The sequence below is a fragment of the Homarus americanus genome, unplaced genomic scaffold (genome assembly GCF_018991925.1).
Source record: "Homarus americanus isolate GMGI-L3 unplaced genomic scaffold, GMGI_Hamer_2.0 scaffold45698, whole genome shotgun sequence".
In the NCBI taxonomy this organism is placed as follows: Eukaryota; Metazoa; Arthropoda; class Malacostraca; order Decapoda; family Nephropidae; genus Homarus; species Homarus americanus.
The window spans coordinates 3661691-3805869 of NW_024735554.1; the positions used below are offsets into that span (position 1 = coordinate 3661691).

General features: G+C 39.2%; 4 protein-coding genes across 10 annotated transcripts; 1 reads left to right on the forward strand and 3 right to left on the reverse strand.

Moving 5' to 3' along the window:
* Window positions 1-10060: 10060 nt before the first annotated feature.
* LOC121871401 lies at window positions 10061-30161 on the reverse strand. Of its 4 annotated transcripts, none has more exons than XM_042373642.1 (12): window positions 29057-30161; window positions 28563-28682; window positions 25727-26116; window positions 25089-25345; window positions 24230-24422; window positions 21692-21813; window positions 19729-19860; window positions 18941-19168; window positions 18124-18373; window positions 17289-17509; window positions 12588-12899; window positions 10061-12367 (listed from the first exon to the last, which is right to left on the reverse strand). In XM_042373642.1, exons 2-12 carry the CDS (start codon window positions 28624-28626, stop codon window positions 10289-10291), a joined length of 4248 nt encoding a protein of 1415 aa, XP_042229576.1. In that variant the 5' UTR covers window positions 28627-28682; window positions 29057-30161; the 3' UTR covers window positions 10061-10288. The 4 variants fall into 4 exon arrangements, with proteins under 4 accessions (XP_042229576.1, XP_042229575.1, XP_042229574.1 ...); XM_042373641.1 differs by having other exon boundaries at window positions 28563-28745; XM_042373640.1 differs by having other exon boundaries at window positions 28563-28878.
* Window positions 30162-32567: 2406 nt separating this feature from the next.
* Window positions 32568-72561, reverse strand: LOC121871402 (adhesive plaque matrix protein-like). 3 transcript variants are annotated; one of them, XM_042373647.1, is made up of 6 exons: window positions 72479-72561; window positions 47624-47995; window positions 46137-47345; window positions 45912-46100; window positions 36255-36362; window positions 32568-35031 (listed from the first exon to the last, which is right to left on the reverse strand). In XM_042373647.1, exons 1-6 carry the CDS (start codon window positions 72506-72508, stop codon window positions 33805-33807), a joined length of 3135 nt encoding a protein of 1044 aa, XP_042229581.1. In that variant the 5' UTR covers window positions 72509-72561; the 3' UTR covers window positions 32568-33804. The 3 variants fall into 3 exon arrangements, with proteins under 3 accessions (XP_042229581.1, XP_042229579.1, XP_042229578.1); XM_042373645.1 differs by having other exon boundaries at window positions 45912-47312; XM_042373644.1 differs by having other exon boundaries at window positions 45912-47345.
* Window positions 72562-78571: 6010 nt separating this feature from the next.
* LOC121871404 (la protein homolog) lies at window positions 78572-91456 on the reverse strand. 2 transcript variants are annotated; one of them, XM_042373648.1, is made up of 7 exons: window positions 91345-91456; window positions 87553-87716; window positions 86123-86248; window positions 82785-82970; window positions 81720-81971; window positions 80528-80749; window positions 78572-80085 (listed from the first exon to the last, which is right to left on the reverse strand). In XM_042373648.1, the coding sequence occupies exons 2-7, from the start codon at window positions 87691-87693 to the stop codon at window positions 79921-79923; spliced, it is 1092 nt and encodes a 363-aa protein (XP_042229582.1). In that variant the 5' UTR covers window positions 87694-87716; window positions 91345-91456; the 3' UTR covers window positions 78572-79920. The 2 variants fall into 2 exon arrangements, with proteins under 2 accessions (XP_042229582.1, XP_042229583.1); XM_042373649.1 differs by having other exon boundaries at window positions 87553-87713; window positions 91345-91441.
* Window positions 91457-92308: 852 nt separating this feature from the next.
* Window positions 92309-101522, forward strand: LOC121871405 (transcription initiation factor TFIID subunit 12-like). The gene is made up of 6 exons (XM_042373650.1): window positions 92309-92354; window positions 94958-95094; window positions 96437-96600; window positions 97845-98033; window positions 98521-98713; window positions 99339-101522. Exons 2-6 carry the CDS (start codon window positions 94989-94991, stop codon window positions 99464-99466), a joined length of 780 nt encoding a protein of 259 aa, XP_042229584.1. The 5' UTR covers window positions 92309-92354; window positions 94958-94988; the 3' UTR covers window positions 99467-101522.
* Window positions 101523-144179: the final 42657 nt, after the last annotated feature.

A 144179-nucleotide genomic window follows, 5' to 3' on the forward strand; every position in this document is an offset into this window, starting at 1 on the left:
ACTGGCACACAGAGGCCCTCATAAATGGTGGGAGTTCAAGCCCTCATACTGATAAATGGTATGATTGACCCCGAATGAGATAATGAGAAGAACAATAATGGAGGCTTTATAATTATGGGGTCCTGGTAGAGCGGGGCGTCCCAAGATATCACTTCACCGTAAACTAGTGACTATGGAACAGCCTACTCTGGAGTGAGGGTACGGCATTAAACAGATCCGGATTCTTCCCTACACTCGATAAGACTTACTACACGACTGCCACGTGTAATAACAGGTAAGCCTTATGACACTTGGAACCTAATATCCTACGGCTGTCACTCTTACTGTACGATAATACCAATATATGCACACACATATGAAGGAAACTTTAAACCACCGTAAAGCAATTGTGAACAGAAGTGACTGGGAGGAATAATTAACACTGAGTAACAAGGGAGGAAGGAATATGGTACTTAAGGTCGAGTCCTGTCACGGTCGCCATTTGTTACGAGTTGGGGATTTAGAATATAGTTAAAAGTCTACCCAGATCCCAACAGGTAACAAAAAAAAAACAAAGACAATCGGACTATAAAAGGGTAGACAAAGGATGCGAGTTTTCGTTGTGTATAATAAAGTACCATAAATCCCTAAACAAAATATTCAGCTTATAAATTACCCTTAACCATACTTAACCTAAACATTAACAGTATATACATATTAATACAACATAAACAATTTTGAAGCAAGTGGACGTGGGGGAGGCAATACAAGATTACAAATACTTAAGTGAGGAGCTGAGATGGCTGACGAGTAAGGCTGAGTATTGTAGAAGACGGTAGGTAGTCACTGTGCATAGGTTTAGAGGATAGATGATCCTGTGGTCACTTCCCAGAGCCAAGTGCTCTCTCCTCGAATTGGAGCTCACAAAGAAGACTTGGAGGAAGTGACGCAACAACCAGGATATGGAGAAGGGAAACCCCGGAGTGTTAACTAAGACGAGTCATACTCGTGTCTCGTCCCTAGATGGCGTTGCTCGTGGTGCTGGGTAGGTAGATCAGGACAATAGATGGCGTGGTTCGTAGTGCTGGGTAGAGGGGTTCGTAACACGGTCCTCTCTCCCACTGGCGAGCATGGCGACCCACAAGCTGTCCTTCTCTGAGCGTCCTCACCAACCAGCTCTCTCTACATCACGCTTGTAACCATGCTGCCTTCCCAGCACCAAGCTGCATTGTACATCCAATACAACATGTATATAGAGAGCACATTGTGAGTTTCCTTTCTCCATTCCATCCTGAGTGTGAACCAAACATCTCATACCCTACAATTGGTGACTCCCGGAGATTCGCACTCACACAGGATGGAGAAACTGATCACGCTCCCAGTCTTCCAGCAGCATGGAAGACTGGCTTATCCACACAGAAGCAGCTCTCATCGGCTCTACAACTACTGTCTCTACACCACAGGTTAGACACCCAAGAGCAGCTCTGCTACTCTAAGCAGACACCAGCTCCTCTTCCTGCCCCAAGCACCACGTCCTACCGACCCCAGCACACCCGTCCTGCCTCAGACGCCGACCCCGGCCCAGCAGTAACCCCTGCCGCCCCTGATGCGGCCTCTGTTCCTGAGTGCGGACCCACACACCCCTCTTTTCTCCCTCAGGTACTCCCTGCTAATGTCCTGCACCCTGCTGCTGTCGTGGACCCAGCTGCTGTCACGAGCCCTCATCCGCTTCTGCTGACGCAGCCCCTGCTCCTGACCCAGGCCCACACACCCCAGCAGGCGCATCTGACGACTCTGTACCTGCCGTGAGGGAAGCACAACATTCATCGCCTCCACACACCCTTATTCTCCCTCTCTTCTCCCACAGATAGTGTGTATATAGACAGTTGTATCCAGCGACCGGCTCATCCACGCCATCGCCGTTGTCTCACATGAGGCATGCACCGCCCGTTCTGCCTCACATGTGCTAAGCAACTCTGCAGACAACAAGTCTCCTACACCGCCTGGAGGGAAAGGGAAGTATTGTAGTGGAATTCTCCCCTACAAACGCTGTTTGTCGCTGCCTAGCCGACCCCACCTATTCCCCAGTGTATGCCTCGTGGTCTAGGTCAACCAGCACCGCCATACATCACGGAGCAGGGGTCAACTGCTAAGCCACGCCTACCCCCGCTATTTAAGACCTGACCTCGTGGTGATCTCTCTCTTTCTACCTACAGCCGCAGCCAGCAACACCTCCTCCTCCGCTGCTGCCTGGCGGCCCTCGCTCCTCCGCCTGCCTGGCGGTCCTCTCTCCCGCTGGCGAGCATGGTGACCCACAAGCTGTCCTTCTCTGAGCGTCCTCACCAACCAGCTCTCTCTACATCACGCTTGTAACCATGCTGCCTTCCCAGCACCAAGCTGCATTGTACATCCAATACAACATGTATATAGAGAGCACATTGTGAGTTTCCTTTCTCCAACCCATCCTGAGTGTGAACCAAATATCTTGAACCCCACACTATTTTCGAAATTGAATTTAATGAAAACAAAATCCAGAAACGCTCTGCAAACTCCCTCTATTAATTCATTAATATCCTTGTCTGAGGCTGTGAAATTCCAGGGTGGATGTATAAATTTTACACCAAATCAGAGGATGCTAACTTCTATTTGATAATTTTTGTTCAATTCGTGTTTAATGTTCCCATATTATGTTATAATATTATATGGTTGTAGGGTTTTTGTATGTGCATATTTATAGTTTGTCAAGACATTACAATAGTTATACCTAAAATTCATGCTTTTTTAATGTCCATTAATACCCAACGAAAACGTGAGGAAAATGACGTCATAGAGTTGAGGAATAAACGGCAGCGCTGGGGGGCGGGGGAATAGAAGAGGTGGGGGCTGGATGAGAGGCAGGTTTATTTATTATTTATACCACCATAATTTCAAGCTGCCTTTTTAACTACGTTTTGTCTTACAGTTGTTTCTTTATGGTTACGAATTCATGGAACAGGTGCAGTGTCCTGGGTGCTTATTGCCGCTCAGGTCACAATGATACTTTAAAGGATGGAATATAGTAAGGATAAAAGTGAAATATGCAAGGATCAGGGTGAAGGGCCCTGGTCAGCTAGTTTTACTGAGGACCACGTCACAATTTTGTTGTTATTCCGACAAAGAGATTATGGTAATAGTTATTTATATTCCACCCATCCTTTGTTTAATAAATATTTGTGATAATATGCAATATTATATAATTATATACTTATGTTAAAAAGAGTGGAGTGAAAAAGTTATCAGTATTGTAAAATAGTATTCAGACTTAATCTAGTTCCAATTCTTCCAAGTTCCAGTGTTTGAACACCACGCCACAATATGCAAGCTTCATATATTTTGGAGTGTGCTCAGTTACCGTTAATATTATGTGCTGAACATCATGAGCATTTCAATGATGGTAGCAATTGTAACTATATAATTACATTGTGTTATAAGACAACACATTCCACGACGTGTCATACAGATCATTGTATACCACACAATACATAATTTGTGGCTGTTAAGTTACTTTGTTATGAATTTTCATGCGATATAGTTTAAGACATCATTAAGGACATGGTTTTAAGATAACACTGTAGGTGTGTTAATATATATTAATTGTACTTACAAACAATACTAAAATCCAAACAATACACACATCTTAGTATTTGGTCCAGCCACCCATTGCATTCAGGACTTCATCAAGGCGATTAGGGATGGAGTCGACCAGCTTCAGGCACACCCCTGGTCGTCAACGTATACTCTCCCACACGTCGTCATAAGCTTTGGCTTCTATTGCTGCACAGGTTCGCTGCTCCCCAATATCCCAATCACGTTTCGTCATGGCCCAAATATGTTCAATCGGATTAATATCACATCTTAGTGTTGGCCAGTCGATGACCTCAATTTCTGGAGGTAGGCCTTCACTATGTTGCTGGTATGAATGGGACTGTTGTCATGAACCAGCCTGATAGTGTGGGGGGCTGGAACTGCCATAGGAATTAGCACTTGCTCCAGGATGTCTACATACTGCTCACCAGTGAAACGGCCATTGATCTTGACCAGTTCACCCGACCCATGTGCCCACTTCCACCCCCAAAATGACACTGACACCCTACCACTCACTGTGCGATGTTGAATGTGTTTCTCATGGTAGCGTGTGTTGGGGGGCCGCCAGCACTGCCTCGCTTCGGCTCCCACTGACCTGAACACCGTTTCATCGGTAAATATAATGGTTCTCCAGTATTCTTCTCTATGTGGAAGGTGTTCCAATGCAAAGCTGAGTCGACACTCCTTGTGAGTAGGTGTTAGCCACCCTTTGTGAGTTGGAATATGGCAGTCGATCCCGGCTTCATGAAGTCGGCGTTTCGTCGTCATGTGATGGCAGTTGAGGCCCAGATTTCTTGTATGATCCACTGATGTTCGCATTGGATATGCCGTTGCAGCTGCCACAATCATGACGTCCATCCTTGCCGACGTTACTCGTGGCCTCCCGCTTCGAGGTTTCGTCTCCACTGAACCCTCTTCCTCCCACCAGCGGATCCACCTCCTAATCGTCTTGGTGCTCCTCCCCACTTCGAGAGCAATGTTTGGCACAGTTGCCCCGGCTCTCCACATCCCGATGATTTGGCCTCGCTCAGCAATTACTGCCGACAAATATGCTCGTCCTGCAGGCATATCTGAAATGGCAGAGTAATATTATGTTGTGGTAACTGATGCAGGCTTTTATATACTAGAGTAAATTAATGGTATTAGTAACACCTAGGTTAAGTATTATTACTCTGACATAACGTTTTGGTAAATCTTTTCGGATCAACTGCCCAAGAAACCCTTCCTATTTCATGCATTCATAGTGAACTGCAAGTGGATCCTCCCCCCCACCCCCAAAACCTCCACCACCACCCCTGCGACTGTAGAGTGAACATTCGCCGATAATCATCATCATCATCAAGATTTAGTTTAACCAGACCACTGACACCCATTTGAGTCTCTCCTAGGGCTGGCCAAAGGGATTAGTTAACATATATTTGTGTTTCTATAATTTAGTGTTATATTGTTTGGAGGAGATTACAGTATATTTCAAAAAGGTAAAAACTGAACTTAGGGATAATTTGGGGGTCTCTGCTAAAATATCTTACATTGTAGGGTTAGTGAAGCACATTGTTCGATACCGATTATAAATAGGGATTCAATGAGAATATGTTGGACTGTTATTTGTGTTCGGCAGTTGGAGCATATAGGTGGGGCTCCATTAGGGGAAGACAGGAGTTGGCCACGCATCAATCGCGTATGCCCAATTCTTAGACGATTCAGAATAGTTTCGTGATGTTGAGAGGATTGTTTTGATGATGACCAAGGATAAACTGATGATTTGATGATTTTAGCTTATGACTTGTTGGTTCATTTTCCCAGGACTTTTGCCAATCGTCAAATATTAATTGTTTATAGGTAGTTAGCCTCGCCAATAATCAAAATATATGGTTTTCCACTGCTTTACATATTTCTTTGACAATTTTCAGCTATGACATGTTCATCCCAAATTACATATAACTGTAATAGGTTACATTACGTAAGAGTTCGTTATATAAAAACGTTTTTCTTTATGCTCATTGAGTCGTTCTGAATTCCATTTCTGCTCAAAATACTACATTACCCAACCCAAACTCCCAGGTTGCAACTGGGGGTGTAACATAACCGAGTAAGGTAGCGTGCGGCAAATATGACCACCAAACGCATAGCACATCAAACACCATATTTTTATGGTGAAGTTAACTTAGGGGCTCATATAACAACTGTTATATAATTATAATAGGGTGTCCCACTAATTACAGCAGATAATTGTAGAGGTAAAAGAATATGTGATTCTGAGTATAAAACTTCTATACATACGTATATGGATTTTTCGGTTTACGTTTAGCCGTGAGGTGGATTTTACAAATTACGCAAGGCAACCATAACAATGGCGGAGTGGAGACGGGAGATACCGATAGCGATAGCGAAATATAGGAAAGGGGGAAGAAGGTTTAGTAGTGAAAGAATGTGGGTTAAATGGAACAGACTTTTAGGAGAGAAAGTGTGTGGCCTTCTGCCCACTGCATGGTATTGGGTGGTAGGTTGGGGTGACTGGGGCGATGGGAGGGAGGAAAGGATGTGGAGAAAAGAAGGCGAAAGGAAATGGAGGGCCCATCCCTATTTGGGTGGGGTGCACCTCATCTTTAATTTGTTTGGATTGCCCATTCATTATTTTTTCTGAGTGGGGTTACACTTTTTATTATAGATAGAGGGAAACGGATGGAGAGAGAGACGTGGTGGTTATGATTTTAGGTTGGGGTAGGGGGGTGGCCATGGGTGTTGCTTGTTCTTTTTCCGCATATCTTAATCCAGCTCAAGTTACGTGGGGTTGACCTTTGTTGTAAAGGTTTTAACTCTAAATACAAGGGGAAGGAGCCATGTCGTCAGTTCTGTGAGTGTTCATTACAGTAGTCCAAATCGTCGCCATGGGTAGAATAGGAGGAGGGGGGTAGGGGAATGCAGGGGAAGGTAATGTGATGGGATGGAATGTTTGATTGATGTTAGTCTTGGGGGAGGGATGAAGGGAAGAGGTGGGGGAGGGAGGAGTGGAGTGGGGGGATGGTGGAGGAGGAGTGTGGGGAGAGAATAAGTAGTCGATTAATGTTTATGTGTGGTAACCCACGATGCTCAAATTATGAGGTTTAATAGTTGGGTGGGTAGAGGCGATGGGGGGGGGGGAGGGAGACTAGGCATGGAGTTGGAACTCGTGAACGTATGATGTTGTTTAATGCAAGTTATGGAACATTACAGTATCTTCAAACGAGTTTTCACGCTATTAAGAGGCCTTATTTAATCCACCAATAAGGCTTACAACAGCACACAGTATGGGTGCAATTGGTAAGAAAAATAAAATATAACATGGCAAAATTTTTGCCCTGCGTAATTTTTACAACCCACCTCACGCCTAAAGTAAACCAAAAAATGCTTATGTGTATAGAAGATTTTCAACTCAATATCACATATTCTTTCACCTCTACAAATATCTGCTGTCACCCATGGGACACCCTGCAATAGTATAAGGACGACATGGGCTATGCTGACAAATTAATGTGACGTACCTTTTGGTGACGACGATGGTAGGAATGAGACCTCGGCATGTTTCAGTGTTCGACATCACCTCCTTCCCCTGGTGTGGGTGGCGCCAACCTTGGTAACAACTTGTGTATTCTCCGTGTCTACCATTACTGGTAAGTCACGGAGAATTAATTACTGGTGTGCCCATCAGTCGCACCGTCGTAGCCATGAACGGCAGATATGGTCGTTGTAGTGCTTTTATTTACCTGTTACACATCTCTCATCATGCTTAATAATATTAACTATCTTCATGACATTCTTATTGTTATCAGTGATTGTAGAATTCATAATGTTATGCTCCACCTACACACAGCCTGTTACTAGACTAACCCCCACCTCCTCTATCCCCCCCCCACACACACACACACTACAGTGGGCGACATCTGTTGGCCGGCCATAGCATTTCCCCCAGCTGTTTCGAAACTTCAGACTCAAGGCAATTCGAACCCTCACTGTGGCTGGGTAGTAGACATGACTTTGGTGCACGATAGTACATATATCCAGTTTTGAGTATCCGCAGCTTCCAAATTTCTAGCCCAGTACAGAGGAATGTTTGCTGGACCATGTCTATCATGTAGTTTACTTCGTTAAAGTTTACCAGGAGTAAATTATGTCTGATAATCTCAATTTGTTACTTTCATGAATTAAAAGATATCAGTAGGGTTCATAAAATAAAGGAACTCCTTTTCAATTTTAATAAAAAAAGAAAACATGAAGTATTAACAATCCAAAATATATACACTAATGTTTGATGATATTTGGTGATGCAGTACTAATGTTTGGTGATACGGTACTAATGTTTGGTGATGCAGTACTAATTGGTGATACGGTACTAATGTTTGGTGATACTGATATTTTGAGATGTGTGTGTGTGTGGTGATACTAAGTGATTGTTATCCGGTAACAAGAAGACTATTGTTTACAGTCCAGGAACAAGATATGGCAACAGGACAGCAAAATCAATACAGGGTACTAAATAATTTTACCACAGAAATTTCAAATGCACCATATATTCTGCACTAATGTTAGCAAACTCCCTATGTTCATTTCACCCACTGTCTTTACTATGGCAGTTGTTCCCTTTCTTCATCATAATCTCCTATAACAAATGACTGTTCTCTGGGATATTATTCTAAGAGTCATTCTTTTTTAACACCTGTCTGGTAAATTCAGATGGAAGCTAAACCTTTTTAAAGCTATTTTACTTCACACTAACAATACACAACTAATACACTTATTAAAACTTTCCACATACTTTGTTCATTATTTGCACTGCAGATCCACCAAAATTTATAACCAATATCTCATGATGAAGTGTTAAAGTCTTTCTATAACTGTAGTCTGTTCATTCGAAGCTTACAACTGAGGCCAAGGGTCAGTTTGTAGCAAGGCACCTAAAGAATTACTACAGTTCTTAAGTATTTAATATATCATTTATATTATGGGATTTTAAGGGGTTGTTAATCTTTCTATGTTAATCTTTGACAATTTCTCCACTTGGAGAGAAAAAAAATTAATTAACACATGAAATGGTTGGGTAACATAAATATCTTGGTGAGGAGAGTAATTTACATCCCAGAAAGTCATTCATCGTGTTCACGTTCTCTTTACTGGGTATATTTTTATTACCAATATATTTCACATGCTAATTTTTGCTTCCCCAAGTGCGGAAATTATGGGAGATCAACATAGAACGGTTATCATCCCTTAAAATATAATATAAATACGATATATTAAATACTACAGAATTGTAGTGATTCTTCAAGTGTCCGTCAGCCAACCAATCAGCTGCCTTGCTACAAATTGACCCTAGGCCTGTGCAAGCTTCGAGTGAACAGACTATAATCTACTCCAGTTCTCTTTGCTATAACCCACAGAATGCTGGCAATGTGTATCACAACCTACAAGTCTTTACTCTAACATACTGAGCAATGTCACTTGTCACAACTTTCAAGTTTAAATTTTCACTTAAAATGTCAGTCTTACAATCATAAGGGTCTGTACCCCAACATACAAGGTATAGTACTGTTATCTTATAAGACTCTACTCCAACATAGTGAGTAATGTCACTGTGTAAAAATTTAAAAGCTTTAGTCAATTCTAACAGAGTAATGTCAAAACCATTAGAGGTCTAGTCTTTACTGTAACTTACTTATTGAGTAACTATTATCACAACAATACAAAAAATGTCAACTGTTTAATATGTCAAAGACAACATTCCTCTCACTAAAAATGTGACTAGTCTATCAATCAAAATATAACAATAAATAAATATTTACAGGATGTACAGGTGCTCATTCATTGTACAGTACAGTATACAGTTTCTCAGTTAGATTATAATACAATATTGTTAACATACTTTAAATACTTTATTGAACATACAGTGGGGTATGCTATAACGAATCTAATTGGTTCTAGAACCTCGTTCGTTATAGCATTCGTTCGTTATAGGATTAATCCGTTCCAGGCCCCCAAATACAACCACTTAACACTGAAAAATTTTTGTGGAAATTGTTAAAAATACGGTACTTTATCTTACCTTAGTGTTGTTCGGCATACAGGACAGGAGGCAGAGGGGGAGGGGGAGGAGAGAATTATGGAGAAGAGGTGGAAGGAGAGGAGTCATCCTTCCTAGCCCTCTTTGGTGACTGTCTTACAGGCACTTTGTCTGTTTATTTATAATTTCTTTCTTAGTTTAAGGGTTATTAGCTTTCTCACTCGCTTTTGACGATTCAGTGTTATAATTGTACACTTGTATAACAAAATAGTTATAAAAATAACACGAATTTCCACATCAAAAGACGAAATTTCAACAAGTTCAGTGGTGCACTGACTACACAATGAACCAATATGGCGCCCGACGCTCTTGCTGTGAGCCGCGGTACAACAATATTCATGCGCCAGACGAAATAGTCCCGTATTCATCCGCGTTCGTTGTAGGAGTTGCGTTCGTTATAGCATTCTCAATTTTATAGGTAAAATCGTTCGTTATAGGAATATTCGTAGTAGAATCCATTCGTTATAGCATACCCCACTGTACTTTACATACCGGTATGTAATACTGTTCTACTGTACTGATTAAATTCCTTGATAAACATATACATATTGGCAACATCCGGTAAGAAGAAAATACACACATACCTTTACTTTACAGTATTTTGAAAATTACATTCTTCTTTACTTTATCATGATTTATTTCCTGCAAACTCTGAAGAAACTGAACAGTAGCTTGTATTGCTCCACTCACCTTTGGTTCCCATAGTAAAGGCATTATAAGAGATTCAACATATTTCTCAGAATATGATGCCCTTTTTAAAACACTTATAATTCTTTCAATAAAGTATTCTTTATCCCATGACAGTGGTTGTTGCTCCATCAACTGTTCAAGAAAAAGGGATTTCAAGGTCCTAAGGTTGGGAACACTTACACCTACAGGATATATTTGCCAGGAACGACCATAGCGGCGTTCTTCTTGCTTTGGCAGCCACCAGGAGGTGCTCAACAGCTTCACAAAGAAAAAGCAAGCTTGTAGGACAATGCGTTCTTCTTCCGTCACTCTAGCAATAATATATTTATGTGCAACATTAAATAAGAACACCCAGTTTCCTTCAGATGTGTTGGTTACGTGTTCATAAGTGTGAGACTGTAAGTAATTCTGGAATCGTTTTGGTAGCTTATGCAGTTGAAACCATTTTGGGAATGGGGCCTTCAAGACTGGATTGAGCATTAAACGCAATAGCAACATTCTCTGCTTCTCCCGGTAAGCAGCATAAATGCACACTCCAGTTGGAGTGTGTGCTAAGAAAGGTGATATCAGTGCAAGAGATTTAAAGCTAGTTGTTACAAGAGCCTCATGGGTTGCTTTGAAGAATGAGTTTCTAAAATTGGCTCCTATGAAGAGATCCTGATCCCTAGATGAAGAAATTTTTACAAAACATTCTCTTTCATTTCTTTCAATCTCCTCAATGGAGATACAGCCCCCTTTCAAGGAATGATACTCATCAACCTCAAGATAAAATTCAAAATTCTCTGGGAGGAATAATTCAATTTTTTCAGCTAATGGGTAACTCGATATAACTTTCCCAGCAAATCTTTCATCAACTTCTTTAATCTTATCAAATAACAATTGAATATCATGCTGCACACAACTTTCAAATTCATTGGACACAATATCCTCCATTTTCTTCTGTTCTTGAATTAAGGTATCCCACAGAGTAGTGAGATTTGTAATTCCAAGCTTATTACATCTATGAGACAGTATTAGTTTTGCCTTGGCATGATCCCCCTTTACATTTGATATCTTAGAAATATCTTGGGAAGACAAAAGATCCAAATGACACCTGTTAATACTATCATTGAATTGTTGTAACATTACCCGAGGCTTCATACCAACACTACATTCCATATCAGTTCCAGTGTACTCTTCCATGTACTCCATGCACTCCTTGTGGCCTCTTATTGCAGCTAAGTGCACTGCAGCAAGGCCACCTGATGTCAAGCAAGTGTGGTCAGCCCCTTGGGACAAAAGATACTCAATCATGTTAATCTTACCATAGGATGCAGCAATATGCAGCATAGTGCTCCCAGAGGCCTGGTGCACTATTCCATTAATATCCAAATGGCTGTGCACTCTTCTTATTCTATGCAATATTGTTACAAGGCTCAGTTCAGCAAGCAAATACAGAAATGCTCTAGTCTGTTTATCAGTCTGTCCTTCTTTTGTTCCTTTTGCATAATTTAACAAGTCTTCAGTGGCTGAATCTCCAATTTCTTTTTTCCTTAATTTTCTTTCAAATTTTTGCAACTCACTCTCCAACAAATCATTCATAAGTTGTTCGGATATCTTGTCAAAATTGTAATTTGAGCTACAGGGATTCATCTTTAAGTCACGACATAAAGAATATGCAGTTTCAAGATGGTTGTTATTGACAGCCTGAGCAAGTGGATGTAGGTGGTTTGGCAGAGGGTTAAGACATACCCCAGCCACACCCAGAAGCTGGCAGGTGAGAGTCAGCCCTAATCCAGCTGCTACTGCCAGCATATCAGTATAATTGAGTGAGCTGCTTGTTGGCCAGCGGTCCAGCCAAGTATTCAATTCCTCTCCCAGTCTGTGTCCTGATACCTCAGCAATGGTTTTCAGGTATGCCATTCCATCATTCATAATGTTTTGTATGTCGTCAGAACCTGGTATCATCTCCATCTCGGCTTGTAATCTATTACAAAATGCCTGGAAATGAAAAAAAAAAGCATTAATAGCACACAAACAAGATCTTATAAATCTTAAAAACAATTCTTCCTGTTACCATGCTTGCATTTGACCAGAATCATTATGTCTATGCTCATGAATGGATGTTACTTAACTGCACTATGATCTTATGCACAAGAAGTTACAAAATTTCATTGCCAAACCAAAAATTACTGGTACAGATAAATTAGTTTAGGCTTACCTTCCTAATAAGAGCAGGAAAGAGAGCAGGAAGACCAATTGTATTATGTGCAGCTTCAAAAGGTGTGTTTCCTAGAAGGCCATGAGCACAGAGGGGCGCTCCAGCACTCAACAGGAGAAACACTGCATCTCGGTGGCCCCCCTGGATAGCCTCAAGTAGGGGGTCTTTACGGGTCCCCAGGGGCAAAATTCGCACACCTTTCATCATGAGATCTTGCATTACTGTTACATTCCCCGTTCTTGAAGCTTCAACTAAATCCTTGAATCTTGCCAAAGACTCAGCAGAATTTATCATTCCAAGACTTCCCACAGCCTGGAAGTAAATGTTTATAAATATATAAAGGGGCCAGGAATGAGAATTGCGAACTGAAATCCCATTCTTTCTATTATGGGTGGAGAGAATGCCTCAAGATTTAAATACTTACTAATATCTTATAGCCTGCATTTTCATTTTGGATATAACTGCTGAGTACAGTACAGGCATTCCTCGTTTCATAAACTTTCAAGATATGAAAATTTATTACATCCGAAATTAACACCTCTTTTCCATTTAACGAAGTCTTTTCCTGCTTATATGAATTTGAGTTCCAGCAAAAATTAAAATTGCACATCCCCCAGGAGGCAGGTGGGGTGGCCAACTTGGAGATGGGCAGAGACTTATCTTTACTCAATGATCATAAGAAACCCCTCCCCTCCCTCCTGCATCTCCCTCCAGCCTGTGTCTTTTGTTCCACCATTCCCCACCCCTTGTGGTGAACCCCGACTGCCCTCCCTAAGGTAATCGTTCCAGCTGTTCAATTTGGTTGTTTGAATTCACAGCTGAGGGTGGTGGTGTGATTATTTAAGTGTTACACTTAACATCAGCTGGTGGCATTGTTGCTAAATTAGACTTGTTACTGTATTCGCATCCTCCAAGCCATCTTGCTACCAGGGTGAGCTGTGAGCCATGTTATGGTTATTATTCAACTTGTAATTTCAGGCAGATAAACTTAACTTTCTTCATATTTTTTATACTCGGTTACATGCACACACACTCCTCCATACTGAATGTGCAAAAAAAAAAAAAAAATAAATAAATAAATAAATAATAATAATAACTATCATAAGGTGAAAAACATGAAGGGAATAAACATTTCTTGGTGTGCGAGAGTTATCTCGCTGAGTGAGGGAACTGGAGGGGGGAGTGGAGGTAGTGTTCCAGCTGGGCTGAGTTGCTACAGTGAGCTTTGAGGCCACACGCTATGTTAAACTTTCATTTTGCCTTTCCTTAATACTTTTGTTGCATATTTTTATCTACTTTTATTTTATTAATGTTTTTAATGCATTAGGTAGTAAATAGCAGTAAATGGATACTATTTTTCATTAGTTAGGTAAGTTTTTTATTGTTGTTCGTGAACTGATTTATGTTTTGGTGGTATAATAATGGGGTTTTCTTGTCATTTGTTGTTATTTGAGATACAAAAATTAGCTTAACAAATGGTTTTCCCAAAATCTAACTCAATCATTAAGTAAGGGATACCTGTATGGTCAGAAAGATACTTCTCCAGCCATAACTACTCTGTCCACATGAGCTTTGAAACCAAGACCTAGAGCAGATTTTATCAATGTAGTTAACTGACTGGCAGAATGAGGTGTGTTAGGTTAATCTTGAGCTCTTCATTATTTGATTGATTTTCTTTATATTTTGCAACTGAAAGTAATATTGACAAACAAATGTTGATCTAGAATGATATCTAAAGCTGGGAAAGAGTAGCTACTTCTACAGGAATATCCTGCTTATCACAAGGGATGCGCTCCTAAAAGTCATTGCGAATAACGGATTTGCAAATACTGGAATGATTTTCCCCCTTAAGAATTAATGTGAATGGGGGGATGTGTTCCTACCGACAAATTTGACCACAAATTTTTCAATATACTATATACGCTACCCATTATCTGAGGCTATGAGGAATCAGGATCGTGTGTATATTGTAGTACAGTACTAATAGATGTGAGGAATAAAAAAAATTATACTAATAAATAATACAGTAGAATGTTGATTTAAAGCGATTCAATTTAAAATTATTGATTTAAATCGACACCCACAATTAAGGGACAATGTATTAATTTAAAGCGAATCTTTCCTATTTCACGCGAGCCAATCTGGAGCATCATATGGAAATACACACTGATTAAAATTTTGCGCCTAATATTTCCCACCAGATGCGTCTCTGGGCACACTACACGGCTGCCCGCCACCCTCCCACATCCTCAGTTCTTGCGCTGACGCTCTAGTGAACGGACATATTGTGTGACACTATCTCCTTCTACCACGTGCATCACCACTATGTCCAAGAGGCCAGCTACTACATCATTAACTACCCCAATTTGAACAGTGATGTGGATGACGAGTTAGTCGAGTTGGGCTCTGCATCTTCAGAGGATGAATTGCCTAACCAAAGTTGAGTGAGAATCCATTTTTGATAGCATAAAGTAATTAAAAAATAAGTTGAGAGGAAAGTGAAAGTGCTTGGTGAGTCGGACGAGAGGCGGGTGGTGCACGGCGCCAGCGTGACCGCCCTCTCACATCAGCTGATAGCTAGTAGACAGACCATTTTGCGTCCCGTAATTTTTCCTGAGTTGATTTATGAGTGTTTGTTTTAACATAATACTACAAAAAACAATGTTTTGTTTATTCTAGATGGGCTGAGGTGCATCTGGGTAGACTCTCAGTCTTTTAAGTATTTTGTGTTTCTCTCAAGTACCAAACTAAATTATTCCTTTGAAATAACACTTCGATTTAGTGCGAATTCCCTTTAAAGCGACCTCTCTTGGAATGTCTTTCGTGTTATATTGATGTTCTACTGTATAAAAGAATAAATACCACACTGCCAGTTGGCTATAGTTTCACTAAAGGTGGGACACAGGAGACTGGCGCAGCTGAAATCCCCAACACTGCACTCTAACTACAGAGCACCTGAGAAATGTTTATTCCCTCTGTTTTTTTATTTTTTGATAATCATTTCTTTTTTTTTTTTACACATTTTGTATGAACAACTGCACGTACATGTAACAGAGCAAACAAAATGAAAGAAAATTATGTACATCTACCCGAAATAACGAGTTGTAAAATAACAATAATGCAGCTCACAGCTTGGTAGCTGAGATCCTCGACACTGCATTCCTCTCCCGGTCCTTTCTTCCCCTCACACGATCGCACACTAACTACCACGGACATAAGAAATGTTTGTTCTCTTTATGTTTTTGACCTTATGAAAATCATTTCTTTTATTTGCATTTTTTGCACATTCGATATGAACGATTCTGTGTGCATGTAAGAGCAAAAAATAAATAAAATAATAAAATTACGTACAGTACTGTATATCTACCCAAAAAGACGAGTTGAAAAATAACAATAACACAGCTTGGCCTGGTAGGGGGATGTACCTACAGGGACAGTCTAACTTGGTGACATGCCAAGTCCACACAGACATTCACTTCACACACATACACACCCATGCTCTTTATATTTCTTGTTTATATACAGGCCTTAAGGGTCTTGGATTTGGGAGATCTTTCGATTTGGGAATACTTATATCCTGTATGCAGAACCTGTATAATGTGGTAGCTCACCCAGCAGTGATGGGCCTAAGTCTATGCACAAAAATCATTTATATTACATTTACAGTATATGGATACATATATTCTGCAGGTAGTTATATGAAATATAATTTAATAATTTTGGGTATAAAATATATGATGAGATGTACACTAAAGACCCAGAAAGGTAAGCAATCACTACCGTCTGTTTGGCATCGCCATGACGCCTGACTCTGAGGCACTAAACAGTCTGTGTCTTTCCTTTATTCATTACACATACATACTTACCCTAGTAAAAATTATGATATATGCCATATTCAGTGTATTATCTACCATAAATATAATGAAATAGACTTTCGGATTTCAGAGCATTTCGGACTTGAGAATTTTGGATAAGGGAAACCCAACCTGTAATAGCAATATACAGGTACACTCAATATAATGCAACAAAATAACTACAATACCATAAAAACAATAAAAGAGAACAGTATGTGTGTACACATTTGTAAATGAGTGTAAACATTTAAACTAGCATTTACCATAGCCATATGAAGAATTCTAGAAATTTTGCCGTGATTTTACACACTGCAGGCATGGGGTGAGTGTCACCCATGCACGCTCCATGTGAATGATCCCATTGAACTTCATTAATTTCTAAACCACGCAGGTCATCACACAGAAAAAACATGCTCGTGTGAAGTTGGCCTTACAGTGGAATATGAGAGCTGTGGCTAGCCCACGTGGTTTGAAATATTAATGTGGGGCATCGTAATTTTTATTTGGAAATAAGCAAGGTTTCCTTTGTGAATAATGAATAGTGGTGTTAAAATATCAATTGCAGTTAAGTGGGGTTGTGAACAGCGAGGTACAGGTAGTCCTGTAATGCAATTGACCCAGAGCCATTACAGTATTGAATTATAATGGGCTCAGTGTATATGTTTATGCACAACAGCAAAGTTTCCGCCTTCTTTCCTCAGTGAGATCCTTCTTTATGGTAATCTGGTACTGAAGAGAATTCCTTATAACTTTATGAAAAGTACAGTACTATAATGCTTTACATGTTTATGAGACAGACTGTAAACATATGGTGCCAAGAACAGCCAATGTAAAACTTAAAACTAACCTTGGCAAGGTGGTTGGCTAGGTGTGCGTTATCACTGTCACGTGCCAGCTGATGAGAATATTTGTTCTGGTGGTTGGACAGTCGTGGGTCACAGCCCAGTGACAAAACTAAGCTAGCCAAATTCACCCAAGCCTCTTTTACACTCAAGGCCTTCCCATCCCAACACGTGTTGCGTTCACTTACACTGGCTTTCTCCGCCAGGGCATGCAGTGCTGTGTAGCCTGTAATAGATATTCTTAACCTTAGTCCTAATGGTAAAATTGGATCATATTTATTGTTTGGTTAAATCTGACCAATGTTAACCAGTAACTGCAGCCCTGTAGATAAATTTGGATCATGATAAATACAAAAGTATAATAAAGTTTGACCAATTAACCACCCTGTAAAACTGTTAGGTTAGATTATGTCAGCATTAGGGTGGTTAATCATGAAGTGAAATAAGCTCGGGTGGAAGTTCTTTATGTGATCCAACTGTTAATCTTGGTTCTGTAGATAAAACTGAATCATTGTGATATATAATTTGTTGACCTTTCCTCACCTTACTATTTGCCCCTTGTTGGCTTACTAACTGGTTACACTGTCGGTCAGTTCTATTACACACAGTTGGCATATAGAGTAAACCTCTGTTGTATGCAATTTGATATGACATTAAGCATCAATTCAATAATTAAATGCAGGCATTTTTCCATTTTACATGTGCCTCTACTTCTTTTCCTGACCAAATGGCTAGTAAGCTGATAAATGGTGAAATGACAAATAAAATTTACAAATTAATTAACTTAGGAAGAGATCACTATAATTCAAGAACTCATAACAGAGAATAATTACCACTAACCTTTAAAATCAACAGCATTAACATACACGCCATGATTCTCCACAAGACTCCTGATGTCAGGTGCAAGCCAAAGAGGTCCTCCATCAGCTAACATAACAGATGAAGCATAATGCAAAAGAGAGCGGCCATGTTGATCTTGAATTGTACCTGGGAGACTGTAGGCACGAAGTAATACATCAACACCACCTGAGTACCGGTACTGTCCACCACTTGCTGCTTCAAACACTGCATCTACTTTTTTTGAGTGGTCCTGGGGAATAAAGATATTGCAATATCATAATTTATATAAAGAAAATGTTCCATTAAAAAGAAAGTTCCCTAACACTAACCCCATTTTTAATTTGATCAAAAAAATATGCATACTGTATATGCTTTCAACATAGTCTCACAACAGCTGTTCCATGAAGTGATGTCCTCCCACCAATGATAAGTAACAACACCGACACCGACTGATAATAGTTGAGCTACACGAATCACGGCCATGGAACAAGGCTTGGTTCTGTAGTGCACTGGATGGCTGTGTGGTAGCATGTGGGTAGACCGCAGCTGACAAATGCACACAGAGGCGTCTGCATTGGCCGGCCAATGACCACCATTCATGTGGATTGTTTACATCGTAAATTGGGGGGGGTGGTAGTTAAGGCTGAATATCGTAGATAGGAAGATTGTAAATTGGGGATACATACCTGTATATATACATTACTGTACAAATACAGTACTGTACTGTAATTGAATTGAAATTGCTTTTCTTCATAAAAATCAAATCAAATATATTATCAACCTGACTATATCTCAAATATTGTCCACATTACACTACCTGTAAAACACCCAGTATCATATCATTGTGTGGAACATCAGGTTGAAGGTGCATAAAGGCCTCCACTGTCTGTAGGACATTACTGTGACCTCTGCGATGAGCTTCTTCATATGGTGAAGTATCCCAGCCATCTAATGTCACTTGAGGACTGGGCCCAAGGGTAGCCAGCACCTGCTCCACCTCCTCCTGCTCTCCTGATGCCACTGCATTCCACAGTCTCAGTGGTGCCTGCATAAAATGTGTGAGTTAAGAGCATTTGGGGCTTATCTATCTTCAAAATCATATTGCACAATTTCTCTGGAGAAACAGTACACTGAAATGAATATGGCACATTAAAGTTGACATAATTTTGATTGGGATGCTTGTATCATTTCATGTTAATATTAAATAAAAAACTAATAGCTCTGAGTGCTTCCATCAGGTAATCACATCTAACCCACACAAGTGTGAATAATGGACATAAAACATTGATGATAATGATAAAGGATTATGAAAATTCCAAAAGAAAGTACAGTCTTGTACTCCCAAAATACTGCAACTCTTACTATATTAAGTAAAACAATATACAGAAACATATTCTCCCAACAAGATATTCAAACTGGTATTCGAATTATGTAATTAAATCAAACTGACTACAGTACATGTATGGTAAAGGTACAGTATGACCTTTTATTTTAATCATGGTTACTTATGAAAGGATTTAATTTTTGTCATTAATACCAAGTGTTGCACATCTTCTATTGTGAAGAGAAATAAAGTTGAGAACAACAAACAAAAACCTATCTTACTGCAGATCTGGGGTCATCAGTATTGATCAGAGAGACAGACCTCATCAACATGGGTCGTCTCTCTGGCTGCAGCTGGATCTCCACATCTTCCTGCATAGATTCTGATATGAGGTGCATTCCTCCGAGGTATTTCTATGAAAAAAGAAAAGGAAAGAAATTGCACTGTTCTCAGGAATTCATAATTAATAAGTACTGTACCAATTTCTTATGCAATATGATACAGTTGTGTATACATTTTATTCCTCATATTGATACATAGCAACTTTCTTATAGAAACTGCAATCAATGAATTTCTTTGTATTTTTTTAATAATGCCAAATGGCTCTCATAATACAGCACTGTATAAGGACACTTTTTAGGCGATTCTATGTCAAGAAACAACCTCCATAATATCAACCAGGACTGATTTATTGATCTACTGAAATGTATCAATCAATATTCCCTCCCCATTTTACCATCCCGTGAAGAGAGGGGATGGTAAAACATACCACCCCTCCCACGCTGGGGTCTAGGAAGTCTTCTGAGTTTGTCTAATGAGCACCATTCATATCACTGTAGTTGTTAGATATATTCATGGATGAAGTAGTAAGAAAGGTGACAGAGAAAGGTACAAATTTGATGATAATGATTTAACTTGCAGATGATACTGCTCTAGTGAACAGTTTGAAGGAAAAGTTGTAAATGCTAGGGAAATGAGTATAAGTTTATACGTAATGTGCTAAAAAAGATGAAAAGGGAAGCTGGGAAATATAAATGGTAGCTTAGCTGGTGACAAAAAGGAGGAAAGGAGTAGGTGAGGTGCTTCAAATACCTGAGAGAAGATATAGTACGAGGAAATAGAAGACAAAATTATGTAACCTTGAATCTGATCAATGCAATTCTATTATTTAAAGTACCGCTTCCAACTTTTTGAATTTAATAGTCTATTTTCACAATAAACATGATTTTGCTTAGGCATTCTTTAATACTTTAGGTTTTGGTAATCTTTGGTTTAATCTAATGATGCAGTACAGTATTTAAATAAAGCAATGAATAAATTTCACCAATGACATTTTCTCACTCATTAAAACCAGGATTTCTTACTACATACAGTTATTGCTGATTTAGTTATGTTTATATACTTAAGGGCATTTTTTTCAGTACAGTACTGTAAGCATGATTTTCCTAGAATAGTTTTGATACTGTACCAAAAAACTTGGAAGTAATTAGTGTGAAAAAAAAATTATGAGTTAAAGGTAAAGACTTGGAGACAGCAATAGCCAGGTCCACTGACAGGCCCAATCAGCTACTCTGCAGACTCAACCTACATTTATCTACGGTAGCTAATGCAACTTATTCAGCTTTTATGTGTTTCATTACCACATTTGTTATAGTTGTCAGTTCAATATACAGTACAAGGGTTTTGGCTTAGACTCATTGCCTGATACTGTAGCAACACATAACAGAGGTATGTGAAAATGTACAGTTTTCTCACATTCCTAGTTTCCTCACAAACACATTTTACATAATGAACTTATACTTACACACACACACAGCTTTTCACAATCCTATATTACTGACAAAGTTTATTGAATATCTTTATCCTTGCATTCAAAATAAAGTACCCAGATTATACGACTTCATACTCACGTACAGTGGGATCCACAACCTGTATGATCCACAACCTGTATATCATATTTTGAAATCCTTGTTAACCCGAGTCATGGGAAAGAGACAATGCAGTAAATGTGCTCAGAACACTGCACATCATCACACTGATGATTACTTACAAGATAACACAATAAGAAAATTTCCTCAGCATCTCCCCAATATGAATACTGTACTGAATTTTTTTTATTATCTATACTTATTACTCACAATTCATACTGAAATTCCATGAAAATTATACTAAAAAAAATGTTTTTCATTTTACAACAAAACTACAATTTGTTGGAATGCATATTGGTGGCTGAAGCTGACTGACCTCAATCTTTGGCCTGTGATAGTGTGAGACAACACACATGATGATGACAAAGACAAGGAGGATGGCCAGCAACACTGCTATAAACACCCACCAACCACTCCAGCCAAGGTCTTTGGGATGCTCTGCAAATGCAAATTAGAACATCAAAATATATCCACAATATCAAAAAGATAATTTTTTGTACATATCCAGTATATATCCTAGTTAACCATGTGGTTATCACAACTAGTGATGAAGGAAGGAAGCTGTTGGCCAGTTCTTAATAATATTGTCCACAGCTACTGTAATTCACACCCAGCACTGTTCTTTCTCTCACTGTTTATGCTGGTAGACTGCGCCACAGGTCTACCACTTTCTGCCTGATGATGTACTTCTATATACTGTAGGTATTCAATCTACAAGAGTCAGTGAACTTTAAACTATGATCACTTGTGTTTATAGTGCAGTCTGGGTATACATTTTTCATCCTTTTAATGTTTTTAATGTCTCTAAGATGTCTACCTTCTATTGTTTTATTAGATGGACACAACATTGGACAGCCAGTGGTCCTGCCATATTCGTTGTTTATTTTGCGTTTTCCTTTCTACACTTAACTTTTGGTCTATCTCAGCGTGCCTACCCCTAAACATGCAACAGTGCAATGTCTGGAGTCGAGAAAACAAAAAAAACATTAAAATGCGTGTTAAATTAGATTTCCATGTTGGAAAGTTGCTGGTGAAAAGCAGTTGGCACAGTGCTCCATGGGACTCACTCCAATACTTGTGAGGGCCATTCATGGCAATGCTGGGATTAGGACTAGTGCCACATGTGTTATACAGCCCAACCACCAATCATGAACAACAAATTGTTTATTTCCACTTTTAAATGTGTATATGTATTGGAATATTTTTGTCTACTGGAAAAAAAAACTCCCTAGAACATAATTCCCCCTAATTACAATATTTGAATTCTTAAGAGAAAACTTTATTCACTTAAAAGTCAAGTTTTCCAGGATGTTAAGCAGGGAAGGCGTACGTACGGTCACTCAAAAACTATGACACAAAAGAGGAAGGATTTTGGTAACCCTACTGAGACAACAGGAGTCACAGTGTTCATTCTGAAATTCATCGACCCCACTAAGTAGAGATAGTTTTTTAGTAATTGTACATAAAGAAACCTAACAAAACAATATAAGAAAAAATATCAACTTCAACTTTCAAATATCACCTAACATTGCAGTGCAATCCCTGGCACCTATCTCCAAAGCATCATACCCACTGGGATGATACAAAGTGATACATACAGTACTGTAGTTTTTATTAATAGTCAGGTAAAACAGTGGAGAGCAAAGAAGGTGTGACTGTTCTGAGGAATCATCAGCAGGAGACTAAAACATTATAGAGCAATGGCCTTAAAATCAAAGATGGCAGCCCAATGTGGTAGCACTGATTAGGTAGCCGAGTTCTAGTTAGGCCTCCTATATCTACAGGGCAACCATTGCTTAATATTCTCCTCGTTTTGATGGTGATGGTTGAGGCAGGGACTGATGCACAATTTTAAGAACAACCCCCAGCTGTCAAAGGGTGCACAGCATGATTCCAAGCCCCCCTCCCACCCCAAAGTGGCTAGCAAAGTAACAAGAGGTGCATGGGGGCAGGCATCAAATTATATAAAAATGCATAACAAGTATACAGTGAACCCTCGCTTTACGCGGTCAATTGAACCCATGGAGGCCCGCGTAAAGCAAGAAACGCGTAAAGTGAACAACATAACATATGGGATTTATTGAAATAGAGACCGGGCTGACCCCCAAACTCCACTTTTTTCCGACGCAATACCTAAGTTCTAGTAAATATAACACCTTAATTTTATGATGGTACGCACACACAATTAATATTTAAGAGAAATAGAGAAATACAGTCCCAAGTTAATGTCCATTCAAATAATGGACTCAGCTCCCTCCCCCCTTCTCACACTCGCTGGCTCCTCCCTCTCTGAGAAATGTTTGGGGGAAAACACTAGATTTTAAGGTATAGTAATAAATAATACCTCAAACTAAAGTTAGGATAATATAATTGACATTGCTGGATTCCTTGCAAGACCAGGAATATTTTGAATATACATGTCATATATTTTGCACAAAAGATAACATATTTGCTCTGAGTAAACAAAATACTTGCATTAGATCTAAAATTTGTATGTCTAATGCAAAATCTATGATGTATATATTCAAAATGATCATCAAATTGTAAGAATTCCAGCAATGTAAATTACAGTATATTCTGACCGGGTAATTTGTATGAATTTTATGAGCTAAATAAAAAATTATACTTCACCCTCGTATATGAGTAGATGCATCGCGTAAAGTGGGAATTCCAGTTTTGGCAGGGTACCGCATAAAGGTAGAAACGCGTAAAGCGGGGTATTACTGTACAATACAGTATTTGAATAAGAGTAATATGAGTGTTTTAAAAGTCTTTTGTATGTAATTGCAAACAAAAAAGAAGTCTCAGCTACAACTTAAGACCTAATGTGAATGACTAAACCATTAACTTTTACCTGTGCTGGTGGAAGCAGGAGATGCATTGGTTACAGGAGAGGGAGGCAAAGCATCAACAATTGGCTTGCTGTGACTGGGCGGCAGTGTAGATATTTTCTGCAGGATGTAGAATGGATGCTGGTCCGGATTGTCTATCACCATGAATGTTGGTCTTGACACAAGTGATAATGATGCCAGCACCTTTGAGCCCTCCTGGTAAAGTGCAATCATGATGAAGAATATTTATTCTGTAAGAATACAGATTATACAATTATACCCCTGTACATATCGTATGTGTAAGTCCTTGCTTAACGTTGCTCCCCACAACGTTGTTTTGTTATAACGTCGCTACTCTTTAGATACCCATGATTCGGACAACGTCCCGCCGATTCGGTATAACGTCGCCACAGACTATTTTGTACGGCACATCACCTTCTCTCACCCAGTCAGAGCAGGAGGAGGAGCCACCCTCCAGGTCTCAGTGACTCCCCACCCTCCTCCTCTCCACTACCCACCACACACTCGCTCCACCTCCGCCCATCAGTGAGTACAGTACAAAATGATTTAGTTTATTTATCTTTTTGGATGTATAATATATAATATTTTCTATAAAAATTACATTGAATTTCTGTATATGTAATGTATTTTATGGGACAAAGGGAGGCTGGGGTTCGTAACTCCCGTATTTTATCTATTTCTTATGGGGAAAATTGATTCTGTTAACGTCGCGGTTTTCAGGAATGGAACCACAACGTTAAGCGAGGACTTGCTGTATTTATACAGTACTATATATAATACAGTATTCATATTGGTCATTTCATGTAAAAAAAATTTTAAACAATGTAAAATATATATAAAAACACTTAAATAGATAAAAACCTTTATCTTGCAAGATACACCATTTGTGATATAATCCAAGCAGTCCACAACCAGTGGGTGCTCAGTAAAGGGTGGTAAAGGGTTGGTGGTGTTGGTACTGATGCTGTTATTGTCCCAGCCTAGAGTGAGAGTCCTTCCACCCAGTATGATGGTTGGCAGGATGTGGTGGTTGGAGTACACAGCCAAACAATGCCAACCTGACATGTTGGACAAGGGCATCACTTCTCCTTTGCCCTCTACACGCCATGACATTTTCCCTGTAATTTACATATATTTTTGCAATACCTGTACAGTATGCTGTAAACATTGAAATTACATAAAATTTTTGTGCTATGAAAAATATCACCACTGTCCACGAATGTTTTAATAACCAGAAGAAGTGACAGAATTAATGTACTGCACTAAAGGAAAAACACAATACAGTATATACCACCTATGAGTTTCAAGAATTATTAAGAAGATTAAATGATAGTTTCATTAGCATTGTAATATATTTGAATTCAATCACTGCATTCACAACACATTTTATATTCTTATTTCATTTTCAATCCATCTAAATATTAACAATAAAATTACAACATATTCTGTATCCAAGAGTTTTCTTACAATTTAATTAAACAGGTGTTCTGTAGGCCTACCAGTATGACAGTTGATGGTGATGTTGCTGCCATAGATAACAACTTCCTCAGCAGGGTGGAGTACAGGGTAGGTGATAAGCAGCCCAGATGATAAAGCTGCATTGGTCAGTGTCACATTTTTACGGATTGATAACGTAATGTTGAGCCACCCCGAGACATCACTCAATGGTTTCGTCAAATCAAAGTTTTGGTAACTTTCATGTATTTTTACACTAATAAAGTTTGTGTAAACCTGTATTATGTCTTGCCTTGTAGCTGTAGAATTCTCCAGGAAACTGATCTCAAACTGAAGACTGGGCATGTTATGGGTGATATTTGGGGTAACCCATGCCCCCACCACCACTTGTGACCATGCCCACTTTACCTTCCTGCTACTCGACACCACACAATCTGTAAAAATTGCAAGTACCCTGTACAATATTTCATCACAGTCAAGAAAGAAACTCAACTTAACCTTAATAACAGGGAAACCCTAATAAAAAGATGCATTGTATTTTTCATCCACCTAATAATATAAAAGATATCTGTAGGATTAAAATTTGTCAAATAGCATGTTAGTTTCCATACATGTGTTACATTATATAGCCAATTATAAAACTGTACAAGTGATGGTAGATGTGCAAAAGAAATTTAAACAAGAATAGTTCAAAGAGAAAAAGGTTGATGAAATGCTATATGTATTAGTACTATGGTAGAGGTCAGAAGCATGGTTGTACTGTATAAGGCTACATGCAATATGGCGTCCCACAAGACTGTCTGAGAAAACTGAAAATACCATCACTAGTGTGCTTCAGATTATATGAGATTATTATTAAAACCTTCAAAATGATGATAGAATATTGTAAAAGTGATGGAAGTCACATCCGCATCCAGGGAGCATCCGCCAAATTTTCTCATCCACATTTAGAAGATGCGGATGTTGCAGATTTGTAGAGCTTGGAATTTTTATAACACTTACTGTATACTGTATAACATGAATATTTATATAACACCATTATATAAATACTCATATTTTATCACACACACATCTACAGCAACAGACTGACCTATCGGGAGTTCAGGCATTTTTCTGATGAGCCAGAGAGCCAGTTGGGCTTAGATAACCTTAGTAAACAAAGAGGGTGCAACTTTATACTGTACAGCAAAATATTTTACCATTCTAACAGCACAATATTTGGCTTGAAATAATAAATCTACGCATTTTTTTAAAGGCTCGGGAGTACTGTACTGTATTGAGACAGTATTCAAGTACAGTACAATATTGTATAGGAGAAATGATAAAATCTATAGAAATAAAAGCTTATTATCTTATTTCCTCAAAGAAAAAACAATAAAAAAAAGTGTCTCCGTACAGTATATATGAAATAATAGCAGTCATACTTAGTTGGAAATTGTCAACAATATCAATTATCATTCTAGAAAAGTTCTAGAAGCATTGAAATTGCATTTAAAGTACAAAAATGTTAAATAAAATATGAATTAAATCCCCCAATTAAGTAGGGACATACAATAAATTAACTGCATCACAGCACTGTACTGTACTGTATATATGAAATTTTTCAACAAAACTGAAGGAACATTTAAAGCATAATCCTTTTTAGAAAATAAAGATTATCATTTTATATTCCCCATTAACGGGAAAAGGCAGTCGACTATAAGTTTGAGCTCTTTTATCATGTATTCTGGTGTTCTCTTGTGTTTCAGTAGAGTTGCCTTCTCTCTTGAAAACAAAGTTTTACAACCACCATTCAGGCTTCAGGTTCAAATTTGGCGACACAGATCAAGCTGGTTTGTTTACGCCTATCAACCCTCTCAAGTTGTCGTATTGCTGTTACTTTTTACCAGATGCTATTTGAGCTTGATGATTCCATTTGTCTGACACAAAACAATCAATTATTATAATCTTAATGAAATTATGGAAATGCTTGATGCGTTGACAAGGGTACTTATACTTTGGAAAATTAGGTTTCATTTTGTATATCACATGTAAGGATAATTTAGGTTAGGATTTTTAGTAAATTTACAGTATCACACAGGTCTTTATTTCCATATTAAAAATTGGTTTTTCCTAGGTATTTTGATGAGTTTCGAACGAATTTGATATTCATTTCCACAGGAAATCACGTGTTTTTTAGATTCGCCCCCCGACAATCATAACGGAAAAAGTTGGATTTCTTTTTAGAATAAATAACAAATTATATTACCAACCAAGAAAACCTAACCTAACCTAACCTAACCCCTTGTTCATGCACCAGCCGCTTAAAGAGCGAAGATGGAGGCCTGGAGCGATGCGTGAGCAGGGGGTCAGACCACCTCCGCCATAAGTAAACAAATCTTGAAAAATTAATATCTCGGTTATCCTTAATTTCCGGTGGAAATATCATAGAAGAAAAATGTCTTAGAATTGTGTAAACATTACGAGATACATATTTTTAATACGGAAATAAAGACCGGTGTGATACTATAAATTCACCGGATGTTAAGTAACAAAACATAGTTCCCCCTTTTTGGGAGCGACTGTGTAATCCCCCTCCACAAGATAAAGCCTAACCACGCCTTTGGTTTACCCTTTCTTTGCTATGTACAAACAATGTATAAAATTCAACAAATATACTCTTGTTTAGGTATACGCTAAGCCATTAACATAAAGCTAAAAAAATAATAGCGTTTTATTGCTCTTTATTATCTTCGTCATGCTCGTTGGCTGGTATATATTGACGTATTTACCAATCTAATCAGATTGTTTATCCTCCCATTGTTTAATCCCCTTCATTCTCCGTCTAACTAGTTACCATGAAATGATTTTAATTTACAACAATATAACAAAATTCCTGACCTTGGTAAGTGAGTGCAGTGGCCGTTCCCAGCAGCAGCAGGAGTGTCGCTAAGTTGTAGTTCATCCCTCGGCTTCAAGCGCCCCGCCGTCTACACCTGCAGGATCTCTTGCACCACTTGGCTTGGGGTGAACATTGCAAACGTCTATTGTCATCTGCAGGATCAGACATGTCCCATATCCTCCCTGAACCCACATTTGACCTTATATAATTATTTTTACGTTTTATATTTTCAATGTCACTAATTAAATATCTAAAGACGGTATCAAGATGCTTGTCAATATGTTCACCACCAAAAATAGCCAGATGGAACTATTTCTGGAAATGTCAATGATATAATGATTTAAATATAGTAAAAAGAAAATATACACGAAACCTGCTAAGAAATATCATCACACCACAATAAATACTATGACTTGTCACAATAAAGTAAAGTAAATTTCCTGTTTTCAGTCATTTAAATCATAAAAGCCTATAATATCCTTTGCTTTATCACCTGGACAAATCCAGTCGATTACTTCACCGAACATGTGTTGTACTTCACTGTTTCAACAGCTAAGGCCTCAGAACAAATACTAATCCAGTTCATATATTAAACTGATACTGAAAAAACTTAAGAGAAATGTTTTTCTCTCCAGAACAACAGCACTTCTAGTGGAGAATCTCTTCAGCAGCCTTCAACTAGAAACTTGAAGGGACCTATGGAATCTTTATCAGGCTACCACGACACCGTCCTTATCTCGTCTGATAACATATGTAATGAATGTTATCAGTGGATTTTATCAGTAATGAACTCTCAAAGGAAATATTGGGCAGCTCTATACCCACCTCCAGACCTACGAGTGAATTCATACACTATGTAAGAAAACTGAGTAATTTATTATACTTCCTTCAGAGTTGATATTTAATCGAGGATTTTGGTCGATATATTTGTTACCGATGTGTATTCTAGATGAAGAAGTCAATCTATTGTAAATTATTAAACGAGATTAATTGAATGCAGGATTAAATGAAATACCATGTTTTACAAAAAAAATAAAAATGCACACATGAAAATGTTAGACATCGTTGGCTGTCCAGATGACCTCTAATATATGGTGTAGCACGATTTACTTATTCTAGCTTGCATAATATCTTATTAATGTGCATACGATTAAGTTTATCAACACTATGACAATTTTTTTTTAAATAGTCATTTACCTCCCCAATAAAGCACTAGTAACTATTATTGTAACCGATCACAACAGTATGCAGAGGTCGGTGATGAGTTGTAATGCTAAGTATAATACCCCAAGTAAATATATCCTGGGCATTGGCATGTAATGTGAAATCCTGGTGAAAGTAATAATATATTCCATGGTAAATATTGTAAAATATTCCGTAGTGACCATGCACGGAACTTTACTGATTCTTTTAGGTCGATGGATCCTTCTCGGCTAAGGTTTCAGTTTCACTGCCAACTGGTTTGATATTATTATCGTTTCAGTCATCCAGCGAAATTTAGGGAGCAGTTAGATTAGGTTACATTAAGCTAGATTTGATTAGTTTCAAGATCTAAATAGAGGGATGACGGAAAGTATAGTTTTACCCACACATCTAGCTAGGTTTTTCCCATGGTAAGTGGTGCAGATTCACTTGAATTTGACGTTCATTTCCGCTGGAATGAGTCGTTTTTGAATTATCACCCCGCCCCCCCCTCCAACAATGTGGGGATAAAATACTAAAGCGAACACTTAACAAACTGTATGAGAGACGTGACCGATCGCCCAAGCGGCTAACGAGCCGATCAGTGGCTAAGTGATCAATTTATTGTCTTGCATCGGTCTTTCTTTCGCTGTTATTAATAAGTGCATTTCGTAATGTTTAGACAATTCTAAGACATTTCATTTTATGATATTTCCACCGGAAATTAAGGATAACTGAGATATTAATTTTTCAATAGTATTACTTTCGCTCAGTCACAAGATTCGCCATGTCTTGTTCACTTTTGGCGGAGTAGTTACTATTGCACCGGTCTTTATTCTGACATTAAAAATAGGTTTCTCCTATGATATTTGATGAGTTTCGAACGAATTTTATATTCATTTTTGCCAGAAATCACTAGTTTTTCAGATTACCTCCTTCCTTCCCCACCCAACAATCATAACGGAAAAAGTTTTTTCGAATAAATCACAAATAAAATACCAACCAACCAACACTAACCTAACCTGACCTAACCGAACCAGGGGGGCTCCCCTTTTGTTCATGCACCCACAACTTACCTTACTCTGAAAAAGAATCAGGTTCATCTGAGTCGTCAATGCACAGGTGTTGTAGACGCTTATGAAGTGAAGACGGAGGTAAGGAGCGACGTGTGAGCGGGTGTCAGAGTTCAGACTCCTCCAAGAGTAAAGGCGAAACTTGTGACTGAGCGAAAGTAATAATATTGAAAAATTAATATCTCAGTTATCCATAATTTCCGGTGGAAATATCATAGAAGAAAATGTCTTAGAATGGTCTAAACATTCCTAAATACATGTAAATAACAGCGAAAGAAAGACCGATGCAAGACTATAAATTCACCAAAGTAAAAGTTACCTAGCCTGTAATAATATTAAAACTATAAAACTTACCTTATTCGTATTTTTGGTGTTTAGTATGTGATGGTGTAGTTTTCGGTGTTCAGATGAGGAGGCGACCTATACTCTAAAGCAATTTTTAACCTTGTTATAGGTTAGGTAAGGTTTTCAACAGTTTGTTTGGTGTTCTTTTTAGTATTTTACCCAACATTTTCCCAATACTTCAAAGCCCTGCCCACTTATTCATCAATCTTCCCAAGTAAAGATATGGCTGCTTGACTTCTCTTCTGTTTAGAATGAAATAAGTGCAGGTCTCATTGGCCCTGAGGTTACTGGTACTGTCTAAGGTCAACGTAGATGCTTTGGTGAGGTAGTTCAAGGGACCTGTCTTACCAAATGTGAGTAACCAATTCAACAGGACACAAGTGTTGTACTGCACATTGTCTCATGGGCATTTCCTTGTAGGCTGTGGGACCAACTTGGGGTATCTAAAAGATATCCATACAAACTTAATCATGGGTCTAATCCAGCAAACATTCACCTACCTGGCGCAAAAAAAAAAAAAAAAAACTCAGACGGTTGTACAAGGCCAATGATATGAAACAAAACCAACAAGTAAAATAACAAAATAACTATATAGGAAGTTTGCTCGATTCGAGAATTTAGCCGTTGACAAAACAACACTGTTAAACTTACAATTAATTAAATTACAATATACAGTTCTTAACCTAACCGAAACAGGAACACATAACAAGTGAAGACAGTTCTCATAATACAAATAACAATGTACTCATGATAACTCATCACTATGGAGAAGGTGAGACCCACAGCCGGCTACCATTCTGTTTAATCTGACTGGCTGTTCTCCGGAGTAGGGTGGTTAACCCAAACAGCAAACCTCAAATGAAGGAGTCGAAGCATTAAGATAGTCCAATGTGGCGACTCCTGTCAGTCCTCGCCACCCTTTTACTTAACCAATTTATGGCGACTGTCATAACAAGGGTAACAATATTGATATCTGGGAATAAATGTTACGATGACCGTCTGTGGAAGTTGAGGATCCTATCAAATGGTGCTGTAGGTTATGTAGTTTTATGATCTAGACCTCCACCATTACCAAAGAGATACTGTATAATTTAATGAGGTTGCTTATAACTGTGACCACGTAATGCCAGAGGTTATGGGTTTACCTTCTTCTAGACACGTTAAACACAAAGAAGGAAAATTCTCAGTTTTTCTGGAAACATGGAGCAGCTTACATAAGCAGGTGGTCACATGTATGTGAATTATCCAAAGATTTCATCCTCCAATTTAATTTACTCTTTACTGAATCACCCTATATAATCTTCATGTACAGGTATAATGATTAACATGGTAAAATGAGTAATCCCTAAACCGGTATTATGGCTTATTTAACCTTTAACTTAACTAAGCAGGTTGGAAAAAGTCTTTTAAAAATATTTGTTTTATTTTTCTTATACAAAAATAACGAACGACAAATCTTTTTGTCGTCACATGTACAAGTAGTAAACTAGTCATGAAATACAAAAGCAACGAAAGATAAATGTTTGATAAAGTTAAAAGCAATGATTACCGTATAGAATAATAACTAGATCAATTTGTACACAAGCGACTTTCAGCAGATGAGAGGTCATAAAATCCCGTAGAAACGAGTTGTGTATAACTGTAAGTTCAAGAGACAGCCATTTAAATATCATTCAAGACATTCATAATATTGTTTTTGCTAAATGTCTAACATCATCCATGGGGACAAAGAACAACATTTACTAAACATTGAAGGAACCGCAATATAGTATATGGAGGGTACTAGTATAGTCAATGGTAACACACACAGGATGGCCCTTTAACGTCAAGGACTGGAGAGAATCTTCGGAAACATGTTTAATATTGACAAGTGACGATATCTAATGAGCAGACTTACACAATTCCCAACAGGGATCGAGTTATATGGCATATTCTTATTGTTGAAAATTTCATATCAGTAACGGATGCAAGGGCGATGAGAAAGCGTCTCGTCTTTCTGGAGGAGGTAAAAATTTGGTACTACCAAAATGGGATACAAAGGTGTCCTCCATGCAGTGTGCCTTCACGGGAAGTGCTCCCATTCTCTTTAAATTCAAAAGTAAATCACTTTCTGTTACTGCTAACATGGAGTGAATATGTTATGAATGAAAACAACGAGAACATATACAAGTCTCAAACCTCAGATGACTCCAAAATTGTAAATGGACTCTTTATCTTCGAGGACAATCACCTAACTGTTTTCGGTACACTGCACCACTTTATATATCTTGTATCCGTCCCTGCATACATACAGTGCAGTTAACTCTTAGCTGAAGGTTGGTGAGTACGAGATAAATGTATGGGGAAAAAAAGGAAAATTGGTGTCGACGATGTGGGCACTTACTTCTACTGGAGATTTGAATTCCTTCAGTATTGAGACTCGCGACTCAACATTCTGTCACTGCTTTAAACTCTGTACTGACCTCACAACAAAGCCCACAAGTAAATAGTTTTCAACACAGCAAACCCTAAATATTATAAACTTAGGAAGAAAGTATACTAAGCTTACAACAAACTCCTTACGTGTTGTGAGCTTACAAAATAACAAACCCACTTATGATTACTTTCTAAACTGAAAAATACAGTTTGTAGAAGGACGAGGTCAGAAGTGGTAGAGTGGGGGAGGTGATGGGTAGATATCTGTCTCGTGCGGTGCTGGGATCTTGAGGCTGAGTCGCGGTCGATGGTCGTCCCCCCTCAAGATCTCCACACTGTCACCGTCATGTTGTTCCTGCACGTCGTGGGCGAGGTTGGTACGAGACCTCTGGTTCAGGAAGTAGGTCCTGGGCGGCGCTGGAAGCACGTTTTGCCGTAGGTGGGTGGGAGTCTCATGTCGTGGATATAGGTGGGCGGGGGCATGTTTCTGTGTGCGTGAGTGGTGGGTTGGGCGGGATGTATAGGGTAGCAAGACAGGCACCACGTGGGACCTACCCAAGGTATGGAGGTAGGCAACAGAATCACTATCAGGGCTGTAGAGGGTAGTGTGGGAGGCGGGCTGGTCCTCACTGTTATATTGGTACACAGGGGTCGACGAGAGTACAGGTGCTGGCGTGGGATTCTGGAAGGTGGTATGTGGGGGTGTAATGGTGTGGGCGTTCGTAGCCTTAGTGGTGGTGGGGGTGCGTGGAGAGGTAGGGCTGTGTTGAGAATTAGGAGTGTGGGAGGAGATGGGGACGTGGGAGGAGGATGGCGCGTGGTAGTTATTGTTGTTATTGTGGGAGAAGGAAGGTTTGATCTTGGACGTCGCTGTGCTCCTGAATCCATTGTCTGTCATGTGGGCGTTAGTCACGGGCGGGTAGGGAGTGGTGGTGAGTGGGGCTGACGTGGTAGTAGGTTGCTGCACTATTTCATGTGTCGGGGTGTAGGTGGGGAGGGTAGTGGTGTGGGGAGGAGGGGCCAAGGTTGAGGCTCGCCCACGCTCTACAACCAGCCTGAATGGGTTGGGGGAGACGGTGGCTACGTGCTCATGGAAATGTAGCTTCTGGTCGGCTGGGGAAGCGTGGGGTCGCTCACGGCTGGAGTGGTGGGTGGTTGGGTGTGGGAGAAGGCGGGGCCGTGTAGGGGGATGGTCAGGGACTTGAGGCACGTTTGGATTTTGGGTGGAGAAGTAGCCAGTGTCGCGGGGGCCTGGGTGAGTGGGGTGGTGGGGTGAGGGGCGCGGCACTGGACCCACAACACTCGGCCCTGATTTCCTGACCGGTGGTGTGGGCGCGGGGGGCTCAGGAGGCGTGGGCGTGTTCTCCTCGCCCTCGTAGTTGACCTCTGCCCTGAAGCCCTTGTCGTCGGCCACGTAGGTCACCACCTGCACTCGACCGTCAGGCAGCGCCACCTGAGGAGTCATAGTGAGAAATATGTGAGTTCATAATGACCCCCACTGTGATCTTGTGGATTTTGATAATCTCCTACATATAGAAGTGGTGCTTTAAACGCACACGCATGCATGGTACTATACAACGATTTACATGAAATAAGATCATCCGAATCAATTTGCTGTTATCTGATGAGCACAAAATCATAGAAAGCTAATAGTGAGCCACAGTCTGCCCCCCCCCCCTTACTTAAAATTTAAATACTTTATTGACCATAAAACTATTACATCAACAGGACAGGGTAGTATACTACTCCCACCCTCACCTTCCCCCTTTACTAATAATGTGCACGCGCAAAACAATGTCAACGCCCAGTCTGGCTGAAAGCTCCCTTCATTCCTCGCTTTGTTAGTGCCGAGATAACAATTATTATAATCAGTCTCATAATACTTATATAATTTGTATTCATCTGTGTAATAATTTTTGTGGTTCTAACCTAACCTAACCTACACCTAACTTGACTAAAAAAAGTGGTCTCTGCTCTAAGGACTGCCCATTAGGATTAGTGATTCGTTAGAGGAGTGCACCGAGCTCCCAGGTGATCCCCTCGTTTTCACGCTTGTGCATTATTAGCAAGAGGAGCTCTCAGACTGCCAAACCAGCAACATAAATGTACAACAACACTTGAAGCGAAAATTCCTGGCTTGTGATTAGCGTTTAATAATACGGCTTGGCATTGGTAGAGACCTCTGGAAAATTTGTCGCTCCCCAGCTCCTGCTCACACGAGGAAGGGGAAGAGGGTCCATTACGTGTAAATAAAATCCCTCACCAATGACTGACTGGCACTTGTGACGACCCCAGCCGTGGTGACCAATAAGTGGGGAAGACCTGGGAAGGAAAGCCGAAGCTCTTAACCTTTGTTCATCTTAACTGGTCTAAGTGTTCTGTGGCAGACGACTAGCACTTGCCAATAATCAACTTAACAAAGGAGGAAAGGTTGTGGGGGTGGATACAATTCACTAGTCTAGTATATCCCTGGACTTAATCGTGGCAAACTTGTGAGGGTCTCGGGAAATCTTCTTAACCCTTTAGAGAGCAATACAGTCTTCAGGTAATTCATTCTGGCGATTTTATTTCACTGAGAGCAACCCCTGTCATCTAAAGGGTTAAAGGAGCCTCTTTTTCCAATTTGATAGACCCGATAAAACACATTGTAGGATCCTCCGTGCCTATAGGACTCACCTTATAAGACCCGCTGACGGTGCGACCATCCCTGGCTTCGTAGCGAGCATGGTAGTTGCCGGTATCCTTAGATTCCACGTTGTAGCCGTACTTATACTGGTCAAAAATCTGCCGGTGACGGGGATATATATTAATTATTGTGGCTACCTTAGTGTATACAAAAAAAGATACAAACACAAAACTAAAACAACTCCGTTAGATGACACCTGCCTGAACAGAACTAAGAAATGTTAGAGAGAGAATATTTGCGGTTAGATTTCACACACACACACACACACACACCGTTTGGGTAACTTACGGCGGACCTTGTCTTAATGAGCATTGTCTAGTTGTTAATGGCAGAATATCATGCACAATGCTGTATACACATTAACCTTACGTCTTCAGCCAACAACAAAACAACATTCTTGCCTTAATGACATCAACATAAAGAAGTTCTCTCAATTGATTTTAAGGAGAATGAACAAGTTTCTATAATTCTCGTGACAATAATCAAGTTATAATAGTGATGTGTTGTCGTTGTTCTATTGTTATTACTTATTTATGATATTTAATATATTATAGAGTATAGAGTTCTAGACGAAGGGCTCCGAACTGTGTGTTAAATTTTTATCCACCTGGGGGATAATAATTGAGACAAAGTTGGGTGGGCTTATGACACCTGGTGGTTCATGTTCGTAATTATTTTCGATATCACTTTGACGGAGAAAAGAAGCTAGTTAACCCCCCTCTCCAGTGTTCTTGGGGAGTTTAACCATTACCCGGTGTTAATGCAAGAGAAAACAGTATGTATGTTTAGTAGAGTCACTGGATAAAAAACCCCGGATGCAGTGATGAGACAAGTTTGTATCATCAACACAATAACACTTACTGAAAAGACTTCCCACAGAAACACTCTGGCCGGACGGTAAAAGTAAAGCCAATAGAGGAAATAGACTTTATATCCATGACTTAACAGAAAGACAAAGTGATCTCTCCCGGTGTGTGTGTGTGTGTGTGTGTGTGTGTGTGTGTGTGTGTGTGTGTGTGAGGTCCAGGGAGCTTTGTTTAGGTTTTACACTGAAGAAGATAACATAAGATGGGTATAAAAGTAGTGGAAGTTTTATAAGTTTATTTTTGCGGTTTGTTTCTGTAGCCTCTAATGTTAACACGGGACCAGGAGCCTTGTTTCTGTGTAGGTGCAGAGTGGCTGATAAAAAAAAAGTTTTATGCCAAAATAATTATTTGGAAAAAGTTGCCAGCAGAAGTTAAAGTTCAGGGTAAATTGTGGTATAAAAACTTCCTTAAAACATTCCAGTCACCTCTATCATAATGCCGGAGAGAGAGAGAGAAAGAGAGAGAGAGAGAGGTGACAAGGGTTTGAATGAGCTATGAGGAATGAAGTTTACGAATGTTTCTTTTGTCACCAGATTGATCAACAATTCAGTTTTCACCATTGCTTGTATCTGTCCAAGAAGATGGAATGTCATAATACATTGTGGATGCTTAAGACCAATAACGATAATTCCAGCAAAGTAAGAGTTGTTTAAATGATCTCAATTTCAGGGTTTAAGAGAAGATACATAAGATAAAGGTAAGTTTTTGTAGGATTAAAATAAGTTAAAACAGATCGCATAGTTTGGGAGATTCATGACTAGGCTGGCCGGGGTAGATGATACCAGAACGGATTAAGATGAATTGAATGTATAGTTAAAATTTAAGTATAGATTAAGGTCATTACCAGGGAGGAAATTTGTGTTTTAGTAAGGAATAAAAAAAATAATTAACACCTGTAATGAAACTGGATCGTGTTTGTGGGTGACCCGGATATAACACAACTTTTACAATAGGGTTAGAGGTGGTTGGAAGTTTTGGCTGAGTAACCGAGGTTGATTGCTAGCTTCAGTGACGTTTCATACATTATAATTATCTATCATCATCAGACTGAATTGGTGAAAAGTGACCCGATAAAAAGAAGTTCACTCGACAGCTAGTATTTAAGTGGATAAAGTAAAAAAAAAACCGTTCTGCGTGTGTTAGTGACCTCAGGAAACCTCGGCAGAAAGCAGATTTACGGAGTAGATAGAGTCCAACGATGATTTACCCTAAAATGGCATTCTAATGAAGAGGATAAATGACACTCCGTCTTCCCCAACTCTGGAAGGTACGTGGAAAAACTGACTCGTTCTAACAGCACTCTGAGGTTTTAATTCTAGCGTTGCGAGTCGACTTGTATTTGTTCAATGTTTTATTAGTAAACGTGGAGAAAACATTACTCAAATGAATAACAGTTGGGTATTCGTTATTTTATTAAGTAATCTTTCTCTACGCATCAGAATTCAAATGTGGAGTGTAGTCAGTACCAGCCTGATAGAACATTATTGTTATATCTGTGTACGCTATAAAGAGCTACTGTAATCATGTGTTACGATAGTCAATACTTGATAAAGCACATTAAGGAATGCCTTTGATCTTCATAGGTACAAACTCTCTCCCCACTTTCTGCTACAGTACCTTTTACTCTCTCACTTCTTAGGCAAAGGCGAAAGGGAAACGGCTACTTCTGTGTATAGCATCCCACTAAAAGGTCATAAAATAAAGTATTGGAAACTTCTGGAGACTTTAACAGCTGACGGCACAACACACGCTACACCACCTGTCTACCTTCTCTATAACAGTACAACTCAACTATTGATACATGAATAAATTAACACACAGAGAAATGGTAAAACAACTTATGAACTAAAGACTGATGTATGTGTGTGGGGGGGGACGCAAATGAAAATCAGGTAAGTGTCACTGTTAAATCTATGCCCCGAAGGTGTACCGTATCCTTGCTATTCAATGTAAACATCTTCTGGTTTAAATTACAATCAACAAGTCTTTCAAAAGCATTCTATATTATCTAAAGTATTAGACTAAAAAAAACAATCACTTCACCAGACAGACCTCAACACACACACTTCCCGCCACGACCACCGACCGTCACACAAGTCGAGTTTAACACACAAACGTTACCACACCGTCTGCTGTCCATGTTTACTAATTAGTCCAATAATAGAAATTAAAATGAATGTAGAATGTGTTCATGAAGCTGAGTGCGTGACTCCTCCCCGTCACCAGGCCGTAAATATATCCAAGTGAAGACTAGTGGTACAGTACTTGGTGGTATTGATTATTACTGGACTATCAGCGTACATTAAACTGTACTGTCTTAAAATTAAACCTTCTCCTCTGGTACTTGTAAGGAATGAAAAACTGTCGCAATATTATACTCATGAACAAATGATCTATTAACAAATAAAATACATACTGTATCTTATATTAACTTGAAATTTTGGTTGTATATGGATGTGTAATGTGTGTATATTGTTGAATAGAATAACGCCAGTCACATATTTAAAGCTGCTTTCGACGTGTAGTACATCTTAAGAGTACCGCTCGGTCACCTTTGTCTAATATGTAAACAAAGATGACCAAATCCTAACCTTGAAGTGTTCCCATAATTTCCCACTTTCTACAAATTACTGTTACTTCACACACACACTATCCATACGTTACAATGCATCTCCCTTCTAACACACTTAATGACCTTGAGTAATTACCACAATTAGGTATGATAATAACCTTGAATCATTACCACAATTAGGCATGATAATGAACTTGCGTAATCAACATCGGTGGGTAATATTTAGGTTTAATGTGTTGTTCTATAATTTTGGTTCACTGTGAGCTACGTTTCAGTCTTCTTGGTAAATATATTTGACCTAGACACCATAATTAACCCGACAAATGTTTTAAAATCTAACACAATATAAACCTTCTGGCTAAATTAGTAGTAAATCTAGGTCAAGGAGACTTAGCTTAGTTACATAAGTTGTGCAAAAAAAAAAATATATATGACTCTTCATCCGGACATTTTTGGCAGCATTTCCCTACACGTCACCACCGGCCACTGTACCGGACACCACCACTAATTCCCCGGCAATTAGCTTAACCTACAACTCAGCAGTTCATCTGTGGTCACCCTCGAGACTCATAAACAAACCACAATTTGGTGAAACATGACAATATATTGTTGAGATGTTTTCGTTAAATACCGACAAAAATAAATCTTGTGTGAAAGGAACAGTAAAAAATAATTCCAAGGAAAAAAGTTGGATGACGTTACATGGTGGGAAGAAATATTGGAACGTGTCTTTACTTTAATAAGACAATTACAAGATAACGATTAAAAAAAATGGTACTGAAAGAAGCCCAAGAAAAAAGAGTGAGAGAAATAATTAAATATAATTGTCAATAGATAAATAAACATTAGTCAATACTGTTTACGTGATTCTCGGGGAATTAAAAATGCGTCAGTTAAAATTTTCTATAAGATATCAAATTATTTTATAATGAATCAAGTAAATACAGGATATCTAACTTTGCGGTAACTATAAAAAATAAATATAAATAAAAATGCACGATCTTGAAAACTACACAAACAGCAGACAGAGACAAAGAACATATACACAAACAAAATACAAACGAAAAACAAGAAAAAGCGATTAACCTCTTGTAATATCGTGATTGTTTGCTGTAAGGCGCCAATAAATGCGAATTATATCACCGAGCAGTCGAGGGACACACATCATAGACAAGAGTCAAAGATACTGGAGATGAAGGGGAAGGAGGCCGATGTTTCGTTTAATATTCCCATCATTAATCTTCTCATATCATAAAGTTACCCACGGCCTGGCTGGTATATGACAATGAACTAATGTACGGAAATTTAACTTTGACTTCCCTAAATACAGCTTGACACTGAAGTTCAAGTTCATAGTACAGTATATGGATTATAGTGTATAACATTCAATTTATACAATATCTCGGCCTGGGCAAGTTGAACAAGTCTTCCGTGAGTTTTCAAAGCTTCATACACCTCTAAGCCCCCTGAGTCGAGATGTGGGAACATACAGTATCTCACTTATGCTTTCATAATGATACCGGCTAAAATGAAGTCCATAATGCACCGAGATATTACCGTAACTTGGCATATTTACTTATCCACGGCAGCCAGGAAATGATTAGCATATACCTGTACAGTAAGCTACTAAACCCGGGACCAAGGGAGTGTGAGCGAGGCGCCCTCCCGTGTGTGGGAGACCATAACAAGGCAGCAACATGATCCACTTTCACCCGCTTCCCGCACCACCGCCCACCACTCTCACCCACCCACCTTACCAACGCATAAACAAAACTCTCGCTTTCTTCTTTTTTCGCATGAAAAAATATTCATATTGTGGTATTGGTGATAATTGTTTTGTAGTGGGTTGATGCTCATTTGTTTTGTGATGTTCTCACGTGTATATATATATATATATATATATATATATATATATATATATATATATATATATATATATATATATATATATATATGTGTGTGTGTGTGTGTGTGTGTGTGTGAGTTTTACAGAGAATAAAATCGCATGTCTCTGATATTGCAGACGTTATTGCAGGTCTGTAAATATAAACATGCATGTTTACAAGCAAATATCCACACAGAGTAACTTGCCAGTATATGTAACAGCACCAAGAGTGAGATTCTGTAAGTCCAGACTTAACCATCACTGGAATATATTCAGGCATATTTAAAACTCCATACATGCCCAGTACAGGTACTTGTCAAGAGTGCGTAACAGAGAATTGACCGAAAGCCCGACCGGCTACTAAGTTGATAAGTGGCGAAGATAAAGTAAACCGTACAGGGTATACCAGCGGCGGCGTAAGACTCCAGAGCTTGACGCAATTCTCTACCAACACACAGCGACGCCTCACCATCGCCGTCACTAATACTATGTTTATGTGTTGCTCAATCACCTTAACTACTGTGACGTATTTTTTAAGAGTAGTCGAACTCACCCTAGCTACAGTTGATTGTTAATTTCCCAAAAGGGTTATAAATTAACACGCCATTAAACTGTGGGCCATGAAACACCTCCATATTCCTTGATCAATAATAAAACAATACTTCCAAACTCACTCGCGTCTTTTATTTATTTTAGTGTTTCTATGAGAGGCATTAATGGATAGAGATAGTCTACTAATACACACTTATTTGTACTTGATAAATGATCAAGTCGGTGTACAGTCGCTGTCTCCATTGTGCATCACCACCGTATAGGTCCATTATCCCTTAAGCTAAATATTTCGCAAGTCATTTATATTTCACGTAGCTACAAGAGTCCCGGACAAACATTTCCTCTAGCGATTAGTGGCAGTCCTTTTTTTTTCTGTCATTGTTACCGAACTTACAAATGTTCACAAGTATAATTTTCCCTTTCTGTCTTTGTTCCTTAAGAGAACTACGCCATTACAGGTTAAATTAATTCTTCCATTGTTACAAGATTCGACAAGAAGAGCTGATTTAACGCATATTGTTCATTGTTCGAGGGTGCCCAAGTGTTCACTACGGTTGGCTGAGTCACTAAGGTGTCCGCCATATAATGCATCAAACACTAACTACTTCATGTGTTTACAAGTTCATCTAAACAGCTACACTACCATCTACCTTTTAGCTTCATGACTGAAACAATATCCCACTTAATAGCTACGAAGATTTTGCGTTTAAAATATAATTCAATTTTAAATAATCAACTTGACACCAAAAGCTACACTGCGTTAGGACGGTGCTATAGTATATTAAACAGAAACATTATCTGTTCAAAGGACTCGCTACTGTATCGCCATCAACCGTACAATTATCAATTTCTTTTCATCTCAAAATACTACTCTTCTTCCTCTCGTATTTTCTTCGCTGTATCACCTAACACTAAAATATCATCTTTACACACTTATTTATACACACACACACACACCACTTCTAATTGTGTATAAGTAATAACTATGAACATCACTTGTTATCTGCCGGGAGCGTGAGTGACCGCTTGTTTGTGTACCGTGCAAGATGACCTTAGATCAGGTAAAGCCTCATCCACCTGGTCTGAGTTTTACCAGCTAATGTCTGTCACTACTTACACACAACAATATCAAGAGTAAGAATATGTCTGAATAAAACTCCCACGGTACTGGCAACATATGTATTATTGAAGCCAAAAAAATTAATACTGAAACGCCACAGATAAGATGTGAGAATACTTGATATTGTCTATAATAATCTAAATAATAATTACATTGAATTCATGACAGACACACGACCGCATTTATAGGCAGGTGTAGTAAATGACCTGAGAACTGGCATTAATTAAGACTAGGTCACTGAAACACAACACCTGGCATTAATTAAGACTAGGTCACTGAAACACAACACCTGACATTAAGTAAGACTAGGTCACTGAAACACAACACCTGGCATTAATTAAGACTAGGTCACTGAAACACAACACCTGGCATTAATTAAGACTAGGTCACTGAAACACAACACCTGGCATTAATTAAGACTAGGTCACTGAAACACAAACACCTGGCATTAATTAAGACTAGGTCACTGAAACACAACACCTGGCATTAATTAAGACTAGGTCACTGAAACACAACACCTGGCATTAATTAAGACTAGGTCACTGAAACACAACACCTGGCATTAATTAAGACTAGGTCACTGAAACACAACACCTGGCATTAATTAAGACTAGGTCACTGAAACACAACACCTGGCATTAATTAAGACTAGGTCACTGAAACACAACACCTGGCATTAATTAAGACTAGGTCACTGAAACACAACACCTGGCATTAATTAAGACTAGGTCACTGAAACACAACACCTGGCATTAATTAAGACTAGGTCACTGAAACACAAATGACACCTCCATGTTATCTAATTCAACTAATATACAACAATATAGCATCAATCTAACAGTGATACGAGTCAAGGTGTTGGATCTCAGAATGATAACAGGTAACAATAGTATTCAGCATCAGTATATACTTGTCACGTAGCGAGGGAGGAAATAGTAGGAGTCGTGATGTGTGAGGGTGACACTTGATGTATGTAGCCTTCACCCACAGTGTGTTAATATACCCGACACCTCCAACAGGGTGTGGCACTGAGGAGGGGGCGGGAGGTAAGGAGAGGAGAATGTGGCACTGAGGAACGTAGATGGAAGAGGGTATTTGAGGGGAGGAATGGGGAAGAGAGGGGTCATAGGCGAAGGGAGGGGGTGAGAGAAGGAGGGGGAATGTGGGGAAGGGAAGGATGATGACGAGATGGGGAGGAACACATGGAACGGGACGGGATGGGGTGGGCGTGAGGAAGGAGGAAAGGAAGGAGGGAGGTGATGACCCTCAGGTAGCGAGGTATAATTAAATCTACCTGTGTGAGTGAGATGGATGTGTCGTCTTCTGTTGCTTCTTACCACTCTCTCCCTCTCATCCTCCCTCTCTTTTACCTCACACCCTTACTCTCTCTCTCTCCCTCCCTCTCTTGCCTCACTCTCTCCCTCCTTCTTCCTTATCTCACACTATCACCCTTATTCTCTCTCTCTCTCTCTCTCTCTCTCTCTCTCTCTCTCTTCTACGTCCCCTTTTCTTCTCTTTCAGTTTCCTCTCCCTCTTTCTCTTCCCTTCTCTTTATTTCCCTCTTTAAATACCCTGTCTCTCTCTCATTTTCTCTTTATTAGCTTTCTTTACCTTCCCCGACTCCCAGATGAGGCATAGATGGTCTTGTTAGCTCGCGTGTGGTGCAGTGTATAGATCCACAGTCAGGTGTTGAAAGTGGTATTGATATATAATCATCCTTTGTCGTTATTTATGACCTCAAACCTAAAAAAATCCAACCACAATAACAGGTAACTTGAGCCATGACGAGTTACCTCCCTTCCACCCCACCCATTCTATCCCTGACCCCTTCCTACCCACCCACTCCCCTCCCACCCCACCCACTCTATCCCTGACCCCTTCCTACCCACCCACTCCCCTTCCATCCCACCCACTCCACCCCTGACCCCTTCCTACCCACCCATTCCCCTCCCCACCCCACCCACTCCCCTCCTGAGCTGTCGGGATGTGAAAAGATATATATATTTTTAGGGGGAGTTGAAGTGATGTTGATCTAGGAGTCTATTATAAAAATCTACACCACAAAAACAAAAAAATGATATTGTTTTGTGACCCTAAAAAACGTAGAAAGTGTTGTTAAAATGCTGAGGAATTTAGAATGGCTCTTTTTGAAGTACGTAAGTTAGTGAATGTTCTATTATTAGTGAGTTAAAGAAACAAACTAGAGAGAATATATATAGATCAAGGTTGTGGAAGATTGAATTTGGAAACGTAATAAAAGCGAAAACATTGACAATATAATCACAGAGATAAAACAAAGAAAATGTCCTTATTAATTTATGAACTAATGGTATATATTAGATGCAATAATCATACATAAAACATTACAGAAAGGAAATGATACGTTTTGGAAATGAATAAAAAATCGGTAATTGCATGTCGTAGCTGAGTTAGGAAATGATTGAACACTTTTATGGATAACTACTTATTTATTATCTTTTATTTACGTTAACTATTTTCTGGGATATTCAAGGTTGTTATGGACTATGCTGTGGGGAGAGAAGAGAGTAGAAACATTGCCTGTAACACCTAAGAGCAGGGAAGGGCACACCAGGGAGTTTTATAGATGACGAAACTCTACATCAAAACCTCAACAAAACAAGACTCACTTACCCCAGGCTTGTCCTCATAGTCATCATCTAGATACTCCTGGCTGTCCTCATCATACGCTGGTTCTGGAGCATAGACTGGTTCCTCATCATACGCTGGTTCTGGAGCATAGACTGGTTCCTCATCATACGCTGGTTCTGGAGCATAGACTGGTTCCTCATCATACGCTGGTTCTGGAGCATAGACTGGTTTCTCATCATACGCTGGTTCTGGAGCATAGACTGGTTCCTCATCATACGCTGGTTCTGGAGCATAGACTGGACCTGAAGCGTAGACTGACTTGGGAGCATATCTAAAATCAGAGGCATAGACCGGCTCCTGGTCATATACTTGATCTGTGGTACGAACAGGGTCATGATCATAAGCTGGTTCTGTGGTGTAGACAGGTAACGAGGTGTACACTGGGTCTCGTGGATCATACACTGGGTATCGTGGATCATACACCGGCGCTTGTGGATCATACACTTGCTCAAATGAATCATAGTCTTCATCCTGGGGAGCATAAATCACTTCAATGCTGCTGTGAGGTGTTGTGGTCAGTGGATCTAGAACCACTTTCTTGGGCACCGGTGTGTACTTGGCCTCGGTCACCTGCTCAAACGCGGAAGGTTCGGTCTCGAAGTAATATGGCTCGGATTCATATTGTTCGCTGACGGGCGATTCTGAAGCCTTGGGTTCGTAGAGGTTTGGTCGGGGATTATAACTGGGTGAATCATCTTCATACACTGGCGATTCAGGTTCATAGCCAAGTTTATCATGGTTATAGGATGGTGGTTCGGGTTCGGGTTCATAATCATGTTCGTAACGCGATGGTTTAGGTTTATAGACAGGTGAGTCAGGTTCATACGAGGGTGGTTCGCGTTCATAGGTTGGGATTCGAGAGGTGGTATAAGGCGTGACGGTGGTGGACTTTGCCTTCAATGTAGACTTCTTCCGAGTGAGGACTGGTCGGTAGCGGAGTCTTTTGTCTCGCTGAGGGGCCTCCGTGGGTGCGGGCGTTGTCGTGGGCGATGGCACGGGTATGGGTGTCAGTCTCCGTGGCAATGGTCGATTTAAGACTCTGGCTACGCCTCTCCTTCGTGCCGTCAAGCCTCTGGTGCTCAGCGGAGTAGATTCGAGCTCTACAGACTCGTCCTCGGTACTTTTTGATTCTTCGTCCTTAATGTTCGTCTTCATGCCCCAGCCTCCTCGAATTTTCTTGTAGCGTTCTCTGAGCTTCGAGGCAGCAGTGAAGGACGGGAATGATGATCTGGAGGTGGTGCTAGTGGAAGATGATATACTGGAGGTGGACATAGAGGTACTGGTGGAGGTGGAGGTGAAGACGGTGGGCTCGGAGGAGGTGGTGGGGAAGGAATACGTAGGTGCGGGTTTCTCAGTGGTGACTAACTGTGGCGTCTCCTCCACCTGAGGGATGGAGGGAGGCGTAAATAGCACTGACTGCAAAAATGACAAAGAGTGAATAATTTACCCGCACTTAGTTCAGTTAAGATCTATACATTTAGTGGAAAGAATAGAATATAGATTGTTTACCATTCTAAGTCAGAGGTAACTAGAGCAACAAAATGAAAATGTTCAGTGTGAGAAAATAAAACATATTTGATCAACTGAATCAAAACATTCACTGTAAATGTCCATATATGTGTTAAAGAAAAACATCCAAAATAACAATCAATCAAGTAAATCTAAGTAATTCTCTCTCTCTCACACACACACACCTGGTCCTCCGGATATTGGGGGCGAGTCCTGATTCTCTTCCTGATGGGCAGACCCAGTTGTTGTCGTCTCAGCAGCAACAGCCGTCGTCTCTCGGGGTCCAGCGGTCGTCGACGCCTCGCCCCTGGCCTTCGTCGTACCAGAGGTCGTGACACAGAGTCGGACAACTCGTAGCTCTCGTCGTCGTCAGGGAACAGCGACTGTCGGGTCACCGTGGGTTGGTGCCTGGAAGGGGACCCTGTGTATTCATCTTCGTCGTCATCTACAGCTGGGTCGTGGACGGCCTGTGCAGGTGGGTCGTTCTTCTGGTCGTTGGGCCGGGGGTGACCTCGTGATTCCTGGGCCCATGCGAACCCAGCCAGAAGCAAGGTCACCTGCAGAGAGAAAGGGACGAACGGGTTAGAACTGAGGTCAACAGCCAGCATGACGCAACAACTATGTCAGGTCATGACGATAAATATCATGATTCTTATTACCTTTGACCCTGAATAAACTTAAGTCATTTCCACTTCCTCACGATATCAATTACTTATACTATGAAACAAAAGTTTGGTTACAGCAGGGCGTGGTGGAGGGCTTAGTCACGGGTCGAGGGGCTAAACTTACATGTGTGTGTATCTATCCTTGTGTGTTTTAATTCTCTAGATGTAAAAAATATATGAAAACAAATCCCAAACCAGAAGTTGTATACTATCAATATAACTAACAGGATGATGACTTTTGTAGGATTCTCTCATTGTTCTTGAAAGTCTATCCATGTCTGTTTTGAAGTCCAGTACTGTGGTTGTACTCACGGCTTTAGCTGGTAAACTGTTCCATAGGTCTTCCACCCTCTGCTTGAAGTACAGTACTCCCTTGTGTTCGTTCTATAGGGCAACTTAACGAGTTTCAAGTTATGACATCTCTAAACATTACTCTGGGTTTACTTCTTGCAACCATTCAGGGTTTTAATTGTCGTTTCTTGTCTGAAAATTTGTTAGTCCTAAGGCTGTGTTGCGCCTTTTCTAATGAGGTCTTTTAAATGTATGGTCTCCACGCTGGTATACAGTTAGAGAATATTTATTTAGAACAAACCTACGAGAGAACCCGAGTTGAGAACAAATAAAGGCTAATGAGAAAAACGAGATTGTCACAAATATAAATTAAAATTGAGAAAATGAGTTCAGTTACAGAATATAGTTTTCACACAATTCAGCTTTAATAACTTCATCTACCTCACTATCACACAACAGTACTGCCACTGAAATAAACAAAAACCCTTCTAGGACCTTCGCTACATAGGGAAAAAATACTCTACCATAACTAGATACATTTATTTATTACTTGCTAGAAGATAAAATTACGGTAGCTAATCTGTTTTCGACGTTTCTATTCAATGTTGTCGTCCCGAGGCTGCAGGCGTTACGTCAATACTCAAACCATTGCTGCTGTTTTATGCTATATTTGTGTATATTATCGTAAGTCAGGAAGCTTAGTGCATTTTTTATATTCTTTAGTTACGAGTGAAATTTTTTATTACGTTTGAAAATCTCGTGGAGTGGGTGAATGGGTTGGTGGGCGGGAGGGTGGGCGGGATGGGGACTACCTCGCTTGGAAACTCCCACGGCGAACACAGTGAGGCAACATCTTATCCACACGTTCTGTTTCCGTTCTTGCTAAACGTAAGAAGGCGTGTCACAGGAGACGTTATTTCCGGTCCTGGGTGTGGTGATGGTAGTAGGGCTGATGGTGGTGGTAGTGGTAGTAGTAGGGGTGATGATGGTGGTAGTAAGGGTGGTGATGGTGGTAGTAAGGGTGGTGGTGGTGATGATGGTTGTAAGGGTGTAGTGGTAGTAGTAGGGGTGGTGATGGTGGTGGTGGTATGATTGGTGGTAGTAGTAGTAGTAGTAGAGTAATAATAATAATAATAATAATAGTAATAGTAGTAGTTGATAGTAATAGTTGATAGGAGGAGTAGTAGTAGTAGTAGTAGTAGTAAAAGTAGCAGTAGTACCAACACATAATGGTTTCCACGTTAGTACAGTTTCCAACGGTCATACCCATACAAACCCCCAATTGAACCCTGGTATAACATGTGCATTGTCTTATCCGAGTTCACAATAACCGGAAGAAAGCTTAACACCACCCAATCACCACAACCACCACTACCACCCCGTCCCTCCCCCTACGTGAAGTCATCGGTTGTACCCACACAGCAACGCCGTCAACACGTTTCCATGACAACATTAAGAGATTGAGGTATTTGTTAACGCAGAAACATGGAAAATATATGTTTTTATCATCCTGTCCTTATTTAGTTCTTTGTTTCTCTTTATTTTTTTATTATTATTCATACGCAAGTGACACAAGAACAAAGAAACAACGTAAGTGGTACACAATAAGTTGTACAAAAGGCAAGTGGACTGAGATCTTTGGAGACACTTTTAAAACAACAAAACAAATCAATAAAGAATAAAAAACAAGAAAAATCATCTGATAAAAGACGAGAAAAAAAATAGGTCGACGCAGTATACAGTCGTGAGCAAATCTTTAAAAGGAACCAACCCTTTCCTGTTGCCCACAAACCCGGTTACTAGGAACTGTCACTAACTCTTCCCGTGCTCTATTTTAGAACTTAATCCGATTTATTTTATTTGAACTTAATAAAATTATCCATCACTTAAACTCTATTTATAAATGATGTTGACAGATGCTATGAATGCAAAAGATATGCAACAAGGAAAGTAGTAGGGGAAGGCTGCCCGTTGCCTGTCCATTTAACATATCACGTTTTGGCGCGCGCCGGGTTGTCCAAGATCACTGAACCGAAGCTGAAATTGCAAAGGTTACGTCTGCATTACCATTTTGAGACACCCCTACAACACCTGTCCCTAATACATGAAGTGCAACACCACACTTTCTCTCTCTTGTGATGTAGTTTGTGAAGGTCGCCACGTTAACTACCAGAGAAATGACGGTACTGAGTGGGGTGGTTATGATGGTTGTTGGAGGTAATAATGATACCAACAGTTAAGTTGTTTGTACTTGTTGGAAGGTCAAATAGTAGATACAGAGGTAATGACAGTTTTTGTGGTAGTGATTCAGCAAAAAAGCTTCTTCAAGACTAAAAATTACTAGGTGTTGGCGAGACTTGACCATTATTTTTCATTCTTTACCGTTGCTGCCTTCAATATTTTTTTTTCTCATCTCGTGTTTAAGATAATAAATGTTGAAAGAAAAAAACAAACATTGTCTATTGCACGATGATTTACAATATATATCGAGCTGAATTTTATCACCCTTTTATCGTCATTCTCTCTTCAAGCATATATATTTATTTATTTATTTATTTATGTAGAAACTATAAAAGAATTTCGATGACCAGAACCCGAATGAGTAAGAAACTTCGCACACGGAACCACGGAACATTCTTATCAAATCTCGGCAAAATCTGAATCAGTAGTTTTTCACAAGTCGAAGATAGAAAAGTTAGACTAAGTGATTTCAGAATGATTCGTATTCTAGGTAGGGGTAGTCATATGTAACCCACCCAAAAATTATGGAACCGGGCTACACCAATCACGTGAGATGATAAAATATTACTGTAACAATTAATTTATAAATGTGTTTAAAAAAAATGTCTGGGTGTACCAAAACATGACCGTAACACACTCGTAACTTTTATGTCAATTAACAACCAGTTTTATTATGGTACAGTTATTACCACTCACTCCCTTCAGGTATTTATCTAAATCATTATCTCTTTAAAACCATTTCTGAGATAATAAATCAACATTTCATCTTACACCGTCTCCCTCATGGACCAATAACAAAGCATGGTTTCTACACTCTCTGCCTAAGGATATAATTGTCTTCCATCACGGAGCAATATTATAGTCGCTGAACATAAGAGCTGGGCAACTAGTGTGTGCAATTTTGATGTGATGGGAAATTAATAGTTGTTTTTATTTTTGTCGTTATGTATAAGATGATGTATTAATATGGAATCATTTCTGGGGTATAAATTTAGTGTGTTAGTGTGTGTGTGTGTGTGTGTGTGTGTGTGTGTGTGTGTGTGTGTGTGTGTGTGTGGCCCCAGAGTCATAGCATGAAACATTAAACAACTATAACAGGGATAAACAATAGGGGTACGAGTATATTAGTTACCACAAAGAACTAACTGTATTATTTTTCATTAAACTCATCCTAAGTTCCACAAATTCCACAAATTACGTAATATATGTCAAACGTTAACTCATATGCAATTCGTTATAACTGACTTGATATTGATGTTGAAAGTTTATTTAGCCAGAAAAATACAGATACAGAGCGGATAATAATAACAATAGTAATGTAATCACTAAATATTACGTTAGGTCTAGTGTTTTGGTTGGCTCTCATTCTACATTCAGTTTATACACCGCAAGCGAGTCCCTCAAGCATGACGGCCCGTTAGAAGTAGTAGGGATAAGGCAAATTACATTAAGCTTACAGTACACAAGAAGCCAGTGTGGTTTACGATGCACTCGACCGCCTACACTTCCCCAAATGTAAAATTAGGTTACTAATTTACAGCTGGGTGAACTAGGGGTGCCCTGGGCGTAAACCAGTTAAACTTGGGACATTAGGTCAATGCTGTATCCATTCAGTCATCTGATTCTTAATGAGTTGACATTCAACTGATTTTTTTCATCGACATTTGGAAGAGTAACTTGCATATATTTAGACATGAATTTATGAAATAGTGATTCTTGGCATCTTTCTTTGTCCGTCTAATCATTGTTAGTATTAGGTAGTAGGTAGTTACCAAACAGGGAGGTACTACGGCCTGGGAAGATATTGGAAGCATAATGTGTTGTCTAATGGTAGACCCTGCTGCCATATGTGACCAAGTCCCAGGTTGATGATCTGACTTTCTGCCTCATTTACACACAATTGCAGGGTCTCAATTGTTTCTCTTACTTTGACAACACAACATACATATATTGTTTCTCACCTTTGATTTTTTTTTCATTTTTGTATTTCTTTATGGTTCTTTATTATTATTATTATTATTATTATTATTATTATTATTATTATTATTATTATTATTATTATTATTCATTATTATTATTATTATTATTATTACATTTTCCCCCCAGGCCCCGATGTGGGTCAGTGACCTGTGCCTGGGTGTGCTAATCCCTGTAAAATAAATAAATAAATAAATAAATAAATAAATAAAATACATTTACTACCGGCGTCAAACGTAACAAGTGGGGGAGGGGGGAGGGGGGGGAGGGGGGAGGAGGAGGGAGGTTAAGGAACACCAACCAACACCTTATCTTCAACAGAAATACGAAACCTAATCATACAAATTCAGCGTGAAGCAAATGTTCTTGTGAATCTGTACAGTGTGGGAAAAGGATGAGTAGGCATATTGCTACTAGTCAAGTTCCTCTTCCTCCTGGGAAAAGGACGAGTGGTCAAGTTATAATTTGTTATTTACTTCTTCCTCCTGGGAAAAATACACGCTAGAGTGACAGAGCGTGGCGGATAACCATAGATCATAGTCCTCGTAATTAAAATATATATAATTCATATACAACTTTAGTACAATCTCTGCGTCTTTACTGGACCACTAGTGTCATACCGTAAGTGAGCCAGGTAAGTGAGCCAGGTAAGTGAGCCAGGTAAGTGCACAGGGGTGGCGTGTTGTGACGGAGTAGGCTAGGGTAACGTGACGCAGCTTTAACTTACGCAAACTATTCGCGGGAAAACCTTCATCTTGGGTGTGGCCGAGTCAGCTACCTAGGCAGTGAGTGACTTAGTACCTGGACCCTGAACTCTATTCACTATGGCAGAATCATGACTTTAGGCTCGTAGTATTTCACCAGCATCATTGTCTCTCCACATACTATATACTCAGGGTTTTCCTTTGTGGCTAAGCTACAGTAGTTTTTGAAAGGATGCAGAGAGAGATAACAAATCTACGTGAACAATGGAACACAAATCTTACACGTCAAGGCATTATTCTTCTAACATTTCCTACAACTCTAGTTAAAGATTGTGTTGTTTCACTCCAAATGTCAGATAAAAGCTGTCATCACTTACACGATATCATATGGAATTCATCACATTAGTTTTCATGATGTTATTTCTCTCGCCTAGAAACTGTTATTATTATTATTATTATTATTATTATTATTATTATTATTATTATTATTTTTTTTTTTTTTTTTATTATTATTATTATTATTATTATTATTATTATTATTTATTATTATTATTATTATTATTATTATTTTTATTATTTCATTATTATTATTATTCCCCCTCTTAAAACTAATGCTACTACCCGTATTGCTATTACTGCTACTACTACTACCACTAATAATAATAATAATAATAATAATAATAATAACTGTATTCCTATTTTACAGGTGTTTTCCCCGTATGATGAAGCGTTACCAAGCAGGTGTTGATCCCCTGATTCTTAGCATCTGAGAGGTGTTAAGGTCAACGCACCACCTTGACAGAATCCCAGTACACCTGATCTGTGTATTCACCCCAATGCTGAATGTCTAAGTTTGTGTACAGGGAGGCAACCCAGTCCTCCACTCTAGCTTGTAAATGAACCCCGGATCACCCACTTAAGAGGTTAATTACTCAACCGTTTGTCTATCGGGGCCGCTAAAAAATCTAGGTTAATTATCTAAGCAAGAGGGTCACGAACGTCTCACGGATCACCCGCCTAATCTGCATTGATTACGTCAAAAACAGGTTATCATACGTATGGTGACGTCATAAAGTTTTAGAGATATAATGACGTCATAAACAGTTCGCAAGATGCATGGTGATGTCGCAGAGTTTTGACAAATCGGAGCTCCATAGCCAACGACCCAACAGCTGTGACTGATCTACAAGTGTAAGACAAGTGTTACAGCCAGCCAGGAAGTAAACAACGACCATTACCAACATAAACAACAAACTTCGTGGCATTTCTTATATAACCCACAACATAAATAACGGGTTTCATAAAACATCATGAACTTTGCCATATCCTTGACATTTTTATTGGTATCGTTGGAAAAAAAAAAACCCATATCAAATAAGTAAACATTTGGGATGACTTCCTTTGTTATCAGAATTATGTACGAGTTCTTATCTTCAATGGCATAATCCCATGACATAAAAACCCAAGAGTATAGGACAAGTGAACGTTTATCTAGAATTACCCCGTGTTGTTATTGTTACACTGACGCTAATGACAGACGGATGATCGATATATGGGGACTTTAAATTAACCTTCAAAACACTAATAACGACTTGAAAATTATTCTACTCATGTGAATGTAAACACTAAATGAGGCAATTAGCACTGTCTATAGATAAAATCCTTCCCATAACACTAGTGAGGTTTTTATCACATATTGAACAAAATGTCTAGTTTCTCTCGCCTTATGAAACACACCCGACCATTTCCTCCAATACAATACAAATAACTTCCCCTCCCTCCCAATTTTATTCAGGTAGATTCTATTGTATACAGCATGTGTAATAGAGGAGATGAATGTTTAATGAGCATCAAATAAATAAATGTCCTCTCAAAACAACATAAAAAAAAAGTAACATTCGCAGTGAAAGAGTAAACCTGCTGTGACAAGAGAAAGTACATGAGCAGAGTTGAGGAGATGATGTTGTTGTTACCAAGAAGTATAACTACACTATGCTGTTTCCGGCTATCACTTTCATCCCACCAGTGTTCGTTCGTAACAATGTAATCATGACATGCTATACTTTTTTATTATGGTCCTTGTAATGAAGCTCCTAGTTGCCCTTCATTTCCACCTGGTACAGTTAGCATTGCCAATCCTCTCTCTATATGATGTGTAAACTCGTGACCGCTTCATGGAGAGAGGATTGGTAACGCTAACTGTACCAGGTGGAAATGTGGGCAACATTACATGACATCATAGACAAGAGAAAAAGGCAATATGTAAATAAAAGAATCGTAATAGAATCTTATAGTTCAATGGTCTTCTGCAGCTAAGATGACTGTGGTAAAATAAACAGTAAAAATATTGTATGAAGGACAGCCGTGTTTGTCATGTCAGTATCGTAGGTCGTTTGTAAAGAGACAATCCACTTTAAACTGCACATAAAATAAGAGTGAAAAAGACTAATAATGTAAAGTCACCTCATCCAACAGACAAAACCTGCTTGGTCTTTTTTTTTTTAGTTTCTACATAATATAATCTCCCTAAACCTGAAATTTAAATCTAAACTGCAACAACTAGTACCTAACCTTTAGTAACTAAGTTCTCTGAGTAAATAAACTAATCCACCATAAAAAAAAATCAACGATAAAATAACCTGGTTGAGAAAGTCAGTTAAGAGTCTAAATAAAAGTGGTATATCTTATCAATGTCTTTCCTTGCAGTGTCTTGGCAAAATACCGATATTCAGATATTTTCTTATATCTTCTGGACAATTGCCATCTAGTGTGTGTGTGTGTGTGTGTGTGTGTGTGTGTGTGGCATCAAAAGAGACAAGTGAAAGTCATATGCAAATAATCATAGTAAAAAAAATCGATACTTAATGAAAAACTAATAAAAAAAAACGTAATAACAGAATGATACACACACGCACACACACACACACACACACACACACACACACACACACACACAGAAAAAAGGGGGAGCGGAAGAGAGAGGGTGAGAACATTTGATAGTGTAGATGGGAGAAATGATAAGGAGTAATAAATGACGATAATAATGCAGATGAATGAGTGAATGAATGACATGACCCGTGGGAAGTGTGTGTGTGTGTGTGTGTGTGTGTGTGTGTGTCTCTCTCTCTCGTCGGAGCTGACACGCCTACCAAAGATATCATATAAACAGTATATACATTCCCGCAGCTGCATTACATTACGTTCAATCACAGTGTATCCATCTGTCACTACACTGTATTTACGCGACATTAAACGGTCTTTACCCTCAAATACACGACATTAACGTGCATTTGTGGTAAACTACGCTACCTTTATGCGGAACATCAATATATTTTCAAGTAACTACACCACATTTTCGCATAACCAGTATATTTCATGCCCATTTAGTACAGGGAGATTCAGTTAATTTTCAGCCGTAATTTTTTTTTATCAGAATACCGATAAACTCTAGAATTTTAAGGTCTTCCATTCTAAAATATATACCTTATTATGACTACCTACTTCGTCATGAACACACCAGCATGCAGCATGAAGCAAAAAACAAATTACTGTAGAATAAAGCAAAAAGTTGATGCAAGTTAGAGGAAGACAGGAAACCATCTTAATCCACTTTCATTGTTGTAAAGTTCAGTAAACAGGAGGGTTAAGTTCTTGTAAATCATGTATATACCAACGTGGATTATAACTCTCTCTACTATCACTACTGCGCGTGTACGTATATACTGTATTAGCAAAAGCATTCATGGTGAGGGACATTGAGCACCACCCAGAGACGCCTTGTTTAGGAAGCAAAATGTTGACAGGTTGTTTTTTGTTATAGTCAATATGTTAACACTTTCACATGGCCAAATAACGCGATAGGAAACAGTGTATCAGGTGACATAGATGTGTTTTGGGGTTTGTCGATGGGTATTTGTCGATGGGTATTTGTCGATGGGTATTTGTCGATAGGTATTTGTCGATGGGTATTTGTCGATGGGTATTTGTCGATCACTTAATAACTTAGTCAGAAATATTCCCAGGTAGACAGAAGAGGTGAGAAGCGTGTGGTGAGGAAAGAAGGAACAGGAGGGCAAGAATAATATGAAGGGAGAGTAAAGCAAGGAAGGGGATAACGAGAGAGAGAGAGAGAGAGAGGAATGCGTTTAGTGAAGAGGGAGGACGGAGGGAGGAAGGGAGAGAGATAGTATGTGAGAGAGTGAGACAGAGAGAGGAAGTTGCAGTAAGAAAGTGGTAAGACGGGTGAGGATAAAATAACAAAACACTGAGTAGTAAAAAGATGTTTGACGGTGCAGCTGACTGGCCTCACAGTACCATCATGTAGGTACAACGGAGGAACACACACACACACACACACACACACACACACAAGGACAGGCACTATAAGAGTCAAGGATATGCATATAGACAAACACGAAGACGAAAGATTTAAATTATTACAGTAATTGACCAAAATAAAAAAAACACTCACGAATCCAAGGAGATACAACTAAAATGGCAGACACAGACAGTCACACATAAATTGACAGGTAAACAAACATAAACATGACGGTATAGACAGACAGATTACGTATAAAACAACCAAACACACAAAAACCAAACAACGCAAGGGAACAAACAAGAAAAACTTACTTTAATGAATCATCAAAAATATAAGGCAATAAAACTAACAATATTTTCTTTGAATTATTTAATGAAAACAAATAACAAACGCTTTTACGTGAGTCAATCCTGAAACAAGTTTATAACGTAAGAATACTGATAATGTTTGTTTTTACTTAATTACTAACACCTTCGTTTATGTGTGTCGTCTGTTACCAAGGTTAGGTTAGGTTAGGGATATAATAATAATAATAATAATAATAATAATAATAATAATAATAATAATAATAATAATAATAATAATAATAATAATAATAATAATAATAACGATAATAAATAATAATAAATAATGATAATAATGACGATAATAATAAATAATAATAATAAATAATAATGATAATAATAATAAAGATAAACCAGAAGAGGATGGAGAGGATGACCAAACAAGACTACGGAACAACATCAGATAATTACCAACAGTATGGCAAGTCGTAAAAGTTATGACCCAGCGGTACATTACCTTCATAAAATGGGGTCATCTATTATATTTTAATGGCACTGCTTTAGTATTTACTTTATGATTATTACCAGTGATTAGTCAACAAATAAATGCTACTATTACTATCAATAACTACATCAATAGATATAATATTGATGTACTGGAATATTAACAAGATAACCTTGAAATCTCTATAACATAACACTGCAATACCATATCAACAATACCCAAATCAACTTCACAACTTTATTTAAACAATATTTCGTCATTATAACAATAAATACAACACAATAACAACAATACTTCCAATAATGAGAATAATATTTCAACAACCACATCAATCACCACTACTACCATTACATCAACCACATCAATCACCACTACTACCATCACTAGCCTAACACCACCACATCAACCATAATTACAAACACCAGATCAACATTAACATCACCGCATCAACCACAATTACCATCCCCAGATTAAATACATCAATCACAATAACCATCACCTAACTAAATACCACCGCATTAACCACCACTATTACCGCAACAACCACTACCACTACCACAACAGCCACCACCACTACCACAACAACCACCATTAGGGGCCACAGCACAGAAGGAGTCGCCAGATTACAACACCTTCAAGGCCTTCATGATCTGAGACCACTAAAACCCACACACCCTACTGACGATGGTGTGGTGTGTGTGTGTGTGTGTGTCTGTCTGTCTGTGTGTATGTGTGTGTGTGTGTGTGTGTGTGAAAAGGTGATACAAAGAGCACCTCCGTTAAACCAGTACACAGAGAGAAAGATCATTTTTACAGCAACACACAAAGGTTCATTGAGGTAGAAGCTGAACTGTCTCCAGGCACCAGTTCCCCACGTGATAAAGAAAGTTGTCATAGGAACAAGGTCTTTCTCAGGACCTAAGTAGTACAGAGGTCTTAAGACAGTTTACTCTTAACACTTCTGTAGGTGGATCCCATTCCTATCAAGGGTCACATATATTTATCAGAATATTGAGTTTCTTATTTTATGTACTATAGGGCTCACACACACACACACACACACACACACCCAAGGCCGAAAAGCGTTAGTCTAAGACGTCAGCGGCGGAAATTATCAACAAGGACAAAGACAGCCAGAGCCAGGGCGACAGGTAATCGAGCAGAGATTATGGTGGCCCTCCCATTATTACCCCGAGTCCTCTCACGCCTTTGTCCACCTCCCACCACACAAAGACGGGTTGAGGGGGCCGCCAGCCTTACCCGCCCGGCAGAGTACTGAAGTTGATATCCTGACCTGCACAGATCATTACTGGGGTGAATTAATTAAAACGTGGTTATGTAATCTCGCTGTGGGAGCTAATTTATACTTAAAAGCTTCAAAGAATGTGACATTAATTGTTCAGTGGACTTGGAAACTGATAGGTCTCCCCGCTCTCTCTCACATACAGTAGGCACATCATTAAAAGAACCAACTACTAACAGATCAAGAAATGGACAGAAATCTTAATTAGCCATTTAGTAAGGTTATAGTTCACCTTTAACTAACCGACCCATCAGCAAACACTAACAGCTGTAATTAGACACTTGTAAAACAGCTTCATAAATAGTTTTTTTCTGCGGTCAACAATCAAGCGTAAGTAACTAAGCTTAAAAACTACCCAACCATGAAACAGAATAAATGGAACTTAATATCCAAAGGGAAAAGAAGACATTATGTAGATAACAAAAGACTATCTCGAACGTTAAATGACAAACCAAACCACAAGCAAATCAACGTTAACTACTCAACCAAAGACCATAGAGTATCCTGTTGATCAGTAGTCAACCACAATAACCAAACACCAACTGAATAATCAAGAAAACCCGACCGTCAATGATAACAAATAGACCAATGGGCAGTCATATTAGTCTTAGCTAAGTAACCAATAGGATGATAGAACAACTGCGTTTTATAGCCCAATGAGGGAACAGGGCGGCCAAACGCTTACGTTATAATCAACAACACCCTTGAACCAACGACTGACCCCTGACTTCCCTCTTACTTTCATCTGGTGTTACTACGCCGAAAAATGGCGCAAAAACGCTTTAATTTACGTTGTAGTGAAGTCTGAAGAATGTACATGACCTCTCGAGTATAATAGGGAAGAACCTGTTTACTCTTAGGTCACGCCCAGAAGTAAACATACAAGCTTAGGAGGGATTTGATGTATAAATGAATAACTTTATATATGAATTGGTTTATATTTTAAATTTGCCTAAGTAAAAGTCCTCATAAAGTAAATAATAATAATAATAATAATGATAATAATAATAAAGAAATATTCGTATGATACTTAAATTTTGTTAACAAGACGCATGGACGAAATAGAAAAAAAAATCTAAAAGTAATTCTTAAACACAAACAATAAGAATGCAAATATGAATAATGAGAAAGAAGAGAAAATAAACGTAGTCTTATACAAACGTGTCAATGAGTGAGAAATAATGACAATGACAGAGTGACAAATTAGTGCTGAGGGAGACATCTGGTGGTAGAGGAACGCGACGTCCGTTCATTAGAGTCAAATTTCAATCTACCCCCCCCCCCCTTCTGTGTCTTTGGGTGATGATGGTTATTTGTTTTTGTTGATCTGCTCCTCTGCCTGCTGTTCTGTGCCTCTCCCTTTAGAATGTTCTACACACCGTTAACAAATTCCTGGTAGAACACACACGGTAACACAGGCGACGAGAGAGTAATCAAGGTGACCTGATAAACTAAACGCGATTAAATTATTTCCGATTCAAATATCATTACTTAAAACAGCATAAAAATTGACATTCAGATCTTTTTCTTTTTAATGTACGTAAACCTTAATTCTAGATATAATGAACACGTAGAGAATTATCAAATGCGACCGTGCGAGCGAGCGTGTCTGTGTTTGCACAAAACCCTTCAGAAGATCACTAAATATTGACTAAATATTGTTGTGTAATTATCTTAGGTCATCATCACAAGATCATCCGGTGGAAGATGTGAAGCAACAGATTGTTATGGGTCTGGACGTATGGTGTAATATCCCGCCAATCAGAGCATCTCCTACAGTATGATGACGAACGTATGGTGTAATATCCCGCCAATCAGAGCATCTCCTACAGTATGATGACGAACGTATGGTGTAATATCCCGCCAATCAGAGCATCTCCTACAGTATGATGACGACAGCCGCGTGACACCAGTCTCAAGAAGCTCGTGACGTCATATATGGAACACCCCAATGAGTACGAAATTACAGTAGGACCCGCTCTTATGTCTCCTCCAATCAGTGACCGTGACGGGTGTAGACCAACCACAAACCTCGTTATTTATGCTGTCACTAATCATGCATAGTTATAAGGTAATTATGGATTGTTATGGCCAATTATCGTGAACGTGAGGCAAGTTTTGGAGTAAGTGTAAGTGGAATAATTTTACTGAAAATGATGTCAGTCGGGACCTGTGGCCGACATTACAGACAGTTTATACAAGGCATCAATGACGGCGTTGATTTTTTCATGGTGTTAATTCACGGGATAATAATAACCTTTAATTGATGAAAATTTAAACATAGATCAGAAAACTCTTAAACAAACCCACATATTGATTTAACCCATGACGTAAATACACCCGCATGTCTTTGTATTGTGTGAGTCTATATCCAGGTTTTTATGGTCCATGGATTTTGCATTTTTATTTAACAACAATAATAATAATGATAATAATAATAATGATAATAATAATAATAATACAAATACTTCTACTACTACTATTACTACTGCTAATACTACTACTAATAATAAATTAATAAATAATAATAATAATAACAAATTAGTAGTAGTAGTAGTAGCCGACATCAGTTGCAGATATTGACTGAGGCAAGTCACTGAATGCTGCATAGATCTGCGGCTCAACTAACTCAACACAGCAAGGATAGCTACTTATGTATTATGGTATTTAATATTAAGGTAATAAAATGGCGGAGAAGCTATGGGGAGGCTGGAGGCCACGCTTAAAAAAGTAGTAGTGGTAGTAGTAGTGGTAGTAGTAGTGGTAGTAGTAGTGGTAGTAGTAGTGGAAGTAGTGGTAGTAGTAGAAGCAGTAGTATTGTAATGTCAAAAAAAACATAAAAATTACACTGAGATTTTACGTTATACAAACACTCATTTAACAACCAGACAGTTGATTTATTACGTCTTCTGTTACGATGGGAGAACAATAAGCTGGCCTGAGATAGACGATGTGGTTGGTGTAGAGGGTATGTACACAACCTAGTTAATGTTGACCAAGACTGTGTGTGTGTGTGTGTGAGAGAGATGGCTGTGGCAGGTTGTACAGACACATCGTGACTGCCAGAGTGAGGTAGATAGATGCTAGGTGTGTGTGTGTGTGTGTGTGGATTTTAACATGACCGTTGTGGCGGAAATGTTAGATGGGCAACTCATTCAAAATATTAACCAAGAGAGGGGATACAGTGGAAAAAGCTGACCTAAATGTAGGGTACGTGAAGGGGAGGGGGAGGGAGGGCAGCTGCTGGCTAAGGGGAAGTTATTTCTGACGCCGTGGCGGAATGATCAGAAAATTGGCTATGAACTATGCGACCCCTGGATTGACCCTCGGGCTGTGAAGTCAAGTGTCATCAGGGAAACTAGGGTTCAGTGAGAATGAAATCGGCTGTGTAGTTACCGTAGTGTTGTAACAAATGGAGAAAATTACCTTTACCCTGACATAGGTTAGGGACAAAAACATATCTATGGAAGAGAAGCAAATACTAGTAAATGTAAAATAACCTCATATTTATACACACAAGCAAATCATTAAAACCATCACCTCAATCCATAACAGAAACATGAACACAAGTACACACACATATATGCACAACCGCGCAGGTACACATATATACGCACACATGCTCGTAAAAAACAAGAACACAAACAAAATCAAGAGTAAAACGCAGTACGATATAGTGGGTAGGGGTAATGACATCCGGCAGAGGGAGGGGGGGGGGTGTCTGGCAGCGGAGTCATTGTTATTATCAGTGACTGAGTGACGAGCTACACGCTGGAGCACACAAGAGTGAGAGTGTCGAGGTTAAGGGCTGTCTGCTTCACCATGACAATATCTCTCCTACATGACAACCCACATTTTTTTTTTTTTGGCCGTGATAAAGACTATAATCACCTCATTTTGATATAATAACAACACAAGGAACTTTTTTTTAAGACATTGAAACATAATAACATTTAATTTCAGTTAAAAAATCACAAGTTTATTATAATACTAAAGATATATCAATGAACTAATACATATATTTCCTTCATAACGCATCCGTCAAAAGTATTACAAATTACTTCAGGGTTCAAAGCTAGCATGAGTATTCTTTGGAGCCTGTGTGTGTGTGTGTGTGTGTGTGTGTGTGTGTGTACAGAATATGTTAACTGTGTGTCTATGGGACCAAAAATCAACAGTCATACCAAGCGAGAATCTTTACGAACACTCAGAAACAATATCCTGACATACTGTTTCTTGTACACACACACACACACACACACACACACACACTTGCATGTCACAAAACTCTCTCTGACAGATCTTCCGTCACCGCTGCTTCAAGTCGTCCAAGTATCGCGCCGCTGACCAGAATCCTCGTGTTATATTGATCGGTCAGCGTAAGACGGAGTGTTGTAAACGAGAGAGAAGAATCCGCATGTCATAAAATACTGCGTCAGAGTTTCAGTTGCTTGGTCTTGGTGTTCTTAGAGATATCGCAGAGGTAAGTTTCAGCCTGGGTTGTGATCTAGGCAAGGAAACAGAGTATGGCGACCTTATTTTCACACCGTGTCGTGTGTTAGTTCACTATCGTGTTGTAGTCTCCGTGTCTTATAACGGGGAGAGTGAAGCGGGAGAGAGAGAGAGAGAGAGAGAGAGAGAGAGAGAGAGAGAGAGAGAGAGAGAGAGAGAGAGAGAGAGAGAGTATCTATGGTAACTACAGCACAACCGTATATTACATTCACGGAAATACAACAAATCACCACCTTGGCCAAGCGACTATAAAACAGACGAGTTTCTGTAATGTTTGTGTACTGTAGAACGCTGATGACGGGAGAGTGGACTCGGGTTGGTATCTAATGCCTCATTGAAATTTCCGGTGGTGTACTGAGCAAGATTCACTCCCTAGAGGATAATTGTCCATATGTCTGTTTATCTGTATAACCATTTTTCCCTTTGTGATGGACTGTGGCCCCAAAAAGCATCATGGATAAGAAAAGTGGAAAAGAATTATTTGTGTAATGAAAGATGGTTGCTTGCTAGGTATATAATGTAAGTAGAAAATGGGTGGAAAGACGTAAGAAAAAGGAGAATTTCACAAAAGAAAAGTAGAAGGAATAAAGGATATTGATAAAGTTGGAGTAAACGGTACTTAAAGACAGTTGCAGTGGCGTAATAATAAATGGCATATGTTGCGACTGGGGCTGGAAGGAGGAGGAGGAAGAGGTGAGGAGGGAGCGAGAAGGGAGGGGTGATGGATGAACTGGTTTTCATTATCACACTGACCATGGAAACAGTATCTGATATGAAGAGGCGGTAAAGACTAAAGTATGGGGTTTGTATAGTTAACGAAGCGAATAGCATTAGATGGTGTTTTATCGGAAGTGGTAATGTAGGGCTGTGAGGCGCCATAAGATGCGTTAGAGCAGTAGCATTCTCAAGTGAGGACGGACGTTGTAATTGTAATGGCATAATGTGAGAAATATGGCTGAACTCGGAAAAGGAAACAGTTTTTTTTTTTGTATTCTTTGAAATCAGACTATGGCTGTTAATATTATTGGTTAGTACAAATGGGGTGTTTCTGCATGTAAGGAAAGGATAGTGATCTTGCAGGAGCCAGTGGGAGTCTGAATCTTGGTCTTCCTGTCTCTCTGTTTGTATATCTGTCCATTTTTCCATCTACTTTCTGCATCTCTCTCTTTATTTTGTCTGTCTGTCTGTGTGTGTACCCTCCGTGGATGGATGTGAGTGGTCAAGTGTGTTATTAAAAGTGACATAACATAGCTTCCCCTGCACTATATCATCCTTCATACACTGGATAATAACACAAAAATATGGTTCCTTTCTCAATGTGTGTGTGTATATGTGTGTGTGTGTGTTGCAGGGATTGTTTGAACATGTGTGTGTACCTCGCTGACGCCATCATCAACCGACCTTGCGCGCCGTCCGCTAATCATAACCCTCGTCTTCTTGCATCGAGATAAATACTGGCTTTTAGGTATTCTTTTTACAGCCACAGTTATGTTTTAGGGTGACAAGCATCTGTGTGGCTGAGAATGGTGCACGGGGGAAGGGTAGTATGTTTGTTTCTATATACAGTAATCATTCACTTGTCTTAAACGCATACCAACTTAGAAAATAATAATAAAAAACTAATCTAACCCCGAGAAATTTGTTCTGTGAGCTATTGTTTCCAGTTTCAGTTCACAGGATCTATTTTCTATTATTTTTCCTTACAAATTACATGTTAATTTCTTGACATACCCCCCCCCTGCCCCACTTGCCTCATCCCCCAATCTTCTTCGTCTCTTTAGCTTCATCTCCCCGCATCCTTCAACCCCATCACTACTCCCTTCCCCTCTCCCTATATTCCTCCATCCCTTCTCCACACGCTTCCTTTCCATCCCACATTCCTACATCGTCTCATCTTTCTCTATAAAGAACCTCATGTTATCAAACAATACATCGACGTAATTCAAGTGGTTACAGTGTATACACAAACTACATCAATATTAATTAATCACACATTCAATATATTTCAAATCGGAGAGAGAGGGATAATCAGATTATACTTAGGCTTGATACACTGTAAAAAGAACAGACAATAAAGTATTGTAGCACATTCCAGTCAAGACAACTACAGCATGTGGAATACAAACGTTGACTTGCAATAAAATCAGAACGACTCTTGTTATGAACAATCCGACGGTTTAAGGCTTTAAGTAAGACCAGACACAAAGAAATTGGATTAAAATACACGGTGTTAGAGGGCGCCGGGGCGTGAAGGTTTGGCTGGAAATTGAGAGGCAGAGACCGCGGGGTCAATACTAGACTTGTTGAAACACTCACTCCAGCATTCCTACACCCCATGATCCTTCTCAAGCCCTCATTGAAGGAGAGGGGGGGGGCTGGGGGTATCGTGAGAATTTTAAGTAGGGTATCATGTAAGAACTAGTTGAAATGACTTTTCACTATCAGATAGAAGTTCATTGCCTGATCCCTGACCTGAGAGACGACTGAGACCGAATGATTGGTCGCTTCATGAACGTTTGTTTACCTAATGGGTTGGCCAACTAGTAGACTTTATTCATTTCACATTATATGGTGTTCATCTTTTTTAGGCTTCGTACTTTCCCAAAACTGTATTATGAAAGTGTGCTAATTCTCATGACAGATCAACTCCAAGCGATAACATCAGCAACGCGAGCAATGTACAAACTTGATTGTTTAGTGTTTGAGGTACACGCAAAAAACAAGTGGATAACAACGATGATGACGACCCTATAGTGACAACAGCTTTTCGATTTCTTTAAAAACACACGAACGGATTTTTTTTTTCGATTACAGAGATAATTTGTCATTGGACGGGAAGGAGACACAGGAAAAATAATTACTTCTGGTCTAAATTGGCTATCACTTCTTGCGTTGAGTCTTTGCAGTCTGTTGGTGTGTACACTTCTCGGCCTCTCCATATAGTTTAATTGCCATTTCGTATGCCTACTTATTCATACGTGTATACTATGCATTTTCCTACGTTAACATATTGATATGTTTGTCACTATGTTAATTTAATATTATAGGCAACATAAATAAAAGTCTTATAAGTATGATGCTTGAAATATATTATGAAGTTTTAATGCTATTACTGCGCTTCAACAACTAAGGTCTTTAAGCGCGAAACAAGGTTTGAAATACATTAGTTCATCAATAATTAAACATTAGAAAAATGTACTTTGTCAACAGGACAGATCCAAAGGCGTTATTAATCATATCAACGCTTGTAATAACTACCGTATAGTCATTACATGGAGGTAGTTTGACTGGTCATCCTGATCAGTTTGGGAAAGTGCCAGGGTCAGTCGTCGTGACAAACACTTGACCAGCACACACCAACAGGTGACCAGGTTGAACAGCGGAGAATCAGAGGTCTTGTTTTATTGGATTTTTTAAGAATCACGAAAGATTTATAATTTTACAGTACGTATATTTTCTTTAAAAATTGAAGGAAATTTAAGTTCTTATATTTTTTAGAGGACAAAATTAACTGGCCCCGTCTCCTCCTCGTGGGAGACAAATATTTCCCAAGTCATGTCTGTACAGATTATTATATAATATGCAGGATCAAGTTCTGTATATTGAGAAACATTGTCTTATTTTTCTAAATGCTTGGAACACGCCAATAAGTGATGCTTACACTCAACGTGACGTCTTCCATTTCACTCATTAATTATATGTTCCGAGAATTAACTTCCAAATGATACACTGTACTCAGTCTAAGATTTTGTGTTAACTCCAGAATAAACTGTACAGCCTACCACGAAGTCCCCCCCTTCTCTGGATAAAGGAACATTAAATGTGGAAAACCAGTGACTGTCAGCCGGATGGGATGTTTGCTACTGATCTGTAATGAGGTACTCCAGGTGTGAGGACTTTACGGTGTCATTTTATTAGTAGCATCTCGAGGTACTGTACGGTGAGGTGAGCCAGGAAATGCTTCAAACTTCCCAGGAATATTTTACATGGAAGCCAGAGAAATGAACAAAACTGTGTTAGAGTTAGAGTTTAACAAGATGATTATAATAGGTCAATTAAAAATATGTTTGAGTTCCGTAACGGGGATGAGGGGGGTGGGGGGTGGTGGGTGGAGGCTAATAATATTTCCGTAAATTTAAATTCATTTTAGTTTACTGTCTATGCTTTACTACAAGTAGGACAGCGCCTTGCTTTTCCTCTCAGGAATATCCGTACAAATATTCCAAGACACTGCAGCTCTTTGACTGGTGCGTGTGTAACCCTTGGCTGCCAATTAAATTATGATACCACTGGTACAGTAGGTATATGGAAGTAGTCTGAGGAGTTGAGCTTTATTTTAAAAATGCGTATTATAATTTTTTAGTTTTGATATCTTAAAGTAACTAAAAATAGTTAGATTTTGACAAAACTTATGAATAAAGTTTTGTTAACCTCCGACAACGTAGTTCGTTACTAACTATTCATTACATTTTAAGTGATTCTCATAAAATCGACACAACAGTTTGTCTTCCCATCATGCGAGCCGCTGGACAATTGACCCAAAAGTTCCGTTTAGATAATGGTGAAGTTAAAGCCGCGGACAGCGAGATATCGAAGTGTATTGACTGTAGATTTTTTTTTTTTTAAATAGTGAACAGCTAGATGCTGGTAATTGAAAGATGAGTTGGCAAATAATCCGCACAAGAAATCTAGAAAGTGACCAAGGACTAGCTGGCAGCTGCTGGGTCTGAATGTCATCTGAGAACGTGAGATTTTATCGCCAAGACCAACACCGGCGCCTATAAATGTCTATAGAATTATTATGTTGAAGTTGTCTTCAATATAACCTATACTTAGTAGGTGTCATAAAATAATGCAACAGACGATGGAAGTTAGCCTATAAATAGTAATTGCACAAATGTAATTAAACACCAAAACAAACTCAACTATAAAAATCCAAACGTATTAAAATTCTCTATTTGTTCAGTTATCTTTATTCTCTACCTTCTTCTGTGTTTCCATACTCTTACAATCTGTCTTACTTCAAAAAGATTATTTCCGGCATCTTCGTGGTGTAGATTAATAAAGTTTTTTTCTCTACTATTTTTAATTTATTTTTACTCTTATTCCCCCCCTCCCCAGTTGTGGGTCGATGACCTGTGTCCGGGTGGGCTATTTCCCGTAAAAAAAAAAATCTAAACTGACGAAGGGTAACATTACCTAACCGAAGCTCTAGAGGTGATGTTATTAATGCATTACTGTGCTGTGCTTCAATAACTATAACCTTTAATCGTGTAATTAATACACACTGTACATACAGCAGTCAACAACAATAAGAAAAACGGGAAATAGATAACTTTGTGAAGACTTGTGTGACCATCCTAGGAAACACGCCCCGCGTAGGGAAACACTTGTGGTGGCCCAACACCTGAGTTCTGATGGATGCCTCAAGTTACATCGGTATTCTTTTTCCCGCTCTGTTGACGTTACCTCACCGACTCTTCGCCCTGAGCGAGGCCTTGGCGGTCACATAACGCAAGACGTCACCGTATCTCCCGACGACAAGTTGGAAACCCTTACTTAACGAGGCTGCCATCAACGACCCACGTCACAAGTAGGTCAAAGACTTTAGAAAAAAGCATCTGTGATTAATAAACTTGTATAGTAATGGTAGCAATGAAATAAAAATGTGCTTTCAGGAAAAGATTACCCTACAATTAGGTAATTTAAGACAATTAATAAAAGTGGAGATAATTTTCTATATTATCCAAATTGTCGTTGGCAATAAAATATAAAACTTAGGCTACCAGGTAGTAGGTAGCTACCAACCAGGGAGGTACTACCGCCTGGGAAGATATTGGAAGCATAATGTGTTGTCTAATGGTAGACCCTGCTGCCATATGTGACCAAGTCCCAGGTTGATGATCTGACTTTCTGCCTCATTTACACACAACTGCAGGGTCTCAATTGTTTCTCTTACTATTGACAACACAACATATACAGTATATCGTTTCTCACTATTGATTTTTTTTTTGTGTATTATTTATGATCCTCTATTATTATAATTATTATTATTATTATTATTATTATTATTATTATTATTATTATATTATATTTTTATTTAATATTTTTATATTTTTTATTTATTTTTATCTATTTACTTATTATTATTATTATTATTATATTTTCGCCCCCAGGCCCTGATGTGGGTCATTGACCTGTGCCCGGGTGGACTGACCTCGTAAAAAATAAATAAACCAGCCATCGATTAACAACTTAACGGAGGAGGATATGTTTACACCAGTTAACTCACATGCTTCTCTGGCGAGTCTCGCACATTCCTGGTGAGTCGCACATTCCTGGTGAGTCTCACATTCCTGGCGAGTCTTACACATTCCTGGTGAGTCTTACACATTCCTGGCGAGTCTTACACATTCCTGGCGAGTCTTACACATTCCTGATGAGTCTTACACATTCCTGGTGAGTCTCATGCTGGACAGTGAGTGGTCATGGGTATCTAAACACTTAAGTAATCCGTCAAATACTATTGGTATCATACACAAGGTGATAAACTGTTACCACGTATCACTGAATACACTGTCATTTTTATCTCCAAATATTATATACACACATATATAATGCACAGTAAACAAGACAGTTATACAAAAATTAGTTTGGGAAGATAAGGACGTTATCAGTTAAAAGTAATTGACAAAAAACGTGGAGGGTAATATTTGATTATTTTTTTTCATAGTGTACAGAATTTAGGAAGTATTGTTTACACGGGAACGTGGGACAAACATTAGGCGGCCCACTGCACCAAACTCCACCGGACACGACACCCATAGAGGAGCAGCAACGCTCCCTTGAACAAGCCCACAATATCATACAAATGATGGACACTAGCCTGAACCCCCTCTCTTCCTGTTGGAGATAGAGCATGACGTCCAGCAAGAACTCCCTTTACTTGAGCTTTAAAACAAACACCCCGATCACCGGAACTTTTTCTCATATCGGGTCACAGTACAGGTCACAAGGCGGAGGAGCACACCAGTATAGCCCTCGTGACTCCCCACCACTACAGTAGGTTCAAAAGCACTGTGATGTTCTTCCACTACCACCAAGATGAACATAACCAACAACTGTTACACCCAGAGCCGTGTTAGAGGATGTCGTAGGGCCTTGGGCACTTTTCTATCGTAGGCTCAGTCTATTAATGTGCCCAAATTGTTCCCTTGGCAATGTGCTTCTCTTAGCATTATCGCTAAACTATAAATTTCTACCTATCACAAAGAATCGCTACAAGGATGACCCTGAATCTGTGATTACTGAGGAGTTTCTGTAAAGAGAAATGCTCCCCGACAATAAATAAGTGGCAGAATTACCGAAAACTCAGGTAGTCAACAGCTTTCCTCACGTGAATTTGGCTTTTAGAATATATTTGTAAATACTCATTACCACCCGCGATGATGAGAGGTCCTTTTCCAATCTTGAAAGGATAAAAAAAAAAACTCTTAGATTTACGATGGGCCAGAGTTGCTTCTCGTCACTGGCGTTCCTCAGCAGAGATAAGATTGATTCAAGTGGTAATAGTACAGTACATTACTCTATCGGGTCAACCAGCAATTATAGAACTATTTTCTACTGAAGACAAAGCTTCTTTAATACTGGTGTAAGATACAATTATTCAGCCAAGATTGTTTACTGCCAAAACAACCTATTAATCGCGAGTGTCGTTTATGGAATATATTAAACATTCCCTTAAAGTTTCCACCACTCAAAATATTTTTTAGAAACACTAACCAGATTCTTCCAGTATTGCTCACTTTTTCCCCTTTATTTTTCTTACACAATTATTCAACTTTCTTCTTACTGCAGTTTTATTCATATCTTCTTTCATAAATTATTTAAAAGGTGTGAAAAGATTCTAAATAAGTTCATTTTTTTCTGATATTCGAAATAATTTCTACAATAAGAAGTAATATTTAGACATCTCCCAAATTATTTACAAAATGTATTCATTGATAATAGTACTTTGACGTAAATAGTTTTCTTTTTTTACGAGGGCTCTCTCTGTGCTGAACAAAATCGTCTAGCAATAGCCAAATAAAATAGCAAAAGTGACGTCCAATGGTGAAAGATGGGGTTAAACTAATCAATAAATTCTTGCCGAGTTTTGCACTACTTAAAATACTTGGCACAGCACGACACAACAGAGTGCCGGCCGCCAGGTAGTACACCACAGTAGTAGTACTCACCAAGAGAAGAGCCGCCTTAGCCATGACCATTCACTAGCACAGTCGGCGGTACACTGAGGCTGCCATTGCCTGACCCAACCTCCTCCTCTACCAGCCCGCCCCAACCACGCCCACTTTACCTACTACCTCTGTCAACACTCACCCTCCACGTTTTAATTACTTTTGTGCTTTTTCTGCATACTGTGTGCTTGCGTGTATAACATATATGCAGGTAGTAGTAGTGCAGTATATCAATTAACCATGTCTCCAAACATTGGATATCCCTAAACCATCACCTAGGAAGAGAGTAGTTTAATAATCCATAGTAACACCAAGGCCGAGACAGATAATATGAACATCATGACACATACTCTCTATTTGCTAACTTTTCGGTTATTGCAGTAACCACCATCACTGCACTCTTTAAAAACCGAAACAACAATGTACTATGCAGATACACGAATAGAGGTTTACGCATTCACTTTGGTGGTAGAAGTATTAACTGGCAATAAATACCACTGCTTCACTATCAAATTCCGTCGTTATTTTCAATTTGCTATTTAGTTAATATAAATGGAGTAACCTGTACACTGTGGATATTCCAGTATAAGTGTTTCACAAAGGGATTATTAATTATCACTGTTACTTACCGGTCTTTCTGATGTTACCGCTCACCACTTTGCATGTTTTAAATCTAGAAATATCTAAACCAGGGGTGTCAAACATGCGGCCCTCACACTCTTACATGTGGCTCATTTGTTGCTCCAGCCTTACCTTGAAGAGCTAAAACTAAATAGTGAGTGTATCCCTCAGCTGAATAAAATAGTCCGCTGTTTCCTAGAACAATATACTCTATCAACATGACCAATGAGCTCCAGTGTGATTCTGTGTTGAGGAACAAGTTTTCGAGGTGTCAATTATCAGGAAGCAGCAGCAGCAGTAAACACTTAATTTGTTTTTTTTAAGTGTTTCCCACGAGCACAGACTAAATCCACCTTTCTTATTTTGTCATACTACTCACCTAAGAGGTTGTGAAGTGCTCATAATTATGTTACTTGGCCCACATACTGTGTACTCATATTAAATCTGGCCCGCCTTGGCAAATGAGTTTGACACCCCTGATCTAAACCATCTCAAACGTAATGGCTTAAACACTATCCCGACTCAATTGTCCGTGGATGTTGGCAACCCGAATCAACAGTCAGGTTTGAGAGCCTAAATAAAATTATATGATGCAACAAGGTACTTAGCTTGTATAGTTTAGAAGAAAACAAAAATTTTCGCCAATTTATACAAGATTTCCTAGTAATTTCGTAATTTAGTTGATTTGCTCATTGAAATAACTAGGCCTATAAGATTACACTACTAAATATTTTTAGATTTAATATAATTATTTAGTAATGCATACATATATCACGATACTTTTCGCGACACATTTTTCTAATTCAAGTAACAACTGGTTAAAACAAACCGCCAATTCAGTGTTATCTTTTTTTTTTTTATCCTCTTCGCCACTGATCGGCTTGTTAGCCGCTTGGGCGATCGGTCACGTCTCTTTTCCTTTATATTCTTCACCAAAAGGTCGGCTCGCTAGCCGCCCGGGCGATCGGTCACGTCTCTGTCACGCACTGTTGGCAAATACTGGGCATGCACCGGCTCCTGAATGTACCTGAACCCGCTCCAGTGTTGGTCAAGTCTTCTCTTGAAAGAGCTCACACTCGGTGCCGTCACAACACTGTCTGGTAGATTGTTCCAAGAGTTTACAACCCTCACTCCGAAAAAGTTTGCCCTCACGGTTTTCCGGACTTGCGGCTTCTTCAATCTTGAGCTGTGACCCCTTGTGGGGCGAGCGTCCGCCAGCTCCAAGTAAGGACACTCAACTGAGTAGTGCCCCCTGAGATGATTATAAACCTCAACTAGGTCCCCCCTTGCCCGTCTGTAGTATAAGCTCGGCAAGTTCAGGCGCACCAATCTCTCAGGGTAGCTGAGATGCCGAAGTGCAGGCACCAGTTTGGTGGCCCTCCTTTGAACATTTTCAACCAACTGACAGTCCCTAGCATATCTCGGGGACCAGATGGGGTGACAGTACTCCAGATGGGGAAGCACTTCACTCCTGAAGATCGTCACGAGGGACGGACCGTCTAGATATCTGAACGACCTTCTTATAAGACCCAATAATTTATTTGCCTGATTTACCTTCTTCTCACAATGGCCCGAGAACTTCAGCTCATTGTCAACATACACACCTAGGTCCTTCTCACACACAGTCTCAACTAGTACATTTTCTTCATCCCATTGGGACATATGGTACGCCTCCTTACCGTTGGTACGCCCCAGGTGCATCCTCTTACACTTCGTGACATTGAATCTCAGCAGCCATTCCTTCGACCATTCCTGGAGCCCACAGAGGTCCTTCTGCAGCTCTTCACAGTCCGCTTGGTTCTTAATTTCCCGAAATAACTTGGCGTCATCGGCAAACATTTGTATGGAGGAGTGTACAACGTCAGGCATATCATTTATGAAACAAACAAACAACAGCGGGCCCAATACACTACCCTGCGGTACCCCACTTGTTACAGGTACAGATGACGATTTCGTGCCATTAATCACCACACATTGCTTGCGGTCATGTAGAAAGTCTTCTATCCACGCTAGGACATTTCCCCGAATTCCGTACCCTTCCAGTTTGATTTTCAGCCTTTCGTGGGGTACACTGTCGAAAGCCTTGGCAAAATCTAGGTAAATATTGTCGATATTACCACCCCGTTCTAGAATATGGGTCCAAATATCCAATACCTTGAGCAATTGTGTCAAGCAAGAGCGCCCCGGCATAAAACCGTGTTGGCAATCTTTTACAAGGTTGTTTCGTAGTAGATGTTCCATCGCTGCATCTCTGATAATACTCTCAAGTACTTTACATATTATGCTGGTCAGGCTCACCGGTCTATAGTTGTTCGTGGAGTGCCTATCGCCCTTCTTGAAGATAGGACTCACATAAGCCACTTTCCATTCACTGGGGACCATTTGTTCATCCAGGCATTTACAAAACAGAATCTTCAGGGGCTCTGCAAGCTCGTTGCACAGCTCCCTTAGCACTCTAGGATGCACCATGTCAGGTCCAGGACTCTTATGGACCTTTAGCCTGGACAGTTTATTTCTAATACCCTCTTCTGTGAACACAATGTGGGTCAGTGCTGTGTCGAACCGTCTGTCCTCAAACGCAGGAAGGTTAGTTGCATCCTCTCTTGTGAACACTGAGGAATAGAAGCTGTTCAATGCCAAGTTAATTAGTTATGACAACTTGCATCATTACCTTATAAGAGTACACAATCAAGTTTAACTGAATTAAGGCATAGTGGGTTTACCACTGTAGAAAAAGTTCAAATTACTATTCATTTTTTTGAGATCATCGGTGTATAGTTTATAATTTATTTAGTAAAATTTTCTGCGCAGTATACTCAAATTTGGGTTTATCTAGTTTTGTTATTGTTATTAATTTTAAGTTTGTACAGTATTATGATTACTCATATGGTTCTTCCTTTACACCAACTGATTAAGTTTTTCTTAAAGAAATGTAGTTAAAAAAAAATTAATTCTGAACACTCATAGCATATGCTTGGTAGCACCATTAATTTTTCTATAATAACAATATGTGATACACAGAATACAACACATCGTATTGATTACACAGTCAGAAGGACCAAGCTTACCAAATGAACATTGCTTTTTTTGTTTTTTATTGGGCACCTCCCTACATCCTTGTGTAAGGTGAAGCGTTTACAGTGCCCAACAGGGAAGCATGCTAAGTTCATGCTTGCCTTTATGTCTCACGAGTTAAGGGCGTAGAAGCCTGAAGAGTCAGAGGTTTATGTCAAGTTATTGTTAACTCCAACAACTTTCCCTGAATACGAATTCGCAACTTTCGACTTACAACAGATACCTACTTTACTGCTAGGTAAACAGGGACTAAGAAGTAAGTCCAAACAACTTCCACCGGCCAGCATTGCTTCAGTCATTGATCTTTGCAAAGGTAGTCAGACCCGGGGGGGGGGGGGCGCAGAAAATTTTTTGTCGACTGAACAGTACCTGTGTAGAAACTATAACTATTTTGCACTCCCTCAACCTCCTCATTCTTTCTCTTGATTGTTAACTGAAACAAGTACTGTACCTGAATGCCCTGAAATCAAAGACCAATTCATTTTGGAACTTAAGAGTAGAGCATTGGACTCGCGCTCCCAAAATCTCTGATCCTTATGTAATACAGCAATATTTGGGGCCCTGGATCCTGCACTTTTTTTTTCGCCACTTTGCTTTACTCATCAGTCAAGGTGATTTCACACTGAAAAAGTTGAGCGATACCGAATACCTCTCCGTCATCACTCAACTGACGCCCCGAAACTGTATTTGCCAAATTGTCACCCAAGAATTGACTGTTAAGTTTTAATATATTGACTGGCAATTAGCTCCCTTTGTCATTAGGTAGAATAGCAGTTGGGTATAGAAATCCCCCTGCTTAACACTTACCACTGATGTATTCTCTTTTTCACCAAACAACAGGGCTGGATACTCGTTGGACTCAGTTGATGTATAAGGTAGGAGACAGTTAACAGTGATGGCATTAATTGTTCCACTGTTGGTGTGACACTCAAACATTCATGAAATCTAATTGGATTACCACTTTTGTTTTCAATGGCATTGTTTGCAAATGATATACTGGCACTTTACACGGTTAATTCAACCCACAGGGTACCGCGGAAAGTGAGAAACGCGTAAAGTGAACAACATAACATATGGGATTAATTGAAATAGAGACCTGGCCGACCCCCAAACTCCACTTTTTCAGACACAATACCTACGTTGTAGTAAAAATAACTTCTTAATTTTATGATGGTATGCACACACAATTAATAATTAAGAGAAATATCAATAATATTAGGTTTGTTAACACTCACATTAGTAGAAAAGATGGCTGGGCACACGGGGATGGGGGGTTGGTTCCGAGGCAGAGGCCAGATTATTGGCCCTCACCTGTATCACTATCCACCACAGAGGCTTGCAGGGCCTCTTTGTCAAACCCCTCAAAGTCCATATCCTCACTATCATTATCACTGACTTGGGCCGGCTGTGGTGGGTGGCGGGTGAAGAACTTGGTAATGTTTTGATGACTGGGCGACCTTGTGCGCACCCTGCTTGCGCCGCTTACACAACATGGCGGGAGGTTTGGATCAAAAAATGGCGCGGCTCGCCAGCCGCTCTCCGCGTAAAGGGGTACACTCACCGCGGAATGTGAGCATTCCGGTTTCGGTAGGGTACCGCGTAAACGTGGAAACGCGGAATGTAGGACCGCGTAAAGCGAGGGTTGACTGTATGTATATATATATATATATACATAATATATATATATATATATATATATATATATATATATATATATATATATATATATATATATATATATATATATATATATATATATATATATATATATATATATATAAAATGTTACAATTTATGCGGAATCAATTATTTTGCAAAATAACTTAGACAACCTAAACTAACCTAACCTTATGGTTAGGACAGCACAGTCCACAGTTATTAAAAAGAAAAACATAACAAAAACATGACCACTTCGCTGTGCATCAAGCTACACGAGCCATCCTAACCTAATTCAACCATAAGGTTAGGTTAGTTTAGGTTGTCTGTCTTATTTAGCAAAATTACCAACATGCATGAGACATTTCACAAAATAAACGACTCCGCAAAAAAAGTAACGTATATAGAAGAATTACAGTCGGTAATCTTTTCACATTCTGAGAAGTGTTTTAGCTAAATAGAACTTTAGTAAAATTCATCATATATACAGACATTCATTAGTTTAGCACAGTGTATGTACATAAACAGTAAAGGCAAGCAATGTCAATATACTGTACTGTAGTAAGTCCACTCAACCTAGAACAGTCTAAGATTTGTAATAATTATTTAAATACCTGTATTCATAAATATTTTCATGATCCCATATAAATCAAAAGACCAAAAAAAACTTCTTTAATATCATTTCAAGTAAAAATATCACAATATAACATTGCTTACTAAAACTGGAATAAAAAAGTATGATTTATGAAAAAGGTTTTAATTTTATAATTCTATATACTGTAATCAATATACAGTAGATAACATATATCAAAACATTTGAATACATGCAAGTATACATAGAAATTCACAAAAATTCTTAATAAATTCAACAAGTCTTCAATACAATTTCAGAAAAAAAAAATTTTTTTGGCCCCCTGCTGACAAGACAGATAACCTCCTTGGTGATGCTTTGGAGTAACAGTGAACGTCGGTGTTTTTTTAACCCACTGTGCATCAACACCAGCTACAATCATTCAACACTAAGGTCACTATGATTAACACACAAACCCTATTGCAAGGAAACCAATATAGAATTCTCTGTTCTTTGAGGTTGTGTATCTTTTATTATGAGCCACAGTACTGTATAAATAGCACCTACCACAAGCTGGATAAGATGCCAATACTTTGCAAGATGTCCAATGCAGTACAGTATAAACAAGCATATTGGCAGTAATTTCAATCTATAGTAAAATATTCACATTACTGTACTTATATTATACAGTATGAACATGTGAAGGTTTAAAGAAGACAATGAGCAGGCTTCTCAACTTCCATCATCTTTACATTGGAAAACAAATTTGCTTAAAAGCTAAATAGCAATTTTGATATTGAAACTGGGTGCATTATAATATTAACTTAAAGATGATATTACATATTACAATTAAAATTAAGCTGTTTATTGCAATGCCTAAATAATATATTTGTATTTTTTTAACAGTATCCACCCATAACACAGATGCTAAAGATGAATATATAAATAAATAAAAATTTATATTACAGGTTTTGTTTTTTCTTAACAATATGTAGTATGTTCCCAAATTCCTTGTTTGAGAATAAAAATAACCAACCATTCTTCTAGCCTACAGTCCGTTCCTTTGAGAAATTTAAAAATAGCCATGTTCACACATTCTTGTGTTGTGACTACCAGTCATTGGCTGGATCAAGATACCCAAAGTTTCAAATCATAGTTTATATCACTGATTATAAAAAACCTTTAAAGGAATAAAAGCAATATTCTTACATTTTTCTTAGACAGGCACATTTGGCATGATACAGATACCATTTTCTGCCATACATGCCAGTCAAGTACAAAAGAACTGTTAAACAACAAGGTGCTATATATTTGTTGATCTCTGCTATCAAGGAAGCCAATAACAAAACACACATGAGAATGTGGGTGTAACTCTTTCTACATTTTCCTAAGAAACAGACCATAGTAACCCAGCGATTGTTTTTAATTAAGAATTCTAAAAATTCTAAGTAAAAAAAGGAAAAATATTTTGTTTTAAAGCAATTATTCTAGATATTTGTCATAATTAGTTACACCATGACTAGAACTTTCTCTTCTTGTTAGGGAAATGGCCACCTCTTCCTCCAGATTTTCGCTTTCTTCCTGCATTAGCACGAGCTTTGGATCGGGCTTCCTTCATTTTCTTGAACTGCTCCTCCTCCTCTTCCCCTTCCACCAGTCGTAATTCTGAATCCATGTCCTTTACCTGGAAAGGAACAATATATTTTCAAATGAGTGACATCCATATAAGAACATAAGAATGGGGGAAACTGCAGCAGGCCTATTGGCCCATACTGGGCAGTCCCATTTACACCCAACCCCTATTGCTCATATAAGCATCCAACCTATGTTTAAAGCTATACAGCATATTCAAGTTAATGATGATATTTACCTGGTTTGGTGCCCAAGTGTAGTGGAAACGGCCCACAGCAAGAGATTTTACATTATAATTACTGAACTGAACTTAATTCAGCCATTTATAAGGTTAAATCTATTCAACAATGGCAAAAGACTAAAGCTTTGAGCAATACAGAGAGAGAGAGAGAGAAAGAGAGAATTATAAGGTAGCCCAAATGCTGACACCCTACAAGTACAGTACTGTACTGTAGTGAGAAAGAGGCAAGATCAATCACTATACTGTACTGTACCTTTAGTTTTCCCTCCAGTTTCTCCATCACTTGTTTGTTATAGTCTTCTTCCTTGAAGCGCAGATAGCCTTTCGTCATCCCTCGGCTGAAGTCAATCCAGGCACACTGGTCTGCAATATCTCCCAATGCCTCTTTTATGTCTTCCCTTGTTGCTTCAGATCCCTCCTTCAGGCCAGAAAAATGAATGAAAATGCCCTTGGGACTCTCAATCTCTGTGGCATCCTAGAAAAAAGGAGGAAACCTCATAAACCAGCATTAATTACAGCCATTCAGAGTACTGTACAGCAATTGAAACCCAAAGGTCAGGTCACATAAAAGTCTCGAGTTGATGGATTAAAAAATAGAAGCCAGTTTTCGAACATAAAGCACATTCTTTATTTTATTTACAGTGACAATCTTAATAGGGTATGGAAATAAAACCTGAGTATCCAACACAAGAAATAAAAGAGGAAATGATTTCTTGAAGATGGGCACTTGGAGTAAGCAGAGATAATGCAGAGAAAATAAAAATGTGTGTATGGATGATGTCTGTCAGCATGAAGAGATTAGGATTTTCATCAGCACCTTCTTACAAATGACAAATATGTGAATAGCCAAATTCATCATTTTCAAAAATGCAAAAATCCATTACCCTTCTCTCTGTCTGGTTCCCCCACCTAAATGTTCCTGGATCTCTGGCATGATATTTCATGAAATGTTTCTTAAGGTACAACTGAACCCTCTCTCATTTGATATTTAAGATGAATCTGATATTTTTGTCAATACACGTGTTCCTGCTAAAATTCCAAAGGTGAACTGGGACCAAAAAATGGGAATAAAGTAGGAAAAACAAAACAAAAAATACTGATTATCATACCAAATTATATATTAATCAACGTAAGTTCCATGCAAAATTTCAATACAGTTTACGATGCCTCTCTCAAGTTATTAAATGAAAACACTTTTTCTATGTGGAGAGGCAAATAAATAACCCTATGTGCCCTCCTAATTCCTATGGTCAGACACAATATATAATGGATATAGGTTCAGTGAACAAAAGTCTGCTAATGAGAGAGAAATTTAACAGGGGTAGAGAGACTGGGGTGGAACAGTGTATGATAGTAAATGACATGGATGAAGAGCAAAAACTCTGTAATTACCTATGGACAGAATGGTATGAAGAAAATTGTATGAGACAATGTTCTAAACTCACCTCTTCCTTGTTATCCTCTCCCTCCTTTTCTTCCTTCTTCTTCCTTGCCTCTTTCCTGGCTTTGCGCTCCTCGATTTCCTTCTTTTTCTCTTCTACATAATCTTCATGCCACTTGCGAATTAAATATGTACCTTTAAATTTAACCTCCTTTACTTCTTTAAATTCCTTTGCTTTCTCCTCTGTTGGGAACACCACAAGAACTGAACCCTTGAAGCCCTGCTTCTTCGATTCCTTGTCAAAGAAATGACGCATCTGAAAAATAAATTAATATTTAAAATGCAGAACAAAATTACTCCAACACCACTAAGACTGGAATTTTATCATATCATGGCAGTGTTTAGGGATGATTCAACAAGAGGCTTTCCTTCAAGACACAAATTTGTAGCTGGTGTATAGTGCAAGGAATTCAAGATTCTCCCCTCTTCTGACTCCTGTAAATAAACCAGCTTCAGCACCACAGCCAGCACTAAACACAATCCAGGGATAAAGGTTATTCCTCATGACGAGTGTCTTCAGGTTCGCTATAGCCTCACGATTACCTGCGCATACAGCCCGCTTAAAGCCAAACATCCTGCAATCTGCCTTTTACACCCCAGTACCTCTTCTGCACTTCCTTCCACATTCACTGTAGACATTTTTTACAGCGAGTTAGTTTTCCCCAATTCCGTCTCATATCATCCTTCCATTTCCTAAATATCTCGTACCTCTTGAGTACTATCTGCTATCAAAGTTATCAGTATATTGTACTGTACAACAACTCACAGGGAACGTTAGTTCTAAAATCCTGTGAGTGCCTCTAGCAACATTATAAAGATAATTTTTTGTTGCACATGAGAAAAATATTTAATTTTAATTTTTTTTGCACACAATTGTTTTTCCTCTTAAAAAAAAAAGGCATCAAATAATTGGGCTTAAAATGGTTGAAAATATTTCAAGGTACGTAACACTGTAAATTTCAAATCCCTGAACCCAAATCTTCAAGTGAGTGAGTACCTATTGTATACTGAACCTTGTTTCTAACATATACACTTAATTGGTAATATACAAAAGAAGACCAATACACACCAGTACAGTTTCATACGGTCCATACTGCTTGAAGTACTCCAGCAGATCATCTAGTGAGACTGAGCCATCTTTAGGGAAGCCCTTGCAATAGATAGTGCGCTTCATTGTCTCTTCCTTCACCTCATCATTAAAGATAGGGAGTGGGTGTGAAGGAGCTCGTCTGATTTTTTCATTATTCTCATGCACCTGGAGGCATAAAGCATATAATCAATTATACTATTACAAAATTCACTATTTTATCAAAATTAAAATCTACAATATAACATTACTCAGTACCTTACAGTAACATGCTCCCACAAGTTTTGCTATTATCAATATAAAAACTATATTATACAGTAACAATAACTAAAGCCCCTGTAAAGCAGTATTGTCAAAGTATTCATTCTTTATAAACTTGTGTGAAATTATAGTAAAATATAAAATCACATTAACATCTGAAGATTTTTTCTGCATTGAACTAATATATCGATAAAGTATAACCCCACAAATTCATTTCCATCACTGACATTTAAAAATGCACAGCAAAAGGTTTATTTGAAAAATCTGGTACAGTATTTGATAACTGAGATGCACTTCAATTTTTCACCCGTCTACAGGGAGCTCTGTGATTCACTGCCAATGCCAACAAATGCGGCATCAAAGGGCATGGGTCACTCATTAGAAAGTGGTGAATAAAAAAATATGAGACTAGTTCCTGCTTGACTACCCTTTCCCATGGGCTGTGAGCTGGCTCTCATTTGGGTACGTGAGAGCATTGTCAAAGGTTACAACACAAAGATAAATTACATATCGTATATTATGTACAGTACATGTTGATAATTTTATTGTCCGTATGACAATATCTACATCATATACCCTGTATATACAGGTATTTGTACTGTGCTGTACAGTACATGCATTATGTATTCAATCCACATTTTTATTAGAAAAAAATTATCATTTACCATTGTTTCATAGTTATTGAAAAATTGGTAATTTTTTTTGTGTTAAAAGTATTTTTGTAACGAAAGCTTTTGTGAAGCCATACAGTACAGTATATAATGGGGAATGCCTCCCTATATTCTACATATATTTCTTTGTCTGTTTTAAGTGATTTTAATGTTATGAATTTATGAAACAGCAGAATTATAATAACTTACAAACTATGAAAGTTTTAGTGTAGTAAGACACAGTGCAATCTAAATATTTAGGGATTTATTGAGCAATTGAAAGAAATATTAAGGTCAGGAGGAATATTTACACATACCATATTTTTTTTTAGCTACAAGCTAATTCTAATAAACCAAAGTAGAAAACAGTTATGACAAGTAATATAGCTACAGTTGGTAATGTGGTGCCTTGCCAGGGTTGTTATGATTTAAATCAAATGATTTAAATCACATGATTTAAATCGATTTAAATCGGAGTAAAAAAATCATGATCTAAATCAAAATGATTTTTTTACTAATAACTGTTTCTCTTTTTATTCTCCATGATTGAAAAGTATATGCAATGCAGCAAGCTAATAACATTATTTGGATTCACATAATTATGTACTGTACTATAGTCTGTTCTCTCCAGTTTCGCGAAACTTTGATCATATCATAAGGTCTCATTATTAATGTATATATTTACATGAAATATATTGTTAACTAAGAAAATAAATACTTACTCCATGGATGGATGGAGTAATGTCCATGATGAGCTTATAGTATGCATAACTTTAACAGCGGACAATCGTATTTATCTTGTTGACTCTATACACACAGAATCAAGACACAGCTGAATATCTGTTGAAATTAGCTGATTGTGCTACAAAAAAGTGTGAAGACAAATTTTGATGCACAGTATGAAGCTGTGTAACAGATAATGCTGCTAATATGGCAAAAGTGAGAAGTGAATTCAGACAAGATAAATCCATTATAACATATGGTTGCTCTGCACACCTGTTAAATTTGCTTTCACAAGACCTGCAAATCAAGAACATTAAGGAGCACATGACTGAAATCATTAAGTACTTCAGAAATCATCACATCCCAGGATCTTTGTATAGAAGAGCAGGAGGAACAATGCTAGTAATGCCATCAGACACACGATGGAACACAGTGACAGATTCTATTGAATCTTATTTAAAGAACTGGGAGACCCTTGTCAAAGTGTGCAAGGAAAATAGTGAAGACATTGATAAGAAAATTGAAAGGAAAGTTTATGATAAGGCATTAAAAAGAACTGCAGAAGACTATTTAGAGAGACTTAAGCCTATTGCTGTGGCATTGGATTGTGTCCAGAGAGAACATACCCTATTAAGTGATGTTGTAGAAATCTGGGTAAAACTGAAAACTGATATTAAGGAGTATTTAACAGATAAGAAGGATATGGATAATTTTGAAAAAAGAATCAAAGTAGCATTGACACCAGCCCATTTTCTAGCTAATGTGATAGATCCAAGGTATCAGGGCAGACATCTGACTCCTGAGCAGCGAGACATTGCAGAACAGTATGTGTGCGAGTCTCTTCCACATTTCCTTTCAACATTAATGTCCTTCCATGGAAGAAGTGCACCATTAAAAGAGGTCTATTTTGGTAAAGATGTTGCAAAATCTCTCTCACCCCTTGCTTGGTGGCAGTATTTTGCCAATGATATGACAGAAAATGTAATGGATGTTCCTAGGCAATTATTTACAGGTGTTGCATCATCAGCAGGGGTTGAGAGAATTTTCTCCACATATGGATTTGTACACTCAAAGGTAGGAAATCGCCTAGGACAGGAAAAGGCATCTAAGGTTGTCTCAGTACATAAACATTTCAATGTTCAACTAAGCTAATTTAAATGTTTTGAACTATTTTTGTTGTTTACAGAATGAGAATATTGTGTTGACTTGAAGTTATTACTGGTAATTCTTAATACACTATAATTCTACAAATGTAAGAAAATAAACTTGTTACCAGTATTATTTTTTTTACAAAATGAGAATATTATTCTGCTGACTTGAAGAAGTTATTAATTTTTCAAACACTGTAATCCTATAAGAGCATTTATGTTAAATTTCATTATTACGTTTGGATTTGTCCACTCAAATGTAAGATATGTTACCAGTTTTCTTTTATTTTACAAAAAGAATATTATTGTGTTAAATTCCATTGGTACATCTACTGCATAAATATCTTCATACCAATTTTCTGTTTATTATCCTGAATAAGCTTTGGTTGAAATATAGTTTTTATGGTTTAAAAATACTATTTTAATGCAATTAGTAAATAAATAAAAAAAATTGATTTAAATAAAAAAATCCGATTTAAACCAAATAAATCAATTTTTTTTTAAATCATGATTTTTTCCAACCCTGTGCCTTGCTTACCTCAATAATGCCATTGGTAGCTTTCTTCAGAGCAGCAGATATCACAGAAGAATCCGTGGATAAAGATGCCAAGCGTTTAAACTTTGTCATAGTCTCTAGAGAAATCCATCCATCATCATTCTTTATCTGTAACAGATTCATAACATTACTAGTCTTGTTAACTTATTGGCTTGAACTGTAATTTATAATTTTAACAATAAATCACCCATAAAATCTGGATGTCTGATACAGCAACAATCTTGGGAAAATTTTCAGGATAACTGAAGGTACCAGGATTCTGAGTCGCAGATTCTTGAGACAGTACTGTAAAACTACATTCAGTTATAAACGGTATATATCTGACCACAGTAATATGAGATCTTGTAGCAGAAGTGTGTTAACAAACATAGGGGTCTGTTGGGAGTGATTATATGTATACAAGAGGAAATGCACCAAAAATCACCCAAAGAATACTAAAACTAGGGTAAGAAGCCGAGAAGTAAGCTCAAGTAGGAGAATAACACAGTTTTATGGAGGGTAATTATGACGAGTCACTATGACAGGGATTTAGCTGTCCCTGCTGAACAACCCAGTTCTAGATGGGTTTAAAATCCCATTAAATCTAGATGGGTTTAAAATCCCATTAAGGATTCCAATAATCATATATATAGCACAGAAGAGCCAATAATAAATCATAAAAACAATAATAATAACTCCTGTGGGAGGTTACACGGTGTAAACTTCCAACAGGGGACTTTCTGAAATTCAACACTACACAACTTTCTGCAAAAGGAAATGAAACATCCTCTCCTTTGCCTCATGTCACATCTCTCATCTGCCATAAAACTTTTACTGTAGCTAGCCAACAGCTCAGGTTAAGGAAGCACTCACACAATGTAATACAGTATAACCATATCATGTTTATAATAATTAGCACTTAGGACTGAGAGATGTACAGATATATCAATTAATTTTTGTTGATTATTGCAGCATGGTAACAGTCAACATTCTATCATATGAAACTCTTGGGTGCATGTACTGTATTGTCAACCCAAATGCTGAACACATCCATCCTAAAAAAAAGTGTGACGAAGATATGAGTTGCTTCCTCTATGGCAAGTCATTTTTGAGACCAACAAAGGGAGGTTGAAGCATACCCCTTTATGCTCAGCAGCAAAAACTCCCACCTTCACCTTTTTGGGGGAACTTACCACAAAAGTAAAAATTTATCTAATTTTCAAATTATATTAAATTTTTTAGACCCCCACTAAAAAATGGAAATTCGACGCAAGTGCAGTGTAAGTTAAATGGGGAGATGAAAAGGGAGAGAAAAAGGAACAATTAAGATGAGAAAAAGAGGAAGAGAGGGATAATGGCAATGAGATACCGGGTAGATGGGTAAATGAGACCAAGAAGAGTTAAGGAGAAGAAGGAATTAACTTCACACTCACCTCCTCCTGAAGGAACTTGTCTCTTGGCAAATTATAATCGCCAAAGTAATACTCTATTTGGCGAATAATCTTGCTATCCATATCTTGAGGCTTATCAGCATCAGCTGTCTTGCCGTTGGTGGCCACTTCACCCTCAGTCATAATGAGAGGTAATGTAGACACTTCTGCAACATAACATTTATTACTGCTTAAAACAGATAATTATTTATCCCCAACCATTGTATTCCCAACTAAATTCATTACCACGACTGGATTAAAAGTTTCATAAACCCTAGAAACGAACATACTGTACAGTTATTTCTATATTTACAAAAGGAGTGTATTCCCCCCCCCCCAAATCTCCTGGATCCAGTATACTGTATAGCTGCCATATACAAAAATTTTTAAAGTTAAAGTTTTTTTACTATAATAAAGCAATTATATTAAATACTGTACAGAAAACTCTCCATTAGCTAGAATCTTTAATAACTGGAACTCTCCAAAAGCCAAATTTTTTTTTAGTATTCCAAGAAATTCCAGGAAAAACCTCTCTGTTCTGGGTATCTAAATGAATTTTTGACGATTGCATCAAGCGCGCTTCCAGAAATTTTGAAAAAAATCTCTGTTCCAGGCATGGGAACAAATCTTCAAGAGATTGCATCATATTTCTGATGCAGGTAGGCTGCATGGGATGCCTACGACTTGCTGATATCTCACAGCCAATCTCCTCATACTTTTGTATCATGACAGACACTTTTAGTTCGTTGTCTGCTGCCATTGTGCAAGCTTGTTTGCTCACTCACTGCTGTTTTCGCATATGATCTGTGTTGTACTGTACTGTACTGTACATTGCAGTGTTAAGACATAAATAAGTGATCAGTTACATATACAGGTACTTCTCGACTTACGACCGCCCCAGTCGTATCAATATTTTTTCAAATTACGTATTTTCGAGTCCCGACGTTAGTGATTGCGCTGTGTACTGACAACATTTTTGTTTGTAATTCCCTTTAAAATGGCTGGCAAGCTTAAAAGCGAGAGTTTTGTGGTGCTGAGAAGAAAAAGAGACACCCATTTTAGATTTTCTATGTATTATTTTCTCATTTTCGACCAATTTGACTGGATTTGGGTCCCTAACCCTGTCATAAGTCGGGAACTGCCTGTACTGTACTGTACACAGAGTAAGTGTAAAAGTACCATGTGTACAGTGCTGTTCGGTACACAGCAGTGGACAGTGTAGAGGGTGCACGACTGCACGTACAGCATACAGCTCCTCCCCGACTTACGACGGGGTTAGGGACCCAAATCCAGGTCGTAAGTTGAAATGGTCCTAAGTCGAAATTGCTTAAATAATACATAGAAAATGGGTGTCTCTTTCTCTTCTCAGCACCACAAAACTCTCACTTTTAAGCTTGCCAGCCATTTTAAAGTGAATACCAAACGAAAATTTTGACTGTGTACTGTCGTTAGGACTCGAAAATACGTAATTTGACAAAATTTTGGTACGACTGAGGCAAGTCGTAAGTCGGGGAGGAGCTGTATTGTACAGTACATGCACAATCCCTCCTTCAAGGAGGGAGAGAAGAATGACAGCAACACCTACAAGAGATGGTACAGGACAGAGGCAGGCCATCATGTACTGTACAGTACAGGTATCATCATACTGTATCACCATTTGGCCTGCCTGTATTACAAGCTCAAGATGACAGCATCCGCTGGTGAGTACAGGATAGTGCATACAGTAGTACAGTGTTTATTTACACTACTCTACAGTATATTGCATGTGTACAGTGGTGTTTGCATAAATAAATACAGCTCTGTTCTGACTGTGAGATGCATAGTTTAAGCTCTCGGAAAACTTTCCCGTCGCTGAAAAAATTCAGGGGATGAAAAATTTGTCTCCATAACCAGAAATCTTTCAAACCCAGAACTGCTCTCAACCAATTATTCCCGTTAACGGGGATATTGCTGTAGTAGCTTTCATAGGCCCAATGAGGTAGGTTTCTTATAAACTTTCATTACCGTGTGCCAATATTTATTATGTTTACCTTCCCAATTAGCTGTATACCTGAATTACCTTACTTTTAGATCATATTTATTACTGTAAATTCTTATGTTTAACTCTAAATTAAGTTTTATTCACCTCACAACTTTGTTATGGCAAATCTGAAGGAAGTTCAGGAAACTGGCTTCAAGGCACCCAGATGTGGAAAAGTCTGAACTAGCTTTGTGTCATGTTGAGGACACAGTGGTCTCCTTCTTCAAACATCAGTTAATGATGAGGAGGAGAGATGCCCCACAAAAAAAAATTGACAGTTTCTTTAGTAAAAGGCAGCGGGAACAAGATGCTAGCCCTCAGCCTTCCACTTCATGAAGGAGAGAGGATGTTATTGGTGGAGAATCTGTCAGTCCAGAGGTTCCTGACATTTTCATGGAAGGTGACTCGCCTTCCAAGAAGCAGTAAAATGCTTCTCCTCCACCTCCACTTCCTTCTTTTCTCCCTTCTCCTCCACCCTCATTCTAATTCCCATCATCATCCAGGAGCCTTCTACATACACACCTCAAAGTAAGTGTACCTTTCTACCATTTTTGTTGAATTTAGGCAATTTTCGGTGAGCTGGAACCAATTACCCAAAAACCCATTGAAACAATGGTTTCGGTTAACGAGTTTTTCGGTGAACTAGCAACCTTCTAGAACGGATTGTGCTCGTTAACCGAGGGACCACTGTATTGGTCATTCTGAAATTTATTTTACATATTGACAATATATAGTGCAGTGCAATGTTGATTTAAAGAAAATAATCTTGAATTACATCTAGTGAACTTAAAATTTTATGGGTGAAATGACAGCATGAAGCATGGGGTGATTTCCTTCTTCCACCCCCACTTCCTTCTCTTCTCCCTTCTCCTCCACCCCCACTTCTAATTCCCATCATCATCAACCAGAAGCCTTCTACATACACACCTCAAAGTAAGTGTACTTTACTGCATTTATTTTTCCTTTGTATGTAATTTTCGGTGAGCTGAAACCAATTACCCAAAATCCCATTGAAACAATGATTTCGGTTAACGAACGACCTTCTGGAACGAATTGTGTTCGTTAACCGAGGGACCACTGTATTATGCCGAGGCATAATTTTGAAATACAATTTTGTAAACTAGTGTTTTGATTATTTTCTATCCCAACCAACAGTTACTTTGGCAAATTTAGTAAAATTTTTGTGTCTATGTTGATGTATATTAATTATGTAAGAATTTTCTGGAATGTAATGCCCTTGAAATGGTGATGGGAATAAACGCGGTGACAAAACGGGTAAAAACAGTGGTGATGAATCGGGTTGGTGACGCAATGGGCACGGCCCCAAATCAAGGGCGGTCCTAAAATGTATAAAACATTGATGATATTTTGCCGTCACCTAATAAGTTCATACTAACGCTATTTTACCGTGATTGCGCTCTGATTGGCTAAATACTTTCTGATTAATATGAAGGGGGGGGGATGGGGGTCTGCCACCTGGCCAGGGAGTTAGGTAAGGTTAGGTTAGGTCAGGTTTTATTAGGTTCAAGAAATGTCGCCTCTTTTATAATGATGAGAACATCTGTGGAAAAAATGAACTAAATCGAACAATTTCTGGTAAGGTGTTTAAAGACATTTTTCATCAGGTTGGTCCTCAGGCCAGACCACTCAACTTACCTCATATCTTATCATTAAAACAATATCTCAACTATACACCCTAGATTATTAAATGTTCTCTACCTCATACATACATAGAATTATCATCAATCTACAATTACTTATCCACTTATACTTACATCAATAAGCTGTGTTAACGTAGTGTAATTCACGGAGGTACCGCCTGTGTGTGTTAGGGGGGGTCCCGAGTCAGCGTGGGTAATGGGGGAGTTAGGGGCTACAGTCTCCTGCTTGCTTTATTTTTCACCCGTACTAGATTCCACTGATGGTGAGTTAGGGGATACAGTCTCCTGCATGCTTTATTTTTCACCTGTACTAGATTCCACTGATGGTGAGTTAGGGGATACAGTCTCTTGCATGCTTTATTTTTCATCTGTACTAGATTCCACTGATGGCGAGTTAGGGGCTACAGTCTCCTGGATGCTTTATTTTTCACCCGTACTAGATTCCACTGATATATTTTTATTTAATTCAGTTGATACTATCATTTCAGTCAAATTATTTCCTCTCTCCTTAATTAAATGGCCTAAATATATCACTGAATATTACTCCAAAGTCTAAATAAAAATAAAGCTATATTGAACACCGCCCCCTGGACTGGGTAAGTGTCCATTAATCTTGTACTTTACGGTCGATATCGCCATAATTTGAAGTCCACCATTATATAGAGGTGGTAAGAGTTTAGTACCATTGCCCGGTCTATTAACTAATGTATCTCAAAACTTCATGGTTAAATACAACTCTCAAAACACACTCCTAAAACACTTTCATCTGACTGTTTCTGAGGTACTGTTATAATTCAGATTTTTTTAACCATTATTGTTTCATTATTATCAAAACAATGATATGTGATAAATGATACAAAAAAAAATGCTTATCGATATTTAATTTTAAAATAAAACTAAAAATATTTTACTATACCAAGAAACATCACTTTCATTATTTTATAACCTGAAAAAATATTCCCATGGCAGTTAATTTAAGAAACTATCAGGTAAAGTTATATATAATGTATTCTGTTGTATGAAAAAATGTAAAAAAGAAATAAGATAAAAGTATTAAATTATCTCAAGAGTTGTTGTTTACATCAGCTGAGGAGAGGCCGAGGAGGAGACTTGGCAACTGAGCTGTAGGAATATTCTTTCAGTTTACCGTATATCACGCATTTAAAGTAATTTATACAGTCTTATAATTTGTTTAAACACATGATGATTTAGATAAGAATTTGAATATATATATAGTTTATTAATTGTGAAACTACGCTGCAGTTCAGGAATATTTCAAATTAGAATGTTTGTATACTAGTAACAATGGGAACTGTTAACTGGGTAGAATTCTGTGTGTAAATTATAAATAATATTGTATCCTGCAGTTTAAAGTTTATATTTTGTAACTTTTTATGCAGTAATAGCTTCATGCCTTTGTTTTAAGTGTACCTTAATTGTTGTGTCATTCCAGGGGAAGGGTTCAGCTTAGCTCTGTAGATTTATAATTCTGATTTAAATAAAAAAAATGTGAAATACCACAAACTTAACTTCCTATTTGTCATAGACTTCAGAGTACAGTATGTGATTTCATGAAATATATTTTTTACTAATAGTGAGTTGAAGACACCTCTCTTACCTCAAGGGAACTGCATATCATGTGTAGGATTTTGTAGTTTTTATATTTTTGTGCCAATATTTGCCAAAATTCTCGTGAAGATAAAAGCTTCTTAAATTCAATAAATAAAAAAAATGCTGGAGGAATGCAGTTTGCATCAGGGTTAGGGTCGTCTCGTACCCAAGATAAATAGTATACCCGAAAAAGTCAACTCGTACCCAACTCACTAGATAAGTCGTACCCAAGATTACTTACACCTAATTTAAGAGATACTCCATACCTATTAGTATATATACCGTGTATTTTAGCTTTATCTATGATTTCAAAAAAAGATTGTGTAAATCTTGTAGGAAAGTGCAGTGAAATTCGGGAAATGAAATGCAGGCTTTAAAATGGTTGCATCTCATTACATAAGTATGTTATTTCATCACACAAACATTGCACTACAAGTACATATTTCACACTATGTGGCTTAGAATAACTTTATTGCAATTTACTGATTTCAGGCTAATAGATTTGGCAGTTTCAATTTATAAACTGGGCGATGTAAACGTTTAAAATGGTCATAAGTCAACAAAATATAGACATGCATAAAAACATTGATTTTCCAGCTTCAGCTTTTTGTAAACAAATCAGTTAGTGTACAGTATATAATTCGGGGCTCCTCTCTGGTACTACTTCTGGCATAATGAACTTGTTCTACGGAGTGGCTGACATCGTGACATCGTCAGGAATTTCTTCTGACTAGTCAACATCAAGAATGAAATACAGTAGTAATAAGGATATAAAAGAACGAAGTGAGAATATTGGCCAACACATAAACAATTAGTTATGTTATGTATGTTAATGATACTCTGGATAGATTTGTTTAAAAGTCACGACCACACGGAAACAAGACCAGTATCAGTAACGTAAGGACTTGATTATGTGTCACCCAATAGTCACGCTATTTATATATTAAAATCAACCTTGTCCACGTTTCTATTGTGGATCTACATGATATATATCTACATGTTGGGTGCGAGTTGTCCAGCACACCTTTGCATTATTTCTCTTAAACTATTTTTTTTTTTTTGTGCAGAGAACTGCCTCCGTTTGCCATACAGTATTTATTTTACCATTGCCACAATCTCCAATTTATCATTCATGAGATGAGGAAACTGGCTTTACAAACCTAACCTAAAATACAGCACAGTATTGCAGTTATTTCCCGTTTCATTCTTCGAAAGTGGAATATATTCCTTTCTGCTAAAAAAAAACATTTCTGTATGTCAAAACTGATAGAAAAAGCAACTCTTTCCTCCTGTCTTTGGTATATGGAGTTCTTAATCCTGACTTTGGGTCAGGATCTAGAATGAGTTGATCAAGAATAAATAATTTGTATCTGATGATAGCAAAGTAATATGTGGACCATCTCTTATTTTGCTAAGAGTATATCCATTATGAGGATGATTGATGTGATTATCATATTTATTTACGTTTTAGACCACAATCACAAGTTTGGGGCTCGAATTTCAACCTCAAGATTTTCAACTAAAGTAGAATTTCTCAATCCTGACTTGGTTAAAAATGGGAATTCAAGATAATTTCTTTGTTTCTGAGACACCAAAGCTTCCACAGTTTGTAATGGGTTCTTAGCGAAATATTATTTTCTTATTGACCTGCAAAGTATTTACGTGGTTCACAAGTTTAGAGAACTTCACTCGACTGTTTTCCCGAGGACATTTATTCCACTGATTACTGTATTGGGACTGGGTACTGGGAATATTTATCTCAGGTTCCAAGGTAACACTGAGTCTCATTGTATGGGAGGGCTAAGGAATCTGTATTAGCCTCCTGACCTTCATGGATGGCAGTAATAAAATAAGTTGGTTAACTCTCTGAGGGTGTATTTCTGCCTAATCCTTAGAGCTTTTACAGCACCACCATCTCTATCTTTGTCGTACTGGCATATGATAATGAGAACCACTTGGCTATCATCATTAAATTTTCAGGATCATACAATTTTTATTTACTTCTTGGCTCATTTGTGCATATTTTACAGGATACCATTGCAGGTGTCATTCATAGGGGTAAGTAACCATTTTCTGGAATTTGGTGTTTGATTATTATAGTTGCTCTGTATTTCAGAGGTGGAGTGAAACAACAGCTACGTGGCAACATGTCCCAACAGGTCCAGCAGATGGTGGGTGGCCAGGTTATGCAGGGCCAAATGGTACAAGTACAGGGACAGGTCGTCTCGGGCACACAAGTAGTTAACAGTGCAGGTGATGATAGTAGTTGATTTCATATCTTTTTTTTTTATCTATTCTGGAACATTTTTAAGATTAAAAAGTTACTCTTACAATGAAAATTTGTCAGAAATTGAAGTTATTGAAGGTGTACCTTAACCTTACTTGCTGTAGTTACTGAATATATGTACATTTATGAATAGCACTTTATATATACAGAACAGTCGGAATCTACTAATGTACATCTGTAGATACACACATTTGATAATGGTATTGTACCACAGAATACCATTAATCCAATCTTGCATAATACATCTGTAGATACTTATATTGCGTGCATGCTGAACCTGTCCTCCCTCACGCACTCACTGATGCTCTTCCCTTGCCACACTTCGTTTATTTTGGTCGATTTGCTTTGGTCGATTTGCTTGGGATGCAGTCACAGCTGGTTGTGTTTCATTATACCTTACAGTAATATGAGCAAAGACAAAGAAAATTAAGATGATGCTGCATCTATTGCTGTTAAGAAGATGATACATGCTGTTATTCTTGATGAGGAAACTAGAACAATAGATAGTGTGAGAGCATAGTGTCTGTTGGCTGTGAGCTTGGGTTGGCCCATTCATTAGTAAATACCATACTGAAAAGTAAAGAACAAACTTAGTATGAAACATGTGAAGAGTGTAGCAGACAGCAGTAATTTGTCTTCTCTGTATTAATTCTCAAGGCCAATCTGCAAGTAACTGCTCTAATTTTAGTTGTCCATATTTCACTAATTTGTAATTATTAGAGGCAATTTCATGGAAAATTCTGGGATTTATCTCAGTTTATAACATGGATTTTTATGGGAAATTAATGTCCACTAATGTATGTCCAGCTAATGTACAGGCTTTCAGGAACACATCATGTACATTAAACAGACGCTGATTGTATGCTGTACCAGTACTGGATTTTGAAGGGCTACTGTATTGAACATATTGAAAAAAAATTTCATACAATAGTGAAAAAAAATGGCCAAGTTTAAGCTATCTTTCCTGCTTGGGAGATTGTCATGCAGTAGTTCTTTCTTGTACAATTTGGATTGCATTTACCCATGCATGTATCATTCAGAAGAAATTTTTATATTAATGGATACACAAAGTAAGTGCACTTAAAAGGAATTTAATTTATTAAGTGTTGCCGAAGGGATCCCATTGTAGTAGTTCCTCAATAAAATGTTCTTTATTCAGTTGTTATCCTTACTTTATTATTTATATGCTGTAACCATACTATACATTTTTTTATTAACATTGTTTTCTTTAGAATAGTGGAATTAGGAAAACCTCCCATCTTCCTGGAAGAATCTGATATTTTTTTTTTATTAATGTTGTACATACAGGTCAGGTGGTGATGTCAACCACTTCTGGTCTGACAAGTCTAAGTGGTCAACAGTTAGTTACACAGCTGGTGCCTGGCCAGACTATGCAAGGTCAAGTGGTGCATCAAGCCACAGCTCCATTAGGTGTCAACACAACTCTTGCTTCAAGCCTCACTCAAGGACAGGTAGGCATAAAGTGATGTCTTGTGATGCCAAACAACCTAAATCCACAGCTCAGTGACCCAGCTCTGTGGGTACCAACCAGATCCAATAGTGTTAATAACGGTAGTAAAGGGAGGACAGTTGCTTTTGTATATAGGTTGGGGTTTGATTTTTCTTCAAGAATTAAAGAAAAAATTACACCCAGTAATGGTCTTGTGGACTAAAGCTATTGATTCTGTTATGTTGCTTTGGAGTTTTGAATTCCATTCCAAGACCATAATTGTTATCACAAATATACAGTTATCTACAATAAAATCTTTGAGGATTTTACTGTTGACTAAATAACTTTAAAAAATTATAAGTGGAATTTGCACTTCTTTTATGACCTAGATTTGTTTTTTGTAATGAGCTTTAGTTGAGAAATCTAATTATAGTAAACTCTCATTTTTAAACTGCTTAGCATTATTCATTTCAATGTGATTTTCACTCCAAAACCTGTGTAATAGTATCATAATGAAGGGCATTGATATGACCTGTCATTACAATCGATTGATCTTGTTTATGAAGGCTTGACAAGAGCTGGATTCACACATAGGTGATTTACTCTTTAACCTTAAATTGCAGTTATACTGTATTACTGGGCTAAGGTTCACATGCTGAACATCATGCTTTTTATTTTAACCACACTTCATACATCAGAGAAAACTATTCCATGCTCCAGAATGTTGTGAGAACACCTCTGTTCTGCAATACTTGTGGACTTAATTACCATCTTTTTGCAGTTGATAATGGATTGCCCATATCATCCTTCAAGTTCTTCTGTAAGGTAATAATCCCCTAATGAAGAAACCTAATAAAGTGTTAACACCTGGTTAGAATCCACAGTGCTTACTGAATGATGAAAGAGCTGTGGACAGCACAAGTACACATGTAATTCTGGCCGTTACCCAGAAAGCCAAGTTGGCTAGCTAGGCTGGGTCAGCCTGCTACTGACTTCACCTTGTAGTATAGAAAATGAGTTTATAGGTGCACTAGCCAGGCTGGCCAATCAACCAATGAGAAAGCATTAATAGTCTCGCTGCATGAATGATAATGTGTGCTGGTTCACAAATAATTTTTCTTGTTAAATTATATTGAAGTTTATTCATTTAATTTCCACACCCTAACACACTATGCCCTTCAAACCAAATTCTACTTCATCAGTTACTTGTTCAGCAGGACCTTTCTGTACATTTTATTAATAGATTTCATGTAATGGTTCCTTCAGGTTGTCAATGCACAGACTGTGACAGGGGTACAGCAATTGGTACAAGGTCAGCAAATACAAACTGTAAACAACCATGTGTCTCAACCAAACATGGTTGCTGCAGCCACACAAGTGAAGACTACTGGTCCCAACCAGGCAGTTCCAGCGCCGACTGCATCCTCTAATGTGACAGCAGATTCCACAGCACCGGTATGCAATATCCATGAAGATGCTTTCTCTGTTTTTATTTTGATACCCTGTACAGTAATTTATTCAAATTTGAAGTTCACATACCAAATTTTGGGGGGTTCAGTTTTTCCTTCATTAAAAAAATATATTTCAAGCTGTTAAAATGCTGTAGGACTGTATAAGTTTCTTTTTAAATTGATGATTTAGTAATCCAGAATTAATCATGGTTGTCGTGCAGTAATTGTACGATTAAGACTTAGACAATCTTCCGGAAAGGCACTAAAGTTACCATCCTTTACGTTAACTGATACAGCTTTATAGGTGTACAACCCTTAAGTGAAAATGTAAGTTTATTTAGGGTACTTGACATTACTATCTTTCTACAGTATATTCTTGCCTAGCTACAGTTTACCCCAAGACCTCAGAGTCAAGAGCAAACCTAGCAATAGATTAGCTCTGGGTAAAAGCTTAATAAGATATTTATTCAATCTGTGTTTTTTCTCAACAGGTTCTCAACAAACAGAGAATTACTGAACTGGTTAGGGAAGTTGATCCTAATGAACAACTAGAAGAAGAAGTGGAGGAAATGCTTTTGTCTATTGCGGATGATTTTATTGAGTCGACTGTTAATGCAGCCTGTCGCCTGGCAAAGCACAGGGGAGCTAGAGTTCTTGATGTCAAAGATGTGCAAATGTATTTAGGTAAGGGACAAATTAGTTTATACAGAAGGCTGGTGACTACTGCATGTGCCTTTTGTTGATGTGGAAATGATATTGAAAAATTTTAGATGTATAAACTAAGCACACACAATTATTCAACAGGTGTTTTAATACAGAAGAGATTGTGTGGAGTGCAAGTTAAGTTTCTGCAGTCAAGTCTTTAAACAATGAAAAAGGAAAGGTTACATTATTGCTTGAAATAATCGTTGTTATTGACTATTGGTATACAGTACTGTAGAAAAACTATTTATAAAATTCAACAAAACCTGAAAGCATCATGTAACCTACTTTACTGGCTCAACTTAATAATTGTTGTCAGACATTTAGTATTAAAGTTAATACAAGCACAACTACCCTGTACAGTCATCTTGTAACGGCTGCATTAGCGGTGTTATATGCAATTGATCATAATTCATTATGTGCTCTTATTTTGGCAAGTACTGTATAGAACCCTTATTATTACGAGTTATAGAGATTTGCTCAATGTATTTACTGGTGTGTGTGTGTGTGTGTGTGTAAACTTGCCCATTTCCAACAAAATTACATAAGAGCTGATGAACAAAATTTATTTCACAAATATATTTAGTAATTTTTCCCTTATTTACAGAACGCAACTGGCACATGTGGATACCAGGCTTTGGTACAGATGAACTACGGCCATATAAGAGAGCACCTACAACTGAAGCTCACAAGCAGCGGCAAGCACTTATTAGGAAAGCAATAAAAAAGTATTGAGGTTTCAGAATTTGTTAAGTGTTTAATTTCTTCTCCAATTTAGCTACTTTTAACTGTCTTATTTTTAAGTGTAATTTGCTATGCAATAATACACAGTTCATTAAAAAATATATATCTACTGAGGTACTCCATTTTATAAGTTGTTTCTGCAGTGTAAAGGTGTAAGTGTCTTTGTATTTTGTAATTTGCTGAGAAAGGTGTGATAGTGAATGTATGAGTATCTATGGTTTAATAAATAGGGTTTTTTTATAGCAATTCATGCATTCAAGATTTTTGTGACAGTGAGAGTATTTCTCCTGTATCAAATGCTGTGTAGTTTGAATTGTAAAATCGGTGTATAAATCATATGAAGTTTGTATGGTACTGCATTGAATAGAATCAATTATCACACATTGACCATTACAAATTTGTATGGTACAGTTAAGTTTTCTGATCTATAAATTTGCAAAATCTGGATTTACCTTTATACAATTTTCAAACATAACAGAAATGCAAATACTGTACCATATGTGAAAGCATTTTCGGTTGAATTAAATTTATTTAATGGTGTTTGAAAATACCAGTCATAATTTCTTAAATTTGTTCAGGACTCATTGAAAATTATTGTATTAAAATTATGGTACCCATTCCACAACCTGTGTTATATTTCTTTTTAACTCGGTTCTTGTCAAGATTACTAGATTTTGAAACAAAATATGTAGATGTACAGTAATGGTTCACCGTATTTGTGATTGTTGTCGTTACTGTAAACTCCGAATTCAGATGATCCCAAGATTGCACTGTGCCATGATTAGAATTTGGATCTAGAACTGCTTGACATTCATGCTATGGACTATTCCAGGAGCAAATATACTATCTCTAATTAGTCTCTATTTTACTCAGTTAAAGGTTAAAAGGTGGAACAATAAGGATAGTACAGTACATGGGAGGGTATAAGAGGGGGAAAGTAATTATATACAGTAATGATAGGTTGGCCTGGAGGCTCTTCTGTCATGGCCACACCCACAGATGGGGGCTGTCAGGACAAGTGTAGTTTCATAGACGAGAGAGAAATATAAGCTAGATGAATTAAATAAATAATATATATAGTTGCTGACAAAAGTTCGCTCCGTTTGTTGAAACCGAGTCATGGAAACGAGTTTCCGAATTTACCTACCCTGACTGGTCTGGTGTGGCTGTGCTGCTTTATTTTATTTGGGGTTGATGCTTCATGTTGGGAGGAGTTAACTTTTGACCCAACTGTACACAATATGTTAGTCAATGCCATTATATTTGGTACTTGTACTTAAGTTCATTTGATTTGAATTTTTGAACTGAGTAAAATGGAAAATATTCTGCCATATCTCTTCCTCAGTTATGGCAAGTGTATGCTTGAACATAGAGAATTTAGAATGGCTATGCAATATTTTAATTCCAAGAATAGCGTAGTACAGTATAATCCCTGTCATTTGAATTCAGAGTTCACGCATAACATAGTACAGTATGTGGCTATTATGGTTTTGTGAGATTTTTATAGGAACACCTTTGCAGTAGATGAAAAAGTTTTGGGTAATAATAATGATAATGTGTAATGTAAAGAAAACCCACCAGTAGGAGAAAGAACACTGTTTTCTGACAGAGCTTCCATGGGCAATTGAGGCCAACAAAAGTCCTATCTTTTGATAAAATAAAGATTAAAGTTGGTTACTAGAGTATAGAATTTAAGTAAAGCCTTGGGTTGTAGTTTTATGATGTCATGTAATTAAAGGTATTATAGTTCCAAGAATGTGCAGTAACAATTAAGTCTTTGTTTGTACTAACTGTGGGGGTTGGGAATCATCTTCAGTTTAGTGTAATAGAGAAATTTTATTGTGGATTGGAGAGGGTTTCTGTTATATAATGTCCAAGTGGTTGGATTTGTTTTTGTTTTGCAATACTATGATATATAGCTAATAAGTACAGTAGTGGAATAAATTTTAAAACATGTCAGTGAATTACTGTTTGAACTATATTTTTAGGTAGGGGAATTATTGGGATTATTTATTTATACGGAGATTTATTAAAAATGTAAATTGTATTTGTGATGTTTTATTTGTTTAAATGATATACGGTAAACCCTCGATAACTCGGCACACACGAGGCATTTCCTCCCTCCTACAAAAATGCAACAATAAAAACATTATCAACCCATATATGTGTACGTACATGTAATTACAGCTCGCTCACTGCTGTTTTCGCATATGATCTGTGTTGTGTTGTACTGTACTGTACATTGCAGTGTTAAGACATAAATAAGTGATTAGTTACATATACAAGTACTCCTCGACTTACGACCGCCCCAGTCATACCAAATTTTTCAAATTACGTATTTTCAAATCCCGACGTTAGTGATTGCTCTGTGTACGGACAAAATTTTTCTTTGTAATTCGCTTTAAAATGGCTGGCAAGCGTAAAAGTGAGAGTTTTGTGGTGCTCAGAAGAAAAAGAGACACCCAATTTAGATTTTCTATGTAATCATAGACGTTGGGACTCGAAAATACGTAATTTGACAAAATTTTGGTATGACTGAGGCAGTCGCATGTCCGGGTGGTCTTAAGTCGGGGAGGAGCTGTACTAATTGTAAAAAAGTAACACTTATAGCACTGCAGGCAAAGAATGAAGCATTATAGTAGGTGACACAGAGGTATGGTAGGTGATGCAGGTGGCCAGATATGCAGAGATTTTCTCGGATAATTTTACATATCTCGGCATTTCCCGAGTTATACTAATACATTCCGAGACCACATCCATGCGTGTTATGTGAAATGCCAAGTTATCAAGGGTTTACTGTATTGTACACTACCATAGATAGTGTGAACACCAAGTACTCTACACTCTAAATACTGTACGTGACTTTCCTAACTATGGCCAAATGTCAGACATCTCTTATGATTGTGTTTGCCTTGTTTGGGTTGTCAAGTTACTTTACCTTATATTGTAACAAGGCCAATTATCTAATCCATCTTTAGTCAATTTGAGTGCCTCTTCCTCCCCATCAAATGGAGATCAGTTGCAAAGTGTCTGTCCAACCATTTATTTTTCAACGAGTCTAACATCTTTGAAATTCAGTTTATAGCCGACTTTCATCAAGAGCAGAACTTTAGCCTAACTCTCCACACTTTCTACGGAGCTAGTGCCAAAGCCCAATATGAACAAAGACACTAAGGGACTGAGCATAAAATGCCATTTTTTTTTATTTAAACAGGTGTTTACATGGAGATCACTGACAAGCTTCTAACCTAATCACATGATGACTGGTTTAAAGGACAATTTTGATAAAAGTTATCCTATCTGAAAACCCTTCCCCAGGATTGTTACAATAAATTATCATACAGTACATAGTTAAAGACATTGGATTAATTAAAGCCAATAAAAATATAATGTACAGTATAGTAAATAATATTGTAGACAAATTCCATAGTAATACAGTAAAAATTGTTGACCTAAATTGACGTGCTGTGGACAAATGAGCGAGTCAGGTTAGCTGAAGAATCATCAGAGTAAGGAGTGTTGCTTGCTGTAAATTGAGATAGAAATCCCTTACCAAGCTAATCAGGATCTTAATAAAGGAAAGTCAAGGTCCATGGTTTTCTGAGGAATAGCAAACAACCGTTTGAGATTGACATCTCTTTACTATAAAAAATAAACACAAAACTCTGACACCACTCAACACACATCAAATAATTATGGGACTCAAGCAATTAATGCAATCAATAGTTAATGGAGTTACCTGACCCAGCTTGGAGAAGGACGTGCCCCCAAGTTCTCCCGTAGTGACCAAGGAAAATGGCCGCCTTGGATAGTGGTGTCTTGGGGGAAGAGGAGAGTAGTGTGGGGAAATATGACCTCTTGGCCACTCTGCTAAGGCAGCTGGGGCAGTTGAGGAGTGAGGTTGACTCTCTAAAGGGGGAAAATGAAGCCCTCAGGACTGAACTCCTTCAGGTAGGTGTCCTGCCTAGCAGGACACCTGCGAAGGCGGAGCAGGCATGGAGAGTGGTTTTCAAAATAAGGCTGGATAGATTCATGGATGATAGAGTGGTAGTAACTCTCGACAGGAGCTGCCATGCACAGGCCAACCGGCCTATTGCAGACTCCTTATTTTCTTATGTCACATGTAATCAATTAAGGGAAACAAACAATTAAAGGAATCAAACAATTAATGGGAGTCAGCAATTAATGAATTCAAACAATTAATTGGAGTCAACAATTGATAGAATCGAAAATAAAGGGGAGTCGGCAATTAATGGAATCAAACAATGAACAGATATTTCCTACGAGCTGTGGCCCTGGGGAAAGGTTCTGGAACACGGTGATGCACACTCAGGGTAGGGAAGCGTCCATTAAACTCCACACTCGAACGACAGCAGCCGATGTCTTGAAATGGCAGAACACCGGGCACAGACAGAATGAGATGAACTGACGGTCGTGGTATGTGGTAGATGACCAGAGAATTGACTGTCGATAGGTGAAGGTCTGGGGATACAGACCACGAGTCCAGGACCTATGATGAGATCACAGCCAGAATTTGACGAACAGCAGGGTAGCTTGATAGTGACTGTATGGCGGCTGAGGTGAATCTGGCGTGACACAGGTAGCAGCTGCCGTTCTCACCTCCGTCCAACCACCCCAAGTGTCGTCCGCACCAACAAACGAGAGGAAGGTTGTTTCCGCCCTTACACAGCTCCCCCAACAAAAATCTACTGTAAGGTAGATTAAAACCTAAGATTAGTACACAAACATAATCAGCTTACAACAAATGCTTAAATACACATTGCACAATAAAGAAGGGTCATAAAAGAATGTGGTAACTTTATGTCCAAAACGTAAGGCCGGATCAAGGAACTGCAGGTGGGGTCCACTTCAGTCCAGGTTTAAGTTTGGGCCAATTGCCAGTCTTAGAGGATTCTTCTATCTCGTCAGGTGTTATCAGCAACTGGCAGCCGAGATCATTAGAGCCTGGCGCCCGAACTTCACAGCTTGGGGACATCGTCAAGGACACGAGCAATGTGGGTCCTGCAATTATATTGCTTTAACAAATTAGCTTGATGTAATTTAGGCTTCTTAGAGGAAGGGGGTGATAATCGTCCAATAAAATCTATGGCTACCCGAGAACATGGTTCTGCAATGACGGGTAAGGGTTTAAGTGGACCAGGACGGACTCTACCCTTGGCGGACATACGTGGGCACCGATCACAACTACAAAAAGCTCTAATATCCGCTCCCATACCTGGCCAGTAAAACTGATCAGCAACCTTCCTACAAGTTTTCCTACGAGAACAGTGACTTACAAGAGAGCTCTTGTGAGCTACAGAGAATGTTACTACGACAAACATCAGGGACAACAAGTAAACACCGACCTACTTTAGCTGGTCGCTTGGATGAAACACAAGACCTGTGTAACACCCCATTAATAGAAACAAACTTATAAACCGACCCATCTCTCACCTGATCCTCCTCCCCGGAAGTCACCTTCTCCCTTACCCGCTTCAGAGTGGCACACGAGTCTTGAAGCTTGGCGAACTCCTTGGGAGTCACAGTCAGTGGCAACAAATTCGGCAGAATCAGGGAATGCGGTCGTTTCACCTTCGCCGCCCGTGTCTCTACAGCTTGGACCTTGGCTGCAGGCGTGGCGGCGTGTGAGGGTGGCGAGGCGACGTCGGCAGGTGGCGTGGGGACTGGTGCTGGTGGCGTGGGGACTGGTGCTGGTGGTGTGGGGACTGGTGCTGGTGGCGAGGAGACTGGTGCAGAGGAGAGTTTTCAAGGTTCCGGGTTATTAGGGTCACGAACACCGGGAACATTACCAATGAGGACACTAGCAAATTTAATGGGAGCTCTTACCACATTAGACCAACCAGTGAAAAAGGGGCAACGCAGGTAGCACCTAACAACCGGAAACTGGTCAACACGACCTAAATAATCGGCGACACTAACCTTCGGGCAGCTGGAGATGTCAGCGTCAGGCAGGGCTTCTTCAGAGACAATAATGCACGAGCAACCAGTGTCCCTGATGAAAGTAGATGCCCTAGAGTCCTAGACCCATTTATTGTTCCATTGACAATAACTGGGGCAGCTCCTGTCTTCCAAGCAGAATCCGACCTTGTTACTGGGCTGATGAGTGTCAGCAGTCTTGAAGGCGAGGGGATTCCTGGGACAGCGAGAACGAATGTGCCCTTCTCCGCAGCTGTGACACCGCACGGCTAGTGAACTACTCCTGTGTATTCCTGGGGATGGTTCCTCGGAGGACGGAGGCTTCGCAATCTTCACTACAGGAGTGTAAGACTTGGGGTAGGCGTTGCCAGCAGACGCCCAGTTGTCGGCAAGATGCACAGCTTCTCCAAGCGTCGCTGGCTGGTGTTCTTTGATGAAAATTCTCAAGTCTGGAGGTAGAGAAGACAAAAACTGATCTATTATCATGAAGTTAGAGAGACTCAAAGGTTTCTTCAACCTCCGATGCTTCCAGCTAGTGTTGAAACAAACGTCCCAGGTGAATCCAAAACTGCAGGTACGTTTCTCCCGCTCTAATCTACATTCTGCGGAAATCAACACGATAACCGTCAGAAGTCTTGTTAAACCCTCGCAAGAGAGCTTGCTTCAACAAGAAGTAATCTCTGGTAATGTCGGCAGACAGGGACGTGTAAATTTCTACCGGCTTACCACTCAGTAGGCTACCCAACCTTACAGCGTAGCTATCTGGGTCTACACAAAGCAGCTCAGCTACCCGTTCAAACCTAACAAGGTAGGAGGCGATGTCTTCTCCTTCACGGTACACAGGCAAGCTGGGTTTTACCACATTGTCTTGAATATGGCCAGAGGATTCTGGTCTACTTGAAGTATTAATCCTAGCTAGTTCTAGGTCCTTTTCTATCTGCAACTTAGCCAATTCGAACTCTCACTATTTCTGCTGCGTTCATCCATCTCTCTCTCTCTCTCTCTCTTTCTGAAGTGCCTCTCTCTTTCTGACGTGCCCCTCTCGGCATTCTGTTGGGTGACCACATACTGACCAATCTCAGTACCTGTCAGACCCAAGGCCACCACTTGACCTTTCAACACCTCAAAACTAGACATAATGATCCGAAAGGCCAAGAACAAAGAAAAATAAACAGCTTACCCCGCAAATAGCCAAAAATAACTCACCTAGTGGCTCAATCAGACCAATAAATGATTTGATTGGACTGGAGGGAACCTTGTTTCGCACCCAGCACAGCTGAATCACTCTCAGGGTAAAGAAACCGCACCAGGTGAAACAACAACAACAACAACAAAAATGCTACGACAGCATCCACAGTGCGCCCCAACCAACACTAACTTCCCCAAGTACAAGGGAGAGCAACAAAATTAGCACACAGAAGGAAGGGATAACCACTGAACAACACTTGCTTCCGGGCCACAGACAGCAAGGTGGCGCGCTCACTGCGACTTACAACAACACCGGAACGAATGTTAAACCTCAGAAACCAAAGGTCCAAGACTATCCTGGCAAGGTCGCCACTTGGGATAGAAATCCCTTACCAGACTAATCAGGATCTTAATAAAGGAAAGTCAAAGACCATGGTTTTCTGAGGAATAACAAACAACCGTTTGAGATTGACATCTCTTTACTATAAAAAATATAACACAAAACTCTGACACCACTCAACAAACATCAAATAACAATTACGGGAGTCAAACAATTAAGGCAGTCAACAGTTAATGGAGTCAAACAATTAATGGAAGCAAACAATTAAAGGGAGCAAACAATTAATGGGAGTCAGCAATTAATAGAATCAAACAATGAGAATCAACAACTGATAGAATCAAACAATGAACAGATATTTCCTACGGCAGTGGCCCTGGGGGAAGGTTCTGGAACACGGTGATCCACACTCAGGGTAGGGAAGCGTCCATTCAACTCCACACTCGAGGGACGTCTTGAAATGGCAGGACACCAGGGCACAGACGGAATGAGAGGAACTGACGGTCGTGGTAGATGACCAGAGAATTGACAGTCGATAGGTGAAGGTCTAGGGGGACAGACCACGAGTCCAGGACCTATGATGAGATCACAGCCAGAATTTGACGAACAGCAGGGTAGCTAGATAGTGACTGTATGGCGGCTGAGGTGAATCTGGCGTGACAGGTAGCAGCTGCCGTTCTCACCTCCGTCCAACCGCCCCAAGTGTCGTCCGCACCAGCAAACGAACGAGCAGGAAGGTCGTTTCCGCCCTTACATACATTATAGAGTTAAAATTAAATTAATTAATTTTACCAAAACCACCAGCTAGATACAAACTTTGTAGCCACATGATCAGAAAAACATGATGCAATTATGCAAGGGTTAGTTTTGATTCTTTAACAAAGAGTCGAAACTTTACCCAGAGATAACTATCGCAGTTCAGTGTGTTTAAGCAATGTGTAAATGTCACCCATTTCTTTACTCACATCGCATCTTCGTGGTGTAGATTAACGTAACCTTTTCCTTTTCTATTTTTAATTTCTGTCTACTCGTATTTTTTCGCCCCCTAGGCCCCGTTGTGGGTCGATGACCTGTGCCTGGGTGGGCTATTCCCAGTGAAAACAAAAACAACAAAAACAGGTCAAATGCTGCTGCATATAGCACTTAAGTCTGAGAATTAAGATATAGGTAACCCCCAAATTACATCAATACTGCATTACGGTTTACGAAGACTTATTTTAATACTCCTCTTAGGGAACAGAATTAAACAATAAAATAAAATAAATATAATAACCTTTTTAGCTATAGGACCAAGAGGTTCAGAATAAATTCTCAATTGATTTAGATTAACAAAACAGGTCATAACGGGCATTATTTTCACGTATCTCCTAAAATGTAGCAAAATGTAGCCGCAATGAAGTCAAATAATGGTCCTAGATGAATAAATCGGTTGCCAATTACTTCTCGACTAGTATTTGGTGTCAAAGTCTCAAAAATATTGGAAAACTTACTTTAAACCGAGTTAATAGATCGAGTGCATGTACCGATAAAACGCTGACCGCCATGTAACTAGGGGAGACAACTGTTGTCGTTTCTCAGCAAATATTTTTTCTATTCAAGTTGTCTCCCTTGATTTCCAGTATATTGGTAGCGATTGTATCATGTTTTATCGCCATGGTTGATTTCATTTTTGCACTAAGTCAATAAGCTAAAAAATTTGGCTTCAAAAAGCAGGTGCAAATGATGTAATTTCACTTTCACTTTAGTACATTTGGGTACATTGTACAAATGTATATACATATGGGTAATTTAATCTAATTTAGCCGAGGTTCCGGCCGCTATTGGTTGCTGGTGCAGACTTCACAATCTGTTCACGATAAATAAAGAATCTACCAACAAAGAAAATACGTTTTTGTCGACAGTGAAATACATTTATTTACACAAAAGTTAAGTACATGTTCAAAATATCAATGTTATACAATGCAAATTTATTATACAGTTGTCAAAAAGATACACTAATACAGCTATTAACATGCAAGTACAATTACCTAACCCGCTCACTACGGCTACGTTTTCTTTGACCGGGTTTTTTAGCAACTTGGCTTGTATTAGGGACTAAAGTTAACACATGTGGCTTCTATCATATTTGAAATACATTTTTTCCTGCTCAAAAAATCAAGTAAATATTTTGCTTTCTCGTCTTCACTCTTTTTTACCCAAACCTCTTTCTTTAGGACATACTTTCTGTCCTTAGGCAGTAACACAAAATCACCATTTCCATATAATGCCCTACGCAAATCTAACATTTGTAGCCTAGTCACGCTACACAGCTTCTCAACCAATTCTGGAAGTTTATGAGGTCTCCAGTTCAGTCAATTTCAAAATATTATTTACAGAGTCACAGTAATTATTTTTCCAGAGCTTTGCAGACATGCCTTTCTGGTGAGGCTCACATACATATGAATCGAAAAATGGCTTCAATTTATCAAAATACGTTCTAAATGTGGGAAAATTCATAAAGTAGGGTTCTAGTTCTAAAATTTTTTCCTCAAAACTAAGCAAATCATTACAGCTAGCTAACCCCCCTTCACCAAAAATTTTATTTACAATGGCAAGTCTCTCGTGCGTGTTACAACCAACAACATCACACAGATGCCTGGAAACATTGTCTATCATGTGTTTACAGCACAGAATATACACTGCCTTTGGAAAACAACTCCTAATGGCTTTCATCAAGGCCAGTTCCTGATCACTGCCTATGCGTATTTCAAGAGAGTCAATGGAGTCTATAAGTTTTGCTTTCAGGTGTGCAAAAAAGTAATGGTAAGTTTCGAAAGCACCGTCCCAGTGTAAGTACATTGGTCCCAGAAAAGTTGGAAAGTCACCTGACTCCTTATGTAACACCGATTTGTTCTTGTAGACTGTTGTTGTTGTTGTTAAAAAGCACGCACCCAAGTTAAATGTCCTATCCACACCTAAAACACTACCAACACAAACATTCCGCTTCAAATCCTCCATCTGTTCTTCGGAATATAGAATAACACAAGGTGGCTTCCCTTTCTTGTGAACAATCTCTTGAACACTTGCATTATCGTTTAGCATGGACAACACGGACAGCACATCATCCGCGATATTCGCTCTCTGTGGTCTGTCCTTTCTCGACTCATTGAATATCTTATTGCGAATCTGTTTTAAGTCTCTTGGTGCCTCCAACGAATTTTCTTCAACCATTGTTTGATACACCTCGCGGGGTGTCTTGCTTTTCACCTCTAATTTTCTCTAACACAGTAGGATTACTCCGTACGTACGCCTGGGTAGAATTTTTTGCATTACCATGTAACACTGTTGTGTCCACATAGACACCACTGTACTCCACCACAGACAAGCCATCAAACACCACCCGACACACGTGTTACCCGCTTCTTATATGAGGCGTTACCTTTCAGGGTGACGTAGTAACGGTGAAGCTTCATCACATTCTGTCCGTGTGGCTGTGGAGCTAGTGGAAGCCACTTCGACTTCCCTCCCACGCGACTCTGTACAATACACATTGTTCTTCAAATAAATTACTCTCGATCCACCATCACTATTTAGCAGAACGTAACTATTAACCGTGCGACCTTTGCAACTGTCCCATACACCACAGTCATCAACATAATCACTTCTCCCCTTCATCTTTTGCTTGGCAACATTCGCGATATTCGAGATGAGGAAATATACGTTGTTCTTAACGCCCAGTGGGACACAATCGAGTTCAGAGCCAGATTTTAGAACGTCTATAAGTTGACACAATGTAAGAAATTTGCCGGGAGATGGAAGTGTAGGAAAGTCGCAAATGCCATCTTGGTCGTCAACATGGATGCGGACGCATTTCCGTGGACTGGATGTCTTGGGTGTCTCTTCGGGTAAAGACGTGTCCGATACATGTACCTCCTGGCGGTAATAATCACACATGGGGTCGTCCTCTATTGGTGAAAGGGGTATCGGTGGTAGGTTTTCGTACGGACTGTTGGAGCTGGTCTGTAATGCAAAAAATATACGTAAATCGTTAATTAGGACACAAAACAACTTAAATCCAAAAATTAGAATAAAATAAGCGAATGTATGGTATGCATTAAGGGAAGTTAAGGTAAGACATGTAACTTTCATGAGATTCGCTTTCGGATGATATATCCAGTACTGGTGGGGTTGTTGTCGGCAGTAGTGGAACGAAATGGTTGGGCGTCCAAGTTGCCGGTGTGTTGTCTCCTACCCTTGACCACATGATGTTGATAGGTGAAAGGGTTTTATGCACTCTGGGTTTAAAAGTGGTGTTTAGAATACTAAAGCACCGGTCAAGAACACCATTGACTGAAGGATAGGTGGAATCTATCTGTTCATAGCGGTTGCTGCAGCTTGGATCGTCCATGCTGATGAATAGTTACCCAGGGTTGCACTGGCTATACAAGCTTCCTCGTAATCTGGAGTAACGATGTGAATTTCACGAGGTGTCAGCTGTTGAACATAGTACTCCTGGTAATTCACCAATTCGACTGTAGTCTTAACCCTGATCTCCACAGAAAGACTCATCACCAACGGATGCCACGGACAAGGCGTTGAACAAACAGTTCCCGTCTGCTGATACGGTCACTGGTTTTCGGTCAGCTGCTCCACCCATCTTCCGTAGCAGCCTTGCTGCCACGGTGTCTATTGACCTGGCCCCACACATAACATCGGATGCACTTTTAGGACTTTCTGCATTCCTCAGGATGATGGCTTCGAGTTGCGCTGCACTCCGCAGTTTAGATATACTGGTTTGGGTAGCTGCTGCACCTAGCCTAGTCAGCGATGCGCAATAGTCGAATGACCCACCAAAATATGTACAAGAAATACAAAGAAATTCCAATTCGATTTCTCGTAAGGCCGTCATTTGATCAGGTGTCAAACTTTGGCAGCGATCATGAAACCATGACTGACAAAGATTGCAAAAGACAGATCAGTTTTCCTCTTTGCAGTTCTTCTTGCAAGTACCACAAGGATACTGACGGACTTCTCTGGGAGCCATTTCACAGTCTTGGAAGCAACACTGATATAGCTGTACTGACGTTCAGGTAAGAATGTGTGAAGAAGCTGGATTGTACAGACCTAATATATGTTTCTGACTTGATTCACTCCAAAGTGACAGAAACAACTTAACCACGTGGGATAACGTGTCAGGCAAACATAATAGTTTAATCCGCTGATCACTTTGAGTCTCTCCCCCGGGCACAGGAGAGGCTATTAAATCCGGGGATTAATTGGTGAAAAGATTAAGAAGATTAAAGATACGGGTGGAATTTTAATCCGAGGATTAAATATAAGACACTGAGATCAGATTATCATCGTGGAAGACTATCACAAACAGTCAAATTTCAACATATGAACTAATATCAACAAACCTGTTTTGTTTTTACCGAAATCAGAATGAGTGCATCTCAGGCATACTATTTCTTCATCTCGGGAGTAAAACCGACCCATTTTCTTCGATGTTTTTGTCTTTATGCTAATAGACATGTCAGGTTATTAACATTAACTTGGATTAAAAATGAATAGCGGAATGTAAGATGTTTTAGGGAAATTATACCCCTGACAACAATGTCTATATATGCTTATGAGCATTTGTACACATGTATATAACCTTAACTGTTTGGTCATTAATTGAATATTTTGCTAATTTATTATTAACAGGGAAGACTTCTTGGATAACTTCTTGGTATAGTCTTGTGCAACACTCCGATCTTGCTTTTAAGGTTGTTTCAAGCATATGACAAAACAGTTGAACAATGCCAATTATAGTAAATAACAATAATGTACGAAATAGGGACATAAATGAAGTTTTATTATTGGTGAATACATTTCAATAATGATTTAAATAATTATATGAAACATGCCGCTTAATACCCACCTTACGTTTTTAGTATAAAATTCACCAAAAGTCGCTGTAGAAAAGTCACAACAAATATTCAAGCCTGCGTTTTTTAAGCCAATTTTTTTAGCTTATTGACTTCAAGGGAGACAACTTGAATAGAAAAATATTTGCTGAGAAACGACAACAGTTGTCTCCCCTAGTTACATGGCGGTCAGCGTTTTATCGGTACATGCACTATCTATTAACTCAGTTTAAAGTAAGTTTACCAATTTTTTTGTGACTGACACCAAATAATAATCGAGAAGTGATTGGCAGTCCGATTTATTCATCTAGGACCATTATTTGACTTCATTGTGGCTACATTTTGCTACATTTGGGCACATTTGGGTAATTCCTCGCTCCCTCGGTACATGCACTCGATCTATTAAACCATTTTTTTTTTTGAAGGGAGTCCACGGGAGGGTATGGAGTGACAACGATTCACTGATGGGTGCTTCACAAATTCAAGACAACATCGATGTACTATACTGAAGAAAAAACCCACACCAGAGCACAAAACGAAGGATAACATGACAGTACTAAGGGTGATGCATATATTTGAGGGATTAAGAGATATAACTATTACATGTGAAATCGTCAACGAAAATATAACCAGGATGAAGGAGTGGACAAAAAACAGCCGAGGTGATAAATAGCGAACGGGATATCATAATTCGGTATTACGGTATTATTATTATTATTATTATTAGATATGCACAGGTTGGTATCTAAACTTGTAACCTTAAACACACCAACGTAATAATTAAAAGCTAATACAAATCCTCACTCGATATCCACCTTCAACACACGCCTCCTTCAACCACCCTATATCAACCTTCTACGTCACACTGGACACCGAGATGCTTGTACACCTCAACCAGATCTCCCCTTGCCCGTCTGTTGTACCACTACAGTATTGTTTATCTTGGTAATTGTGTTCACCATCCAAATGACTTGATAATCATATGCCAGCAGTCTACGGCCCGAGTTATTACACGCACGTTTTTCTGTGGAATTCGAGAATATAGGAGTTATTTATCGGTATATATTATATGAAACAGGTGTTCTATAAAATTCCACTATACACACTTGTCATGCTATATACTACACTTTCTAAAAATAATTCGTATACAGTGAAGCATCTATTAACGGTCTATATGGAGAGGAAAGTCCGTTATATCGAGGGTCCGTTAGATGTGAAATCTCCATCTAACGAATTGCTGTATATGTAGAGAGATGTTCGTTATATTGAGGTTTCACTGTATGTAGGCCAGTTTTACTCCGCTGGTGGGATGGTGATGGTGTTTATGGTGTCTGTGTGTGGCTTGTGGTGGTGGTAGTAGTTGGTGATGGTGTCTGTGTGTGGCTTGTGGTGGTGGTAGTAGTTGGTGATGGTGTCTGTGTGTGGCTTGTGGTGGTGGTAGTAGTTGGTGATGGTGTCTGTGTGCGGCTTGCGGTGGTGGTAGTAGTTGGTGGTGGTGTCGGTGTGCGGCTACATTTGGGTAATTAGTCGGACCGTCCGACTAATTACCCAAATGTAGCCGCAATGAAGTCAAATATTGGTCCTGCATGAGTATATCGGACTGCGAATCACTTCTCGATTGGTATTTGGTGTCACGAAATCACAAAAAATTGGTAAACTTAATTTAATCTGAGTTAATAGATCAAGCGCATGTACCTAACCTAACACAAAGATTAAATTAAGTTTACCAATTTTTGTGTCTTAATTACACCAAATAATAATCGAGAAGTGATTACATGCAGCCCGATTTACATGTAGGACCATTATTTGACTTCATTGCGGCTACATTTACATTTGGGTAAGTCCGACTAATTACCCAAATGTAGCCGCAATGAAGTCAAATAATGGTCCTACATGAATAAATCGGACTGCTAATCACTTCTCGACTGGTATTTGGTGTCACGAAGTCACAAAAAATTGGTAAACTAATTTAATCTGAGTTAATAGATCAACACTGGTACACAAATATTCAGGTTTAAAACTAAAAAACCGTGTATGTTGACGGAAATCTGGATATTTCCTATAATCAGGTGACGAGAATTGAAAGTGGAACTTGGAATTGCACCAAGAAATCAAGACAATAAATTTATTAACTAGTAATAACTTACAGTAAGTTACTGATGGGTAGAGCAAAGAGTATGTGCCGTGTTTGGGTGTACTCCAAGGAGAGACTATTAAAGTCACTCATTTCCCAGGTACAGGAATAAAGATAAATAAGTGCAATGTTGCCATAGAGCAGACTTAAATAATATGAAGCATGCAGGGATATGTGAATTTTTTTATCAGTGAACGAAAACGATAACACGAATTGCTCGGTTATGATCCTGCCAAATATTACGGCGTTTAAATGCCATACCTGATTTAAATATACCAGTTACCAGCGACTCAAGGATTTCTGATGAAGAATTGTTACGCCGTCTCTTAATTTACTTAAATATCCAGGTTCTAGGCGTAACCAAACAAAAAAAAGAGAAGTAAATTTAAATGGAATAAAAATAAATAAAGTAAACCTTTAAGAATTTAATTAATTAAATTTAACACAATAAAGAACCTCGTAGGCTGTCACAACAAATTGATTCACCATCGAAACTTTTAAAGACACAAATGATACTAAACATATAAAGACTAAAAATAAAGCATTGGATTACGTTAACACTGCATAAACATAAAAACTAACACTGAAATTAACTAACATGAAACAAAACTGAATTACTTAAATGTAACTAAGCAAATACTGATGGACATAAGTAGAGACATAAATAGGTACTCGCATAGATATACCACATTGGTGGCGACAGGAACAACACAAATAAATTAAGTATAAGTAACAGGTGACGAGTGTCACTCAAAGGATGTGGTCTGTATGACAAGAGGACTGAACTAACTCCGTCAGTTGGTGGGTCCTACATATAAGGTCGGTTCCCGCCACGCGACCAGCCAGTGGGTCGTTTAACGATGCAGATGGTCGTTAGAGAACAAAGAATGCTGGTTACAATACAAAATAAAGAAATAAGATGGTTTTGAACAAATAATGACAGTTAAAACCTTAACAGCACAGGGTAAGGTGACTAGAATATATAATAGTAAATTTAACACATCATTACAGGAATAATATGGAACAACATGGGAGCATGTTATATATAAAAAAAAATAGAAAAAATACGACACGGTCGTAACAGCATACATTACTGAAAGGAGTCGTCTCAACAATAACGGTTGGTATGATTTAGTACTGTATTAGATAACTTATAATTAAAAAAAATAAAATTTTGACTGCAACCTTCGGTAAATTTTTACAAGTGAACATGACGTGTTTTGTTTTTCTTCAGAATATAGTGTTACGACCCTTCTTTCACCCCTTACCCTGTAGTGGATTCCTTCCCTACAAACTCCGTGTGTCGCTGACCAGCCGACCCTCTACGAATTCCCCAGCGAATTCACCAGCGTACGCCTCTGGTCTAGGTCGGTAACCAGCGCCGCCTAACAAAGCAGAGGTCAACTATCAACCCACGCCTACCCCCGCTATATAAGACCTCACCCCGCCGTGACCGCCTTCTTTCTTCCTGCAGCCACCAGCAAGCAACACCTCCTCCTCCGCTCCTGCCTGGTGGCCCTCGCTCCTCCGGCGACCATGGCGCCCTACAAGCTGCCTGTCCTCCTCTGAGTACCCTCACCAACCAGCTCTCCCTACACCACGCTTTGACTCACGCTGCCAGCCCCCAGCACCAAGCTGCATTGTACATCCAATACAATATGTATACAGAGAGCACATTGTGAGTTTCCTTTCTCCAACCCATCCTGAGTGTGAACCAATATCCCATAACCCCACAACCCAGCTTCCACCACTGGTTACCAGCAACCAGGGTCGTATTTACAGAAGCAATAGATATATCACAAGTGTTGTCAAATTACCACTGGCTGTCCCGCCAGTCTCGGTAATTTCTCGACGATAGATATCAGTGTACAGACAACCAACAGGCAGGTAGATTTCCACCAGGTCACAGAAACACACTTGTGAACTGCAGTCTTCTTTAATAAGCAATGATTCTTCACAACATTTTTCTCAGGGTAATGTCTTCACAGCTGGACTTCTCGCTTCAAATATATAGTCAGCACACTACCAGTGTACAATTCCCTAGTCTTTTCACTTTTATAGTACTCACAACAATTCCACAATACTTGCCCGGTAAAGCATTTGACAGATTACCGCATCAGAGGCTTCTGAGAAAAGTTAAGGCTCATGGTATCGAGGGGAAAGTTTTAAATTGGATAAAATCATGGCTCACCGATAGAACGCAGAGGGTCAGTGTAGATGGTGTTAAATCTGAGTGGGGCTGTGTAACCAGTGGGGTTCCCCAGGGGTCAGAACTAGGCCCACTCTTGTTCATAATCTACATAAACGATCTAAATACAGGGATCAGCAGTGACATAAGCAAGTTTGCGGATGACACCAAAATAGGGCGGCAGATTAATTCACGGCAGGATGCAAATGCACTATAGGAGGATCTAAATAAACTGCAGGGGTGGTCTGAAAAATGGCAAATGAAATTCAACACCAGCAAGTGCAGCGCACTTAATATTGGAAGAACAAATACTGTCAATGTATACAGCCTTAACAACATCAACCTAGAGAAGTCGACTTGTGAAAGAAACCTAGGGGTACTTGTAAGCCTGGACCTACGGCCTAGAAAACAGTGCGTTAGTGTTCGAAATAAGGCAAACAGAGTATTGGGTTTTATATTGTTACGAACCACGCCATCAATTGTCATGATCTACCTACCCAGCACTTCGAACCACGCCATCTAGGGACGAAACCCGAGTATGACTAGTCTTAGTTACCACTCCGGGGTTTCCCTTCTCCATATCCTGGTTGTTGCGTCACCTCCTCCAAGTCTTCCTCATCAGCTCCAGTTCGAGAAGAGTTCAGTTCACTCTAGGAAGTGACCACACTAGGATCACCTATCCTGGAAACCTACGGCACAGTGACTATCTACCTTCTTCTTCAATACTCAGCCTTACTCGTCAGCCATCTCAGCACTGCACTTGAGTATTTTGTAATCTTATATTGCCTCCCCACCTCCACCTTGCTTCAGATTGTTGTATGTTGTGTAAATATGTATATACTGTTAAGCCAACGTTGCGTATGTTTAGGTTAAGTATGGTTAAGGGTAAATTATAGAAAGCTGAATATTTTGTTAAGGAATTTATGGTACTTTATTATACACAACAAAAACTCGCATCCTTTGTCTACCCTTTTATAGTCCGATTGTCTTTGTTTTTTCATTTGTTGTTGCCTGTTGGGATCTGGGTAGACTTTTAACTATATTCTAAATCCCCAACTCGTAACAATATCTAGAAGTGTAAGTAATAAGAGTGCAGAGGTCTTATTGCAACTATATCTTGCGCTAGTCAGGCCGCACCTTGATTATGTGGTTCAGTTTTGGTGCCCTTATTATAGAATGGATATCAATTCACTAGAGCCGGTGCAGCGAAGAATGACGAAAATGATTCCGGGACTTAGAAACCTTCCATATCAGGATAGGTTAAAGAAACTAAACTTGCATTCCCTAGAAAGACGAAGAGTGCGGGGAGATGTGATAGAAGTATTTAAGTTGGTGAAAGGAATCAATAAAGGGGATATAGATAAAGTTCTTATAATATCCGAGCAGGATAGGACTCGGAGCAAAGGATTTAAGTTGGATAAGTTTAGGTTTAGGAGGGAGATAGGAAGAAACTGGTTCACAAATAGGGTGGTGGACGAGTGGAACAAGCTTAGCAACTTTGTAGTAAGTGCTGGAACGCTAGAAAGTTTCAAAAGGAGGCTGGATAGATTCATGGATGATAGAGAGTGGTAGTAACTCTCGACAGGAGCTGCCATGCACAGGCCAACCGGCCTATTGCAGACTCCTTATGTTCTTAATAATACCATATTACGCCTCGGCATAACAATAGGATATGCAGAGTCGATGTATTAGTGGCAGGTCTTTTGTGTCTCTTTGGGCCTTTGGCTAATTAATATATAGTATTTCCACACTAACCTGGCCTGTAAGCCACGCCCCTTTTCTTTAGCTACAAATAGCTGAATGATTCCCCTGGGCGATTTACCTCCCCCTGGACTGCGCGTAAATAAGCGCGTATTTATTTCGACAATTTATAATATTTTTTTTCTAGCATCATCTCTAAAGAGCTAATGCCTTGAAATGATTTGCATTTTGATAGTCCAGATATTTAACATTATTTTAGATAATAACAGGTCTGCTTACCAATTGTGAACATATTTAGTTTGAATTTTCTATGAACCAATCAGCTATTAGTATAAAAGAGGGGCTTGGAAAGAGTACAGTTAGCAGTCGTCCGTGACAGCTGAATGTGGATGGCGTAACTCCCAAGACATTTGTATAGCAAGGGTCGGCTTTGTCAAACATCCTTATTGCAGGTGTCGCTTCTGTTAGTACATTCTTATAGCAGGTATCGCTTATAACAACATACTCTTATAGCAGCCGTTGTTTCTTTTGTTGTTAGTGAAATGTTTGGTCTTTGTGGTAAAATTTAAAAACATCAAAGTGGTAATTTTAAAGTGATATTAAAAAGCGAATTGCAGTGCATGAAATATATATTCTGTAAAGTGCTCCGAATATGCATATAATATATATTGAATTAAAAGATCATAAATCAAAAGCATTTAAATGCAATTGAAAACCCATGGAAATATATATAATGACAATTCCATCCGTAAGTCACTGAACACTTTACATCGAGATAAAAACGTAAAACTTTGAATCATTGGGTATACAATATAATGGAGGTGTAGTTCCTTTTAATATCGTATACTTATTTTTGTATATTCACATTTCTCCAATTTCGCTTGTTGCTTCGCGAGTGAATGAAGTTAATTGTTTAAAGGTCCTAATTGTTGACCCAGTGCTTTAAGACTTTGACCAACTGACACACATGAACATATTAAACTACAAATATCAAACCCTGAAAAAACCCAACGACGGTGTTAAATTCATTTACCAAAACTTCTAAACAGAGGAGCCACAACTTTAGCAGTTAAAGGGAGAATATAATTATATTATTGAACTGTGCCTAGATGTTGATATTATGAACTGACACACAGGCAAAGAAATATATATATATATATATATATATATATATATATATATATATATATATATATATATATATATATATATATATATATATATATATATATATATATATATATATATATATATATATATGTGTGTGTGTTCTCTATGTGCTGTGAATGAGGCATACACATTGAATTAAACCCACATAAGAAGCTCTATACTGTAAAAATGATTAATTCTTTCGTAACATTCAGAACAGTACATGGTGATGAAAAATTCAGTCATAGTAAACAGAGGATATATAGAACCTCTAGAGCCTGAAACAATGATACAGCTCATTGGAAGGATTCACACTGACTGAGAAGAAAGATCGTTGTTGATGAGTGACGAGAGCCAGGCAGTCAGCAGGATGGACTAGTGGAACAGTTGATCAGTGTGGTGGTGGTGAGTCAGGCAGACATGTACTGTAGGTAGTAAGGCAGCAGGTGTGTGAGCGACAACAACAGGCACCCGCTAATTAGGGTTGTCGGTGGTGGGACTGATAGTCGTGCTTCCGGTGCCTCTGTCTATGGGTACAGAAATGTCAATTTACTTTCAGTAAAATCACATTGGTCATGGATGTTTGCATTGGCTAAACTCGCTAAAGATACATTGTTTTTTTTAAATTAGATCTGTTTCCGTAAAAGGCTTTCGGCTGTGTCTTTTAAAATAAATATGTTAAAACCAAACGAATGAAAATGAGAGCAAATGTGTCGCTCTCTGTCTGTGTGGAAACCGCCTCGCTGAAGCGTTACCTAAATTTTTTTTCTTCTTTTTTTTACGGGGATTAGCCCACCCGGGCACAGGTCAATGACCCACATCAGGGCCTGGGGGCGAAAATATTATAATAATAATAATAATAATAATAATAATAATACTTGGGTGAATGAAGGTGTCTGAACCCCCAGACTCTATATCCACATTATTATTCGAGTATAACTGTACAGGGCAGAGAGAGAGAGAGATGACCAGGTGAGGCTGGCAATAGTACTAGAGGAACCCATAAGAGCGACACCATTTAGCGTCTGATGTAAACAAGCAAATGACTTGCATTATCATAATATAAATTGGCCTTTGGCTTGTTTAAGTAAGTCAATTGTCAGAATTAATATATTTTACACTTGGCTTATTCGTTGTTTAATGACTAAGTATAGGTCCCGGGAAAGAGTCATAAGTTATTAAACAACACCTAGGTAGAACATCAAGGACAGTGTGGTGAAGGTTCAGCTAGTGCATTCTATACTAGGTCAAGACTTTCTGCCTCATTTACACACAATTGTAGGGTCTCAAGTGGTTCTCTTACTTGACAACACAACATGCATACTGTATAACGCTTCTCACTATTGATATTTTTTTTATTTTTTTATTTATTTATGGCTCTTTATTATTACTATTATTATAATTGGTATTACTATGCTTTAAGACACAGTAGCGCCCCCGAAAGTTCTAAACTACCGAAACATTTAGGTCTCGCGGAAATGGATACTAGCGACACAATTGAATTTAGTTGATTTTACGTAGTTTTCAGTCTGAAGATATTTATATGCGCATCATACATGCGCAATGTTGACTGACGTCATCCAGTCGTGAAGTATGAGGTATCGATATCATCAGGCTGCTTCCTTTGAAAAGGAAGCAGCCTGAGTAATTTCATTGACCAGTCTCACAATGGCCGTGGTGGAGGTTGGTTGTCATTTGTGCTCCTCGAATATTTTAAGTTTATTGCTGAGTTTTACGAGAAAGACGATCATTCTATCCAATTCTTACGTATCCCTGGTCCTTCCACATCTAACTAAAAAAATGCTCGTTTTTGCCCCCTCCTCCCCCCTCACCAATAATGGGGGAGAGCCTGGGAAATTGGGGTTTTCGGGGTGGGGAGAAAACGAGTCATCTTAGTTAACAAAACAGTAGCTAGAGTAGTCCTAGCTTAAACTAACCTAAATGTTTCGTCGTTAATAGCTTTGGGGTCCGCCATGTCAGAAAGTACAATACCTTAGAAGTTGAAGGACCAGGGATACGGGTACTGAAGAATTGGTTCGCAGGCCTAGTGCCGGGCATTGATCTTCGTTCACTATGTAATTTTATGATCTACAAATTTGATACCCATAATTTGTCCCATCAAGGGAGGAATGAAGACGTCTTATTTTTATCCCAACTATTTATTGATTTATTATTTGTGTAAAAAATATCAGTCTTTCATTTCATTATTAGTATAAACATGTAAATTTAGAATTTTGTCCGTTTCGGCACTACTAGGAGGATGGGATAATTGATTCCGAAACGTAAGCTGATCCAATAAACTCAGGACTCAAGCTGATTGTGGTGGTTTCCGTGATGCTCTTGATCAATATATATTATTTTAACTCTACAAATCTTTACAAATTATTTGAAAATTTGATTTAATACAAATTTTGTATTAATTATTCATATCGATATTTTTTAATCGGAAATAGTAATGGTTATCCCTCGTGTAACGAGGATGGCCGGCCCGAGGGCCACCTAGGCGTGAATTTGTTTAAAGTCTAGAAGCTGTCGCCAACACAACAACCACACCCTAAGTTAACGAGCTGCATGACCCAGTGTCAAGGAAGAGTCCGAGAAGACCGGACAACTCGCCAACTGCACTGGCTAACCTGTACCCCGGAATATGATCTGCAAATCGATTAACATCCATTTCCACAATTACTGCTGGGTAGACAGAGGCAAATGGCGTAAAGAAACTTGCCCATAGTTTCCCTGCCAGGGGATCGATCCCGACAAGTATACTTACTTGGAGGTGTTTTTCTATTACCGCTTGTCAGTTCCATCTTGTACTGAAGCTCCCACAGTCTTAAGGCTGGGCTCTCTTGTAGCTCAAAGTCTTGCTGCTCACTAGAAGAGAAATAAAATGAATACCATTAGTTATGTGTATTTTATTATGTATTAGTTTTGGTTGTATGAAAACAGCTATACTGTATTATGTAGACAATATGAAGAGTGGTGCTGTTTGAGAATGTTTTTTATTATAACATTATATATTGTAAAAAAAAGTGTTTTGTTAATTCCAGTATTTATCTATAAAATTCGTTATATATGAAAAAAAAAATTTAAAGAGAGGTGGGATAACCAAGGGAGAGAGGGGGAGGGCAGGTCTTGGTTGTCCCAGGAAACACAAACAAAAGTGTCAACCCTTGTGACCAGGTTAAGACCTATGAATGATTGTGATTAAAAACTACATTAACCTCAGCATCGTGAATTGGTGTTTGTTTATTGTGGATTTTGTCCAACACTAACCCCCCCCCCCTCCTCCTCACCCCTTTCTCATGCCCTGTTGAAGATATAATTTGGTTATATGGGATTGTTTTGAAATCTTTTTGGGGCTATTAAAATAAATAGTAAAATAGCATCTAGCTAATTTTATACAGAATATTCTAAGACATTGTTTAGTGTATCTCAGTACTTGACCGAATTCAAGCTGTGAGTGAGACGCGGTGGGTGCCATGGTAAACTTGGTACTATGAGAACCCGGGAGTCGGGGTCGGGGTCGGTTACAGACCAAAACTAAAGATGTTCACGTCAGCGAGGTGTGGCATCATAGAATCCTTATATAAAATATATTTTTTATAGTTTCTGGATGGTCACAGGTGAGCATGTATAAGTGTTGATCACGATAATACATGAAAATTTCGTAAAAAACCTAACCTAACCTAAACTAACCTAACCTCTCGAAACGCAACGTAACCCAACCCAACCTTACCTATCCTACTCTAAGTATAATTTAGCTATCTGATTGTATCGTAGAGGATAAAGGAAGAGTTACCTGTTGGTGTCAACAATCTTGGCGTCACACCCCAGCCACACACACTGAAAAAAAATATATATCTGAATTATCACTACTGACTCTTATGGAAACTGAACACTAATATCATCAAGCATGAAAAACAAAACACAAAAAACATAAATGAGGGATTTGCTGGTATCTGTCCTTAATATTGTACCACAGTTATGATCAATATGGAGGAGAGGAGAGGTATGGAAGACCTTCATCCATTAGGCGTGTCAACCATCCTCAACGATTGACGAAACTGACGGTACATCCCGAGGTGCGTTGTTTGCTGTAGAGTAGCGTTATATACCTCGTCTCTTATAATGCCATATTTCATAAAAACATATACTAATTCGTTAATATTAAACTACAATATTCAGTTGAAGCAATATAAAAACAAAGGTGAATTCATAATCTTACACCGGTATTTGGCGGTGTCACAATAGTTTTACAGATTAAGGTAAGATGTGGGGGGCATGGCGAATCAGGGGTTAGGTTAGGTTTTGTTGGTTGGCTAGTATTTTATTTATTTTATTTATTCGAAAAAGAGGGAAAAATCCAACTTTTTCCGTTATGAATGTTAGGTGGAGGGTGGGGGGGAATATAAAAAAAAATGATTTTTGGAGGAAATGGATATAAAATTCGTTCGAAACTCACCATAAATCATAGGAAAAAAACTGTTTTTAATATAAATATAAATACCGGTGTGATACTATAAATTGACCAAAACAAATTCTATTGTATATCACACGAGACCTTATTTTGCAAGTTTTGATAATTTACGATTGTACGTACAGTGCATTCTTGTTGGTTGCTACTCCGGTTTAACTAACGCACCCGGAAAAAAAATGTGGTAACGAACAAGAAGTGTGATCAGTTTTTCTTATTCCCTACAATCCAGGTGGCGTGTCTTCCTTGTACAACACATTTGACCTAAGGAACTGATACTGGGGACGATAACACCTGTAGTTCATGGTACAGGGGAAGGATGTTCATAAGCGGCTCCCATTTGCCGGAGACAGACCCAAAAGTGTTCCAACCCATTCTGATGTAACCTATAGCTGTGCCAGTGTGTACGAAATGTTGTATTTCTCTTCAACTATTCTATACAGCTTTGGCAAGAATTAAGACGGTACAAATAGTCACGTTTGAAACTAGTAGTAGGATCAAATTTACCGTGTCTCCTGCAGAGATGAATCCACATGTATCTAACTTTCTCATTGTTACCGCACAGTAGGATATGTTACCGCACAGTAGGATATGTTACCGCCACAGTAGGATATGTTACCGCCACAGTAGGATATGTTAGTAAGATAAATTAGAAGAGAGAGAAAGGGAGAGAGGAGAGAGACAGTGTTGACAACGAACTTTGCTGAGGTGTTAATTGTGCGTCCCAGCCACATGTTAGGTGAAGAAACTGTTTACAACTCAGAATAGCTTACTGAACGAGATGGAGCTGGGAGCAGCTGTGCGACTGTCTGAGGGACAGTCTATCGCCTTCTACTGTAAAGGCAACATCTTGATTCTCGTCAGCCAATATCACCAGCAGGACATTAGATTTGTTCCCGTTGGTCTAACCCTAGACCCCAATACGTGAATGTGAACTGTTGAATCCTCCGAGAACTCTTAAATAACTTTAATAAGTGTAATTATGTACTGTATATTGATCGTATTATTCAAACTGTGTCCTGATGTATCAGCAGTTGTTATATGTGAATTGTATTCAACAGCTTTTGACCGAATTATACTCATCGCGTCAACGACAAGGGTCTTATTGTCCTGCACAAACCAAAATCGCTCCTATGAGCGATTACACTCATTGTTGAGGAAGAGCCGGAGAGTAATGTTACCCTTCTGTGTGTTTGTAATCACAGTAGTACCCAAATTCTGCACAATTGTTGGCGTTTTTCGCTGTTTTTCTGCTAACCAGTTTTATCAACGAAAGCTCGGAAAAAGTCCCCCAAATCTATAATAGCAAGTGGTGACCGGCAGCTTGACGTCAGCATTGGTGGTCACGTTTACTTGAGTTGAGCGCGGTAAACGGCATCACTACCTACCTAACTATACTGTATTGTACATACGTGTCGTGGTGAGGGAGAGATACTGACCAGAAGTGTGACTGTTAACATCAGCTTGGCGGATCTCATGGTGTCGGAGTAGGCTAAGAGGGACAAACTCGGTAGGATAATTTGTTACGTTCTCGTAGCGGAGTAGAAGCTAGTGAAGGCGGCGCGGCGTTCTGATGAAGGTGACGATAAATGGAGAGAAGAGAGCCGTTTGCTGAAGGGTTGGTTGGTGATACGGAGAGAAGAGAGCCTTGGTACTGAGCCAGAGTGTGCAAGACCACCAGAGTAAGCGCTTTTATATACGTCTACATTACATGTCCCACCTGTGCCAGACATCTGCGTCATGACACTTGTATAGCAAAACTTAACCTATAATTATAGCATATACAAATCAACAAACTTTCATATCATGTGCTCTTTAATTTAGGATTGGGTCCAGCTAGCAGAAAATGGGAAATTGTCCAGTGTGACGTAGAAGGTTGATATAGAGGGGTTGAAGGAGGCTTGTGTTGAAGATAGATATCGAGTGAGGATTTGTATTAGCTTTTAATTATTACGTTGATGTGTGTTTAAGGTTACAAGTTTAGATACCAACCTGTGCATATCTAATAATAATAATAATAATAATAATAATAATACCGTAATACCGAATTATGAAATCCCGTTCGCTATTCATCACCTCAGCTGTTTTTTGTCCACTCCTTCATCCTGGTTATCTTTTCGTTGACGATTTCACATGTAATAGTTATATCTCTTAATCCCTCAAATATATGCATCACCCTTAGTACTGTCATGTTATCCTTTGTTTTGTGCTCTGGTGTGGGTTTTTTCTTCAGTATAGTACATCGATGTTGTCTTGAATTTGTGAAGCACCCATCAGTGAATCGTTGTCACTCCATACCCTCCCGTGGACTCCCTTCAAAAAAAAATTGTTTAAATATAATGATGTGTTACGAACCACGCCATCTATTGTCATGATCTACCTACCCAGCACCACGAGCAACGCCATCTAGGGACGAAACCCGAGTATGACTAGTCTTAGTTACTACTCTCGGGTTTCCCTTCTCCATATCCTGGTTGTTGCCTCACCTCCTCCAAGTCTTCCTCAACAGCTCCAGTTCGAGGAGAGTTCAGTTCACTCTGGGAAATGACCACACTAGGATCACCTATCCTGGAAACCTACGGCACAGTGACTACCTACCTTCTTCAATACTCAGCCTTACTCGTCAGCCATCTCAGCACTGCACTTGAGTATTTTGTAATCTTATATTGCCTCCCACCTCCACTTGCTTCTGTTTGTTGCATGTTGTATAAATATGTATATACTGTTAAGCCAATGTTGCGTATGTTTAGGTTAAGTATGGTTAAGGGTAAATTATAGAAAGCTGAATATTTTGTTAAGGAATTTATGGTACTTTATTATACACAACAAAAAATCGCATCCTTTGTCTACCCTTTTATAGTCCGATTGTCTTTGTTTATTTAAGTTTTTTTTATTGTTGTTGCCTGTTGGGATCCAGGTAGACTTTTAACTATATTCTAAATCCCCAACTCGTAACACCTCAGACACTCCCAGGTACACCTCAGACACTCCCAGGTACACCTCAGACACTCCCAGGTACACCTCAGACACTCCCAGGTACACCTCAGACACTCCCAGGTACACCTCAGACACTCCCAGGTACACCTCAGACACTCCCAGGTACACCTTTGACACGCCCACGTACTCCCCTGACACTCCCTGGTACACCACTGATACTCCCAGGTACACCTCAGACACTCCCAGGTACTCAACTGACACTCCCTGGTACACCTCAGACACTCCCAGGCACCTCAGACACTCCCAGGTACACCTCAGACACTCCCAGGTACACCTCAGACACTCTCAGGTACACCTCAGACACTCTCAGTACATTTCAGACACTCCCAGGTACACCTCCTGACACTCGGGTACCTCCACACACTCAGGTACACCTCCAAACACTCCCAAGGTGACCTCTGATGCTCCCAGGTAACACCACAGTACTCCCAGGTAACCTTGAGCCTCCCAGGTACCTCTGGCCTCCCAGGTACACCTCTCTGACACTCCCAGGTGCCTCTGACACTCCCAGGTACATCTCCGGCACTCCCAGGTAACCTCTTACACCTCCGACACTCAGGTACACCTCCGACACTCCCAGGGCCCCTCCTCCCAGGTACCTCATACTCCCAGGCACACCGCTGACCTCCCAGGTACACCTCTGACACTCCCAGGTACACCTCCTGACACTCCCAGGTACACCCTCCAACACTCCCAGGTACATGATAGCACCTCAGACACTGCCAGGTGCACCTCTGACCTCCCACTCCTCTGACACTCCCAGGCACTCCTCTGACACTCCCAGGTACTCTCGATAGGTACACCTCAGACACTCCCAGGTGCACCTCAGACACTCCCAGGTACACCTCAGACACTCCCAGGTACACCTCAGACACTCCCAGTTTCACCCCTGACACTACCAGGTACACCCCTGACACTCCCAGGTACACCTCAGGCACTCCCAGATAAAACTTTGACACTCCCAGGTACTCCACTGACACTCCCTGGTACACCTCTGACACTCCCATGTACTCCCATGACACTCCCTGGCACACCCCTGACACTCCCAGGTACTCCACTGACTCTCCCTGGTACACCTCTGACACTCCCAGGTACACCTCAGGCCTAACATATTTATTTCAGAATTTGGCAGAATGATAGCGTACTGAAATGTAATTGGTGGGAGATCGTCTAAATTACAAAGCGTAATTGGTAAATACTGAGTTTTATCACTATTGAACTTAACCAAGTTTTTACCTTCCCATTCAGAGATGCTGCACAGATCTGCATTGATAGAAATAATGATATCAGCTCTAGAAACAGATCTAGCTTGAGAGTTAGGAGGAAGGGGAAAATGTGAAGAAGAGTGAAGAGTAGAAACATCAGCGTAAGAATTGATAGAATTAGTTGTAGTGTGAAGTAAATCATTGATAAAAAGAAGGAAGAGAGTTGGTATAAGAACAGAACCCTGTAGGACACCACTATTGGTAGAGAGAGAGCGAGAGATCGATCCCTCAACAACAACTGCCATGGATCGGTTCTCAAGGAAGCTAGAGATGAGAAAACAAAGTGGGGGAGAGAAACCAAAAGAGGGAAGTTTAGACAGCAAAGACTTGTGCCATACCCTGTCAAATGCTTTGGAGATGTCGAGGGCCACGACCGTTTCTGACGAGAAAGATATTTAGCTAAATTTTATAAAGATACATATATTCATTATTTCAAACATAAGCTCGTAGGAAGTTTATCAGAGATCTTATCTATGAATTAACTTAAACTCTGGTGGCAAATTCCCGCTTTCGGAGGATCCATTTAATATATACTTGTTTTTGCCCACAATAAGGCATACTAAGACAGATTACGTATCAGTAATACTACATTATGCAAAAACAATATTTTTAAAGATCAGAATCACATTGAAATATTACACGACCGTTAGCAGAGGCGCGAAAAATATGAAGTTGTTCGCAGGAGAGTTTCTGGTAGAGCTACGTCCATAAACACGCAACCACTACAGTAATGACCAATTAACGTAATACGAATCACTGAAACGGAAGGTGAGGGCGAGGCGGGGGGGGGTCGTTTTAACTATAGTGATGGTGTGATGTAGTGGTGGTGGTGATAGGATGTAGTGGTGGTGGTGATAGGATATAGTGGTGGTGGTGGTGGTGGTGGATGGTGGTGGTGGTGGTGATAGGATATAGTGGTGGTGGCAGGATAGGATGTGGTGGTGGTGTGGGATAGGGATAGGTGGTGGTGATGGTGATAGGATGTGGTGGTGGTGATGGTGATGGATAGTGGTGGTGGTGGATAAGGATAGGATGTGGTGGGTGGTGGTGGTGGTGATAGGATATATGTGGTGGTGGTGATGGTGATAGGATGTCGTGGTGGTGATGGTGATAGGATGTGGTGGTGGGTGATGGTAGTGATGTAGTGGTAGGTGATAGATGTAGTAGTGGTGGTGGTGGTGATAGGGATGTAGTGGTGGTGGTGGTGATAGGATGTAGTGGTGGTGGTGGTGATAGGGATGTAGTGGTGGTGGTGGTGATAGGATATAGTGGTGGTGGTGGTGGTGATAGGATGTAGTGGTGGTGGTGGTGATAGGCTGTAGTGGTGGTGATAGGCTATAGTGGTGGTGATGATAGGATGTAGTGGTGGTGATGATAGGATGTAATGGTGGTAGTGATAGGATGTACAGCTTTAAAACCACGACAACTATATTTTTTTCCTGTCTCCTTATATGAAACTCAGTATTAAGTTCCGTATATATACTCTACTGAATCTCTACCACTAATAAGTTAAGTATACAGCCTAATATCCAAACTTTGTCTGATGTAGATGTCGTATCCAAAACTTAGACACTGTACTATTTAATATTTTTCATATTTAAGATAAAAGAAATGTTTTTGTTTTTCTCTTCCGAATTTAGCTTGCCTCCTCCCCCTCCCCCCCCCTCCTCTTTGCCGCCGTCGCCTTGAGATGGTTCACATGAGATTTATCTTCAATCTTCAGTGATTTACGGTAAGAAAATTTAAGTGAAATCATCTTCCTGGGTTAGGTTAGGTTAGGTTGTTGAGGTTTTCATGAATCACGCTCGTTATTTGGGTTGAAATTGACTCATAAGGGAGGAGGTGTATCTCTCTGATAGTTAATTTACTCACAGTCGGGGGTGAACCAGAGCCCGTAGGTCTCTTTCGACTGCTCTGGGGTGAACGAGTCTTGGGTAACAACATTTTCACCCATAATCCCCCCCAGTTGATCATTACGTTAGTCTGATGTAAGCTTATGGGCTACGTTATTTCCTATATAATCTCTCTCTCTCTCTCTCTCTCGCTCTCTCTCTCTCGCTCGCTCTCTCTCGCTCTCTCTCTCGCTCTCGCTCTCGCTCACACACACTCTCATGTTCAACACTCCTGACTGGAATAGAGTCAAACGTTTAGCTCGGAAAAAAGTCACAGGAAGTACAAAATTCAAGAGCAGATAAGGTAGGTATAATCCAGGGTGTAGTTAACAAAACATGACCCACAGACTGCCAGCGCAATATATCATGGCATTATCGTTATTAGAAAAAGAACCCCATTTCAGTAAAGGCCTTAACCATAAAGTCTGTCGTCACACTGCCCCGACAGCGACCACTGGATCTTTTCACATATTTCCACAACTTGGTTTTGGGGAATAGCATGCCTGGGATACGTGGATAAACATCTTGTACACTAACCCTTAAACAAACGAAAATATGAGGCGTTCATAATCATATATACACTGACTTTCTTGTGACCTTTTTCCCCATATTCATACCCATGATACTGACTGACTTCCCCTCCCCTTGCTGACCCCCACCTGCTGACTCCCAGAACCTATGGACCCCAGTACCTGACAACCCTAGAACCTATGGACCCCAGTACCTGACCACCCCTCCTGTACTTGAAACCTCCAACCTAGTAAACATCACCAAAAATAATTCCCTGCCAGAAACGACACTGATATTGTTAACATTACCCAGTCACTAAAAATCCCATCCTAATGTCCGAGAGATGGTGACCACAGGCCTCCACTCTTCATGTTTCCAGTTTGTCTTCATTAATCCTCCTAGATTTTGTGTCACTCAGGGGATCACAGAGTTTAATTTCATCAATTCATCTCAGTCTCATCGTTCTCTAATTATATGTTTAAATATTTCAACTTCCTTATTCTATAGATTTCAGCGTTTTTCATGGTGTTTTTTTGTCAATCTTATTACTTCATGTTTTCCCTAATCAGAAAATTTAGTTTATAGGTTACCAAGTTACTTCCGTTGTAAAGTTTTCTCTATGCTAAAATGACTACTTATTTTAACAGATTTATTTATGTTGTATCTCTTATGTTACTATGTTTCTTTTCTTAGTAATTATGTGTCCTCCCAGATGTCTCTCTCTTGTCACATGGCAGTCCTCTACAGTTGGGGTTTAGATATATTGCTATCCTTTCTGATGGTATGGAGGAGATATGAACAGTACTGCACTGGTATTATTAAACAACTCTTATAGAAATGTCACAGTATTTTGAATTAATTTACCTAAGCATGTACTTTACTCTCCTAGTGGGATGGTGCTTATGGTGTTTGTGGTTGTTATTGTGGTTATGGTAGTAGAGGTGATGGTATTTGTATGGTTCATGTTAGTGGTGATAGTTGAGGTTATTATGGTAGATGTGGTGGCGCTCTGACAGATGCCTCAGGCGCAGGTGTGCACCGCATACACTAACGACCTTACTGAACACGCGACCTCAAATTCCCTTTCCACATATTAGGAATCAATGCAACGGAAGGTCGTCATACTTGAATTACTGAACGTCACTTTTAATATTTTATTTGACGAACGCCAGGGGATTTCATTGGGCGCGAAATAGGTAAACCTTGGTTTGGAAATAGAGTAGTGGACGAGTGGAACAAGTTACCATATATCATCATTAACTCGAATACGCTAGATAGCTTCAAACACAGGTTGGATGGATATATGAGCAATAGGGGTTGGGTGTAAATGGGACTGCCCAGTATGGTACAATAGGCCCGCTGCAGTTTCCTCCCTTCTTATGTTCTTATGTTCTTAAAGAGTAAGGCAGAGACTGTACAGTGGTGTTGGGAAACATGCGAGTACTTATTGATTTTATGAAACAGGTGTTCTGGAAATGCCACCGTACAGTATACACGACACGCATGGCTCGCTATAAAACATAACCTTTATAATTTATTTTTATATGCCAATCTTGCGTCACTGGTTATGGTACTTATGGTGCTGGGGTTTTTTGTGGTTATGATCATTCAGGTGTGCGTGTGTGCGTGTGGTGTTACTTTTTATGGTGTCTACGACTGATATGGTGGTGGTCGCCTCAGCTAATGAGCAGCGAGTTCCATACCACAGCTTCTGCCTCCGAATTGCTCGCCGATTGGCCAGCTGCCGCCCTAGCCTCAGCCAACCAACGGCACCTTTCATCTCGCACCTGTAGATCTTGAGTAGCCAGAATAGCATAAATACCCCCATGCCTCACCGAGGCATGGGGGTATAAAAGACTTGGATTCGCCAGCCAGCCTTCGCCGTGAACGGACCTCTCTTCTGACCCTTCACTGCTGAGCAGCCTGCCTTTCTTCTACTGTTGACGACCTGACTACAACTCGACCTCTCTATCGACCACTGGCCTTCCGAGAAATCTTTTTGGGGGCAACGCCCCTTGGGGGTCTCCGCCTTTGGAAACGACCACGACTGTCACCGGACTACCTCACGAGCGTTCAGGACTGTCAACTATAGTTAGCCCTCCCTACGGGTAGAGTGAGTGACCCACACTCCTGCTGGAGGGCAGCTATTGATTGGCAGTACTGACGTGGTTTGAGGTCTTTCTCTCTTGCTGAAATCCTTCCTTACTTACCCTGGCCGAGGCACCTGCTTATATTTAAGTATTCGTGCTAGAGCCCCTCCAGTGGAGCACACCTCACAGTAGGTGGGATTGTGTGTGTCCGTTGGAGGTCGGGGGAACACAGGCCAATCCGGCAGTGGAAAAACAGTGATAGTGCAGTTACACCACTGTCCGGGGGTCGCCTATAGGCACACTAAGATGGGTCTTCAATAACCTTCTTTATCACCCACAATTATATGCTAGGAAAACACAAACAAATAAACCAATGGCTACCAAGGTTAGACTCAAGATTATAGACAAGAGAACAGCCCCTTCACGTTCTCAGATAACTGAAACAGCGTATGGTACACTCAATGTACCCTTCACAAGGATTTTCTCCTCAAACGATGGATACACTGCAATATGCAGGGACTAAAGGGATGCGGATACCATTCTGAGTCCTGAGGGAATGCAAGCCTTTGGAGACATAGGACTCCAGGTCATTATGCCACCAGAGGTTAAAGCAAAAAGATCAGTATTTGTGCGTGGACTTGATTACGAATTTGGAAAGCACTCGGCCCAAGAAATAAAAGAAGAACTAGAAATAAAAAACAACTGGATAAAAATCGAAGAAGTGGTAAAAATAACGCAACACACTCATTGCCTAAAGCTGAGATTCACCGACACTTCAATGGCAGACAAGGCCCTGGAATCTGGAATCTTGGGGTTCAACCTGTCAGTACTCCCTAAACAACTAGAAAGAGAGAAATATGTTAATATTCTCACCTGCTTCATCTGCAATGCACATGAATCACATGCAACAAAAGACTGTCCTCAAAAGGAACTTAAAATATGCTCTGAATGTGCAGAAGAAGGCCATACCTTCCGGGACTGCAAGAATTAATCCAAAGCTTGTATATACTGTAAAAATCAGAAGGAACCTGGATATAAGACCCACAGAACCCTAGCAATGGCCTGTCCATACAAGAAGAAAAATAATAAATGAAAAAGTAGCAAAGGAAAAACAACAACAAGAACAGAAGGAGAATCTAACAGCAGACTGTGCACCTTTCACCGCCAGTGTTCCATGAACTTCTGAACGGAACTGTACATGTGGTCCTAAGAAAGAGAAAATTGACACATAAGAAAGAGAACTTTGACTACTGCACCACATACGGTACGGGACGGTACAATAAACACTTATTCTTATCTGAAGTCAAATATCAGATTACCTACTGCATTCAAAGCCCCTCGAATGTATATTACTAACAGCATACCTACAATTTGTCCTCCTGTGTACCTGAAAAGATTACAACCGGCATTACAACCTAACACAATTGGTAGTTAAATTTAAATCACTTAAATTATCACCCAAGTACATATAGGAACTAAATGTATTATATATTTTTAATGATTTTACATTGGATTGATTATTTTGAATAGTTTAGAATATTGTCAGCAATAAAAACTAATTTTTTTTGAAGATTGTCATTATTTAACGAGGTTTGAGTTGCAGTAACTGTTGAGGGAAGTATTAACCACTGTCAGTGTGTATAAGTATATCAAGACTGAAAGGAATGGAGAAAACGCTAAGTTTTAATTTTCCTTTAAAAGCTTAATGCCGAGTCTGTTTAAAGAAAATGGATAAAAGGTAGACTGAAGTATTTCTATACGAGACTCGGTAGGTTTTTGTTTGTAGTCAACTTCCACCAACGTGTGGATAAAAACAGCAACAGTATTTATTCAATAATGTTTTTGACAATATCTCTTGTGATTATGAAAATTTAAAACTTAAAATAACCGCGAAATCCTACTGTAGAAGATAAAATTCGTAAAAGCGAGAGAATTGTGTATTTCAAAACAATCCTCTACAACAGTGGGACAGAATAATTACATAGGGGGGGGGGGTTATATGAGTGTCAATTGACATCAAATGGCGTGACCAGGTGGCTGATATCTCGTCTTAAGTTTTCAGGTGAAATTTTACGAACAGCCACCGTGGCGATTAAAATTAACTAAGTCAGGTGTATATATTTATATTATAGATGAATCATTCCAGTTAAAAGGTATGATCCAATCCACTAACATGTTTAAATACAACTGAAGGATTTGGGGGATATCCTATGGTATTTGTTTGTTCACCTAACCTAGCACATAATTCCCTCCCTGTCTGACCAACACACACTTCATCCCGCGGTGAGGCGTAAACATCAGATTTGTTCTCACTATTCAAATTTTGGGTGAACCTTGACAAGATTTTTGAAGAACATTGTTGGGGTACTGAAAACTATATTGGTTTGTTCTTTCGGGAACATATTTATTAAGGAGCTGGTTATAATGCATACTATTCGAGCTTAGACAACGTTTACGTGTAGTCATTATTTTACGAGTTACCGGTTACACTTGGGATGAATAATCTCAAAACTTAACTCACGTGATCTAGATAATGTTATATATAATAGAAGAAGAGTAGCCAAGTCGCTTCCACATGAACTATACAATTACTACATTGAATCGGGAGTGATTGAAAACATTCTTGCTGTCTATCCAAAATTTGCTACTAGCCCACACTGATTAGTCCTCAAATAGAATATGATTTCTACTGTATATGAACCTCTGTCCTGAGTGGCAATGAAAGTAATATCACCCACATGACTCTGACCTATATATACTGTTAAGTAATATGATCTAATTTTTTGTGTATGAACCTCTGTCCTGCGTGGCAGTGAGAAGTGATAGCACCCCCAGTGTCAAGACCTGACTGAATTACTCAGAATAGGCAAATGTACTGCAAGCTTTGTCAATAAATTTGTTAACCGTTAAAAGCTTCTACTGTAACAAGAGAGAGAGAGAGTCGGCATTGGTAAAAGTGCTACACTGTTTACATTCACTTGAGCATAATCCGTTTTCTGGAAAAATAGGAGGGCCTCCTAGACCCCAGAATAATTTCCCAAGTGTTTCTATATACAGATGAAAATGAAAAGTGTGTTTCCCGCAAGCTTCGTTGCCTTCCATCAGGTTTCAACCCCACCACCTCCCCTTCCTGCCTGTGAACGATGGCATACGATAACAAATTTACCACGACGCTTTAAGATCTCAGTTTTTTTTAATTATCAAGACGATTTTTTTTATGTGTGTGTGTGTGTGTGTGTGTGTTATTTTTTTTCTAGATAATAACTTGCAATTTAGGAAAGATACCGTACTCTCTCTCCCTAATCCAACTGCAGTGACAGATGTGTTCTGTTACGGTGTTACCCCGCACAAGAACACAATTATCTGTCTGGTTTACTTCACCCAATATATGACGCTAGGAATAGATTGTTAACCGTCCTGGTCAGCATGAAGCTTCAACACTTCATCATCGGGTGTTTTTTTTTTTTTTTCACACCGGGAATAGCCCACCCGGGCACAGGACCCACAACGGGGCTTAGGGGGGGGGGGCGAAAAAATAAGATTAAAAAGGAATTTAAAATAGAGGAGAAAACGGCTACATTAATCTACTGTACACCACGAAGAGGCCGGAAAACCAGCTTTTTGAAGTGAGACAGATTGTATGAGTATAGAAACACAGAAGAAGGCAGAGCATTCCACAGTTTGGCTGTGTGAGGAAAGAAGGAGGTACTATAACGGGTTATTCTAGTGTGACCGACATCCACAGAGAAACGGTGGGCACTTCGGGCAAGACGTGTGTTACGAGCCCACAGCCTTGCCGGCGGTACTCGGATGCTAAATCCACCGAACATTGTCCGTTAAAGTACCTGTAAAAGAGAGAGAGAGAGTGAAGCAACATTGCGGCGAAGAGAAAGGGAAGAGAGATCATCGACTAAAGGAGGAGAGTTAATAAGACGAAATGCGTTTGATTCCACCCTATCTAACAGTTGGACAGAAGAAGAGTCACCCCAGATATGAGAGCAGTACTCCAAGTTAGGACGAATGAATCCCTTATCTTATAAACTTGAAGGAACTGCTCAGGAGTGAAGTAGCTACGACATCTGTACAGCATTCCCAGCTTTCGGGAGGCAGCTTTAGCAATGTTGTGTTGCGTTAAGGTGCGTTTATGTCTGAACGTCTGTCCTGTGACATTACTTTTGAGGTAACACATGCATAAACAGTGTGAGAGTATAGAGAATTACTCCCACATCGTTTACATTATGCAAGTTTCCTCTCAGGTTTTGTTTCTCTTAGTTGGCAACATTGAGACGCAGAACACAACACCGTATTACTTACATCAGCTGAGTCGCCAACTAGATATATTCATAGAAGCGTCACCGTACAAAAAAATAAAAATAGTGGCGTGTTGGTTGATGAAATTTTGTACGTTCATTTATATTCACATGGAAATAACTTGATTAAAATTTTGCGCTTTGGCTCTCACATTTAGCGTGTGTTACTCCCCCGACCTTGAGTTCTGTTTATTTGACACTATTACTACCCCCACTGACCACGGGTGTACAGAGTTACTAAATATCACTCTAGTTTATTCTTGAAATTTTACTGATTAAAGTTCGGTATTATTTCAAAGTACAGTTGAATATTTGGCCGTAAATTAGACTCTATACAGTGCACGGTTCCAACATAGACAGCCACGTTTTCTAGATATATACAGTTGAAATTTGGTAGCTGGAACGCTGACTTAACGCCTTTATTGGGTGAGGGTCGGCTCCGTTGTCTAGATTACGAGGAATATTTCCCAAACATGATTTATCCCTTGATCTACCAGACAACAGTAAAACTTAAGCATTTGTCTTCATAACTTATTTCCTTACGAAGTTCTTGTGTAAATGAATATACGTAAAAAGTATACATTGGAAAAATATAAATTACAGCAACAATAATAATAAATAAATAATTTACCTAAAAAAAAAAGAAAAACGCTGACAATTATGTAAATATGAGTGAGGTTGTTGTGTGACCAGCGCCAGGGAGAAGATAGTCTACGTCTGGTTTTTCTCCCACTATCACTCATCTCAAACGCACCTCCATAGTTTTGACCTAACCTAACCTAACCTAACCTAACGTAACCTAACCTAACCTAACCTAACGTAACCTAACAGTCTCCTCATGGTAACAGAGCAAATGATATCTTTCAAGTTACACCCCATCTACACCTCCTAGATATGCATTTATATCCGCTCTATACTTTCATCTACACCATATTTACACCCATCTACATCCCCCCCCCCCATCAGGAGTGCCGTGCCCCCATGAGAGTCTCTCGAAGGTAAATAAAACGCTCCCTTAAGGTCTAACTCCCGGTAAACAAACATCACTTACAAATTAGTTGGACCCGACAAGGGAAGTGTAAGTGTGTGTGTGTGTGTGTGTGTGTGTGTGTGTGTGTGTGTGTGTATTCCTTATGTATTGCCACAGTTAAGAAGACAGATCTGAAATTTGGTAGGGAGGTGCGGATAGCCTAAGGGAATGATCATACACTATCTCCTGTCCCTTTACAAAGAGTAGATCGGCGACACACACACACACACCCTTTGCAGGACATAATAGAGTTACCTTTCAAACAACATTATAAAGACCACGATCAGGGTTCCAGTAAAGACATCATCCACATCCTGCAGGGGGAGGAGGGGGTCGCAGGTGACAGCCAACAACTGAACCTTGACCTTGTGGACCCATGAATAATACAAAAAGGACTTAAAGTTGCCACTGACCTTTGACCAAGTAGGCAACCACCAGAAAAAATAGTTGATTAGTTGCTGGTTGTCATAAGAGTCATAATACCATACAAACCATGCGGCTGTGTTACCTCACTTAACCAATAGACTGCCATGAATTACTGTAGTTGCTTGGGATGGTAGAACAAAAGGGAGGCTGAGTTTACCTGGCTATAAAGTTGGTTAATACAGAGAGAACGTTAAGCACTATAGGATGTACAGGTGGGATCTGCTACTCTTGTTGGTTTAATTGTTACACGCGTTAAATGAGTCGAAAACAATCATTATTATTTTTTCAGTAGCAAAATTAAAATCCTTCTAATTGTATATGTACACACTTATTAATTTAGTATGTACACACACACACACACATACATACACACACACACACACGTTTTGTTTACATCATAGTAACAGAGACGTGTATTTTCCAGTGCTGATACTTTGACAGCTCACACACACACACCCACACACGCACACGCACGCACACACACACACACACACACACATGAAAGTTAGACTGGATATTGGAGGTGATACGACTCGCTCATACATACATATTCATGTGAATTAAACACGGCAGCATCACGGTTCTTCCTCTGACACTAACTCACTCAATTATCACAGAAAATTAAATACTGAACAATATACATCACTTACCTATTTAATATACGGAAGACAATAAAATAGGAGGAGGATTAATATTTTTTACTCTGTCAGTCTGCCAGTCAGTCAGTCAATCATTTACACCCGGATCGTAGTCTTGTACCGTGTCCCGGATTCCATTTTCTGTCCGTTCTGTCAACACAAGCATCAGGCGACGGAATATATTTGATGGCTTGAGGTTCTTATCAATTGCAATGCGTGTTCACCTGGCTGCTGTTATTACCTGGGACTATAATCACCTGCAGTTGATGAGGGTCTTAGTGTTATGTATGAATATCTATTATTAAGGGATGGGAGTTTGGGGAGAGGGGGGGGGCGTGAAGTGCCTCGCTGGTCTGAGTATATGTGGGTGTAGAAGGGCGTAGAGGAGGAAGATAGAGAGAGTGAGAGTAAAGGAGATAAGCTCTGAGGGCGAACAGGGGTGGAGGAGAGATAGAGAGAGAGGGTAGGAGGGAGGGAAGGAAGGAGGAAGGACAGCCTGAGGGAGGGAAGAAAGAAGGGGGCAAGAGGGGAGGATAGGCATGAGGGAGGGAAGGAGGAAGGAAAGATAGGCGTGAGTGAGGGAGGACAGACGTGAAGGAGGAAAGGAAGGAGAGAGGAAGGACAGCCGTGAGGGAGGGAAAAAAGGAGGGATGGAGGGCTGGTTCAGGGAGGGGAAAGAAGGTGGGAAGGCTGGCTCAGGGAGAGGAAATCGACCATTCCCAGGCTGATGGTGGTAGTGGTGGTGGTGGTGTCCAGTATTAGGTCCACGCTGGTAACTTTTACTGTCCAGAGTGTTGTGGTGTGGTAGTGGTCAGATTATGGTGGTGGTAGTCAGATTACAGTGGTGCTCAGATTATGGTGGTGCTCAGATTCCAAACTAGAGAATAAATCCCCCCCCCAAAAAAAAAAAATGGTATGGTAAGAAGGAACTTTAGCCAGTAGACAAATCTGTATGTTTTGGGAAGTAACATTAAATGTGATGGTAGATGTGGGGCTAATAAAAGTCAAGCAAAAACACCATATTATAAGAGACGTGATAAAAGGGGGCATTAATTTTAACTTTGAGATTAAAGGCTATTGAAATGCAGTGTATGGTCACTGGTCAGTACTGTTGTATGGTTAGTACTGTTGTATGATCATTACTATTGTAGGAGTTAGGAAGTTTGAGACCTTTCATATATGATGCTACGGGAGAATACTAATAAATTAAATCATAGGAAAACAAAATAATGAAGTACAGTACTAAGAAAAACAAGGTGATAGTGAAGGTTCAATATAGCACACACACACACACACACACTGGTTGGCTTACAAGACGACCATTGGCCGTAATTCAATGGGCAAGGGATCCACGTGCCCAGCCCCTGAATGGTCGGGTTAGTGAGCAGCAGACCAGCACCGACACACACACACACACACACACGATGGTGACCACCGCCCAGACAGCCTCAAACTACCACGTCAAGGTTAGGTTGGGTCAGGTTAGGTCAAGGCTAGTTAGGTTAGGTTAGGTGCTGTACAGATCTGTCAAATTTCGGGAACAGTTGTCTCTCAGGATTGAAGATGTGATGATGAATTGTCTGTTGTTTGCAGGAAGAAAGTGAGAAGATTAGGAAACAAAGTGAGGAAGAAATAACAGAAATAAACAATGTCTCTCTCTCTCTCTCTTGGGATGGGCAATAGTGTAAACAATGTCCTTGAGATGGGCAATAGAGTGGAAACAATGTCCTTGAGATGGGCAATAGAGTATAAACAGTGTCCCACTCTGACCCGAATACCAAGACCTTGTTCACTGTAGGAAAATGATTTAAGTTGCATGTTTTTTTTCATTACACTCGAATGACTGTGAAAATGAACTTAAGCAATGATGACCTGATGAAAATAACTTATGATAAGACCTATGATGACCCAGTACGACCTGATCTATAATGACCCAGCACGACCTATAATGACCCAGTACGACCTATGATGACCCAGTACGACCTATGATGACCCAGCACGACCTATGATGACCCAGTACGACCTATGATGACCCAGCACGACCTATGATGACCCAGCACGACCTATGATGACCCAGCACGACCTATGACGACCCAGCACGACCTATGACGACCCAGCACGACCTATGACGACCCAGCACGTCCTATAATAACATTTCCTTCAAGTAGAGAATCTTTTCGAAAATATTCCTTACTTTAATCTCGTCTCCTTGACCCCTCATAAACTGGTGTTAAGTGAAGGTAGAGTCTTAGTGTGAATTCATGCATGTTATCCGTGCAGTTTATTTACTGTTGTTGCTGTATCTTAAAGGCAAAGATCCAGATTGCATTCTTACATATTCAATTGCGAGGAAATATTTAATAGTAAGTTTTTATTTTATTGCAAGTCTTTATTTTAACACAAGTCTTTATTTTATCGTAAGTCTTTGTTTAACGTAAGAGTATTTTATATTAAGTCTTTATATTAAGCTAAGAGTCTATTTTATCGTAAGAGTCGATTTTAAACTAAGAGTCTTTATTTTAACGTAAGACTCTTTAACCCAAGAGTCTTTATTTTAACCTTAGAGTCTTTATTTTAAGAGTCTTTGTGTTGTGAAATCTGTGGAAATATCTCCGCGGGGTTAAAATGTCTTAGTATTTTAATGAATGTGTTCGTCTTGCTCTTTCTGGGATGGAAGTTTTATGCCTCTAATGGGATTTATGAGGCGGTCATAATTCACCAGGCTATGAGGGCGGTGTACTGGAACGATTTACTTTATAGTTCCCCAAGTTACATTGTTCCTCTTCATAGCTCCATGGTAATATAAAATAGGATATATTTGGTTTAAGTGTTGGTAGTTTTGTTTATGAATGGTTTAGAAGTAATAATACGAGTTTATTATTCTCAGTAGTGACAGTTTATTTGATAACTCATTGGTAATATTTCACTTTATAACTCACAGTGGTAATACTTTCCTTACTACTACTACTACTACTAATAATAATAATAATAATAAACGGTGTATTAACAAGTACAGCGACCAGGAGCTAAACATATATAAATGGCATACTGTAAGTGGTACATAAATAATATATAATGACAAGGGAGAGAGTCATTTTACAAGGACATCCAGCACAGTTACAGTACAAAAGTGAGATTGGTAAAGAATGAACACACAAGTTATCTACGAGTTGTTGATGATTTTCACAATGGTTGGGATGTGGCTGTTCTTATAGGGATCAGTACTTGGTTATATGGGCGGGATGTGGTCGAGGGATCTCAGGTGGTGGTAGGAGACTGTGTGATGAGGATGGTGTAGTAACGTCTTCCCAAACTGACAGATGAGGTCATGGTGATGATCAGAGAGTGTGGAGAGGGCCGGTGTGTTGGGCGCCACTTACTATGTGGTGTAAGAGAGGGAGAGAATGGTCTTGCACGCTCTCTTTTACACTCCTTCTAGACGTCCTCGTTGTGCAGCCTTTAAGGGAGACGACCAGGCAGTAAAGAATACGTTCCGGATAACTTAGAATACGAATAATATCCCGAAACACTAAATCGCCATGAACAGTAATGGTCTTCCGGTGTAGCCAAGCATCGTGTGCTATTCCTGGAAGCAGTAAAGCAGCCATTAACTGACCAGAAGCAGTGAAGAAGAGTTTCAGGCGAACACTCCCACGATATTGTAACTGTGGTATAATTCCCCGCGTCTCTTAAGAGTATTCCTAACCAGATCGTCTCCAGTAAACCAGTCGTCGACGGGGCGCTCTGGCTGTCGACAATGGAGATGTTCCCTTGTGAGACCAGATGACAAGAGGAGGTGGGAGGCCATTTAAAGTTCCTGGTAATCTCAGTGGCTCACGCAGGCGCCGGTACGCCACCCGTCTTAGTGCTATTGTTGCCAACCCTCACTCTAACGCTTAGTTCACAATGATGTAAAACTCGCTAACCTTCGCAAAAATCTCAAAACTTGGTAGAGTACAACGAGATTAACTCAAGAGTCACTTAGATTCAATGCCATTCTAAAAAAAATCCATTTCATTAAACCCATCCCAGAAAGCTGCTGAAGGACCCAAACTTTGTAAATCTGAAAAGAAAAAGACCCACCGACTGGATACAATTTCACCAGATACCGTAACATCATCCTAAAGATATCTAAAATCTATAAATAAACTCCCAAACTTTGCTTAGGGAGTCCTGAAATTAACTACATTTTTTTTTTTACTTTTCCGCTAAAGTTGGTAACACTGTCCTGCCCCCCCTCCTCCTCGATAACTACCGAATACAGACTATGTAATTAAGACTTTGATGGAGGCGCCAGACTCCTGTGATGGCCGCTCAAGACCAAACGAGAATACCCACCTTACTCACCCCCTCTCAACTTACTCACATAGTATTCACATCACTGAACTGACTTACGAGGTACTCATTATCATTCTAGTGTGTGTCCCGGTGCTAGTAGTATAACCACCTACTTGTGTGAGCTATTACAACTAGTACTACAGTGTAAACATATCCCCACCAGCTAGTTGTGTGAAGTTGTACTATCAGCTTAACCATCTCCCCATCAACTT

Coding starts and splice junctions, on each gene's coding strand:
- LOC121871401 (XM_042373642.1), bottom strand. CDS start 28,626: ATGAACTACAACTTAGCGACACTCCTGCTGCTGCTGGGAACGGCCACT. Junction 25,346..25,726: donor CACCATCAACTGTCATACTG/GTAGGCCTACAG, acceptor TGTAAATTACAG/GGAAAATGTCATGGCGTGTA. Junction 24,423..25,088: donor GTGTATCTTGCAAGATAAAG/GTTTTTATCTAT, acceptor GCACTTTACCAG/GAGGGCTCAAAGGTGCTGGC.
- LOC121871402 (XM_042373644.1), bottom strand. CDS start 72,508: ATGGTCATGGCTAAGGCGGCTCTTCTCTTG. Junction 47,996..72,478: donor CTAAGGCGGCTCTTCTCTTG/GTGAGTACTACT, acceptor TTCTCTCTGCAG/GTGACCTTGCTTCTGGCTGG. Junction 47,346..47,623: donor CCCAATATCCGGAGGACCAG/GTGTGTGTGTGT, acceptor TCATTTTTGCAG/TCAGTGCTATTTACGCCTCC.
- LOC121871404 (XM_042373648.1), bottom strand. CDS start 87,693: ATGACTGAGGGTGAAGTGGCCACCAACGGCAAGACAGCTGATGCTGAT. Junction 86,249..87,552: donor ACAAGTTCCTTCAGGAGGAG/GTGAGTGTGAAG, acceptor AATCTGTTACAG/ATAAAGAATGATGATGGATG. Junction 81,972..82,784: donor GACCGTATGAAACTGTACTG/GTGTGTATTGGT, acceptor TTTATTTTTCAG/ATGCGTCATTTCTTTGACAA.
- LOC121871405 (XM_042373650.1), top strand. CDS start 94,989: ATGTCCCAACAGGTCCAGCAGATGGTGGGTGGCCAGGTTATGCAGGGC. Junction 95,095..96,436: donor ACAAGTAGTTAACAGTGCAG/GTGATGATAGTA, acceptor TTGTACATACAG/GTCAGGTGGTGATGTCAACC. Junction 98,714..99,338: donor AGATGTGCAAATGTATTTAG/GTAAGGGACAAA, acceptor CCTTATTTACAG/AACGCAACTGGCACATGTGG.